The 141,935-nt window shown below is 35.6% G+C and overlaps 1 protein-coding gene and 1 pseudogene across 1 annotated transcript; one reads left to right on the forward strand and one right to left on the reverse strand.

The window, feature by feature from the left end:
- The first annotated feature begins 9,351 nt into the window (after positions 1-9,351).
- On the forward strand, positions 9,352-121,479 carry ADGRL4 (adhesion G protein-coupled receptor L4). The gene is made up of 16 exons (XM_049616929.1): positions 9,352-9,727; positions 11,116-11,265; positions 67,437-67,589; positions 74,786-74,935; positions 75,463-75,533; positions 76,768-76,947; positions 77,063-77,246; positions 78,560-78,676; positions 83,456-83,661; positions 85,855-86,028; positions 87,436-87,639; positions 90,100-90,320; positions 90,443-90,509; positions 117,159-117,250; positions 118,843-119,011; positions 119,369-121,479. Exons 1-16 carry the CDS (start codon positions 9,478-9,480, stop codon positions 119,429-119,431), a joined length of 2,451 nt encoding a protein of 816 aa, XP_049472886.1. The 5' UTR covers positions 9,352-9,477; the 3' UTR covers positions 119,432-121,479.
- Positions 81,209-82,092, reverse strand: LOC125912481 (transcription factor BTF3-like; annotated as a pseudogene).
- Positions 121,480-141,935: the final 20,456 nt, after the last annotated feature.

Here is a 141,935-nt window from a genome sequence, read left to right on the forward strand (position 1 = left end):
TGGCTTTACGGTCCTCAGGGATGACTCTGTTTTATCACACCACCATCCCCAGGCTGCAACTTTTTCTCCTGGTGGATAACTGCTAGAGTTCCGATTTCAGCACAGTGTCTTAAGTAACAGGAAAGAAGAAGCAGGGAGAAAAAAAAAATAGGCTATTTAAACAAGGCTTTAAAAGCAAAATCCAGAGCTCTGCTTATACCCCAATAGCCAGAACTTAGTCTCAGCAGAACCACTTGTAAGGTCGATCAGAAAATGCAATTTTTATGTTGGTAGGCTAAGTTCACAGCTTCAAGTATAGGCTACTATTATTAGGAAAGATGGAAAATATATTTGTTAGGGAAGCAACCAGCAGTCCCTGCCACACCCTCATGGCAGTCTACATTCTTTGTACCATACTGACATTTATTTGTATTAAAATGTTTGGTTTATCCTTGCTTAATGAATTACTGAGGTCAGTAACATGTCATGTCTAGTTTTGTGGTAAGAAGATCAGGACTGCCTGAAAGTTACCCTGAGGATTCATTTTGGGATACCTAGCAAGCGACTTTGAATTAAGGATTCTTCTTCTCCCATCAGAAGGCAGTTTTCTCTCCCACCCCAGCCACCTAGAGGAGTTAACAACCTCCGAAAAGCCCTACAATCCCCGATGTTAGGCAGCTAGTACCTAAATTCAGATTACTTGGCTTCCAGGAGTCTTCCTCTCTGTGAAAAAGCTATTTTCTTCAGGTTATCTGACTCTTGGTTTCAGCTCAGGTCATGATCTCGTGGTTCATAGGTTTGAGCCCTGCATTAGGGTTGATGCTGAACTGTGAGGAGCCTACTTGGGACTCTCTCTCTCTCTCTCTCTCTCTCTCTCCTCTCTCTGCCACTCCCTGCTCAAGCTCTCTCTCTCTCACTAAATAAATAAACAAACAAACAAACAAACAAACAAATAAACTTTAAAAAAACATAAGGGAGAATGGAGGGCCAAATCCCCTTCACTGGAATCCAAACCCACACAGCATGTCCTGAACAGTACCTATTTAGGTAAACTCACAAGCCCATGCTCAGCAATAACCAAGAAGACACACATCCCCTCCAAGAGGGGACGGCTGGTCCCGGTCTCTCTGCTATGCATGAAGTACAGACCCAGTAGGGAGGGCCCTGCTTTCCCTTTTGGTGGTGAGGAGTAGGACAATAACCTTGTCAGTTGTAGAGGAAGGAATTTTCAGTTAATTTGGTTGACAGAGGTCAGAATTCTGATATCAACTATTGACAAGAGTTGTTTGGGAAAGTACTTGGGCACCCTGTGGCCCCATGGGAAGCCAGATTAGATACGGCCCCTTCTGATGAAGAAAGTAGAGGAGCATCTTCAAGTCCCAGCTAGCTCATTGTCCAGGAAACCCAGAATCAGCCTATAGGATGAGTTAGGGATATTTCTGCTTGTCATGTGTAATTTTGAATCTCCAGTGTCACAGAGAATATGCAAATAGTAGACACTCAGTAATGTTGGCTGGAGAATTAATGAATGAATAGAGGATATCTAATGTTACACCTGATAGCAACATTGGGAAATACATTAATATCTGAATTATTCGTTATTTTCTTTAAATGAAAGAAAAAGCCACCTTTATGTAGATATCCTAATCTGTCAGTGGGTGTTTTCTCATGAAAGATCTAAGCTTTCTATGACACTACCAAGGGAAGTACAGAGTGAGCTCTCCTGGAGTAATGCTAAGAGCCTTTGTCTTAGGTATTTCTCATCAGAATGGAAGCTTGTTCCATGCTGTTCCTTTTTAACTTACTATATATTTCTTTCAATCTGATTCTAAACATCTAATTGGAATAGTGTTTTCTAATCTTAAAGGAAAAACTATTCACTGTAAAACAATTTCTCTGAGGACTGGAGAGATAAAGAAGCCATTGCAACTGGTTTGCAGGCACATACAAAAGTGGGAAAGCCACACATGGACCCTGCTGAGCCTCCTGTTCTCACGTGAATATCAGGCCAAGTAGATGAAGCGATGTCTTTGGCTTTAGAAGATGAAGAAGTTTGATATCCCCTGGCATACGAAGCCACTAGAGGCAGTAAGGATGTAATAGTAGCTGTGATAAAAATGAACTGCAACACAGTTCTCCAGATACAACAGGGCGCCTCAGAAGTAAATTCTACTCTATTGTTCCCAGTATCTTAGTTAATTATTAGACACATTGTGTAAACTATTGTTTTTACTGGATAATATTTGGAGATGATTCAGTGCTAGAGTGATTTGATTTTCCAGTAACATTACTGGGATGAGAAAAGTTACCTCTGGGCAAGTTATTTTACCATAGTTGTATTTCTTCAGTTCTGTGTAGCACTCAACATGAACCAAGAAGCTAGGTTTTAAAGATTCTGATAAGAATAGATTAATTATTTTGACCCCTTTTCTCCCAGTAAACTTTTTGCACAGTGAAAATATGAGGTACACTTGAAATTCAAGGATAACTCTTTGTTAGGGTCAAACATTTTATGATGCAGAGGTATAAAATTAATCCATTTTGTTGACAGCCTTATAAATCCTTTAGGAAAAAATAAAACAAAAAGAAAAATACATTCTATTGACAAGGATAGTAAGGAAATGGAACAAAATTAGTGTATTTACAGGACAACCTCTAAGACCATAATCATATGGTTCCTCTCAAATGCTACAGTAATGGACCACAGAACACTGTAAACAAGACATATCACTTAAAAATTGTGCACATCAACCTTAGCAGTCTTAGCACTGAAGGAATAAACAATGCATAATATTAATTTCAGCCTTCAAAAACCAAAAGAAAACAGTCAGCAGAGGACTCACAATTTTAAAAAGTGTTATGCATTGTATTAAGTTTTCAAAAGTACTTTCTGACAAGTATAAATATTTTTTTTATTCTCACAAATATGAGAGCAATGAGGGACATATTTAGAAGACACACTGCTAATGACAGAATACTGAAATTATTAAAAATAAAGTGAAAAATAACTATTTAAAAAATCTGCCCAATACTATAAAATAATAGAAATAAAATAAAAGCTACTTAAGAAAATGTTCTATATGTAGTTTTGCTGTTCTTTTTTTTTTCTGTAAAGAGAGGAAGTGCCCAGATCAAGGAAAATGTTAACTGCTTACATTAGAACCTTATTTGTACCTCCTGATCTAATTAGACAAAGTGAGGAAATAGTTTGAAATAAAATCTCAACCTCAAGATTAAAGGGTCAGCTATGTTGACAATAATTTAACCACAGCCTCTATCTTTCAGAGCTAAGCAATTTCACACCTAAACAATGTTATACTATTATAGTTTAGAATTCTTTTCATTTTAAACATACATATTTACATTAGCAAAATTGCTTATAAGTACCTGAATGTCACCTAATGAAAGAAAAACCTCTTCATTTGTCCTATGTACTGGGCTCAGTAATTGTATTTGTCACAAAAATAAAATGATATGACTATTTTTCCACAAAATTATTCTTTGTACCTTACATAACTTTGCTTACATTTCACAGATAAGATTCACTTTCAAAAGACATTATTTTTATATTTTCCCTCTCTAGAAGTTAATTCAGACAAAGAATTATTTTCAGAATTATCACCAAAACTGATCATCATTCTAGATTTTCATCATTTTCTTATAAGTCATTGAATAAAAGTGTGTAATTTCATATGACAAATAAATCAATTTTTATTTATCATTTAAAAATTTTCATTATATTATAAGAAAAGTTGTAGTGGAATTTGGTATAATTACATTTGGAAAATTGCTATTTAAGAATTTTTTGGGGTGCCTGGCTGGCTCAGTTGGTAGAGCATGTGACTCTTGATCTCGGGCTTCAGCCCCATATTGGGTGTAGAGATTACTTTAAAAAATTTAAAAAAAAAAATGGTAAAAGAAAGGAATTTTGAAAGAGAAAGTAGTGCAACTAGTTTGTGAATAATTTTTAAGACACATATGAGAACTAAACTCTATATCTTAGCCCTTGCTTTACAATGCTAATTTATAAGTTATGTGTCAATGATGCCTTTTTGTCACCATAACTTTTAGGGGAGTAATGGTTACCTTCAAATTTATCTTATTATTTCTGTTTAGGCAAAATCATATTAGCAGTTGGTTAAAGACAGTACTATTTATACTATTTATATTCATTTATGGTTATACATAGAAATATGAGGAAAGCTTATGACCACCTGATATGCACCTTCATAAAAAAAGTTTTAAAAATGAGATAAATTACAAATGATTATAAGCTAATGAATTTTATTTAGAGTTCAAAATAACTTTATATTTTTAAGCTAATCCTTTCTCATAGAAGGCTATTAATAACAGATTACAATAGGAAAATTAAATCTTGTCTGAGATAAAGATTTGTGACAAAGTCAAAAGTAAAGAGTATGAATAAAAAGGTAATTCTCTAAGTAGTAGAAAGTTAATAATGATGCTCCCTAGAGATCTGAACAAGAGACTTGTATTTTCAATATGCATGTTAATAATAATGGATGATTGTGAATAACAAGCAGCTGAAATATGCTGACAATATGTAATTACAATATTTAATTTTCCTTAAAAATTTTGAGCAATTATGGAGAATTGTAAAAAGGTATAATAAACTAATGATCAAAGAACACAAAGTAGATGAAATATAATGTAAAGTACATTGTATTACATACTAAAGAAATAATTTAAATTATTTGTACATCCTGATGGATTCTGTAACTTCTTAGGATATTCTTCTGCACAATCCAGTGAAGCAGAGGAACCAACTATGATTAAATCAATATTACAACATGTTAATTAAAAGCATAGCTAAAAAGTGTAACAATATTAAGTAGAAGATGATTTTAGCATGATTTCTATTTTAGAAGTGCCACACTTTTTAAAAAAATAGCTAAGTTTAATATTTTTATAACATGGAAAAAGTCCAAACAAAGGAAGATACATTAATAAAGTATTTAGAGGTCAGTTATAATGCAAACAATTAGTATAATACACATTCTTTCTTTCTTTCTTTCTTTCTTTCTTTCTTTCTTTCTTTCTTTCTTTTTAAATCAATGCCTGGCTTAAAAATATCAGTTCCTAAGCATTGGTGCTAATTTATAAATCTTTAAGAATAGAAGTCATAGGAGAGAAAAAAATCATAAAAAAAACAGGGACATTTGCAAAAATGTTAAACAGAATAATGGAAAGATTTAGTGAGTTTTCTGAAGGTCACAAAACAATTGAATGACCAGGCTGGGAAGGAACTCAGATCTCCTTTCCAGTCAACATCCAAAATTACCAGATGCTTTTTGCACTCGCTTCCACTAAAAAAAAAATTAGCCTAAAACTAGTCAAGTGTTGCTATTCATAGCCTTAGACAGTCAATTTTTAAATCATTTTTAAAATACTAGAGTTTTATAGTTATGGGTTATTAAAAATGCCTAAGTAGAAATGTTTATTATAATATTAAAATTAATTTTCATACAAAATATTGACAGACATTAAATAGATTCAATACAGATTAGAGAGACACAAGTTTCCAGATAGCTAAGTTTGAAAATCATAGCACTTCTTTGTTTTTTAATATTACTTTTTTAAAGTTTACTTATTTATTTTGAGAGAGAGAGAGAGCACACATGAGCAAGGAGGGGCAGAGAGAAGGAAAGAGAGAGAATCATAAGCAGGCTCTGTGCTGTCAGCACAAAGCCCAACAGGGGGCTCAAACTCACAAACTGTGAGATCATGACCTGAGCCAAAGTCAAGTGTCAAAGGCTTTTCTGACTGAGCCACTCAGACACCCCCAAAATTGTAGCATTTCTATATTGATTATTTAAGACCATTAGTTTAACAGTAGACAAAAAGACATAGTTCCCTATTGTTTGAGAATCATTAATTACTCTACAAATAACTAAAGATTTTCCTGGACTTCTCTTCAAATTTAAATTCAAAATATTTACATCTGCTATATTGCAATAACATGAAATGTATCTGGAAGCCTAAAAGACATTTGAGGCAAACAATTTCTAGCTGATCTCCCAAAATAAAGATTTCCATTTGTGATAAATTTTACTATTCATTGTTCTAGATATTTATTAATTTATTAACTCATCTAATCAGCACAAACTTTTATTGTATACCTATCCTTCTCAAGTTACTGTGTGAGGTATCATGGAGGGGAAAACAAAGAAGCAAAACTATTTTTCTTACCTTCAAGTTCTAAGATACCAGGTTAGGAATCCTCATCAGAGAAGTCCACCTTATGGAAACCCAATCGGTACCCATTCCTAGAGGTTGTCTTACATTGAGTGGCTGATGTTCCACTTTGGTAAAGCTTTTCTTTGTTTGAGTGTTGCATGTTGCCATCAGATTATTCTTCCCATCCTTACACATAATTCCTTTTTTCTTGTTTTTAAATTTTTTTTTTTATAGCCCTTTTGCCAAGCATATGTTGTTAATGCTGGGATTGACTAAAAATTAACCTGTGGTGGAAAAATCTGTTTAGTAAATTGTAATCCTATTGAGAATCCTATGGGAAGAGAGATAATATAAAAGAATGAGGAACCACCTAAATTAACAAACTGGTAATAAAGTTTCCTTAAGTCAAGAAAAATCAAATGATGTGTAATGACAATATTTAGAATATAGTCACAGAGCTGGTCAAACACTTAGAATCCAATCACACTATTAATATATATGGATAGGAATTAGAAAATCCCACAGAGGCCTCATGAGGGAGGTCCAGAAGCAGCATACGTTTTGCACATGATAAATACATCTTTGGAGAAGGTCTTTATTTCAACTGTGCACGAATTTCCTATATTTTGATGTGCTGAGTATTAAAGGTATGGAATGCCTGAGAGTTCTGACATGTATATTAATGACCATAACAATTGTGATCTAATGTGGCATGCATTGTTATTTCCATGTTATAATGGGTGAGCTGTTTCCCAAAGAGGTTAAAAAAATCTATTCATGATAAAAGTTTGAGCTACACCCAGATCTTCACGGTGAATACTTTTCAATGCAAACTTTAACTTGACTAAGAACTTTTCAAGGAAAGCCTGCTTGATTTCGCATCTTATAGACAGACCCAAGATAGAACTAACCATTAATTTGCTAAGACCCCACATTGCAGAATGAGGGTTCAAACTAATGTATTATGACCACAACTGGGTAGGCAGCTTAGAATGACTTAACTTCCATGTGTTATACTTAGTCTAAAGTCAAGCTCTAAGTGATTGCTATATTTTTAAAAGTTAGACATGTCTCAGTGGTACCCAAGTGAAGATGACCGATAAAATGTAAAACTTAAAACTATATCCCTTTGAGAATACTTCTTTAAAATACACTTTTCTCTCACAATTGAAATATTTTCTTGGATTGAAAATTCTCAATGCTTCTTTTTTAGTAATGTAAAGACAGTGGGTCCAAAATTATTCAGTTACTATCTTATAACTATTCCTTAAGAAAATAGACTACTTCAAATAAATTTTTAAGTAATTTTGATTTTTACCAGAGCAATCTTAAACTGTAAGCATCATTAAAAGTTCATGTTCACCCTTATGTTCTCCTACATTTTCTTGATAAAGATATATAAATACAATTTTACTTTTTATAAAAATACACATGTGAAAAAAGAAAGCTTGGAAAATATTTTTTAAACTGAATTTTAACTTACTTTTGTTAATTTTAAAACAATGTATAGAGAAGAGTAATATATCATTTTTATTTGCTCATCTTCTGTTATCTTAAGGGTAAAGAGTAAGCATGTGTGGCTGACATAGGAAGCAAACCATTTTAAGGCAATGATTTTAAAATAGGTACTGTCTTTCAGTTTATAAGTTGTCTCAGAAAACAATGTATTTCTATATTTATTATGCCTTCTGAATGATGAGTATGTTCAATGACTCCATATGATGAATCTATACCATGACTGTGGGAAAACTCTTCATAAACGAATCAGGCCATTGGAACACCTCAAATTTTAAATTAAGAGACTGAGCTCGCTATTTATTTCCCTACAAAGCCACTCCTCCTACTTTTCCAATTTTTGTGAATGGTTCCAACCTTCCTCTAGTCATACAACTTGAAAACCTTTCTACTCTCTGTGTCTCAAACATATCTCTCAGCCTGAACTAGTCAATCAGACATCAATCTGTCCTTCTTTAATCCTTTCAGGACTCTGTCCGCCCCCCACCCCCACCCCTCCCTTTTTTTTTTTTTTTTTTTTCATCCAAATACCTCTACCTTTGTTGAAACATTTGTAGTCTATTTCCTGAACTATTCTGGCTTCCCTGCCTTTGATGTCTCCTTAATATCCTTCATTTAGACTGCTGCCAGACTTTTTCACTGAATCACTGTCTAGTTTAAAAAAAAGGGGGGGGGAGTAATCATTAAAAGAAAACCAATTAACAGAACAAAATCCCAAACTTATGTTTCGTGGCATTTGGGGCATTTAAATCACCTTTACAAACTCCCTGAATAGCGATAATGGATAACTGGTGACCCCTCATTTTTCCAACAGCCTTCTGAGGTGCTAAGAGCACTAACTCAGGAGCAAAACAGCCTGGGTTTGAATCAAACCAGCCGCTGAAGACTAGTTGTGTGACCGGGCAACTCACACACTACCTCTGTTCCTCATTTCCCTCATCTATTGCAGACCCACTCTCAGGAGCTCCTGGTGGGAGTTAAGTTAAGCTAGAAAGGGTCTAAGCAAATGCAGTAGAGAGCCAGGGAAATATATTTATACCTAAGTACTTAGGTCGTTGTGACTTGTGTCATTGTGACCGGTTTTAGTTGTTGCCCCACGGTGAGGGGGGGGGGCGGTGGGTGTGGGAGGCAGGGCTTGCTCCTCTTGGTGATTGTACTCTGTATACAAAGTCAGTTCTCAGTAGATGTTTGTTAAATCCAACAGAATGTAAATGAAACAACAAGGGGGTGCCCAGCTGTGTAAAGGAAAAATAGCTTGTCTTGATGGCACAAATTTCAGTCACTTCTTTTCTTTAAATCAACGCTATTGAGGTATAATTTACACACAATAAGATGCACCAACTTGATGAGTTCCGACAAATGCGTGGACTTTTGAAACTGTTTTTTTTTGTTTGTCTGCTTGTTCTTTGCTCAGTCATCCGAAGCCCAATCTTCACCTGTAGACAAGGTATCCTTCTGCCCTCTGAAACCCTGAGTCCCAACAAGGTGAGAGGACTCGGCACTGGCCAGGAGTGTCCCATTGTCGGGAGCCAGGGCTCAGCCTACCTGCGAAGGCTTCATGGAAATGTGCTCGTGAACAAAAGAACGCTGTGTCCGGGAACTTCGGAAGTACCCCTTCGACCTTTGCGGTGCTGGATGCTCTCCCGGGAGGGACACTCCGTGGGCGGCCCCCTTGTTTTGGCTACCGAGCTGGGGGTTTGAGGGCGGCCCTCTGGACGCTGAGCCCGGGGGCACAATGATCCCTCCAAGGGTCAGCAAGAGTGCTCGGCGGTCAAGAGGCCGGGGATGGAGGTCAGGGTGGCGTGGAGCAACCGGCCGGGGGCCGGACGTGACCGGCAGACTCAGGGCTTGACCCACAGGCTCACACAAAAGAGGCCGGAAAGTGTCCGGAGGAAGCGGCGCGTCACGGGGGACGGAGCCGGGACCCTGCCGCGGCCGCCCAGCTGCGTCCCGGGGACACGGCCCGCACACCTAGCCGCACTGCCGCCACCGCCTGCACCGCGGCCGCCGCCAATGAAACTCCTCCCGCTCCTAGGTGAGTGCCCAGCGAGGTCGCGGAGGGTCCGGGGCTTGCAGGGAAGGGGATTTTTCCGAGGTGGAACTCGCGTGCCAAGTGGATTTGGCCCGGGTTCCAAGAAGAGTGGACGGCGGTACTTCTCAGGATGTTTTTTCTCCTTGGCCTTTCAACTCTGGAATTGGATATGCAGGGCCCAGGGACCAAGTCACCTTTTTATTCCTGAATACAAAGTCCGCAAAATCCCCAACGTCTCCTTTGACCTTTTTTTTTTTTTTTTTTTTCGATCTCCCCTCAAAAAATTTGGGAACTCCAACCCGGTAACGCTTGTGGGAGGCTTCCCGGCATTTTAAGGGAACTGCCAGCCCAGACTTTGGGTTCATTTAAAATACCATTTGGATGATGCTGTGCAGAAGGGTTATAAATCACATCTTTGCAGCTGAATTAATTCTGGTTTAGACAGTATATCCAGCCCTATGTGAGGCCGAGATTTAGAATCAAATGTTAACACTCTCTTGTTACCAGATAAGGACAGTTTATCTCAGATGACTGTTCTAAGAACAATGATTTGCATGGCTCCTGACTGTCCATCCTCAAGCAGGTGTGACTTCAGAAGACCTGGGACAACAATAAAAAAGGACGGGCCCATGCTTTGCCTTATCATTTCCGAACAGCCCACAAAATACCATTTCCAACTTTGTTTTCAATTACTCCAAAATAAAGCCTCGTTCTCTTTTCTGCTTCATTTTATTGGTTGTGTTTGTATGGTGTCCGTTCCCAGAAGATCAATCTTTGACCAATATGTTGAGTTTATCTTAAATTCTCCTACTGGGGGAACATGTAGCATAAATTTTACTATGGAAAAGGCAGGATTTAAAAGAAAATTAGACTACAGAGAAAAACAATAATTGCATTTGTCCTCCTGATGTTATGATATGTTGCTCTTCATCTTAAAAATTACAGAGATTTGAATTTGACAAGACCCAGACCATCAAGTCACCTTGATCTCTGCACAGAATCGTTCCCAGAGGCAAGAAATTGCTTTACAATCATGCAATCCCCTTTAACAATATTTCGTCTCAGAACCAAGAGTCCAGTGATCTAGGAATACTCTTTTCTGTATAGAGCTGGGTTGTTTACTACATTATAGCTTTGTTGAGATTTACTCAATAAATACTGACATTGAAGAAAGCGCTCATCTTTTTGCTTACTTGCTCTTGTGCTGTTAGTTAGCTAAATACTCTCTTGGGAAATTCTCATAATCCATTTATCTAGATGGAAAGAAAGAAGGGTTTTTGTGTTTACTATAGTATGACTCAACAATGGGGGGGGGCAGGGGAGAAACTTTTCTTTCTTTTTCTTTTCTTTCTTCCTTTTTTTGAAAAGGTATATTTCTCTATTTTCCGTAGTGGGTTTTTCCACTTTGCTGAATTGTTCCTACACTCAGAACTGCACCAAGACACCTTGTCTTCCAAATGCAAAATGTGAAATACGAAATGGAATTGAAGCCTGTTACTGCAACATGGGATTTTCAGGAAATGGTGTCACAATTTGTGAAGGTAAACAACCTTTATTACCTCTTTTGGGTTTTTTGGTAAGATTAAATTCTGATATGATTGTTTTTCCCTTGTCCAGAAATTAAGTGTTTACATTAAGCTGTATGATTTCAAGCTATTGGTTAAAAAAAAAAAAAAAAAAAGCTTAATTAACTAAACAAGTTTGAAGGTCCCACTTGAAAATGTATACTTGATTATTGATTTTTGAGGAGTCCATGTATATCTTATTTTTGGTGTAACTATTGAACATTGTCCTTGAACTTAAGCTGGAAAACTAAGTTGCAGAGAGCAGAGTCAATACCTTTGGAAACGAAAGAACACAGAGTTCATGAAGTCCAGGCTATATGGATATGTGTTGCCTTCGGGTACCTTCTTTACTACCTGACTACTTAAATTTGAGGATAATATTAAGAGATTCAAGTGTTTTGCCTGTATATCCTGTATGATACCCTGGAGAGAGAGAGAGAGAGAGAATTTTGAAAATGTATTCTTTTCTGAAAAAGTAGATCTCACTTATAGAACTTGAGGCTACAATCCAGAGCAAGAATGGTAGAAAAGGTCCTAGCAGGGTGCAATTCAGCCCACTGATTTGATAAACAGGACCTTGTCCGAAAATCATATTTCAGTGACTTCTTGTCTGTGGTTTCAACCGCCACTCTTTCTCTTCCTTCAAGCCTCACTCTATCCTTCCTCTCTCTTTCATTTTTAGTAGAATCTAGTTTTAACTGGGTCAATGGAAAAACATTCTGTGTATTAGAGAGAGAAGCAGTTCCAAGTCATATAAATTAGTTTTAAAATATAATTAAATGACAACTTCAAATTAGAACTATGTGGTATTATACTCCTAAATGTATTTAAGATAACATGGACTTTTTCTAATTAAGCCAGGATATTGTACATTGTTAATATTGCATGTGTTTGCTTATAGCGTAAACAAGTTGTATCTCGTGATTCAATTTGATAGGCTCTTAAAAAAGATTAAATATGCAGTTCTTAGTAAGACCAGACCTCATCATAATTAGTTTAATGTTTAAAAAATGTAGAGCAAAGCTACAGTTGCTTAATGGTGCATTAGATCAGGCATTTCTGCTTGTACATACAGCCAGGATTTGTAATATACTATTCCACAAGCACTACGAAATTCTTTCTATAAATAATCTTAGATTTTTACTGTGTATTTAATTGAATGGCATTATAGCAAGTTGATAGTCGAGTGACCTTCAAAATATTGCATCAAATATATTAGTGTGCTTTTCCACTAATCATTACAAATTGCACTATGATACTTCATAAGTGGTGTTGCCTTTTTGTTATTTAGATTCTTTTCAACTGTCATGATTATCATCATTAACATCAATAATTTTTCACAATTTGGACCTTCAGCAGCTAACCAGATCATAATCATCTTTTTAATGTTTTTTTTAACACATCTTCCATTATCCAATGCACTCTTCCCCCACAACCCCCCCCCCCCCGCCCTGCTGCCTCAGTCAATAGCCAGCTGAAGGGCAGAAAAAACTTTCTGCTGGAAAAAAAAAACAAATACTGCAAGATCTTTTGGCCTGTAATTTCTTTTCACACAGAACAGAATTTGTAATGGCACTTTTTTTTTCAAGTTCTTTTTAACAAATCCCTCATTTAAAGAATGTTATAAATTCACTTGTCTTAGGGATACAGGAGTACTGATGCATAGGGGCACTTGTACCCCAATGTTTATAGCAACACTCTCAACAATAGCCAAATTATGGAAAGAGCCTAAATGTCCATCAACTGATGAATGGATAAAAAAATTGTGGTTTATATACACAATGGAGTACTACGTGGCAATGAGAAAGAATGAAATATGGCCCTTTGTAGCAACATGGATGGAACTGGAGAGTGTGATGCTAAGTGAAATAAGCCATACAGAGAAAGATACCATATGGTTTCACTCTTATGTGGATCCTGAGAAACTTAACAGAAACCCATGGGGGAGGGGAAGGAAAAAAAGAGGTGAGAGTGGAAGAGAGCCAAAGCATAAGAGACTCTTAAAAACTGAGAACAAACTGAGGGTTGATTGGGGGTGGGAGGGAGGGGAGGGTGGGTGATGGGTATTGAGGAGGGCACCTTTTGGGATGAGCACTGGGTGTTGTATGGAAACCAATTTGACAATAAACTTCATATATTGAAAAAAAAAATAAAAATGAAAATTAAAAAAATAAATAAATAAATTCACTTGTCTTAATATTCACTATGTGAGGTTTATAATGTCCTCTTAAAACTGTTCAAACAGTGGTTTGCACCTTTTATTAATTCATTGGTAGATTTTTGAAATTTATTTCAGTAAGTATATTTAACATGTGTTTTAGAGTTAAAACACTATGTTCTCAACCACTGAATTGTCTAGATTATATATTGGGTTTGAACAGTTGGCTTTCTTCATCTGTGAAGAGATTTCCCACTTTTCCTATCTTTCTCTAAAATTGGTATTAGGTCAATAAGAAATGACCAGACAACAGTTTTGTTATAAAGGATGGCTACTTCTTGAAGAGTGAAAGTAAATTTCTTTTTGGTATCATTACCATCATCTTCCTCATCTTCATCCAATTTGACTCCCTCAGAGACCTGTCAAATAAATGTTATGGTAGTAACCAGACCTCACTTAAATGAACTCTGTTCCAAGAACTAGTTTTATACAAGTCATTTAGAATTTGGGTAACCTAGTCCCGTAGAAACAAGTGTTTTTTGTTTTTTTTTTTTTTATGTTTATTCATTTTTGAGAACCTGAGAGAGACAGAGCATGAGTGGAAGGGGCAGAGAGAGAGGGAGACACAGAATCCAAAGCAGGCTCCAGGCTCTAAGCTGTCAGCACAGAGCCTGACACGGGGCTCAAACTCACGAACGTTGAGATCATGACCTGAGCCAAAGTCGGACGCTCAACCGACTGAGCCACCCAGGTGCCCTGAAACAAGTTTTAATACTAGTGACTTTATTTCATTTAATCATCTTTTTATTGAACAAATATTTATTGAATATTTTCATTGTCATCATTATCATTATCACCATCACATCAAGATAGCTAATATCTAAGATATTAATTAGCACAACACCTTCATCTGTTGTTATTCTCATTTTATCTATAAAAAAAGTAGAATCTTAGAAAAGTTAAGCGAATATCACAAGTGATAACAACAAATAAGTAATAGAGCTGAGATTTCAGCCTAAGTCTGTTTCCAGAGCCTGTACTCTTACTCACTATGTTTGCCATAAGACCTCCACTTAACAAATACTGCTATGCCCTTGGTTAAAGTAATAAATAAGGAATTGGCCTTGATTTCCAGGATATCTAGGGACAGCTTCAGAACTATATTAACGACTTGATGCAATGTTATAAAATATGCAAATACAGGTAAATTTGAGATATGTAATCAACTGCAGGGTAGCTTTCCAAGTGGGGGTGACATTTAAGCTGAGAATCAAAGAATAAATAGGATTCATTAAGACTGACAAAGTGACAAAGCCAGGCAAAATGAATCAGCAGTAACAAAGGCCTAGAAGTTGAACATGTGTAGTATGTTTTAGGGAGCCCCAAGTATTTCATTCTGGATGTATATATCACAGGGCATATTAACTGAGGGGGTCAGTGGGAATTAAGTTTGGGTGTCAAGATATGGACTTTTTCCTCTTAACAAAAAAAGAGCCATTGACAAATATTAAGTAGCTAAGTTACATGATAAATAGTGTATATTAGAAAGATGACCCCATTCGGTAGAATAAGAATGAATTAGCAAAAGTCAACCCAACCTATACAAACAGTAGTACTGGGGTGCCTGAGTGGCTCAGTTGGTTAAGCCTCCAACTCTTGATTTCAGCCCAGGTCAAGATCCCAGGGTCATGGGATTGAGCCCTGAGTTGGGTTCCCTGCTCCTGCTTGTTCTCTCTCTTTCTCAAAAAAAAAAAATATAATAATAATAAAAATAATAATAAAAGAAAAAGAAAAGAAAAAAGAAAAAAATCCAATAGTACTTTGTACAATTCTTACAGTTTATGTCACTTCTATCCAATATATCTTAATTTTCATAAGCTTTTGAAATAAAATGTATGGATGCTGTCTTTTATTTACAAACACCATTTTGAATGGTTATAACTAGTTTGTTAAGCTCAATGCTATAGCTTTTTGCATATGAGAGAAGCAGGACTCTGAAGCTTAAGTGAGTTTCCCAGTGTCCCAAGGCTACAGTGACAAAGCTAGGGCTCAAACCCTCGGGATCTCAACCTTCTCTAGATTACCAAAAATGTCACTAGTATTACTAATCAGCTGATGTAATTAGATTAGTGTAGTACAGCTTTTTAAATCAAATAGGTAAAACAGTATCATTTGAATAGGAATTATTTATTTTCGACAACCTTACTGAGGTATTAACATGAATTTATTTACACACTTATCTTTATGCTGACAATGAGTGTATTTTAAGGCAGAAGCTGGAGAAGTGTAGAAATTTGGGGATATATTTAATGGCTTTTGAAATTGTTGATGATATTTTCCTAAAATTTAGGATTATTTTAGTCTTTTAAACAAATATTGTTGCTATATGTTTTGCTTCTCAGCACAGTGTTGGTTACTCTCTGGAACACAGTTATAAATCTAAAAAGTGAGACATCCCATCTCCCCTCAGTAATTTGGAAGGTTGGAAAAGTTGAAAGAATCTTGCTTGATTTGAAAGATATTGCTTGATTTGAAATAAACTGAGCTGGGAGAGGTAAGAAGCAAGAACAAGGGGAAGGATGCAGTACAGTGCCTGATTGGGTGTGGGCGTCAGGAAGAAGGTAGTAGACTTTCTCTTCCTACTCACATCTGAACTCAGTAAGTGGTGCTGTGTTTGGGAAAATTTCATGGAGTCAGAATGGGTAAGAAAAAAGTTGTCCCAGATGAGGGTAAGAAAGGTCAGGAAAGATATAATTGACAGCTTGTATGCATGTATAAAAATCTTTCATAGCTTGGGACATGCTTGTTATGAATAACATCGCAAGCACTTTATAAGAAATAATGAAGTCTCAGTGCCTGCACTCAGGGAGACATACTCTATGCTTAAAAAACAGTTTTCTTCATTATCTAATAGCCATATATATGCTTGCAAAATTCAGCTGGGAGAATATCATAATAAACTAAAGAGCATTGTGACAATAGTAAATGTAGAGAGAATAGTGTCGCAATAGTTATCTAAGAGTTTGGAAGAAGAAATGGTCTGCGCGTTCAGAATGTGGGAGAAATATTCATTAGAATAATCTGCTAGCATCATTCTGCCCAGGCTACAATATAAGTACCAAGGACATGTAATTTTCTTCCATAATAGCTTGTTTTTTAGTAATGAAAGGATGCTTATCAAAATGGGCAAACCGAATGTCATCAGAACAGATGCAAAGCATACAAAATGTGTGCATGTGTTTGTACATCGTGTATCACCAGTTGCCACAGATATACTATCTAAACTATCTCCTACAAAAAATAACTGCAGTTTTAAATATTTAACAAAAAAACGGTTTGGTAATTTCCATAATAGACACGTGATCAGCAAAACTTAAATGATGCAAGTCCTCTTTTTCCTTTTCCTTTTAAAAATAATTCTATTTTTAGTGGGGCACCTGGGTGGCTCTGTCAATTAAGCATCTGCCTCTTGATTTTGGCTCAGGTCTTGGTCTCAGCTTTTGTGAGATCAATCCCCACATCTGACAGCATGGAGTCTGCTTGGGATTCTTCTCCCTCTCTGCCCCTCCCCCACTCAGGAGGGGGTGCATGCACACTGCAGGCTCTCTCAAAATAAATTAAAGAATTAAAAATTAAAATAGAATATAAGCTTAAGGAAAGTGTTAAAATGGTTTATGCTTTTATTTTTTTCTTCCTATATGTTGAAGGAATTTGTCATCTTATGAAGTGGATATTTTTGAGGAAATTCCACCTAATTATTGTGGTAGAGTTTGTTCTCTCTAATGTGTAACCTCTTCTTGTCAACACACGAAAGAGGTCATACTTCTAGTACAAGGAAAAGGATTTCTGGAATTGGCAAAGGCACTTTATTTATTTGGAGGAAGTTCATGAAAATCACGCATCCTGGAATGTAAGCCTTGGGTTAATTTAGACTGTCATTTCTTAAATAGGTTACATTTCCATTCAGTACAAGACATCCCAAGGAAATATGTACTTCACTTTAAATACATCTGATACATGACTATCTAGAAGCACATTAGAGTTCCTACTTTTTCTTTTTTTTTTTAATTTTTTTGTTTTAATGTTTATTTATTTTTGAGACAGAGAGAGACAGAGCATGAACAGGGGAGGGGCAGAGAGAGAGGGAGACACAGAATCTGAAACGGGCTCCAGGCTCTGAGCCATCAGCACAGAGCCTGACGCGGGGCTCGAACTCACGGACCGTGAGATCATGACCTGAGCCGAAGTCGGACGCTTAACCGACCAAGCCACCCAAGCGCCCCTAGAGTTCCTACTTTTTCAAGTTTGTATTTGTATTCATGTACCTAAGAAGATCATCTGGAGTATGTAAAAATGCATTTGTTTTACCAAAAAATAAAAACTTTGCTTCCTCAATACTTTTTATTAGTATATCACATATGAAGGAAAATGAATCTTGGAGTTATCTAACTTTCTTCCATCTAGAACCTCCAGTTGATTGTTCAAATATTATTTAAATATTATGTATAAATCAGGAGCCACCTCCCTCTAGGGATTGCAATAAGAAGGAGAGAAAGAGGGAGAGGGAGGGAAATGAAGGCAGGGAAAATGAAAGAAAGTTCTGGTCCTGGCTACTACTTGTGCCATTTGAGTTTTGTTGATAAGCTGCACAATTTTATAAATAAACACTTATCTCATCTGACTTGACAATGTCATTTTTGCAGGCTGTTTCAGAAATCATTTTTTTAAATCATCCTGTTTTCATGTTTATTGCACAGGATAATTATAAGAATTAATGAGATAACAAACTAAGAAATATTTTGAGATCTTAAAAGAGGTTTTAATATGAACATATGATTTTGGGTTTTTTCAAGTAATTTATACTGAAATATCATGACAAGTTTTCTTCATGTAAAAATCTCTTTTATTTGTAATCATTTTAATCTTTTATTTATTTATTTATTTATTTATTTATTTATTTATTTATTTTTGAGAGAGAGAGAGAGAGAGAGAGAGCACATGGGCATGAGTTGGGGAGGGGCAGAGGGGAAGGGAGAGAGAATCCCAAGCAGGTTCCTCACTGACAGGGCACAGCTTGATACAGGGCTAGGTCCCATGAACCATGAGATCATAACCTGAGCCAAAATCGAGAGGTGGACACTTAACTAACTGAGTCACCCAGACGCCCTGTAATCTTTTTAAATCAGTATTATCTAGGTGGATTTATTGCATATTTAGAATCAGAAAAGTAATATCAGCATAGAGATTTAGCAATAAACACATTGCTTCTGAGTTGTTTTAAACAATCACAAAGAGTTGTTCAAAATTCTGAGTTAAATCAATTCTAAATAAGACTTACCATCTGATTTGACATTATTAGTGTCCTGATTTTTTTTTCTAAGTTAAGACTGCCATTTTTGTTTTTTGTTCCAGGCTAAAACATCAGTTCACAAAGTATGTATATATCTATGTATAAGTGTGTGTGTGTGTGTGTGTGTGTGTGTGTGTGCGCCCTATGATATGTGCTGATGCTAAGGCATCAATAAAAATGGAAATGGATATTGTTTTTCTGGAATTAGTGTTCATTTTGCATGCAGAGTGAACATGGCAGCTACACCATCTTATACTCTCTGTTCAGCCATATCTTTAGGAACTGCTAGGAAATTAAAATTACATGGAAATTGTGCTCTCAATGTGGAATTTTCATACATTTTAATCCTCTGTGCTTTTCAAGACAACTACTGGTAGAAATAAGAACAAAAGGATCATAAGGATAGCACTTTCAATTCCACGAAGTAACTCACCGAGTTCCAGTTTTTCTGCTTTGTTTACTGTAGCTCTGATCTTTTGTCAGCATTTTAAGATCGCAAACTTTATGTTGCTAAATTGATACTTCCTGTGTCCCGGGGCGTGTCAGTTATCTACAGCCCCAGCTTTATAGGACATCAGCATACTTTACAGCCAACTCCTGCTTATTTCAGAAGCAAATTATCCAGTCTCCTGATTATCCATTTTTCCATTATTTCTTTTTCCTTATTTAGGCTTTTTTCATGCTTAAAGAAGTAACTTGCATATTTACAGTTTATTTACAAAAAGAGTAATAATATTGATGTTGATTTTAGTGCTTTCTGTGAGCTAAATGCTGCTCTAAGCACTTTACATGAATTTATAAATTTAATCCTCATAACAACTCTTTAAAATGAGGGCTAGTATTACCCTCAATTTATAGATTAAATAATTTTCCAGTGAAAGCACATTCAAACTATTGCTTTATATAATTCTCAAGCTACTCTGTGAAGTAAGTCTGCAAATAAGAAAACTGAATCTCCCTGAGACATAAATGAATTATTTTGGTTGTTGCCCCCACCTTGAATCTGCTTTTTACCTGATTTATCTGATTACTACGTTATCAAAGAAATTGATTAAAAACAAAAAAGTATGAGGTGTATATACTTAAGATACCTTAGGAATAAGTGCAAGCAAGTTAAAACTATTTACAAGTTTCAATATCTTGATGAAACTCATAGATCAGATAAAGTTGTTTAACTCCTGTTCATCGACCTCCTTAAAACCCAGTGTATTGACAATACAACCAGTGAGATTGGGGTGAGGGGGATGGGCACGGGAATTCTATAAATTAGGAGTGAACTTCTCAAAGCAGAATCAGAGAAGGCTTCTGCAAAAATGGCAGCTCTTCCTTGTGGTGATATCCTATACCCTTCCCAGAAAGGAAGTGTCAGTCTCGGTGACTGGTTTAGTTAGATGTGATTTTCCAAAGGTTACCCTGATTGGGCTCCTTATTCCCCATTGGCATTTGAGCCCAAATAAAGACAAGAAAAAAGACTCTTAAAGGGAACTCTGGCATCTGCCTGAAAGGAATTGTTGAGAGTAAAAATTGATGTCACCTTTCTGCCTATACCCCATCTATGCCACCAGGAATAATTCTTGGAGATTGCTCTGCCCCTCCACCCTCAGATGTAGGGAATTCTGAACTGTCTTGTATGTACTAAGGAGGTTGTAATGGCTGGCAGGCAAAACCTGGGCCAAGCTACCTGAGATAATCAACATTGCTCTTTAAAAACATGAGGATCATTTAAGAATAATCAGTCATTGGAGAAGAGCCAATAATACAAAGCACAAAGTTGAATAAATAGAACAATCGGCCTGGAAAATGATACTGTTAGGAAGAGAAAAGAAGTTGAAGGGAAAAGTCTAGCTTATATCTTCAAAGAGATTCTGAAAAAGTTTGCATTCAAACAAACAAAAACAAGTAGAATAGGCTTCTATGTACAGAAAAATTATCATACCACAAAAAATTTTCTTCTTCAATATGTCTTTATACCTTTGTGCTGCTCAATTCCTCGTACCTTTATCCCCTGTTTTTGCTCTCATTTTGTAGCAAGAGGCATCAAGACAATAGCTGTAATTCTCAGGAATGAAAGCCAATGTTTCAAAGTCACCAGAAGATTGAGAGCATAGTCTCCATTCCTGGGTTTCCACCCCTACCAAGATGGTCACACAAGGAACAGGGAGGTTATAAATATCAAATTTATTAACAAATCAGTGGAAGATACATCAGGACTCAAGAAGTGAAGATATTCTGAGCCGATCAGCTCAACACAATCATCCTTTTTATAACACAGTTTCACCCTTTTGTGATCTTTTCCTTCATCTGTGCCAAAACCTCTCCCAAATTCTTTCCATGCTTTATCTCAACGTGAAACTAGGTAGCCGATGTGTTTTCTGATCCTAATTGCCTGATTTATCTGTGGTTTTCACATTATAATGTCATTAATACAGCGATGGAACCCCTATGCAGTCTCACTATATTGTCTGTTTTCCCAAGTGATTTCCTGAATTCACCTGCTCATACTTTTGATGGTTCCTGCCAGACACACCTAATGTATTTTTCTCCTCCAATAAAATATATTTATCATTGAATCAATATTAGTCCCAAGTTGAATTGATAATATATAGTAGTAAAAAAGTGGTAAAAAAAATAACCCAGGAATTGCAAAACTAAAAGTTAAGACGAAAATTATGAGAACAAAACAGAGAAACGGGACTAGACATGGAGAACCTAACATCCATGTAATAGAAGTCTTACTGAAGAAAGGATAAGACAAACTTTAGCAAAGGAAATAATAAAAGGTCTGACAATTTCCCAGAGCTTAAGACAGACATGAGTCTTTAATAAAAAGAGCCCTCTAATCCAACCTATCTTCTACAAAATATGTTTATGCCTTCACTTCTCAGTTTATTGCCTATTGAAGCCTTCTCAGCTTCAATGTCTGTTGATTGATATCCTGCTATAAAAGAGGAGTATCATTTACTTCACATTGTCACTTTTATTCATACATTCAAGTTGTTACCTTCATGTCCTTAAATAATAATGGAAATACTGGCTATCGGGCTACTCCATTCCTGGAGCCTAGGGTGAGGACCTCTTCAGATCATAGGGACAGAGAGAGAAAGGACTTTAGGATGGCTGTGGCCATCAGGAGAGTGAATAGATGAGCCGAGCAGCCTAAAAATGTAGATGCCTACTACAGGAGAAGTTTTTGTCAAACTCTTGAGCCTCATTTCTTCATTAGTCTACTTTCATTTAACCCCTACTTCATTTCATCACTTTTCTGAGACTAATTGTAGCCCTAAGAAGGGAGGGAGAGTATATTTAAAAGTCCTGTGATTTTAATCGTTATCTTAAAACTAATTTTTAAGTGTATTTATTATTTTCAGAGAGAGAGAGAGAGAGAGACAGAGAGAGAGAACAAGTGGGGGAGGGGCAGAGAGAGAGAATCCCAAGCAGCCTCCATGCTCAACACTCCACTCAGGGCCTGATCCCACAACCTTGAGATCATGACCTGAGCTGAAATTAAGAGTTGGTGGCTTAACTGACTGGGCCACCCAGGCATGTGATTTCTAAATCAAGTAATTCTAAATCAAGAAAAGTAATTGGGCATGAAAAGTAATTTCTAAATCAAGGTCTTATTTTTCAAGTTCCCATTGTTAGATCCATCCCTTATATCCTTATATTGCAGTAGCTAAGACCCAGCCCTATAAATTGGAGCCTTCCTGTTATGCCATGGCCTAGTAACTAGATTCTCTGATATAAATTCTAATATTGCTGTGCAGGGTTTCCAAACTTGTTTTCAATATTCTAGTCTTGTTCATCTGGGATTCTCATGATAAGTCACAAAGTGCATCTGAGCCTGTTTCTCTGTGAAATGAGCAGATTTCACCAGGATCACTATCAATGTCTATTCCGGTTTTAAAATTATTTGGGTCTATTATTGTGAGACATGTATTTGAACTGTAGTTAATTTCCAGTTCAATCGCTTTTGAGGTAAATAGCCTGGATTTGGGGCTTTATTTGAAACCTGAAAGTGAAACAGAGATTTTGGTCTCTTGCCTCTGAACTCAGTACACTTTTCATTGTTGTTTTTGTTTGTTTGCTTTTTAACTCTGATCTCTGGAGCTGGCATGACCTAGGCAAGCAATGCTTTCATCTCCTCTTTCTGCTCCATTCCCTCTGACTCATGGCCATAACACATCCTGATACTCTTTCTTGCTGAGCCAGGATGTGACCTCAAATTTCCTCTCAAGACAGGTGCTGCAAATGAATAGGGATTGGCACATAGGTGAAACTTATTTTCCATGTTTTCTCTGGTACCTTCCACTCTTGGAAGGAATTTCTGGACCAGTCTTCAGGAGCACTGCACTATTGCAGTGCTGAAAGCTAAGCTATTAAATATAATGCAACCAGAAAGTTAAGTACTGTAGCGGAGTGATTTGAACCATTAAAAACAATCAAGAAGGCTATAAAATCTTGATTTTTATATTTTCTTTCCTATTGGAGAGGTTTAGCTACTTTTATATGTTATTGAGACTACCTCCCTTTGAATAAGATGGTGTGCATATCCATTTTGTGGGTAAGAGGGTTGTGATTCATGTGCTTTTATAATCACCATTTAACTGACATCTGGAACAAAATGCTACAAATGGAACTTGTCTTTGTGTTGCAATTCCAAAAGTACATTGATGATTGTGTGTTTATGAATATGTGATGAGCCAGGGACAGTGAGAATGGAATTGACCAGAGCAATCCTCTCAGCTGGAAACCTGGACCAAATTTCTCCTTTCTGAGGATTACCTGTGTTTATAGGCATCAAAGTAGCTTTGTGTCATGCCCAATAAATGGGATGGGATAATCAACTGTGTTTGTGCTCAGGGGAGAAATTGGGCACTTTCCATGTTGGAAATACTATAAGCTGAGACTCATTGTGTAAGACACAGTACATGTCATTCTCTTTGGAAGATTTTTTCATTTCTATCTATTAAGAATAATTGCTCATGTTTTCATGTTCTCTTCATAATTCCTTTTTATTTTGCACTAATACATAATGTTGGAGTAAGTTTGGATGGGGTCTAACTGCTTTTTAATAGTACCTGAGGGAATGGCTGTTTGGGGACAGTGATGGCTGCTTGAGGACAGTGACTAGTCCTTATTCTTGATTGTACCCTTGAAAACTACCAAAATTGGATCCAATATATAAAATATCATGAACTATTTTTCAGGTGCTACTCTGACAGGTTGGTGCACTATTTTTATTGTTCCTTCCCTATGCTGAATGTATTAAGATATTGCAATGAATGATATCTCTACTTGTACCAATCTGTGCTTAGATTTCATTGAATTTTATGCATTGTAAAACGCTGATATAGCAAGGTTACCTTAGGTATGATCCCATCACAAATATTTTGCTATACATAGTGTCCAATGTAGCCATATGGAAGATTTGTGTGATCAGTGAACATCATAAACTTCACATACTTCTTTCCATAACATCTTTGTTTTCCTACTTTATTTTGAGGATCATCCATACAATACTGAATGTTCATTAAGTTATTTATTGCACTTTTGAGAATTTTCATGAGTTAGGAAGCAGCATGTGTTAGGCAGGGTCATTTGCAATTTTGGCACTAATCCTTCATGATCATCCCCCAGTTTTGAGGACGATCCCCTGGTATTCATGTTTAAGTCCCAGGAGTTATTTATGTTGACTGTGGTATTTCCTTTTGTGTCTTATGTTATCAAAAATGCCTTTTTTACAAAAATCCTAGGAAGTATGAAAATACTGGCACTTAAAAACTGATATTTTGGGGCGCCTGGGTGGCTCAGTCGTTGAGCGTCCGACTTCGGCTCAGGTCACGATCTCGCGGTCCGTGAGTTGGAGCCCCGCGTCAGGCTCTGGGCTGATGGCTCAGAGCCTGGAGCCCACTTCCGATTCTGTGTCTCCCTCTCTCTCTGCCCCTCCCCCGTTCATGCTCTTTCTCTGTCTCAAAAATAAACATAAACATTAAAAAAATTTTTTTTTAAAAAACTGATATTTTTGGGGCACCTGGGTGGCTCAGTTCGTTAAGCATCTGACTTCAGCTCAGGTCGTGATCTCACAGTCCGTGTGTTCAAGCCCCACGTTAGGCTCTGTGCTGATAGCTCAGAGCCTGGAGCCTGCTTTGGATTCTGTGTCTCCCTCTCTCTCTGCCCCTCCTTTGCTCATACTCTGATTCACTCTGTCTTTCAAAAATAAATAAGTGTTAAAAAAATTTTAAATAAACTTTAAAAAAACTGATATTTTTACTTTTAATCATAAGAGTACTTTGATAGTTCTTTCTTAAATTGCAAAAAAAGAATTTTAGTTTATGTGTTACTGAAAACACCTGCCTCATTTATTGCTCCTTCTAATGAACTGACCTTTTTAAACACAACTTTATATGAAACTGTGTTTATTATTTAGTTAACCATTTAAGATGAAGTTTTATCTGGTTTGCATTAATGTGTTTAAGGTGAGGCACTGTTGTTTCATTTTTTTTATCAAACTTTAAATTTGATTAAAATAGAATAAATGATCACATGAAAAGGGAAGAAATATTCTTAACTCTCTGTATCTTTAAATCATTTCCTTAGAATGTTGATATTTCCAAAATATAAAGATTATCAAGAAACTATTGTCTCCATCTACAAAAAAAATTTTTTTTAATGCATTTTAACCCTTCCCTAGACTGACTCACTTTCTTGCTCTAGAAAAGATTCTTATCCCGTTTGACAGTGCTGGAATCAACTAAAAAGATTACGTGTTTAGAAGGCTGTGGGAAAATGATTTTAACAACTCTAAATGTATTATCTCAGATAATTTTCTATTTCCTGTCTGCTTAAGATACAATTTTATATCCTGTATCAACCATCAAACATCATCTTGGTCCCAACAATTTGAATTTACAATAGATTTGTATAATTTATTAGCCAGTTGCAAGAGAGAACACCACTGGATAGTGTATATAGCATTTATATAAATATCTCAAACATTTGCAATGTTAAAAAACAGCGAACACAGCACATTTATCTGGCATGGAAATTGTAATTTTCTGAATATTAAAATATTAAGGCAAGGCTATTGAAGTATTTCAGTTCCTTTAACTATTTTGGTCCATTACCATTGAGTATAGAGAAAAGGTACTAACACTTAAATTACTATAGTCTTGTGTGTAGTGTGAGTAAGGTAAGAATGAGGATATTAGGAGAAAAAAGATCCAGTGTAAAGAAATTGGAATATACAGAAAGAACTTCAACCTGAATATAACAGATTGTATTTTATATTCAAGTCAAAGAGCTTTCATTGAAAATGTGATTATCTTGAGTGTCATTGGTCAGACAAGCTCAATTCCTACAAAGTCCCTTTATACGGATTTACTGAAAAGTGCCACTATTTTCTATAATAACGTGATTTTTCCCACAATTTTATATTCTTAGATAATTAATTTCTTTACCAAGAAGTCTGGATAAGTATACAGATTCAGAGATTCTCTTTATAATTGTTTAAAAGTTCCCAGATAAATTGCTGGAAGATAGAATGTCAAAACTGTTCAAACCTAGTACTTACTTTAAGGAGGAAATTAACACTTTGGTCCTTTATTTGCCATGGAAAGAGATAATGACGTTCTCTAGGAAGATTAGAATCTAACCAAACAGTGTAGGCTATATATAGCATACAAAGCCTTGTGCCATTTGTGAAAATGCTATCAGGGAGAAAACCCAATGACTGAGTTTCTGTACTGTATTTTTTAGGTACACAGATTTAATTTAGAGATTATGGTTTGAAAATAAAATTTACTGTATGAGTGTTTTTGACTGATAAGAAATTGATTTTGTGAGCTTGCTACACATTAATTGAAATATCTGGCCATGTGTCTTGCCTAGATTTAAGAAACCATACGTACTTGGAACCATATATATTCCTTCACGTTGAACTAGCAAGTTAATCACTTTGTTACCCATGTAAGGAAGAAACTACTTTTTGCTGGTGTGGTGTCTGAATAATCTCCCTGTATTGCATAACAAGTGGGTTTTACGTAATTGACATTGTATTTAGTTGGTTTCAATATATTGAAGGTGGAGACCTTTAAGTTATTTAGGAGTGATATTATGTACAAATTAAATGCAATAATTTATATTTTCTAATATTTTAAAGGCTATATTTCTAAAATCAAAAATAAGAATGTGTGTGCACATAAGCCCATTAAAACATAAATGTTATTTGTTATTGATATTATTCAATGCATTTTAGAATGCAGTTTGTAAGAAGTTAAAATAGAATGAAGGTGGTTACATTGTAAGTGTCTTTAATATGTTTTAAATATAAGTTTATTTAACAATTATTGACTCAGGTTGTGCTTACACAGGAAAAATAGATTGCAGACAAGAGTTAAATCATGCAATTTGGCAAATCTTCCCAAAGAATGCCCAAATATATAATTTCCATCAGATTTTTTAAACTTAACTATCCAGGTCACTTATCTACACAAGAATTATCCAGCAAAGGGGATATCTGTATTTTATTTCTCTTTTGTGAATAAAAGAACCAAAATTTGGGTCATGTTGATTCAGTAATATGCTGTTGGCCCTGTGCTGAACAAGAACACATCCTAAGTCTGAAATAATTTGCTATTAAAAATATAATTAAGTTGTGTTTAACATTTAGAACTTGAGGAAAGAAATGTGCTGGCCTTTGCGCATTTTTGAGAATTAAAGTTTACATATACAGACAACTAAATCAATTTTGATGAGATTGAACAGAAGTTGACGTCGTCCTAACAGTCGTTTGATAGTTTTGTATTTAAAGCAATTTTTTGAAAAAAAAGAATTGTGTATCCTTTGTGTCAGAAAGGTTCTTATGCCACATTTCCTAGTGCCATATGGAGGATAAGTTCCAAAGATAATTCCTGGACCTTTATAAACACAGAAACCTATTGAGAATACTAAAAAAAAAGCTATAACAAATCTCTGTTGTGTATGCAATGCAGGAAGTCAAGCAAATGCTTGATTATAGTGTTATGTTTGTTCAACTAATGTCATGTTCATTGCTGCAGTTTCATAATGGAATACCATGTGGAGAAGAATGGTTTTTTAAATGTGTTTTGCACTTTGAATTTCAGTTTATTAGTAGACAAATATGTCAGAAAATTTTCGGTAGAGGCATTAATTGTTGTTTTATAGTCAATGATCTCTTGATACTTATCCTTTGAAAAAAATCACATGGTTGCTTTAAGAATAAATAAGTATAGAGTTAATCTGACTTTAAGTAAGGCTTTAGATTATAACCCATAGTATAATTCCACTATTATGATAAGAAAACTTATGACTTGTTAATTACTGGTGATACAATTTTAATAAAAGATTACAGTGATTCATAAATTGTGATCCAAGAACTTACTACTACTAATGCCTTAATATTTGCAGATCTTTTCCTTTATTAAGGGAAAAGAAATTATCCTTATAACAACACTTATAATCAATGTAAGTATGATACACTTAGAGAGTAGAATTTAAAATAAAATTTTGACATATGGTAGTATTCAAAACTAGGATATCAAGTACAGATAATAAATATAGAAGAGAAAAGGAATGACTTTAATTTATTTTGAAGTTGGTTTCAGATGACGAAATGTTGTAACGGAGACCCACTTTGAAACTATGGGCCTCAACTTTTTAGATTCAGACACTATTGACAATTTCAACCAAAATACCTCAAAAGTAGAATTACAGCTTGTTAGGAGATGAAGGGCCATGAAAGAAGCACAGCCTCTGAGGAAGACTTTCCTGGGCTTAAATCCTGGTTCTGTCATTTACTACTCACTATCAGATTTGGATCAGTTTCTACATCTTTGCCGTATAAATAGTTTTATCAATGTCAAAGTACTTTTTGAGGATTATAGAAGGTAATACAAATACAGCACTTAATTATGACGCTGGCCATAAGTGATAACAGTTATTAACATAAATCTGTCAGTCACCTCTTGCCAAATTGTTTATGGTAGGTTCATTCTCTTTCTACTTTCCCAAACCATTTGGGAAACCAGGTTAAGATCATCTAGGTAGCTAGGTCTGAGGATGATGTTACACCTATAATACCAAAACACTCTTCTGCTTTTCTGAGACTCCATGAACAAACAATACATATGTGCACTTCAGCATATTTCTGGAATACAGGCATATTACTCCCGACCTAGTAACAGTTTATTAATCTTTAACTTATATCTTAAGCTTGTTTTGTCTGAAGAAAAACTTTAAAACACACACAAACACACACACACATACCTAAAGAAAATTATTTTGAAATGTTTAGCTTTGAAAGCATAGTATCTAATGAATGATATAAAATATAGTAGGAAATAGATTTAAAAAGCATAAATTCTCAGAAAACAGTTTATTTTGTTTACTATGACTATGTATCATTATTAACAAATATATTAATATCATTTTTTACAGCTTGAAAACAATAAGGTTTACCTAAAAATGTGAACATTTCTCTCTGTTATGAAATTCTATATATTTTTCGTTTAACAACTCTCTAACTAAAATTAGCTATTTCAAAGTATATGAAGATAAATAGAAACAGAAAAATAGATGATATGTATACATACATAGTTGCTTTTAATTATTATTATGCAACGTTTAAAAAGACTGGCTGGATGCTTTGTTATAAAACTTATTAGAATAGAGAAATATATAATATACATGTTTGTGTGTACATATATAACATTATATATAATAAGATCATAATATATATAATAATATATATAATATATATAACATAATATATAATAATATATATATAAGATCACTATATATGTAATAAAATCATCAAATATAACAACAAGATTTACTTTTCATTGAGTAGGATCACTCTAAGAAAAGTATAAGGGAAAGTAATTTTTCATATTTGGCACAACTTTGTTTCAAAGATGGGAATTTTGTGTCTTACCTTTCAATATAATCTCCACGTAGATTCTTCAACTCTGAGGGAAATCACGGATCCATAGTTACCTCACAGGACAGCACTTACCAGTATTCTCAGTGCCTGGGAGAAGTGAGGTGCGTTCACTGACAGAAACTAGTTGAGAGGAATGATTGGAATTACTCTATCATGATTCTGCTGTTCTGTGGTTGTCCAAGCATTCATCAGTGTAATATATCTCATCCTGAATCAGGATAGATTTGAATGGAAATATGTCTAGACACCCTTATTCAATTCAACAATATTTCTGAGTTACAATTTAACTTATGTCAACCTGGGATGATCAAATATTTATTCACTGCATTTGAACCCTCTGTAATTTTTTGGAAATTTTTCCAGTAGAACTGTAAGGAGGCCAAATACAAATTCAATTGATTAAGAATGAAAAGGTATCCTTTTGAGACTAAATCTCAACTAAATATTTTTTTAAATGTCAAAACAGACTTTTAAGCACTTGACCAGTGGTGAAAACTCCCATTAGGCTCTCTTAAGTCTAAATTTACTCTTCTCACTTTTTTTAAACTGTTTAAAATTATTATCAAGGAACTCGTGACCAATATAAGTTTTAAAAAGTGTCCTGAAATAGAGTGTTTAAACCCTTGATATAATAACATTTCTTTGTTTTCCATTACTTTTCGTTTTATAATTTAGAAAAAAAGTACCAGGTTATATCTTAAATTTCTGCACTTTTAAATTTGTTATTTTTAATTCTAATATATTTTGCAACTTTCATTCTAATTTGTCAATTTTCCTGAATTACAGACACACACAAAAAAATGCAGTTGCCATTAAAAAAACTATTTAAAGAATTTTTTAATTTATTTTTCAGAAAGAGAGAGAGAGCAAGCAGGTAAGGGACAGAGAGGGAGGGAGGCACAAAATCAAAAGCAGGCTCCAGGCTCCGAGCTGTCAGCACAGGGCCTGACACAACCCACAAACTGTGAGATCATGACCTGAGCCGAAGTCGGACACTTAACCTACTGAACCACCTAGACGCCCCTGAGAAAAACTATTTTAAATGATAGGATAAATAGTACCTAACAATAAATCTAAATCTAAAATTCCATTTTATAATTAGCATAATTTTTAACAACAGAGCAGTCATATTGAATCAAATTGGATGCTAATTTTTAATTTATTTATATTTACTTATAATTTATAATATATTTATAATTACTATTCACAAATTCATGCATTTGCTCACTCAAAATATACAGTTGAGCATTTGTGATTTATTAGACACTTTACAGGGTTAAATGTAAAGCAGTGAGCAAACATGTGGCCCTTTTGGATTCTAGAAGGATAAAGAAACATTAAAAACAAAATCACACAAATGATTACTTAATCATTTGAGTGACCTGAGTGACCTTCATAAGGAGACAATGTCTAAGCTGAGGATTGAGCTAGGAATGAAGTTGATGAAAATGTGTTTAAGGATGGGAATGGGGGATAAGAATGATTATTGCATGCACTCATGAAAGGTGTGATGAATGGTAAAGAGATGCAAGGGCCAAGAATAAAAATAAGTTACAAGTTAGTAAAATGCTGGAATTGTAGAAGATGTATCTAAAAAGTTGGTCAGTGTCCATATGGTGTAGGGTACTGATTTATCCATAGAAAAATTTTGATTATATTTTTAGATATTTGCATTTCTGAAGATCACATTAATTTCTACAAAGGAAATAAGTTGGAGGCCATCAAAGTGTGGATGCAAGCTTGTAATGTAGGGCTGTTGCATTGGTTGGAGAGAGAATATTGGCTTAGTTAAGATTAATGAAAGAAAACAGGCAGGAGTAATATATAAAATGTAGAGATATATAGGTCTTAATGATGAACTGGATGTTCTAAGTGAGAGACAGATGTGAACGATATGTCTTAGATTTGTAGTATGAACAATTGGGTAGATGTTGATGAATTTGATGTTAAAAGGAAATATATATGGAGAAAAATGATTCGTTCTGTTTTGGACGTGGTATGACTGACATGCTCTTCATATATCTAAGTTGCAGACAATAGTATATATTTGTCTAAAACTTAGAAAATTCTTGAATAGACAGAAAATTTTTGGAATCCTTAATAGAATGTTGGTAATAATGGAAGCCATGGAAGCAGATATGATTACCTATAGATAAAGATACCATAGAATGAAAATAAAGAGGAACTAAGCACAATTTCTGAGACTCAAATCTTTAATCAGTAGGAAAATAAAAATTGGCATAGAGTATTTAGAAATATGGCCTTAAATGTGGAGAGAGTGTGTATGTTACCACTAAATCTAAGGGAATGAGTATTTCAGGAGAGAAGTAGAGTTCACAATTTCAGACACTACTGAGAGGTCCAATAAAAATGGAAAATCACTGATTAACCCTTTTAATACAGAGATCAGTGATGACATTAGCAGGAGCTACTTTGGTGCAATTTTGGTGACGGAATCCAATCTAGAATGGGCTGAGCAGTGCATGAGAAATAATGTCAGTCTTTTAGGTAGTTTGGCTATGAAAGCAAACAGAAAACCCAGTATGGAAATTGACCAAATGTAAAGGCTATTGGAAAGAATTGAAAAAAAGTAGAAGATGAAAAAAAGACTAGAGGAAACAGATTCAATGAAGACAAAAGTAGTTGGGGTCTCAGACTCAGGAAAGCACACCCAAGCTAAGTGAGGGTATAGAGCAGGAAAAGATTCTGCCTTACTCAAAAGCACAGGCACAAGTTTGGCGTCTAGAGAATCCTAACATGCTATTTCAAATTCTTGAGTGGTGGGGATCAAAGAGGGAATAAATGTGGCTTGTCTAGAAAAAATGACAGGAGTCTTGCAATATTGAAAAGAAAAGGATAGCAACAAAAACATTATCCACATAAAATAATCAAACAGTATCTGCCAGCACCTAGAGCAGCATGCCAGTAGATGGTTCCAATGAGGCCATGTTTCCTATCTTCTCCCATAGATAATTATCATCATTTCTGTCTTAATCAGTCCAAGCTGCTATAAAAAAATATAATTGAGTGGATTATAAACAACAAACATTTCTGTCACACAGTTCTGAAGAATGGGAAGTCCAAGATCAATATGCCCACATATTAGATGTCTGATGAGAACACTTCCTGATTTGCAGATGGCCATTTTTCCTTTGCACCTTCACAGGGAAGAGAGGGAAAACTCCAACCCCTTCATCTTCCTAAAAGGGCACCTATCCCATTTATTAGGTTTCCTCCCTCATAACCTACTTATCTCTCAAAAGCCCCGCCTCCAAATACAATCACAATGGGGATTAACATATACATTTTATGGGGACATAAATATTTAATTCATAGAGTATCCCTAATCAATATTGACTGAACATTGCCTTACAATTGTCTCAGAACAGTATATCGTGCAATAACTATCAAGTGATTAGAATTGTCAGAAAATCAATTCCACTTAAATTGATAGTAAATTTGGGGGGATTCTGTATTTATGCTGTAAATTAGAATTTTATAGACTGCACATCCAATATATGTACATTTATTAATTATATTTATACTACTCTACATTTTGCAACACCCCAAAATTGAATTGTAGAAAGGAAAAGATGTAAATAAATGAAGAAACGTTAATAATATTTCCTGTGTATCCATGGATCTTTTTGTACACGCTTTGGAGTGCATTTCCCCCATGGTAATTTGAAAACAGCTGGTACTAATGAGATCCTCTTTGACAAGTATACCATGGTAGCATGTCATATGTATACTATGGGGCTATCTCAAATCATGCATGGAAAATTCGGTTATTGTGCTGTTATATTGATTTAGATATTGAGAGTTGAAGTTACTTTTAACTAACGTTAAGAAAATTCATGTGAAATTGAAAATTTGCTATTAAAAATAGCACTGACAGCTCCTTCCAAAATATCATTTTTAAATGATACCATAGTGCCATAATTTATCTAATTTTGTTCCCTGACACATGTATTGAGATTAAAGTGTCTTCAAAGCATCTTATTGCTACAAAACACCTCCCTTATGGTCAAATTCATTTTTAGACACTTTATCCAATCTCTTTGCCAAGATACATTTTTTCTATTCTTGATAATCTTTTGAGGTGTTAACTCAGATTGTTTGCAGTCATTTTGAATAGGACACCAGCTGCTTTTAGTTATGATGAGTCAACAACTTGGAAAATATTTGAATTTGAGTAGAAACATAGTTTGCATTTGGATCTCAATTTTATTTTATTAGTTGCAAAATATTATTTTATTTCTGCTCTTTTGACAGTTTGAGAAGAAAAATAATGCATACTGCTTTTTAAAAAATTAACATTTTTTGTAGATTTCATTGCCAAAAAACAGTCAATTAGTTATTATTCTGCTGTATAAAAACTTAAATATGAATCATATTTTTCATATATTGCTTAAGTCTGGCCACTCATATCTTCCACAACCTAAGAGGGTTTCTTATGTGTAATTTTTATCCTTGTCTTTATTTAGATGGGAAATGAGAGATTCTATAATAGCCCTCAACAAACCTGAAATTACTACTTCAGGAAGCATATTATGTTAGTTGTGTGAGACAATTAAAGATTTAGATACTGTTTTTAAATTTATCACATAAGGAATAAATTCTGTACTTCTTTTATTTATAAGTATTTGTTTATAAATATTATTTTAGAATAACATTTTTTGTGGGGTGCCTGGGTAGCTCAGTCAGTTGAGCATCTGACTCTTGATTTCACCTCAGGTCATGATCCCAGGGTCATGGATTCTTTCCTTCTCCCTTTGCCCCTCTCCCCTGCTTGTGCAGTCTCTTCCTCATTAAATTAAAATAAATAAATAAAATAATAAAATAAGATAAATTTTTGTTTTGTGTGTGATATATACTCATTATAAAAATTTAAGCCATTTGAAAATTATGAAGGAGAAAGCAAAACATCACTCAAATCTCCATACCCCCACCAAATCAGCTTTTATGTATTTAATAAACATTATTCTGTGGCCCTTTTATGTGTACCTGTAAAAGATACTATAGTTAAGGGAAATAGTTGATACATTAGATAGATAGATGGATAGATAGATAGATAGATAGATAGATAGATAGATAGATATAGGTGTGATAATTATAACTGATTATTATGTTACTAAAAGGTACCCACTCTCATTTTACTGGAAGTAACAAAATGAAATAAAACTGAAAGAATTGCTCGTTGCAGATTTCTAATTTTAGCTGCAAGATAATAAACTTTAAAAGAACTGTTAATGTAAGGAAAAAAATGTGTAAATAGAATCCGAGTGCTGAGATAATTTTTTAACCATTTGTTTTAATTTCAGATAGTACTGATTTGTCCACTGCTATAAAAGATGAATCAGTTGGGGTTCCTGGGTGGCTCAGTCGATTGAGCATCCGACTCTTGCTTTTGACTCAGGTCTTGATCTCATAGTTCATGGGTTCAAGCCCCTTGGACTCTGAGCTGATAGCTCAGAGCCTGCTTGGGATCCTCTCTCTCTCTGCCCCTCCCCCTTCATTCACTCTCTCAAATTAAATAAAGTGAAAAAACTAAAAGATGAATCATTTATCATAATAACACTTTCTTCTCCCTTCTCTTTCTTTTTTACCTGCTTATTTTTTGTTTATACTATTTTTACTTTGTCAAAGCTTGTACTATTGATATTCTGTTCGACCACAATTCCCATAGAAGTTTAGTCTTGATTTTATGTTTAAAAGGTTTTAGTGCTTCCCTTGAGTAATTTTCACTATCGATTCTCCATTTCAGGTGATTTAAGAATATCTCTAATTAACTGAGTTTAATCATTGAAGATGTTTTTTCAAGAAGGGTTTCTGACCACTGCTGTTTTCAGTCCTCTACATTGGAGATGTCTAACAACCCCTTTTATACTTAAAAATTTTGTATGAACATACTATTTCTAAGTCAAACTGTCTTTTCATTAGAACTCCCTACACCACTCTCTGTCTTCTGGTGCTGACTGCAGACATATCAAAGATTCAGGCTAGTTTAACTTTGACCTCTCACAAATGACCTGCCTTTTCTCCCTAGATGGCTACATTCACAGTTTATTCAGGTGGGCCCAGCAGACATTTTCCTTTTCCGTTTCTTTTCTTTTAGTAGTATCTTTAATTTTCAGTTTGTGTAATTAACTAAACAAGCCAAAGATAATCAGTATCTCTGCATCCCCCTCAAAATATGAGAACTTAAATAATTCAATACCAATCGTCCATCCCTAGTCTGAGTTGTTTTTATAGTCTAGTATTTTAGTTTGGTATTATTTTTGCTCCTTTCATTAGTCCTTATTATTTTGCAATAATAGAAGTAATCATAATAGAAATAATAAGAGCTATAACATGCTTACTTTGTGCCAGGAACTGTCTTAGGATCTTGAATTATATAAACTCATATAATCCTCATACCACCTGACTTTCAGATGTGGAAACTGATGTATTGCAAGGCATCTGCCAGCTAACGAATGACTGAATGGGAAATGAAATAAATAAATAAATAAATGGAATTTATTGTCAAATTGGTTTCCATAAAACACCCAGTGCTCATCCCAGCAGGTGCCCTCCTCAATTCCCATCACGCACTTTCCCCTCCCTCCCAACCCCATCAACCCTCAGTTTATTCTCAGTTTTTAAGAGTCTCTTATGGTTTGGCTCCCTCCCTCTCTAACTTTTTTTTCCCCTTCCCCTCCCCCATGGTCTTCTGTTAAGTTTCTCAGGATCCACATAAGAGTGAAAATATATGGTACCTGTCTTTCTCTGTATGACTTATCACTTAGCCAGCCAGAGTGGCCAAAATGAACAAATCAGGAGACTATAGATGCTGGAGAGGATGTGGAGAAACGGGAACCCTCTTGCACTGTTGGTGGGAATGCAAATTGGTGCAGCCACTATGGAAAACAGTGTGGAGGTTCCTCAGAAAATTAAAAATAGACCTACCCTATGACCCAGCAATAGCACTGCTAGGAATTTACCCAAGGGATACAGGAGTACTGATGCATAGGGGCACTTGTACCCCAATGTTTATAGCAGCACTCTCAACAATAGCCAAATTATGGAAAAAGCCTAAATGTCCATCAACTGATGAATGGATAAAGAAATTGTGGTTTATATACACAATTATTCATATATTTAAAAAGAATGAAAGATCATCAGTACTACTGCAAATACTGCTACTAACAACTAACATTTACTGAGCACCTACTAAATGCAATAATTCACTCGTAATATCCTTATGAATCCTATGAAGTAGGGGGTTTCATTGTAGCCATTTCATAGGCAAAAAAAAAAAAAAAATGTTACAATTTAAATTTTATACCTGAATCAGCACTGGGATAAATTGACACATAATATTGGAGACATCATGAAGGGAATGGCAATAATATAATCATGGCTTCATTACGACCAATTTGTCTATATTAGTCACTTTGTATTAATTAATTTGTTTTACTTTCAGCAGATGTTTTTTATTCTGTCCTCTTTGAAGTTTGCATGATAACGGGACTGCTTTTGGAGGGGACAGAAGTAAAAATGAGAAGGCCGCTATAGAGAGAGGCTGGTGCCTTCGGCAAGAATTGCGAGAATTGTCATAAAGAGTAACACAATTCTGGAAAATGACTATTCAAACTGAGACAAAGGAGGTGCTCAGGGCTCCAGTAATAGACGATACTGTTCAAGCTGCTGCTCACCTGCTGGAAATTAACCTGCTATTCTCAGGCTTGAATAGTGATGGTACAAGAGGAAATGGGTTTAAACTCTAGCAATAGAAATTTAGGTTACGTTTAAGGAGAGGTGCTTAGGGTGAAAAGTGTTAAGTACTGGAAGGAGTACAAAGAGAAGTTGTCATATCTACTTTTACAGTGTCGCTTTTTATTTCTCCAGGATGATTTAAACATGAGAGATGAACTCAGCGACCTCTCTGGTTCATTCCCAGCCTTGTAATTCCGTGAAGAAATAAAATATTTCTTCAGAGCTCCTCATAAATTTCATTAGGCTTCAGTTAGTATTCTCAATGGTAAACTAGTTACTAAAGATTTCTTCTGAATTTTCTGACCTTACTATATAAATAAAGCTTTAACTCCTCGGTGACTGTAAAATCTTCTGTTTTAAGAATATTAAGTAAAGTATTTTAATTGTAGAAGTTAGCACTGGTTTTCAATGAAACACTCAAAAGGACTTGATTTATAGGTCTCTCCTGAAGACAATGTTATATTGTAAGAAGCAGTGTTTTGTTTTGTTTTAACTAAATTAGCTGGAAAAAGTATGAAGTACTGGAAAGAAGCAAAGGTGTCCTTACTCTTTAGAAGGACGCCAAATGAACAAGTCATACAGTAAATACAAAAGATCAGAACTCGGGGTGAATATGAACACTGCAAAGACGTAGCACATGAGGGGAGGGAAGCCTTCCAGTCTTCCATGCACGCATGTGTGCCCCCTACCCCCCAACCCCATGCATGAGCAGATGAGTAAGGAGGAAGGCTGCCGGCAAATGACGAAATCTGAGTGTGTCCTAAAACATTAGTATTCTTTATTCAAGTGAGGTTAAGAAAACATGCTATGTTGGAAGCATATGTTTAATGGCTCTGAAAATGAGAGTGTGAGTTGTCTGAAAATCTTCAAGCACTTTATAGATCTGCAACACTGGGTACAAAGGGGTGAGCGGTGAACAGGCAGATACAACCAAGGGCATGCTTGTGAAGGAGTTTCAGTACCAAGCTGTGGCCAATGGACTTAAATAGCCAACTAGAAGATTTGAAGTTAATTTTGAAAACAAAGGCTTTTTAAATTGTGAAAGGAAATGACATTTAAGTTTGGGATCTGTATCTGTCATGACTGTGAACAGTGTTTATTATATTTTGAAGGTCAGGTTAACCATTTACAAATTATCTTGAAACTGTGTTTTATTTTCTTAGAAAGGCCAGCCGCATTAGAGAGATAACTGTGCAGGGTCTAGAGGAGGTTGTGATGTTTTCTGGATTTAAGTTAGGCACATTTGGAGATGGGTTTTCATTAAATTTAACTCATAACTAATTCTAAATATTGCTGCTGCTAGTGGTAAATGGTAAGTATTAACAGTCCAAAAGTATTAAAATGTAAAACAATGATATTAGTTATCAATCTAATATATATGCTGTGCTATACTAAACTATACTTTACTAATACTATACTATTATATAGATGTTAAAATAGAGAAGAAAAATGGATAAGATCTTTGGCATTACATTAACTTGTATTTGAGTCTTGACTCCAAGCTTTCCAGCTTGGTAAACAATGAAAAATCAACCTCTTTGATTCTAATTTCTAACTGGTGAAATAGAATTAATAAAATCCAACCCACGGGAGTTTTTGTAAGGATCAATTGAAACAACACATGTAAAGCACTTACAGATTTCAGCACCTGGAATGTACTTGATAAATGTTAGTCTGGTCTTGTGCATATTTGTAAAAATACTGTAAGGTTTCTCAGGGAATCCTTCTCAAAGGGAAGTATATCTCATATACACTTAAGAGTAAGGTTATGAGAAAAAAAATGATAATAAAAACAGAAATGTCTGGCAACAATGGCCTAAGTAATTACATGAGAGAGGAATTGAAACATTGATTATTCAGGCAATTTTCTACTTGGAAATTGTAGCTTTTCATCCCCATGTTCTTGTAGGCAAAGATACTGCCTCTCACTTTTAGATTGTCAGCTATAAAGTAGGCAGTACATTTTTAATGCAAAAATAGTTGTATGGATGAAAGGATCAGTTATGCCAATAGATGGTCTAATAGACGCTTTGTAGAGGGCAAGAAAACCCACCAGAAGTCAGTCCCCCAAGCTCCAGAAATCTGGGGCCTGACAATAGGCACAGAGAGTAGAGTCAGGAATGAAGATCACAATGGGTACTCTTAAACTGGAAGAAAATGGGATACTGAAGATTTGACACATGACTTAGGGTCTGAGAGCCAGATAGAAGTCTTGTTATTTTGTGTTTGTTTTTGTTTTCGTTTTGTTTTTTTAATGTTTATTTTTGAGAGAGAGGGAGAGAGACACAGCGTGCCTGGGGGTGGAGCAGAAAGAAAAGGGGACACAGAATCCGAAGCAGGGTTCAGGCTCCAAGCCATCAGCACAGAGCCCAACACCAGGCTTGAACTCAGGAACTGTGAGATCATGACCTGAGCTGAAGTTGGAGGCTTAAGCATCTGAGCCACCCAGGTGCCCCAAAGTCTTGTTATTTTAGATGCCAAAGAAGCTGAACCCCAAAGCTTTTCTACCTAGTCATGGTAAATGGAAGGACAGAGCCGAAGGGAGAAATGGCTATGGAAATTTACAAGGTCGCAAAAATTGGTGGGGAGAATGCTGTTAATTTGAGTATTAACTTGGTAAAATGTTAATTATTTGTTGAATTCTTTTTTATTTAATGAGTTTCTTTTCTGGCCTAGTGGCTTATATTTCTTTGCTAGTATTTTCTACTACCAATAAGTAATAGGGGTGACTGGTATTTTGATTAATTCCAGGTGAAGTTCACACCTAGGTATACACTGTATTCATTAGCATAAATAGTCCATAGCTAGATTCCAGTAGTGCCAGAAAAATAGCACTTACTCTCCCAACTACTTACCAGTATACACACATACTAGGACTACTGTTATCACTACTGCTTCTATACACACGTATATTTGCATATGGATCTGTTTCCGAGTTCTGTGTTTGATTTCATTGGTCCATTTGTCTATCGTTGCATCAGTACCACATGGTCTTAAATACTGTAGCTTTATATTAGGTCTCTACTGTTAGACTCATCTCACCTTATTTTCTTCAAGAGTATCTTACAAGTATTTAGCTATTTGCAGTTTTAATCAACTTTATTGTGGCGTAGTTTGCATACAACAATATTCATCCACTTTAAATGTATCTGTTGAGTTTTGATAAATTTATAAAGCCATGTAACCAGTGCTAAGTCGATATATAGAACATTTCCATCACTCCAGAGAGCTTTCATTTAATCCATCACAGTCAATCTTGTCCCTAGCCCCAAGCCAGTTCTGAGACAAACCCTGCTCAAATTTCTGTCATCCTAGACTAGATTTATCTCAAATGTGTGCAACCATTAAATATATCCTTTTTTTTGCATATGGCTTCTTTCTCTCAGCATAATAATTTTGAGATTCATCCATGTTGTGGAATGTGTCAGTAATTTATTCCATTTTTTTTTCCTGAGAAACACTCACAATTTATTAATTATTCACTGTTGATGGACATTTGAGTTGTTTATTGTTTGGGACCATTATGAATAAAACTATGAATATTCATATACAAGCATTAGAGTGGAAAATTTCTCTTGAGTAAGCACCTAGAAATAGAATTCCTAGTTCATTTGGTAAGTGTATGTTTAAGTCTATCAGAAACTGACAAAATGCCTTGCAAAATGGTTGAACGACTTTTATTTTCCCATAGATAATGTATGAGAGATACAGGTACTCTACTTCCTCATGGTCATTTGGTATGGGCCATCATTTAAATTTAGCTTTTTCCGTAGATATTGAATGGTTTCTCATTGTGGCTTTAATCTGCAGTTCCCAAGTTACTGATGATGTTGAACATCTTTCATGTGCTTCTTTGCATTCCCTATCTTTGGTGCAGTATGTGTTCAAATATTTTGCCCAAAATTATTGAGTTGCTTTTTTTTTTTCTTAAATTATCTCATATTTTTTTAAGTTGATTTATTTATTATTGAGAGAAAGACAGAGGTAGAGAGATCAGAAGAGACAGAATCCCAAGCAGTCTCCTCCTCATCAGTGTGGAGCCCAGTGCCAGGCTCAAACTCCCAAACTGTGAGATCATGACCTGAGGCAAAATCAAGACTCAGACTATCAACCTACTGAGCCACGCAGGGGCCCCAAGTTGCTTTTTTACTATTGAATTTTTAGGGTTTTTTCCAATATATTATGGATATGTCTTTCTTGAGATACATGCTTTGCAAAAACTTTCTCCCAGTCTATGACTTTACATTTTTAAATTTTGATTAAGTTTAGTTTATCAGTTTGATCTTTTATGGATTCTGCTTTTTGTGCTATATCTAAAAAACATTTTTATAACATAAGTCACAGGTTCATCCTGCATTTGGTTTTACATTGTGGTCTATGATCCATTTGAATTAGTATTTACACATGGTATAAGGTATGGATTAAAGTGTTTTGTTTTTGTTTCTATAACATATGAATATACAAATATTTTATCGCTATTTGCTAAAAGACTATTCTTTCCAAATAGATGATGGTATAATTTTCCAATAAAAACAGTTTTACTTCTTCCTTTCCGAACTTAATACATTAAAACAAAACTCAGATTAAAACAAAAACAGACATGCAGGTTATTTTTTACACCAGAATTGGAGATTTTATCTCTAGGTTGTTTTGTTTTATATATATATTCCATGCTTATATGTATTTTTTATGTTATTATTTTTTAACTTTTTTTTTATTTTTAAGAGATTGTGAGAGTGGGAGAGGGGCAGAAAGAGAGAGAGACAGAGAATCGGAAGCAGGCTCCACACTATGAGCACAGAGTCCGGTGTGCGGCTTGAACCCACAAACTATGAAATCGTGACCTGAACCAAAATCAAGAATCAGCCGCTTAACTGACTGAGCCACCCAGGCGCCCCTCCAGGTCTATATGTAATTTTTGAACATGTGGGAGAAACTGCTGAAACTTAACATTTAAACATTCTACCTAATTTCTTGTTTTCCATCTGCCTATGGGAGCAGAAACTTTCTGTATGAGCAAGAGGTGCTGTGCTCTTATCCTTTCAGATGATTCTTTCTTCACATGCAGCACTAATCAGTACTTTGCCCAATCCTCAGATGAACCTTTGCAGTCCTCTAGGAGTTTTTCTCTCTGTAGCCTTCCTTCCTTCCTTCCTTCCTTCCTTCCTTCCTTCCTGCCTTCCTGCCTTCCTGCCTTCCAGCCTTCCTGCCTTCCTCCCTCCCTCCCTCCCTTTCTTTCCTGTCCTGTGAACCCTAGATACCCTGGTCTTCTGGGACTATTAGCTCCATCTGTTCAACTCAAAGGGTTCATTAGGCTCCATCTGGGTCATGGGCAAGAAATTCTCTCAAGGCAGGAAGCTTACCTCATTTTTTTTTTTAATCATCTCCAGAGATTAGTGTCTTTTTATATCTGTTGTCCAAGGTCTTGAAAACCATTGTTTCACATATTTTTCTTGTTTTGTTATTGTCATTAAGGTTGATTGTTTCTGACAAGAGAGTAAATCTGATCTCTTTTATTCATTTTCATCACTCTGTATTGTTATGTAAATTGAAAAAAAATAGCATGAATAGCTCCATATAAATGCTTGATTTGGGGGGCTGGGATTTTATTTCAAAATGCAAGCATTATATATAAAAATAGTTTGAAATGGATATCTGTAAAATAGTGAGGTAACCAATCCATGAACATGGTATATTCCTGCTTTACAATAATTTGACATTTCTCAACAGTGGTTAATCATCTCTGTAGACAGCTTGCACAGTTTTTATTTGTGTGTTTGTTTTTTGTTTGTTTGTTTTGTTTAGTTTTTTTTTTTTTAGCTTATTTGCAGATCCCTGTGACTTTTTGGTGTTTTAACTGATATTTGAACTTCATTGCTTATTTCTTATTGTTAAAAAGCTTATTGCTTTTATTGCTGTATAAAAGGAATGGAACTGATATTTTTCTTATTTTGACTTTATATCTAGTGAGCGTGTTACATTTATTTATATTTCTGATAATTTATTAAATCATCTACAGTATTACTCTTTTCCTTTTAATACTTATCCCTTTTATTTCTTTTTATTGCCTCACTGGACCTCCAGTACAGTGATGAATAGAAGTAATAAAAACAGACATTCTTATATCTAATCTCAAAGAAAAAACTTTCTTTTAACATTAAATATTGTATTTATTGTATTATCTCTTTTATTTCTAACGTATAAAAATTTTCATTAGGGATAGATGTTAAATTTTGTGAAGTCCTTCTTTTTTAAGATGTTCATGCCATTTTTTTCTTTATACTACTAGTGCGGTAAATTTAATTGATTTTCAATTGTTCAACAATCTTTATATTGCTGGAGTAAATCATTAGCTATCATGCATTACCCATTTTTGTGTTTGACTAGATTAGATTTGCTGCTATCTGTTTTGATATTTTGCATCAATGTTTATGAATGAAGTTGAACTGTAATTTTTCTTTTTCATAATATCCTTGTTCAGGCTTCTAGATTTTTAGATTTTTCTGGTTTATTATAATTAGTTATATAGAATTCCATTTTTTCTGTTCTTTGAAAGAATTTTTGAAATGACATTATTTCTTTATATCATCCAAATGGTATACCACATAGGGCCTGGTGTTTTGTTTTTGTGGAAATATTTAATTATAGATTCAATTTCTTTAATAGTTAATTTTCTATTTCTTTTCCATGCTTGTTTTTATTTATAGTAAGAGAGATTTTGCAGAAATCTCTGGAGAAAGAATGGTCTTCTCAGCAAGTGGTGATAAAACAATTAGATATCCATATAGAAAAATGAAAAGCATGTCTGCTGTTTACAACATATATAACAGTTTCAGGTGAATTGTACATCTTTAGATGACATTAAAATCAGAACAGCTTGTAAAAGATTAGGAGGTTAGGAGGTAAGAAGATTGGGAGGTTAAGAAATGATTTCTTTTATAGGAAAGAATAGTAGTAACCATAAAAGGAAATATAAATGTAACTAGATTAATTTTTTTCATCGAACTATATCATTAATGAAAAGGCAAGCCAGGGGCACCTGGGTGGCTCATTCCATTAAGTGTCTGACTCTTGATTTCAGCTCAGGTCATGATCTCAAGGTTTGTGGGTTCCAGCCCTGTGTCCAGACTCTGCACTGACTCTGCAGAATCTCAAGCAGGCTCTGAGATTCTTTCTCTTCCTCTGTCTCTGCCCCTACCCCATTCTCTGTCTCTCTCTCTCACTCTCTCTCCTTCTCAAAATAAATAAATAAACTTAAAAATACAAAAGAAAAAGAAAAGGCCAGCTATATAGTGGGAGAAGATAAATGCAACACATATAATCAATGACTTTTATATAGAATAGATAAAAAACTTATAAAAAAATAATAATAAGGCAAAGAGCCCAATAGAAAATGGGTAACAGACTTGAATAAGCAAGCCATGAAAAGAGATATCTAAATGTCCTGAAAACATAAGAAAAATGCTCACATTTGTTAATAATTACAGAGATTAAAAGTAAACAACAATGAGTTAATATACTTACTTACCAGGTAATATACATACTTACCAGGATGGGTAAAATTTTTAAAGATTGTCAATACAAATGAAATTTGGGAATAGTGGGACACTGCTAATATGAATATAGGTTGATATTACCACCTTGGAAAACAGTTTGGTATTATCTAGTATATTTGAAGATATGCATGCACTATAACCCATCAATTCTACCACACAGACATCAAAAAACATAAAAATAGGCTCAGTCGGTTGGGCGGCCGACTTCAGCTCAGGTCACGATCTCGGGGTCTGTGAGTTCGAACGCCGCGTCGGGCTCTGTGTTGACAGCTCGGAGCCTAGAGCCTGTTTCAGATTCTGTGTCTCCCTCTCTCTGACCCTCCCCCGTTCATGCTCTCTCTCTCTCTGTCTCAAAAGTAAATAAACATTAAAAAAAAAATTTTATAAAAAAAATATATTTCTAATATTCAAAAATGCAAACAGTTCAATTGACCGTTATCAGTAGAATGTTAAGCCAATTGGAGTCTAGTCATATAATGGAATAATTATCAAATAGAATCATAAAGGGGTGCCTGGGTGGATCAGTCGGTTGAGCGTCCGACTTCAATTCAGGTCATGATCTCACGGTCCGTGAGTTCGAGCCCCGCATTGGGCTCTGTGCTGACAGCTCAGAGCCTGGAGCCTGCTTTGGATTCTGTGTCTCCCTCTCTCTCTGACCCTCCCCCGTTCATGCTCTGTCTCTCTCTGTCTCAAAAATAAATAAACATTAAAAAAAATAGAATCATAAAAATAAATAGAGCAAAGGTATATATATAAAGCCATATGAGTGACTCTCACAAATATACTTTTGAGTAAAAATAAACAAATGGAATAAAAATCAGACATAATAGAATATACATTGTGTTATAAACCTCAGGACCTGACAAATGTATGTAGTGTTGAGGTAACCATACTTGTGCAATGAAATTACAAAGATAAGCAGCAATGTGAGATTTCATAAAAGTCAAGATAGTTGTTACCTCTGGGAGTGAATTAGCACAGTGATTAGCAGGAGGTACGGGGGTTCTTATGAGATGCTGCTAATGTTCTATTTTTTAACCTGAATGTTTATTACATAAATATTTCCTTTGTGAAAAACCACTGACCTATGCATCTTTATTTTGTTCACCTTTCTACATGTGGGTATAATAACTTTTTGTGCCAAAAAAGTTTTAAAACCTTATATTTCTATAAACATATTCTTTTCACACTCAAACATCAGGTTGTTCTGACTCATTTTCTACATCTAGGCTTCTCTCACTAGCCATCTGGGTGACATAAGGCATATCAGATTTTTTATTTGTAAAACAAGAATGCGATATTAGTGTAGGATTATCTTCTTCCTGCTATGAAACTTGACTACTTTATTTGCTCATTATATTGGTGTTTTAACCATAGATTTTCACCACCATTGGTTTTGTGTTATAATTGTCATATCATTAATTTATCATTGGATATTCTTTCTAAGTAATAATTAACATTTCCTCCATCAGAGTTGCAACTCAGAAACCATTTCATATCTACTTTTCAGAGTTATATCCAGAAACAAACAATGGTCAAGACTGAGGATTGCTTAATAATCACATAAATTCCCAATTTTAATTCTGTAGGAGGAAAAAAAAAGTTAATTAATTTATTTTTTTCTTTGTGATTGTAATAGGATCTGAGAGACAAATGTTATCACCTGCCCGCTGCAGTCTATTTGTTTCTTTTGTTAATGTTTCTTCACCATGTGAAATAGGTGGTAGGCAGAATAATGGCCCCCATGGATATCCATGCCCTAATTCTCAGAACTTCTAAGAATGTCATGTTACATGGAAAGAAGAAACTACGTTTGCAGATGAAATTAAGGTTGCTAATCATGTGACCTTAAAATAGAGCAATTATCTTAGATTGGGTGAGCCCATTGTATCTCTCAAGTATTCTAAAGTATGAAAGAAGGTGGCAGAATGTATCAGTTTCAGAGTGAAGAGATTTGAGAAAGACTCAACTAGCCATTCCTAGCTTTGACAATGGAAGTGAGGCTCTTTCTAGAAGCCAGAAAGGCAAGAAAATGGATTCTTCCCTGGAGCTTCTTGGAGAAAACTCAGTCCCACTGACACATTTTAGCCCCCTTGAACTCACTTCAATCTCCAACCTCTGAAATTGCAAGATAATAAATCTGTGTTGCTTATAGCCACCAAGTTTGTGGTAATTTGTTATAGCAGTAAAAGGAAATTAATACGGCAATACTGTTTCCTTGGGTATAATACAGTATAAAAGTGAAAGGCATCATGGATGTATTTCCATTTTTTTATTATTTTTTACCTCCTAAAATTTTGGAGTCATATGTTTAAAAGAGACACTATAAAAAAATTGTAAAGCCAAATGGCATGAATAAGTTGTCAGTAAATACCTGAAAAAGTAGAAGAAAATAAATCTAAAATTAATAGGCACTAAAATTCACCTGTATCCACAAGAAGATATAACAAAGGGTTGTGATTTTCCCTGTAATTTTATAGGTAATAATTAAATAATAATTTAAAATCAGACTAATTGCTGCCAAATTAGAAATCCAGTAGAATACTTTTCAGTAAAGATGAACTAGAATATAATAAAGATACTTGTGTTTGTGTATATATTTGAGAGAATATTAGGAGAGGTAGCATCACAGGGGGAGAAGGTCTGTGGTTGTGCACTCTAGTAAGGGGTGCTTGAAAGAAATGGGTGTGTATGTGTGTGTGTGTGTGTGTGTGTGTGTGTGTGTTCAGTATACTGATCAAGCAAAGAAAAGAGAATATACTTTTCTTTAAAGATTATCACAAAAGGCTCAATAATCCAATAATGAAATCGAAGTTAATGTTCATGAATACCCAACGATTTCCTCAGTTGCTCCAAACAATTTGTTAAACTAGTCAAAACTCTTCTTAGAGTTTTGAAGAGGAAAACTATAGAATATGCATACATATGAGTAAATGACATGAAACAAAAACCCTGTAGCAATAATGGATATTTTAGCACAGTTTACAAGTGGAGAAAGATAATCACCTGGGCAATTTATTGTAAAGATTTTAGGTGGCAAAACTCATTGAAAAATGTGTTTTATGTGTTTAAATTAACATTATATAAATAGACTTCCTTCTTATTTTTGTTGTCACTGAACTATTGCCATGCATGCTACATCCCACATCACTTAGGAGAAATTGATATATGTTACATTTTATTCAAATATACATTATATTCAAGTACAATATATTGTACTTGCTCATAAAATATGCCTTATTTGAAACTTTAAGTATAGTCATAGGAATGTCTTTTTTTATTTTTTATTAAAGTTTTTAAATGTTTATTTGTATTTGAGAAAGAGAGAGAGAGAGAGAGACAGTGCATGAGTGGGAGAGGGGCAGAGAGAGAGGGAGACACAGAATCCGAAGCAGGCTCCAGGCTCTGAGCTGTCAGCACAGAGCCAGACCAAGGGCTCAGCCCCACAAGCAGAGCCATGAGATCATGACCTGAGCCAAAGTGGGATGCTCAACCTCCTGGGCTACCCAGGTTCTCCAATACGAATACCTTTAAAACTATAAATGTTTATGTGAGTATTTTTAAATAATATTTTTTTAATTTTTTAATGTCTATTTATTTTTGAGACAGAGGGAGAGACAGAGCACGCACAGGGGAGGGGCAGAGAGAGAGGGAGACACAGACATCTGAAGCAGGGTCAAAACTCTGAGCTGTCAGCACAGAGCCTGATGCAGGGCTCAAACCCACAAACTGTGAGATCATGACCTGAGCCGAAGTCAGATGCTTAACTGACTGAGCCACCCAGGGGCCCCTTTAAGTAATATCTTTAATTATAATCAGAAGAGTCACTCAGAATCCTTTGTTTCCTTATAACTGAAGGTAATCTCTATATATACATAGCTTATGTATAATGCTTATGTGAATACAGAAACGAGTTACTAGATATTTGCTCTGTTACATGAAGCAAAACTAAATTCATTTTAAAGATATAAAATGGATAACAAAAGTTCTTGGTTTAACTCTTAAAATCTGAACCAAAACCAGGAACTTGTTTTTAAAAATGCTTTGAAACTAACTCAAAGGGAAAAAAAAAGAAGAAGAAGAAGAAACTAAATCTGGAATAAAGTGGAGAGAACTTGATATTTGAGAGAAAATGCAAATGCTAACAACCTAAGGGTGCCACCTGTCTGGCTTCCTTTAAAACCACAGAAATATGTGCTTTGCAACTGAATCCAGTCTGATGTTCACAGCTGAGAGGCCCCCACCCGGTGGGAGCAGGGTCCACTGGCAATCTTATTTCCCAAGCAGACTTCCCACACTTTTGGTGCCGCACAGGCAAGGCGGCGACAACAGATGGAGTATCGCTGTGGTATAAAAAACATTTGAGGGGAAACATGTGCAGATGTATTTTGGCCATGAAACTATGTGAAAGGTCTTACAATTCGAGAAATTAATTAGAAAACAGAACTGTTGTGCAGAATTTGAGAAAGTTTTGGCAGTAAGCAGTTATATTTGTAAAACCAAATAGCCACCACCCTTCTCTTCATTTTCTAAATAATAAATTTTATTTCCAGCGTGTTCCTTTTCTAATTTAACAAACTCATATCAATGTACTAATGTGAAATTATACAGTCCTTAAATTATAAAGCTTTGCTATAGGAATGAAGCTTTTTTTTTAATGTAAGTTCCTCATGTGTTAGACTTTATTCTTTTTAACATATTTGTAATTTCCATTTGTTCTAAATTTGCTACACCAGAAAACTTGGAAGTCAATAAAATCTATAGTTAAATCTATTAATTCTACTTTTAAAATTAGGCAATAATTTATAAGTTTTTATTTCCTGTCTTAATGAAGATTTGACTATAAATATTAAATCTAAAATTCATACTGATAGAAAATTCAAACTTTTTCATCATGACCATACAGTATGATGATAAATATGGGCTTTACATAAAAGAGACCATACAGTATGATGATAAATATGGACTTTACATTAAAAAAAAAGATAAATATGGGCTTTGCATAACCTAAGCAGTGGGTTAAAAGTAATTGTTTTCATTCCTTCGTATTTATTCAAAAGTTAGTATGTTTTGGGGCGCCTGGGTGGCTTAGTCGGTTGAGTGTCTGACTTCGTCTCAGGTCATGAACTCACAGTCCTTGAGTTCGAGCCCTGAATTGGGCTCTGTGCTGACAACTCAAAGCCTGGGGCCTGCTTTGGATTCTGTGTCTCCCTCTCTCTCTGCCCCTCTCTTGCTCATGCTCTCTCTCTGTCTGAAAAATACATAAAAAAACATTAAAAAATCAAAAGTTAGTATGTTTTATTATTCTTAATATTTGTGTAACACCTCCAGTGTGCCAAGTACTACCTGAAGATATTTAATGTTTTTTTTTTTTGTCTTTATTTTTTAAAGCAATTTTAGATTCACAGCAAATTGAGAGGAAGGTATAGAATTGTCCATATACCCCCTAAGCCAAAATGCACAGCCTTTTCCATTATCAACAACATCCCCACTAGAGTGGTACATTTGTTACAACTGATGAACTTATCTGGACACATTATCACCTAAAGACCACAGTTTACAGTAGGGTTCACTGTTGGGGTATATTCTGCAGGTTTGGAAAAAATGTATAATGAAATGTATCCACCAGTATAGAATCATACAGACCATTTTTACTGTCTTGGAAATCCTCTTTATTCCGCCTGTTCTTCCCTCTTTCCTCTTTAATGGATTCTTAATCTTCACAATAACCCTTCAGTGGACATTCTTGATTCCATTTTGCTGGTGGGGAAATTAAACTTTGGACATGTCATATAAGATTCAAAGTTTGACCTATGTGACTCTTCAATATGTGTTTTTCCCAATTTCATGATGGCTCTTTTCAACCAGGATTCAAATTACTGTTTTTTTTTTCTTTTTTTCTTTCTTTCTTTTTTTTGTTTTTTTGTTTTTTTGGTGGAGGGCGTTCTATGCTGTCATTACTGTCAAGATAAAATAAACTTTCCTTTCTCATTGGAAAATAGTTCTTTTGTCACCATGTTCATTGGAGATGATATAAGTCTTGTTTAATATTTTACAGCATCAGCTCAGCTGTCAGATTTAAAATCCAGCTCTGACAGTCTAATGCTCTGTCCTGCTGTGTGCTAACATCTCTGTGCCTTCAGTGTTTTCATCTATAAAATGGGGCAATATTACTTCAGAGTTTTGTTTTAGTATTTAAATGATACAGTAATGTGACTGCCTAGCACATAATAAATATTCAATAAACGTTAGCAATTACTTTCTTCTTCTTATAAGAGATAGATAGGGGCATCTGGGTGGCTCAGTCGGTTAAGCATCTGACTCTTGATTTTGGTTCAGATCATGATCTCATGGTGGTGAGATAGAGCCCCACATCAGGCTCTACTCTGACCATGGAGCCTGCTTAAGATTCTCCATCTTTTTCTTCCCCCCCCCCCCCCCCCCCCCCCCCTCTCCCCCCACTCACACACTCTCTCACTCTAAAATTAAAAAAAAAAAAAAATAGATAGATGTAAATGGGTCCAGTAGTTTTAATACTTATAATCTCTTGTTCTTTCCAGCTATTGGTCTTTGGAGTAGGTTATTTATTTTTTTAATATATTTTTTAAATGTTTATTTTTGAGAGGCTGAGAGAGAGCATGAGAGCAGGGTAAGGGAGAGAAGGAGACAGAGGATCTGAAGCAGGCTCCGCTCCACGCCATCAGCACAGAACCCAATGCAGGGTTCAAACTCATGAGCCCTGAGATCATGACCTGAGCTGAAACCAACTGTCAGATGCTTAGCCGAATAAGCCACCCAGGTGCCTTAGTAGGTTATTTAAAAGAAGATTCTAGTTATACTTGATCTTGGAAAATCATTTTATTGTTTGCTACAAAATTGTTGGGACATGAGATAAGGAAATGTTCCATTTTTTTCCCCTTAAATTAACACTGATTGTTTAGGGATCTCTGGGAGTACTATAAAAGCTGAAATGTTGGCATGTTAGTCTATATTATTTATATTTTTATGTCAGCCTGCAAGGTTTGCCTGCTATAAACAAGCAAGTACAAGGAGTTAGTGCTCCAAAGGAGATATTCCTTTTCTAGCACAGTTAAAATTGAATCCTCAGTTAATTTTTCACTTATGTTTTATTTTTATAACAAAGTATTATACAGATTATGGCATTTTGAATCATAGTTAACTGTGATGGTTATAAGATTTTTTTAAAATATTTATTTATTTTGGGGAGAGCGCAGGTGGGGGAGGGGCAGAGAGAGAGGAAGACACAGAATCCAAAGCAGGCCCCAGGCTCTGAGCTGCCAGCACAGAGCCCGATGCAGGGCTGGAACCCACAACTGCAAGATCATGACCTGCGCTGAAGTCGGACACTTAACCTACTGAGCCACCCAGGCACCCCTGGTTATAAAAATTTTTTAAAATACAACAATTATAGATTTCACATTAAAACAGGAATCTCCCCAAATATATACTTGGATTTTTTCAGAACTCTGGACTAAGTAATCATAAGCAGCAATTATATTTTTATATTATGAGTAGGCGAATTCTGATTTTAAAGATTAAAATACTTAGGAATAAAATAGCTTCAAAGTTTTATTTATTTAAGTACAGTTATATTCACCATCTTATTTATTGCTGAGAACATTTCTGCAGAAATTTAGACAGTATATTATTAATATCAGCACTTTGTGGATGAAAAAAACACAGACAAAATAGAACTAAGTGACTTGCCTGAAATAACACAACTGTTTGTAAATAAATCCAGGACTGGGGCTTATCTTCTCGACTCAAAGCTTTTGTAAAATTTTTTAACACAGCAATAAGCAGAATTCTATTCTGATTATATGTCCTTCTGCTACCAGAATATCTAGTATGAGTCGTTTAGCCAGAACCAAGATGTTCTCATTTTCAATAAGTCTGCACAACAAAGTCATTAGGCATAACTAACTGCTATCACAGCCATCTGTAAATGGGCTTTGAAAGAAACAACTTTGATACTGTAACAGAAAACATCACAGAGGCAGAAAACAGTATTTTATTTGAAGAGTTTAACTATATCTCAACTAATAAATTGGCTGTCATTCCTGCCCAGTATAGAGATAAGGGGGACGAGGACATGTAGATGCCCTTTTTGGCTTGCCAATTTGCAATTATCCCATGACAGAACACAGTTTTACTATGATTGATGAAACATTTTAGGGGGGGGGGAAAGGGCTTAAATGGAAGAATTTTATTAGGTTTTAAAATGACACTGCTAACAATAGTGCTGGGGAAAAATAAACATGAAAACATTTTAAGTAGATAGCAGGAATGCAGCCCAATCCAAACTGCCTAGAATGTCCTTGCTGTTTTCACTTACTTTTGCATCATATATACGGGGATGTAAACAACTTAATTCTAAGGTTATTGTTGCAACCTTTTCTGCTTTGTACTTTGATCAGAAATAGTGTCTGAAATAAAAATGAGAAACCTCTAAGACTTCAGTGGCTTGTCATAAAAGGATGCTATTAAACATTAAAAAAAAATGCGGTAACTGCATACTCTGAGCTAGAAAAGCACTAGAGTGATAAGGAAATGTACATTATACAGTAATATCAGGATCACTCTGATCTTGAACATTCATTTTCAAGTTGGACAAAGTTTTTGAATCAGTCTCCCTTGCTCTTAAGTATTCGTATCTCAAGTTCTATAATCAGTTTTACCATCCCATATTGGGTCAGATCACTGGTCCAGAAAATAAGGCATCAGGTCTTTTCCCAGAGTCGGTACTATTAGCTAAATCATCTTACTGCTCAGTGTACCTAACCAGTGGTATGAGGCTACAAAACTTATGGAGGAAAGCAATTTCTAACTGACCCTTAAGGCAATTATTTTAGGGCTAGAAGCGTGATATTTTATTACACCTAGTATCATTTTCAATTTAAATAGCTATAAATTACTCACACCTTCTTTTGAATAGCAACAAGTTTTAAGTCAATGAACTCTTCTGAGAATTGAAGAAATGTCCATATGTTTATTATATGCCCCATAAAACAGCGTTTCTTTAAATGCCTTAATTATTTCTTGGGGCCGTGATTTTATTATGTGTAAATTTATTTTTATTTTTTCTTATGAAGAGATCCCATAAAACAGTCAAGTGACCGATGATTTGAGACCAGCCAGACATAAATGATAAAATAATAGTTTTGTGATATGGTGTATGATTAAAGCAGATGTCATATTTAATTTAAATTTAAACCAATGTCATATTTAATCCTGATGATATGAAAACTATGAATACAGGATTTATTTTTCACAGTCCCAAAGTAGATCTCAAATATCCAAATCCAACTAGAGGGTTCTCTCTTGCTAAAGAAACTTCAGAAGGCAAAGAAAGATAATCTTGGCAGCACTCTGGAAGTGAGCCTACTCCTAAATAGGCAGGATCAGAGGAATTTGGGATCGGGTAGGAAGGACAGGTACACAAAGGAGCAGAGTGGGGTTAGGGCAAAGGAAATATGGAGGAAATATGAAGGAAATTGTCCACTGAGCAGCCTCTGTTGTGGTTTGAACACTAGTATGATTTATACCTCTTACAAGCACCATACCAAGTTTTAAACAGTTTGTCAATAGGGGCACCTGGGTGGCTCAGTAGGTTGAGTGTCCAACTTCAGCTCAGGTCATGATTTTGTAGCTCACAAGTTCAAGCCCCACGTCAGGATCTGTGCTGACAGCTCAGAACCTGGAGCCAGCTTCAGCTTCTGTGTCTCCCTCTCTCTCTGCCCCTCCCCTGCTTACTCTCTCTTTCTCTCTTTCTCTCTCTCTCTCTCTCTCTCTCTCTCTCAAAAATAAATAGACATTAAAATTTTTAAACAGTTTGACAATAAAAGGTGTGTGACATGCTCAGGTATGGGTGCAAACAAGAAGATTCCATATTGTGATCTCCTCATTGAACAAGCATTTGTTGTGTATCTCTTATGTACCAAATATAAACAAATGTCCAAATATACAAATATCAATAATTTATGGTCTTTTTCCTTGATAATCTCACAGTTTAAAATGAAGGACCTATTTGTAGAGAATCCATCAACTTATAATAGCAAAATATGGGAATCTTATTTTAATATTCATAAAATATGAGACAAGCTTTTCTGTATACCATAGTTTTGCATGTCAGGTTTTCTTAAGGGATGGTAAGCTTCTGTGGCAACTTTTCTCAAGTAGATTAGTACCATATTTTGCATTAACCAAAATTTGCTATTTGATTAGTTTTATGTGGCCATAGATTTTTAAATATGCCCTCACCACTATTGTACTTTATTTTGTACATATTGAGATATCTGTGAGATTTGCAAGGATATGTCACCAAAAAGATGGAAAAATCATTGAAATTAAATTTCTGTATTCTTTTCTTTCAACAAATAAAAACTATGTATGTTACATTTACACACACCTGTACATATATGTATAGATATATTAGTTTTAAAGCAAAAATACATAAATGACATTTTAGTATAATTTTTGAAGAATGTTTGATATGATTTATGGCAAATATCTAAAGAAAAAGGTGTCATTCTGACATTGTCAAGATAAAGTTTATGCTTGGATGGACAAGACAGGGAGAGAAAGAATCAACAGTATCTTCAACATGGTTCTGCACAAGGACTTGTGAAATAATGGTGTAGATAAAAAGAACTTGAGGAGGCAAAATGGTTGTCATCTTTGCAGAGGAAGGTAATAAATTTAAAGTTTACATAGTTAATTTAGGGAATTGTTGGGAGACTTTAGGAATATCTAGTAGCTATTGAATTAAAATGCAGAGAGATCAAGCGTGGAGGGAAAAAAAAAAAAAAAGTAGGAGTGTCCCCAGGGGTAAAAGATGAAAACACAAAGTGAATGTAATCTCTGAGAAGGACAAAGGGCTGCTAACTGAGGCATTTTAGGGATGCATTAAATGTTTATTGCAGATAGCCTGCAATCCTGCACATGCTTTGCTCTCAGGGCCTTGTACTATGATCAAGGGATTTAAAAAATGAGTGTTAGGCTTTGACCTACCAAAAATTAAAAAATAAGTTAGGTTTGAGCATTAAACAAATACTATTTTTTAATATCAACCAGTCCGATATCAAGATGCACCTATTGGCTGGTAGAGAAATAAGTTTTGAGTTTTTTGCCACTTTTTTCTCAGCTATTAATACAGTCATATATCTAGGAATGGATAATAAAATGTACAAGAATAGGTGAAGTTGGGATCATCAATGTAGGCATCAGGAAAAAATATTACTCAGACACAGGACAAGCAAAATCTTAGTTTAACTAAAAAAAAAGAAAAAGAAAAGAAAATACAGACAAAACTGATAGTTTTCTCATGTCAGTACCATTTGTCACGCCTAAATGTGGTAAATATTGAGGTCACAGTTACAATCACAAGTTATGGAAGGCAGCATATCATCATTATACTATGTACAGGTGGATGACAAAAATAAATTTTGTCAGGACAGGAAATTCTTGCTCCTCTATACCTATTCCTGGTACTCATCATCAAATACATATTTTTGTGCTTGACTAAAATTAGGTAACCACAGGGGCGCCTGGGTGGCTCAGTCGGTTAAGCGGCCGACTTCAGCTCAGGTCATGATTTCACTGTCCGTGAGTTCAAGCCCCGCGTTGGGCACTGTGCTGACAGCTCAGAGCCTGGAGCCTGTTTCAGATTCTGTGTCTCCCTCTCTCTGACCCTCCCCCGTTCATGCTCTGTCTCTCTCTGTCTCAAAAATAAATAAACGTTAAAAAAATTTTTTTTTTAATTTTAAATTTTTAAAAATAAAAAAATAAAAAAAATAAAATTAGGTAACCACATTTCTTTTCTGCAGTGTGTTTTACTTGCCCACTGTACCCTATTCTCACCTTGATCAAAGTAATATCAACTCTATGAACCCTATTATGTCCCTAGTATTATTAGTTTTTCATTTCAGTAAATATAAGAACCCTAATTGTTTCTTAATTTACACATTCATAATCATACAGTCATCATCCAATTGCATTTATATATTGTAAGGATGATTGTCCACCATTATTATACCTCAGTCTAATCTTCCTCTGTATTGAGGCCTGTATACAAAATACATTATTATTTGATTAGAACACTATGTTGAATGTTTATTTGACACAGAGTACATGGGTGGGTGATCTAATATCTGAATCCATGCATTTCTACAAATGCTTTGCACTCCCATGAGCGAAAGATTTCTTTAGCTGCTTAGAGAGAGAACAATAGGATCAGTTATTTTATCCCAGTAACTTACACATGCTACCCCACTGTCTCTCAGTTATGTTGGTGAGGATCTGATACTATTCTAATCATTTTTCCTTTGTTAACTGGTGACTTTTTTTGTAACTGAGAGCTTGTAAGATTTTTCTCTCTATCATTGATTTGATTTTCCCCTTGAATATGTATTACTTTAATGATTAGAAACAAAAATCAATAAAACTAGTTTCTCAAAACGTATTTCATAACCATCACTTAAGTACCAGAAAGATTATACGAGTATTATTCATCTTTACTATTATAGTTAATAGATACAACAGAATGAAAAAAAATTAGAATCATTGATTCATAATCTGAAATAAATGCATGAGGATTTTTATCCCACCCTCTGCGGCCAATGAGCAAGAGAAGTGGTTTCCAGTGTCTAGAGAAATAAGATGGCTTGTTTTCTTTCTGTTTGCCTACTCTGCTTAGACTTGGTTTTGCTTATTTGCTCTAAAATGTGTGTTTTAATAGCTCTGACAAAGGGCCAAAAAATGATCATAGCATAAAATGGGAACATTTTCGTAAGTGCTACATTTCCTTCAGAAAATAAGTAAATGCAAAAACAGCAACAAAAACCATTCTATACATTGGAAGGGGGATGCATATCCTTGGCAAAATTCCCAATCCGTATTCGAAGGCATACTTTTCCTTTCAAAAACCTTAAAATGATACTTGTTGCTTCAAACCTTAATATTCCCAAGATAAGTACAAACCGAAGAAAGTCCATAATTGAGGAGGCTGATAATGATGATTTTTCTCGGTTCATTAGAGCATTGGGATGAGAAGAGTATTAATTGCCAATGCCACTGGACACACACAAGCCCGGCAGCCTGCCATGGGGAGAAATAGAAAAGAGAAAAAAACAAAACAAAAAACAAAACAAAAAACCTCTCCCATTGCTTCACCTTTGACATAGAGGCCCTGTTTCACAAGGAATCACATAATAGTTATAGTCATTTTAGTGTTCAAATTTACGGAACAATACTGGAGATCATTACCAGAGGGAAAATGTGTGTAAGAGTGATGCGCTCTTAAGGTTCTGTGGCTTTCACATTGTTAGAATCCATCTGAGTCCCGCCAATATCTCAAGTGCTTGGAAAAGAGAACAATATTTTTTCTTTTTTAATTATTTTTATTCCTGACTGAGATCAATGGATTAAAAAATGGAATAGAAACTAAAATCATGCTCAACTGCTAGAAAGCCAGTGTCTTACAAACCCAGTAAAACTTCATTATACAGAAAGTAATACAATTATGTGGTTTGTTGCCAAAAATGTGTCATTACCTGGATACTCCACAGCACTCTTGAGTTTGGAGAATTAGATGCCCATTAATTGTGCCTTGTTTGGAAGAACACTTTATGGGGGGCCTGGGCGGCTCAGTCCGTTGAGCGTCCGACTTTGGCTCCGGTCACCACCTCGCGGTTGGTGAGTTTGAGCCCCGCGTCGGGCTCTGTGCTGACAGCTCAGAGCCTGGAGCGTGCTTCAGATTCTGTGTCCCCCTCTCTCTCCACCCCACCCCTGCTTGTGCTCTGTCTCTCTCTGTCTTTCAAAAATGAATAAACATAAAAAATAAATCAATTTAAAAAATTAAAAAAAAAAAAAGAACACTTTATGACAAAGTACTCGTCACTCTACACTGCAGAGATGTAAGGTAGAGCCAGGTAGTCTTTAGTATAAAAACTGTGTACAACAGAATTTCTTTTTAAACTGCATGATTTAGCCTATCAGGGGTTTAGTTTCATCATACATAAAATAGAAATAATACCGATCATTGTGTTATTGTAACAATTAAATATAATGAGCCATCCAGCAGGATGCATGAGAAATGTTTCCTCTCTTCTTTCAGATTATTAAGATATAAATCATGCTGATCTAATTTTTAATGTAAGCCCATGGTAACAAAATGAGTAGCTAACCACCAACCACAGGAACAAGTTGACCAAAAATATGCTAAAAGAGGATTTTTCTGGCATATGCATCTGTGTATTATTTTAAACTCCTGTATGGTTTTCGGGTAAGCTGGATTGAACCATGTGGAACCCCAAAGATTTTTCTGGCCAGCACTGGGAACAAATATAAATTAAAAGGCTTCCTTGGTCCTTGTCCTTTACTCTCACATCCTAACCTCTGGGCTGTATCACTCAGTTGGTAGGAAGATCAAACCCAAGTAAAAACATATAAGAAACAACAGCAACAACAAAAGGAAAAACAAGAGTGCAGTAAGGTGACAGCAACACTCATGAAAACCATGGAGATCAAAGCAGGTTGAGTCAGGAGAGTGGGCCTACCCAAAGAGAAGTACAAAGACAGCAGGCTTGTTTCTTGCACTAGAGCTGAATAAATGCCAGGCTCTTGATTCTGATGCATCCCCTGGAAGAGGAGGAAGCCTTGTGTTTTACCTGGCGATTAAACAATCTATGGCTATATAGTTGACTGCCCAACTGTTAATACTCCTTTCTAAATGTCCTAAAGGCACCTCAGTCTTTCCGTGTCCAAAAGGAAACTCTCTCCTTAGCCCCTAAGGAAGCTCCTCCTCTGCCTCCCCCTGTCCTGGTAAGTGGATCATTTTGTCAGTGAAATTCCTCCAATTTGGAACCTGGGAGTCATCCCTACTTCCTCTATCTCCAATTAACTCGTGTCCTATTAGTCTCCAATCCTCACCAATGTTTTAGAAATTATTTTATTATGAAAAATCCAAACACACAAAAGTAAAAATAATAATAATAATATAAAGAACCACATGTAACCATTATCCAGCTGATACAATTTTTTTTTAATTTTTAAGTTTACTCATTTATTGTGAGAGAGGGAAAGAAAGCATGAGCAGGAGAGGGGTGGAAGGAGAAAGAAAGAGAGAATCCCAAGCCGGTTCCATGCTGTCAGTGCAGAGCTTGATATGGGATTCAATCTAATGAACTGCGGGATCGTGACCTAAGCCAAAACCAAGAGTCATACGTTTAACCCACTGAGCCACCCAGGTGCCCCTAAGTTAGTTCTTCATGTCTTGTAGTGTTCTGTTGGGTCTACTTGGATCTTAGCTATTTTTCCTTATATTTCCAAAACTGTTTTGAAATCCAAATCTAATCCGATTTCTCTACTACATAAACCTGATGATGGCTATTTTCTTACCCACTGAATATAGTCCCAAATTCTTAGCAAGTGTTTTCTCAGTTCAGGCCACGCCTACCTGCGCAGTTTCTTGCTCTTCATCTCTACCCTCATACCCAGTGTTCAACAATATAGCTCTCCTATAAAATATGCTGTTCCTACAGGCCTCCAGACATTTGGGGAAGCTCTTTCCTTTGAAAGGATTATTGGGGGCTCCTTTCATTTAAATTCTTTTTTTTTTAAGTTTTTTTAAGTTTTTTAAGAGAGAGAGAGAGAGAGAGAGAGAGAGGGAGAGAGAGAGAATGAGTGGGGGAGGGGCAGAGAGAGAAAGGGACAGAGGATCGAAACAGGCTCTGTGCTGACAGCAGCGAGTCCAGTGTGGGGCTCGAACTCATGTACCATGAGATCATGACCTGAGCTGAAGTCAGACCAACTGAGCCACCCAGGCACCCTAGTTTGTCTAATTTCTTATACTTCATTGCCGTTTCCAGCATCCCCTCCTCTTCTAAACCTTCCCTACAAATAACCTTCACCCTTCTATCCTGAAAATTTGCCCAGGAAACCATTCCCCTGAGTTACCACTGCACTGCTAAATACCTCTTATATTTGTTACACACACTACATTCTAATAATTTGGGCCTTTGTACATCTTCTCTCCAGTAGCCGTGGATCCTGTTATGTAACAGGCTATGAGCACTCCTTTGTGCATGGAGTGCTCAACTCAGTGTGTTAGACATGAACCACTGAAAATTTTGGCTGAAAAAATGTTACTATTTCTCCTTAACAGTTTTTATAACTTTTAAAAATTTTATTTCCCACTTAATGGTGTTACAATGAACTTTTCAAGTAATACTCTAATCTAAATATTTATTTTATTATGCCACACAAAGGATTCAGTATAGAGTTCCAGAGAGTGGGTAGCATAACTGGTAAGTTGATTTGAACAATGGAAATAAGAGCACAAAAGAAGCAGCCTTCTGTTTTCCTATATGATATCCACCCAAAGAAACTTTCTCCTTGAGAATTAATTATTATGAAGCTGGACACTGGAAAGCTTAAGTCTATTTAAATATTTCACATTTGTATATTATTTCACAAAGATAATTTCTTGCCTATCTCCACTATCTTGGGGGAAGTGAGGAGGTTACTTCCAGATAAGTGCTATTTTACGAAACAAGATTTGACTGGGACCATTAGGGAATTAGTCCTTATTGTATATCCAGTCCAGAAGATTGGGCGAGAGATAACAAAATACTTTTATTTCCCAATTCTTGATAAGAAAGCTAAAAGGTCAAGTGCTCAAAACCACACAGTAGAGAAAGACACAAAACTCATTGTTAATCTCTTTTTTTCTGCCTATTCATAATGTCACCCAAGACTTTTAAAAATGTGTTGAGGTCCAATAACATATTGCCATGTTTAATTTACTTTTAGAAACATAATCAGTTGATATAGTGTCTCATTTTCTTGGACTCTTACCAATACCTCAGACCTAGTGAGTCCTTTTTCTCTGTATTTTTGCATATCATTTTTCAGCTATAGGCCACAAGGGATAAAATCTTCATCGTTCTCTATATTACCAATAACTGATCTGAGAGCACAATTTCTTTTAAAGTTAATATAAACTTCTCCCAGTATGCTGTAAAAGGAGTCAAATTTTGAGATAAAAATTGAAACTTTTATTTTAATAAGAACTCAATTATATGCTCCTGTGTTAACTTGGTTTAGAATGTGAACTCTGACAGCAGGGCACATATCCTGACTTTTTGATTAATTTTTACTTATTTCCCAGTATAGACCATATCCACATTTGGGAACTAGGAAACTCCATAAATATTTGAGTAACTAAATGATTGAATCAAACCTAGTGTTATGAGATATTTTTCTTTTACTTGATTTAGATGATTGTGTTCAATCTGTGAGCTACTCTCAGTTAATTTTAATAAACTAGGTTTTTGTGTGTGTACATAAACAAATGCTTGCTCTGTGAGCGTATATGTACATATTGTCATTAGAGTTGTGTAAGATATCTCTGTTTACAGAATAAATTAATAATTAAATATATACATGTTAATAAAGTATTAACTCTTCAGCCCACTTTATATAAAGCCATTCAAAATTTCTCTGACTTTACTGTCAGATTCTCAGCAATTTTTCTCAACTCCTCCAGCCTCCATGTGTTTTAGCTAAGGGTTGACAAATGTCTAGCCAAATGCTACACATGAACTAAGTGTTTTAAATATGCTTTTTGAATTTTTAAAAATGTTAATCCTTTAGGTAAAGTACGTACTTCCCAGTATCACAAGCCATACTGCCTTCTGTTATCTGACACTTGGTGGAGTCACCTACCTGGCCTATAGAGCATAGAGTTTTGAGAGCTCAATCTTTGTTCTTATCTATCTCTGAGTTGTTGGCCTCTCAGGGGAGTTCAAAACTCTTCTCTTGCTGCTCTGTCCTATTTATACAAGAATAAATCAGGTATTATGCTGGGGTTTAGAGCTTTCAGTGAACAAGGGATTAGAGAGAGGTGTCTATTAAGGTAAGGTAGAAAGAGGCCTGATGCAAATACACACACACACACACACACACACACACACACACACACAAATCTAGGTGCAAGGCCTGGCCTAGCCCTGCTCTAGATATTAGAGACAATGTTCTTGCTTCTCGAAGGCTGACTGGTTTTTCTCTTGAACTGATTTTTTTTAAGCAGTTGAAATGGTAGTATGCCCATTGTAGAAATTTAGGTGTGTGCTCAGAGCAAAAGACACTCCAAAGTGCTTCCTTTGTTTTAGGAACAGGCCTCCCTTGGGCCTAGGAAAGGAGTCTAACACAGAGTCCTACAAGTCTTACCATGAAATAGATCTGAATTGTAGGACATCCTACTAGTCATTAAGATCTTATATTTGTTGAGCTTTGGACCTCATCGTTAACAGTCAAGATCAGGTCTCAAATATTCAAAAGTCTGTTCACAGAGATCTTTTTTTTAAGGAAACTGTATATTTCCACATCATAAAGTGAAATAACACCATCTTGTTGATATTTCAGCTAACTTAAATAACATGTAATTCCTAGGGGGGAAAATGTTAATATAATGGTACTGTGTAAAGCCATATACAAAACTAGATATTTTGCATCTGAATTATGTTTCAAATAAAAATGCCTCAAGAGATGAGTGGTTATCTTTGTGTAATGGAGTTACAAATGATTTTTCTTTTCTTTCTTTCTTCTCAGCGTTCTTCCAAAGAATTATAATGAGCAGCATTAAATTACTGAAATTTTTAAAAACTGAATTATGGGAAAACTAATTTTGAGAACTTAGAGATTCTCTTTTTGTAAATTATTTATTTATTTTTGAGAGACAGAGTCTGTGCGAGATTGAGAGAGAGAGGCAGAGAGGGAAAGAGAGAGAGAATCTTAAGCAGGCTCCTCACTGTCAAGGCAGAGTCCAGTGCAGGGCTTAAATTCACAAACCGTGAGATCATGACCTGAACTGAAATAAAAAGTCAGATGCTCAACTGACTGAGCCACCCAGGTGCCCCTACAATATCTTTATTTTTATAGATGGATAAAGATAAGTGATTTAAACTGGTTCCCACAGTTTGGAAGCTCCATCTACACAGAGAAGGGATGACATTACATGCTAGTGGCCAAGTAGCTGTTAAGAATCTTAAGCAGAGTACAAACAAATTTCTAGCAATTAAAATGGTAGGAGTATTATTTTTCAAATAATAAAGACATTAGCAGCCTGTATATACTGCTTAAAACATGCTAGGCTCTACTCTGAGCATTGTCTGAACATCAATTTCTTTAATCCTCTTGACAGTCTTCTGAGTTAGTCACAATGTATTTTCCATTTTACAGTAATCTTTCTATCACAGTGACTAGCACATAATAAACACTCAATAAATGGGAGCTTGTTACCACTATGAACTCTTTTTATAATGTATTTAAGAAAGATGAGATCATTTCAACATTCAGAATGGTCCAGGCTTGAATCAGACTTTGCCACTTATTGTTCGTGTGCCTTTGGGCAAGGTAATCCAACTTTTTATATTTCAGTTTTGTTTGTAAAATAGGAATAAAGTCTGCATCATAAGGTTTATGTGAGGATTAAAAATGTGTGTCAGATAATGTATATGATGTGTTTAGTATGGTGCCCTGGTTCGTTGGGAGCCTTCAGTGAATGGCAGTAATGTTAGTCATACAACCCTGTTTTATAAGGTGTTCCCCTGGAGGCTCCTGGGTGCCTCAGTCAGTTAAGCTTCCAACTTCATTTCAGCTCAGGTCATGATCTCAGGGTTGTGAGATCAAGTCCCACCTCGGCCTCTGCACTGAGTGTGGAGCCTGCTTAGATTCTCTCTTTCTCTGTCTGTCTGTCTGCCTCTCTCTCTCTCCTTCTGCCTGTCTCCTCCACTCACACTACACTCTGTCTCTATAAAATAAAAAATAAATCATAAAAAAGGTGTTCTCCTGAAAACTACAAGGTAGAAAACTGCCCTGCAGTTAAGTGGGAGTTGAAAAGACATCAACGACATTATTTCCTTCTCTTTCCATAACATCTTTTAATAGTTCCATAATATGAGGGCACCTGGGTGCCTCAGCCAGTTAAGCGTCCACCTCTTGATCTTGGCTCAGATCAGTCTCAGGTTCATGGGTTTGAGTGATAGATGACTTTTACAGACATGACCCATGACTCTCTTATGCTCTGTTCAACCCTAGCTCCCTACCTGGATCAATACAGAGAGTTTGGAAGGCCTCTGGGGTGGTGGAGTCATTACATTACACAGGACACCCTGTGTCCCTGAACCATTGATTGTGGAAAAATTACCTGAATACTAACCGTGGTGTCTGTCTAGAGCAGTCAATAATCTTTTTATTGTACTGAGCCATTACATGTTTAGATACATTTATAGCAGTTAGTCTATTATAATTAATATAATAATTCAAAGTGACAAAGCATATAAATGGGATTTGCAAATCTTACCTGACCTGTCCACAGTAGTCATTTTTGAAAAAAGAGAGGAATTCATCTTTAGTTGTCTGCCATATGTTAACTTCTATACTTATATTCTTAATGTTTGAAAATGAGGAAGTGGAAATAAAATGTAAGTTAAAGATGAAATGCAGGGGCGCCTGGGTGGTTCATTCGGTTAAGCCTCCGATGCTTGATCTCAGCTCAGGTCATGATCTCACTGTTTGTGACTTTGAGCCCCACGTCCAGCTACACACTGGCAGTGTGGAGCCTGCTTGGGATTCTCTCTTTCCCTCTCTCTCTGCCCCTCCTCTGCTTTCTCTCTCTCTCTCTCTCTCTCTCTCTCTCTCTCTCTCTCTCTCAAAATAAATAAATAAACTTTAAAAAATAGAATTTGAATAAAGTTTCCATTTTCCTTCTGAAATCACTACTTTGATATCTTTCCATCTTGCAAAACAGACCCATAATTCATTTGATGAATTCTTATTATACATTTTAGCATTTTTAAATAATTCTCATAGAGGCAGCAGGATGCAACAGTTAAGAGAACAGGCTTTGGAACCAAACTACCTGGCTCTGCAACTAAATAGCTGTGTGATGTTGGCAAGTTACTTTTCTCTCTAGTCCTTATTTTCTTCAGCAGTTAGCATAACAATGGCAGCTACTTCCTAGAGCTTATGTAAGGATTCAGTGAATTCATATTTATAAAACAGTTGGAAAATTCTCCAACTCTTAGTCATCACTAGATGTCTGCAATAGCCTGTGTGTGAATTAAATGTTAAACAATTCATTCTTTAAAGAGAAATTAAATTTGGTTTGATAAAAACGGGGGGTAAAAATCAAAGGCATTTTTCCAACTTTGTTTTTACAATTCCCTCATGATTTCTCTCTGTGTTCCCCAATTAGGCTTCCCTGTACCTTCAGAAATGTTTCAATGACCTTCTGCTTGCATCTTTGCCCAACATTCTGCCTTCCTGTTAGTGACCTTCCTGCTCTCTACCCAATACTTATCTATCCTACATTCACTTCAAGCTCTTTCTCTGTTTTCACATAGCTTTCTCTTCTGTGTCTTCATGTCCACATTTCCCATATAATTTATTTTAAGGATACCAGTCACTGGATTAGGGTCCACCTAATTCAGTATAACCTCAACTTGATTACATCTGCAAATGCCCTGTTTATAAAGTCATAGTCAACAAGACACAGGCTTAAGACTTGAACATATCTTTTTGCGAGACATAATTCAACCTACAGCAAGATTTAGTGCCACCTGAAAATATTTTCTGTCTCTTCCAGTCCCTCATGATCACTATGGAAAAGCACGTACTTTTGGTTTTATTTACTTGACAGATTATATCAATTTGCTTTCTAATTTTTACAAAGGGCTTATGAACCTATATATTTTCTGATAAGTTGTATTACAATACTATTAGGCAAAACCTTGGACGATATAATTTTTTTGTATTTGTGTACTCTTCTATAGGACAATAAAATGCACATAGTAATGAATAAAAATATTAATGAATAAGTGAAGAAACCTAGTAATGCGAAATTCTTCTAGGGAATAAGTAATAAAGATAAATGGTACATGATTAGAACATGTCAATTTGTAATCTCTGATTTTTTAACTTACGATATGCTTTTGACTAATTATAAAGAGAATTATAAACTTACAAATGAGTATATATGTATTGACATTATTATAATTAAATTTCATATAAAATCTGGAAAATGTCCCAGTATACATCCGATAACTATGTTCCGTGTTTCAGAAATAAGAGATTCTATTTTGCTTTGCAACAACAAAGAAGGCTTCCCACAGTAAATAAGAATAACACAGGGTGGAATGTCGATCGGACCATTAATTTTTCCTAGAAATTGACATCGCATTACCTTATACTGTTTAACAGTCACAATTCCCAAATCCTCGTAGGAAATATTAGAAATCAATTTCAATTATATAAAAATAATGTTTTAAATTGATATGTCCACAGATGATAATGAGTGTGGAAATTTGACCCAGTCCTGTGGTGAAAATGCCAACTGCACTAACACAGAGGGAAGTTACTACTGCATGTGTGCACCTGGTTTCAGATCCAGCAGTAACCAGGACAGGTTTATCACAAATGATGGAACCCTCTGCATAGGTAAGTTTGACTACCTAACTTAAAATCGGTACCTCTCGGGGCGCCTGGGTGGCGCAGTCGGTTAAGCGTCCGACTTCAGCCAGGTCACGATCTCACGGTCCGTGAGTTCGAGCCCCGCGTCAGGCTCTGGGCTGATGGCTCGGAGCCTGGAGCCTGTTTCCGATTCTGTGTCTCCCTCTCTCTCTGCCCCTCCCCCGTTCATGCTCTGTCTCTCTCTGTCCCAAAAATAAATAAAAAAACGTTGAAAAAAAAAAAATCGGTACCTCTCACTTATTGCTTATTACCTCCAGAGATTAAATAATATTTGAACCAAATTCTGCCAGTCTTTGAGCGTACCCTAGATGTGCAGTACTTTTAGAAATTTCATTAATTCTTTTAGTCTTCTAACACTGTTTAGTCAGTTACTATGGAATATTTATCTAAAGATGTAAGAAAAAAAAATCAGGGGAGAAAATCAAGCAGTTCATAAGAAAAAAAATCATGAAAGTATGAAATCTAGTGTGGTGGCAAACCACAGGATAAATATTTACACTTGAGAATAATATGTTAATTCAAGAAAACTACGATTTGCATGGCAAGATATTGATGCTTTTATAAATATGCACTCTGAGATGGGCTCTACATTTTCTCAGAAAATGTTCAGAAAGGCATTACTTCTAAAAGACTTGTTCTAGGGGCGCCTGGGTGGTTCAGTCAGTTAAGCATCGGAGTCTTGGTTTCAGCTTAGGTCTCATGGTTGTCAGATCCGGCTCTATGCTGACAGAATGGAGCCGGCTTGGGATTCTCTCCCTTTCTCTGCCCCTCCTCTGCTCTCGCTTTCTGTCTCTCTCAAAATAAATAAATAAACATTTTTTTAAAATAAATAAATAAAAGAATTGTTCTACTGCTTTTAGTATTGTCAGCTGAAAGGTAGTTACACTTAAGATCTGCATTAAATTTTTCTAAACACTTGAGTCCTATTTAGAAAATCATTTCAGGTTTACTAAAATGTTTTCTGGAATGATGATAATAATTTCAATTAAATCCCTAAGTGAAATATTATTCTGAGTCTGAAGAGAGTATCTAGAAGTTTTTTTAATGTCCTTCTGTTGTAATTTGGTCATGCATTTGATATATCAGATCCTATAGAATTTGGATTAAAGTCTGAGAAAAAAAAGATTGTTTTGGAAATTCAAAAAGTTGAACAATTTTCAGGGGCAAATTCTCTGGGGCCAAAGACTTTTAACTTTAAAAGTAAGTTATAAATCATCTTAATCACGGTTTATACAACACTGTCCAATTTACCAACAACTAGTATAATTAATTATGGTTGATACTAATCTGCAAAATGAATACATGAACTGAGACCCTGAGAGTGAAATCACATGGCCAAGAGAAGATATTTTATTAGAACTCATGACTCTATATGCAACGTGGCCAAGGTAATATGCTGCTTTCACTTTACACAGTTAGCTAAAAGAGAGATACCCAGGCTAATCTACATCACACTAAAGCTTTGCTTAGTTCCCTACTGAGATTCTCCTTAGTGAGCTAAGGAGAAGTCTAGCTATGTTCTTATTAACACATGAGAAGTTAGGAGACAGTGTTCAAAGAAACTTCATCAGTGAAATGTCTCCATCAAAGAAATTATCCTGTCTCGTGTACCTGTGGTTCATAACATTTACTCCGCTATATAAACAGAAAAGAGTTTGTTCTCCTCATTTGACCTCTAAGATAAGTGAGGGCTACTTCTGATTCACATGTTTAGGTAAAAGGAGGATTAGAATCACAGTCTTGTATCCAGAAAGCTACAGGAGGCTAAAGCAGGTGGCCATCTACATCTTATGCATTGATCTGAATCTTGCAAGTGCAGAGGATCAAGTTTTGCAAGGGCATAAAAGACTTAAAATATGAGACAATTGAACGATAACTTCACTTTTAGTGTTTGCAGCAAAAAATTTTATTGGAATATAGCTTTACAGTATATTCAGGATCTAGTCTATGAAGCTCCCCAGAAAACTTGTAATACCTCACCATTTGATATTCTCAAACCTCTGCTCTTGTTGCTTGTCTTCTTAGAATGTTATGCATATGTGTGTTTTAGCTTTAGTAGTTAAGTTCTAATTACGTAGCTCTGTAAGCTTTACTAGAAATGTTCCAGTTAGTGAAGAAATATAACTCACAACATCTTAATCACTTAATTTTAACTATGTTCTCCATTCCCTCTTGTCTCTGGAAGACATCAGTCTTTTCATCTGATCATTTTTACTTTTAATATGCTTCAATTCACAAAACGCTGTATTTCTCTGTCTGTGTTTCTTACAAGTAGAGAATTCCTATATTAGAAAAAAATTGAATCACAGACACAGAAAAAACACATACACACAAAGATGATTGAATGCCAACGTTTCATGGAGGTATAACATATTTGTAATTTATGACTCTTTCTCCCAACACTCATTTATTATTGAGATACTATAGAATGCCCCTAAGTTTTGGTTAATTCCCTTTTTAGCTATTTTAAGCAATCAGTAAACACAAGAACTATATTAAAACCCAGTACCCAATATTGAGTCCTTCAGTTTCTACCTGTTTCATTTGATGGATTATTCACTGAAAAACTCGTTCTCTGGAACATTGTTATTTCTCACCAATTTTGTTGTCCTTAAGGATTAAGCTTTTTTTTTTTTTAATTTTTTTTTCAACGTTTATTTTATTTTTGGGACAGAGAGAGACAGAGCATGAACGGGGGAGGGACAGAGAGAGAGGGAGACACAGAATCGGAAACAGGCTCCAGGCTCTGAGCCATCAGCCCAGAGCCTGACGCGGGGCTCGAACTCACGGACCGTGAGATCGTGACCTGGCTGAAGTCGGACGTTTAACCGACTGCGCCACCCAGGCGCCCCAGGATTAAGCTTTTTTGAGAAGTAGAACAGTTGTATCTTTTTTTTTCTCTAGTCCTATAGTAATTTTCATTGTGCACTATGATAATCTTCAGGAGAATTTGAACAGAGAACTATAATTCTGTTTCCTTTTACATTAGTGTATCACCCTGTACTGTGTTGCCTCTGATTTGAAAGTTTACCTGATCCTTAAATTTGACATGTCTGGTAATTATAGTCATTAGGAATCTCTAAAAATAAATAATGAAAAACTCCAATTCAGGGCAAGAAAAGACCCAAGCAAAATTCTTTGCCTTTAGTCTATATTCAAATACTATTGGCCACAGATAAGATCATTTTGTTGCAAAAGGATTTGAGGCAGATTTAACGTCCTGTGTATTTGCCTTCCCCTGTAATTACAGTAAAACAGAATTTCAGATACCTAGCTTCCTCCCAAGAGACCTGGTTCCAGACTTGCATTTCACAAATGGGAAAAAAGAGGCATCCAATAGGAAAGTGGTTCTCCCAAGGCCAAATGAGTAGAACCTAAAAGCTTCACATTTACTAAGTGCTTAAGACCAAGCGTTTACTGCTTGTAATTTTTTATGCCGCATTGCCTTGGGTATGCTGATAATTTCAGATTTTTTTATGGCTTTGGATAATATTAACATCCAGTTTGTCTTCACAAATTACTTTCAGTAATTGAACATTTTATCTTTTCTTCGCAGTGTGTGAGTTAAACGTTAGACAAATCAGTTATTGATGAAAATTGTAAGAATCAAAACAATCATATGATCATGTTTTGAAAGAAGATTATGATAAAACACTGTTGGGTTGGCTCATTGTAGACATGAAAAACAAGCACAACCTCACTAATGAAAAAGTACCAAGTGAATTTTTTCATGTGCAAACCAAGCAAACAATTGTTATGATGTGCTTACGTTTGGCAAAATCACCTTATTAGTATTAAGCCCAGTGTTAGGTTGGTGGTAGAAAAAGTGGATCAGTTATTAAATATGGTATGCCAATTCTAGCCTGACTGAAATAATTCCAGAGTAGCAATTTAACATTTATTAAGCTGAGGTGGGGGTTCTTTTCCTCTTTTACATCTCTGGGGAGTACCAAGACATGGCAGTCTAATGAGACACTCATTATCAGTCTGTTTTCTCCAAACTTACATATTCACAGGGCTCCTGCTATTAAGAAAACATGCAGTCTGAATAGAATCACTGGGCCTATTATATCTTGGGCACTAGTTCAAAACACCTTCATGTACATTTCCTCATTTGTTTTAAAAAAGAACTCTTTTGAAGTAAAAGGTATTTTTTAGAGTATTACCCAAAGTCACAAAACTAATGAGTATTACAGCTAGAATTTGAGTTAAGATCCTCTACAGGGCCCATCCTCTACAGGGCCTTTACCTGTAAGAAGGACACATAGTGATTTGATTAGATCTCAGCTAATGAGGCCCTGCAAGAGAATGCTAGAGAAGTTAGTGTAGGTCTTACTGCAAAATATCACGTTCATTTTGGTAAACCAGTTGCATCTTATTTGGGCATGGCATACTCTTTCAATATCTGATGATTCTGTCTACATTACTCGGTTGCAAGGGGCATAGAGGGATATCCTGACACTAGTAGAAGCTTTTTGACTAGTCTGGTACATAGCCAATTGTCACACACTCCATTATTAGGTTAGATTCAATAAACTCTACTACCAAGGCACAGAATGAGAAGGATATCAAATTCAGCCAACTGCACTTACACATTTGAGTAAATAAGTTATAAAAACAAAAAGTATAAGCAAGAAAAGTATAAATAATCTGGAAAACAGTCCTTTAATGGGATGATTAAGATTTTTAAAGGATTACTTTGGTAGGTTAATTAATATTCTTGTATAACATTTGGAGTCAGAATATGAAAATTTTCATGTTAATCTTGAATGCTGGTCTCCCAAGCTACTACCTCCTTATTATTTTTGATTACTGTTTTGTCACTTGGTGAACTTAGAGCTTGAAATACCCTACATGATCCAAGGCTGACATTCTGGGATGATAACTAGCAAAGTGAGTGGTGGTAGAAAGGCTTGAACTAGAGCGGAGACCCCAAGAAGCACCACAGGCATGGAGGATGCACAGGGAAAAACTGAAACACCGTCAGTTACGAACACCAACGTTATATATACCTGTGTCCAAAATGCACAAGAGAGGGTGGAAATTGAGTTTGCAAAGATTTCTATGTTGCTTAGACATTGGGTTTGGGACAAAGTTGCCAAGAAGAGTTGCACCTTTAAATAATTTTAAAATTAAGAGAAATCAATACCTCATTTCCTGTTAGCCATATAAGGCATCTAAAAATATGAAACATGGGCATGGGGTGCCTGGGTGGCTCAGTCGGTTAAGTGTTTGACTTCAGCTCAGGTCATGATCTCATGGCTTGTGAGTCAGAGTCCCACTTCGGGCTATGTGCTGACAGTTCAGAGCCTGGAGCTTGCTTCGGATTCGTCTCCTTCTCTCTCTCTGCCCCTCCCCTGCTCACACTCTCTCTCTGTCTCTCTCTCTGTCTCTCTGTCTCTCTTGAAAGTAAGTAAACATTAAAAAAATTAAAAACATAAAATAAAATAAAAATATATAACATGGGCATTCAGAGAACCTAAGTTTCTTATTCATGAAATAAATGATTCTATCTATGATGTCACATGGGTCTGTCACATCTTCATTGGGGTGTTATCCTATTTGGATACAGTACATGCTACTTCTTCAGCCATGATCCAGAAAGAACTACTCTTTAGTTTTCTTATACATATTTTTTTCACTTCATTGATGTCATTAAAAATAATAACGCTAGTCTGCACTTCCACCTGGCTTCTTTTCTTTACCCTAACCTGGAATCCTTTAGTGGATGGTTCACTAAATCTTAAGAGTCAACCTGCTTTTGCTCATCTCCTACTTTATTTTGTCTTTGTGTGTGTGTATGTGTGTGTGTAGAGCGGCAGTCTTTAAACACACATACGCAGAAATGAGAGGAAGAGCTTGAGGGTACCAGGACGATATTCCTGTTTCTTTAAAGGTAGTATACTTGGATTCCTGGGTCATACAGATTATGAATATACAGACTTGACAGAAGAATTAGGAGTTTCTCATCCTTTTTTTTTCAGGCCTGTGAATTGTCTTAATTCTAAGACCATTGCCTTTCTGGCTAATGGAAGTTTCTTCAAAAACTGCCGGGAGGCTCACTGTCAGTTCCAGTTTTGGGTGGTTCAATTTTTAATGGTATCCTGTCCCTTCATTACATTTTGGAAGTGAGAAGTTAGGATCAGCTACTTTTAAGATAACTAGCTAGATAGCTTTTTAAATTGGACTGTGATTACTACCCCCCCTTTTTTTATGACAAACAGTATTGTGGCACTCTATTAGTTTTTTTTTAATCAAATTTTATACGTAAGATTACAGGCTTATTCATTAATCTAACACAGAGTATCTCTAAGATGTCAGAGCCAGGCTGAGAACTCAAAAATCTTTGTATTAGTTTAAGGTAATGATTTGGACTCTTCCGTTCCTTGGAAGCATTCCCTATTGGAACTCTGCCTACTGGCAGAGTATTTATACTGCATTTATAACTTCAAGACATATTTCACTGCAGTATGTAAAATTTTAAATTAAGAATATAAATTATGTGAGCTTAAAACCTAACATTTTTATTGTGACTTTGATAGATGGCTACTGAAAATCTAAGACTTAATTCTGCACAATTTGTTACTTTATCTATGATGACTGTGTATTAAGAATCATAGTAAAATATAACTTGGACAAAATTAATAAATAAGTTGTGGTAAAATTTTAAAGGAGTCACATCACACATTCTGCTAATTTTTAGGATAACTTACTTGCAAACAAGAAGCTTTGGAAAGAAAGTGGGCTATTCTTTTTTATCCTCCAGATTACCCTAAACTGAGTTTAGCATAATACTAGAAAACAAAGAATTTTTGATGTATTTTAAAAATTGGTTCTTTATTAAATTAGGACAATGTTAAAATTGTCAATGATAGAAATTCATTTAATGGCTTTGGGGATGACTCATTCTTTTCAGAAAATAATTCAAGAGTTTGGTTGTTCCATGAAAGGCAGTTTTTAATACACTTTCAAAATGGATTGGCCAAATCAGGGTTTAAAAAAATGATATGCGGCTCTTTGCTCTGTCATTCTGCAAATGATGGGATTTTCATTGCTTTCCTGTAAAATTTGATATGAAATCATTAACCATACCTAATATTGTATCAGCAAGGTAGCAACTGTGTAAGTACTAAATAAAAATTTAATTTTTTAAATATTTCCAGATATAGATGAGTGCAGTGGATCAGCTGCCTGTGGTGATCATGCGGTATGTGAAAACGTGGACGGTGGGTATAATTGCTCCTGCAAGGAAGGTTATCAGACATCCACAGGAAAATCTCAGTTCACGCCTAATGATGGCACTTACTGCCAAGGTAAATTATACGATGAAATTTTATGTATTATCGAAGAACTGTATAAAATATAATACTGCACAGTAGTGAAGTATACAAAGAACTGCATCTTCTAAGAAATATTCCAGTATTCCTGTATTGTCTATAAAATGAAATAAGAAAAGCTATTGCTTTATTTAATGGAAGAGGTACACCATATGTTTCATATAGTTAACATACTTTGTTCTGTAGGGTGACTACAATCTTCCATTTTGCCATAAAATATTGTGTATTTTATTGAGTAAAAATAAAGAATAGATAGAAATAAATAAGGAAAAATAAATGAATGCAATGAAAATAAACACTGTATTTTATTATGAGTAAGATTCTTTAAATAATGAAAAGTAAATAAATGTTAATGAAAAAAACAAAAAATGAAAACAAAACTCAAGTGTTAAGAATGTGTTTTTAATATTTAAATAAGGGAGCAAAGTTATTAGAATTAATATAGTCATCTTAGGAAAAAAGTATTTTTAAACATTTACTATATACTCTTTTTTCTTCTACAGAAAATGTGAGTGCAGACTGCCATCTAGATAATGCCTGTATTGCTGCAAATATTGATAAGAGGTTAACAAAAGTAAGTAAACTAGTTGTATTAAGAATTTATTATATTTTGACATTTTGGTTCCAGTTAAAATCCTTCCTGCATCACATGTAAAAAAGACTAACAATCAGGGGCACCTGGGTGGCTCAGTCAGTTAAGCATCCAACTCTTGATTTCAGCTCAGGTCATGATCTCACAGTTCGAGAGATCAAATCCCGTATCAGGATCCATGCGGACAGTGTGGAGCCTGCTTGGGGCTCTCTCTGTCCGTCTCTCTCTTTCCCTTCCCTGCACTAGCACTCTCTATCAAATTTTTTCAACACTTTTTTTATTTATTTTTGGGACAGAGAGAGACAGAGCATGAACGGGGGAGGGGCAGAGAGAGAGGGAGACACAGAATCGGAAACAGGCTCCAGGCTCCGAGCCATCAGCCCAGAGCCTGACGCGGGGCTCGAACTCACGGACCGCGAGATCGTGACCTGGCTGAAGTCGGACGCTTAACCGACTGCGCCACCCAGGCGCCCCTAGCACTCTCTATCAAATAAATAAACATTAAAAAAAAGTAACAACCAGTTGATCTTCTTGTATTTACGTATAGAGATTTAAATAATTTGTTTGAGTCATAGAAAGGAGCAATTCGAAAATCCCCAAAGCATTGAAGACTTTTAGATATTTAACATATATTACTTTTTCACTATTAGTATACTGGAAAAAAATTTTTAACATACAAAAAAAGTTGATGAATAAAATAGTAAAAACATACTTTGACCCCAGGCCCATTCCCACATTCTAAGAAGACATAATGAATGCAACTAAGTTTTGTACTTCAAAGGAAATATTTCAAAGAGTAAATAAAGTAGGACATTCACAAAATTATTGTCATGTGATTGAAAGTGTGACTCTCAACATGATTAACAATCAACTAAAAGCAAATTTCCAATATATCACACTGTAAAGAATTTTCTCGGGTTGATTAAAATCTAATTCAAATTAAGTTATAATTTTTCAGAACTTTTAAAAGCTAATGTTTAAAGGTTATTAATTCAAGCATGCAGTTTCTTTTCTAAAGCAATTTCTGTGCTTTTTATTTGGTCACCCTTTGTAAATAGTTTCAAATTTTAGTGCTGCATGTTATGGTTTAGGTGTAGTCTGATAACTTACTAATACATAGCACAAGAAAAATAAACTTAGGATAAATTTGACATTCTTGAAAAGCTCCAGTACTACTCTAATTTGGTTTCTTTTCTCTGGACTCATTTTTGTACAGATTAGACACATAAAAGAACCTGTGGCTCTGCTACAAGAAGTCTATAGAAATTCCATGAGAGATCTTTCACCAATGGATATAATTACATATATAGAAATATTAGCTGAATCATCCCCATTACTGGGTGACATGAATAGCACTAATTCAACCAAGGACACTCCTTCTAATTCAACTCTTACTGTAAGTATATTGAGCTTTAACTCAATATAACTGAGCTTTAAACTTTCCCTTACATCTGTGATTCATGTAAGATTCCAACATTTTTTTAAAAGACACACTATTTTTTTTCTAACAGGAATTTGTAAAAACTGTGAATAATTTTGTTCAAAAGGACACATTTATCGTTTGGGACAAGTTACCTACGAATCGTAGAAGAACTCATCTTACAAAACTGATGCATGCTACTGAACAGGCTACTTTAAGGATAGCTCAGAACTTCCAAAAGACCACTCAGTTCGATACTAATTCAAGTGATATAGGTAAGAAGCCAAGGTCAATTTCAAAACAATAGTGTTTCCCAAACAAGCCATTCTAAAAAGGGAATGTATTTAAAATACTGCTAATTGGGGGCGCCTGGGTGGCTCAGTCGGTTAAGCGGCCGACTTTGGCTCAGGTCATGATCTCGCGGTCCGTGAGTTCGAGCCCCACGTCGGGGCTCTGGGCTGACAGCTCAGAGCCTGGAGCCTGTTTCAGATTCTGTGTCTCCCTCTCTCTCTGACCCTCCCCCATTCATGCTCTGTCTCACTCTGTCTCAAAAATAAATAAACCTTAAAAGAAATTATAAAAAAATAAAAATAAAAAAAATAGAATACTGCTAATTGAATTGGCAGCTGTTTGATCAATGCAGAAGCTAATGGCAATGCACATTGCAAGAGTAATATGAATGAAGTATGAATCAAAAGGATGGGTACCTAACCATTGCCTCCTTCGTACCTTCTGCACCTTATCCTATTCCTGAGCTATTTAGCATTTAAATGCTCAGAGTACAATACTCCCTTGTCATTTTGAGTTAGTCATCTCAGGACTTCTTAGGGTCTACCTTGACCAAAGACAGTTCTAGACAGATTTTCTGATATGAAACAATCAACATAGCAAACTAGAACGTTTCCTCCTTCATGCAATCTCGTACTTAGAACATTCAGAATCTTGAATCAAAGTGAAGATGCCTATAAAGTTGTTCTGAGGAAACAAAGTATATTTTCTGATAATCATTGCATTCATCTATATTGTATTGTCTGGGAGACATCTTGCTGTGCAACAGCAGGTAAGCAAAAATCACTCTGTTATATCAGAGTGTTATATATACTTACCACTTACTCCAAATTAAAGTAGCAAGCTTTATGACTAATATATAGGAGCCTTGCATTTCTGTGATGTTCTTGCATAAAAAAGGTGAACTACCCCAGGTAAAGAAATTATCACTCGAGAATTTAACTCAATCACTCTCCATATAGTAAATTATAGACACCATCCTCTATACCATTGTGGTTGCTTATCTTTGATTTAGTAATTATAGTTTATAGCTCCCTGGTGTACATACATATTTTGTCTTTCATTTAACTCAATAAAGATTAAATTAAACCATGAGTGCTATGGTGAAATTAGAAAGTTAAAACTTGAGTTAGATTTTTAGATATAAACTATAAGGTCCAGGCATGTTCAGAATGTGTTCATTCTACCTACCATAAAAAAGTTGAAATACAATAATGATGGATAACAATGTTCCTAACTAAATGAATACACTGATTAAACTAATTTGAGAGAATTTATGATTTTCATGATTTTGTTTCAGCTCTCAAAGCTTTCTGTTTTGATTCAAATCACATGAAATATATTCATCCCCATATGAATGTGGATGGAGATTATATAAAGATATTTCCAAAGAGAAAAGCTGCATATGATTCATATGGTAAGACTTTGATAGTCTTATATTCAATGTCAGTGATTTGCAATAAATACTTATCATGCCTTTGATTATATCATATATACCCATGTGATTTCTTATAGCAAATATTTGATGTTTCTATACAGAATTTCTGTATTTGTACTTGAGATTTTCATTCTGATATAAATACGTGGTGAGAATTTTAGCTGCCAGTATCTGTATCCATCTTGTGTTATGCCCAATCTCTGAAACTGTCTGATATTGTTGAAATTCTAATGAAATATATAAAGGAACTGTCATTTCATTCCTTGTTTCTCATCAGTCATAGGTGCTATAATTTGCATAGAATTCTTTTAATATTTCTTCTTCAGCAATCCTTCATATTCCTCATTGGGAGACTGAATTTGTGAGTGTGTGAGGAAGACAAATAATGTTCAGAAAGACAGAAAGTTATTGTTTAGGCTTGGATTTCTTTCCCACTTGTCATTTCTTGGTCTTTGTACAGTAAACTTTTCAACTGGCAGGCTTTCTTAGGAAATGGAATCAGAAAATTCCAGTACCAGCAGGTGACTTGATGATTATCTAACTTAATTTCCTCATTTTATGGTTACTAGAGCAAAGGCACAATGAAGTTAATGGATTTGTCTCCATGCACATCAACAAACAATACAGAACCAGTACTAGTAGGGAGGAAGTTAACAAAGAAATCAACCCTGACCAGCTTGTCTTTGTCACCTAACCAAAGGCAAGCAAGCAGCTATTTTAACCATTTATCTGCTCTCTTAATGCAACGCCCTTAGGAAAAAAAAAAATCTCTGCCAATAGAAGAATTGTTTTTGTTTTCATATAGGTCAAAATATAGTACCTAGAAAAGACATGAATTATAATAGCTTCTCAAAGAATATGTGGGTGGTCATAAATATAAATGAAAAGCATATTTAATAACACACATATGGTTTTTTATAGATGTCATTTCATAAATGGATGTGTCTTTTTTTTTAACATCCTGCACATTCATTCTCAGAAGAATATCTTTTAAAAAAATTTGTATGACACTAATATGGGATTTTTTCCTAATCTGTTGATATTATCCTTTTTTTTTCTTGTCATTTTTATACAATAGTAAGACACGGAAGGCCACAAAACAAAGAAAAAATAACTAGGCCATGCTACCATTGAACTCAAGGCTCTTACCCTATTACATCATATTCTAATTCACCAAGCACACATATAATTTTTAGGAGCAAATCCAAAGACTGTGTTAAACTGTTGAAATTTCAAAAACAATTTGAGTAATGTTTAAAAGTTAAGAATAAAGCCATTGACAATACTTATTATAGTGACAGATGATGAAATTGTCATGGAATTAATATCTCGAAGAGATCCTGTCTGAATGTATGATAGCTTTGTTATATTTGAAGATCACACATGCAAACTCTGACACTTGAAAGAGACCATAATATCAGCTCTCAACAAAACAGGAGGAGAAAATTTGATCTCCTTAAGGGCTGTATCTTAAAAATAAGGGCAAGTCTAACAAACTGATAAAACCTGCTTTATGATGTCTGCATGTGATGATTCATTTACCGATAAAAACCCATTAGTAAAACACAGGCTTCAAGTTAAAATCTGCATAGTGTCATTCATAGGAAAATAAGGAAGGTTTATGGAGAAACAGGTAGATTTTTAGTCTTTTTTATAGGCTGAATTTTAGTTCCTGTCATTAGTAAATAAACTCCTCATTTACTGAATGAAGGTACATACCTGATAAAGGACTTAAAAGCTAGATCAGGCCGAGATTTAGTGTGAAACCTCTAAGAATTAGAAGAGGTTCAGATGAGGAGAATGGACAGATACTGAAACAGTACTCAGAACAGAGGTAACAAGGGATTTGGAAGCATTCTATGCAGCAAGAATCACATTTTACCCAAAGTCAAAAATTAATGTTAAATATTTTCCTTGAGAAAGGAAAGGAGTGATTAACAGACTTTAAAAACCCATCTTACCTTTTCGGGGCTTCATTTGGTTTTGGACCACCTCTTACTGCAACTTCTGAGAAGTCACTGCAACATGAAAGGGTCATCCACCAGACAGGGTCAAGTTGACCTCAGAGGTTTTCAGATCCTGCTTCAGGCCCTGATCGGTCTACAGCAAAGGCTGGACTAGTTGCCATCACTCGGAGTCCTCATGATGTCACTAGCCCAACCATGTGAGACTACTTCATTTCTTTCTTTCATATAAGTTTTCTTAAGCTGACAGTTCAAGAAAATACTCTTACCTAATACACGTAGATTTCAGCAACCTCTTAGCAATGTTTCTTCTCTTGTGATACCTTTTTAGATAAGATAGAAAACATGAATCATGATATACTTTGGCAATGTCTAGCTCACATACCCATAGCAATGTCCAAAAATATTATTCATTAATGTGATATTGTGATGTGGAAGGACTCAGGTTTGTATCATGGTTCTTTGTTTTTTGTTTTTTGTTTTTTGTTTTTTGTTTTTAATTAACCTCGTTTCAAACTCTATTCCCAGGCGTCTTCAGCTTCATTAGCTGCAAAGAGTGAATTGTGTATAAACAAACACTGAAAATAGTTGTGGTATCCAAGGGGCTCAGGCTTAAATATATTAGAGATCTAGATTTTATCAGATCCGTGAACAAAATTTTAAAAAGCAGTCATAATATAAAATAGCTCCCAGGGCACCTGGGTGGCTCAGTCGGTTAAGCGTCTGACTTGATTTTGGCTCAGGTCATAATCTCGAGGTTTGTGAGTCCGAGCCCCACATTAGGCTGCGTCAGCACAGAGCCTGCTTGGGATTCTGTCTCCCTCTCTCTCTGCCCCTTCCCAACTTGCTCTCTCCCAAAATAAATAAAAATAAACTTAAAGAAAAAAGATTGAAAAGGCAGCTCCTAATAACTTCTTCAAGTTTTATCTTCTTCAGAAGTTGACTCAGTTCAGTTTGCTTCATTCTTGGAAGCTTCATGAAAGTTCTCCACAAGATCTGGAAATTTATTCTCCTCCTCATCCTCTCCAGTAGCAAATGGTACTTCTCCAGCCACAGACTGTGTGGGCAGAGCTTCAGCCAGTCTTCTTAAACTAGTCAGACTGTCTGCACCAAGTTGGTTTAACACACTGGGTTGGATTTCTGTCAGCTGCTTCGTCTCACTGTGGCCTGTGATGGTGAAAGTGTTTGCTGCCAGGGATGCCTGAACTTTAGGCTTGTTAAAGTGGATCTCTGTTCCTTGGTTTGTGAACATTTTCACTTCTTCGGTACCAGAGGCATTGTTTACCCCTAACTTCTTTAAGGAGAACTGAAGTGTTTTATCATCTGCTGTTGCCCTTCTGTGAACCACCTTCTTTAAGCAAGCAGTTCCTCTCCCAGTGCACAGTTGGACAGTTTGGCGAGTGTCTCCTGGTTCATGATACTTTCTTTCATCTTGTTGGAGTGGAAATGGCACAGCATGGGGGTCTAGGGTTGACACTCGGGGGTCTCGGGAAGACCACCTGAGATTAGGTGCACATACATGGGGATCCAAGATGGCAGCTAGAGGGCACAGTTCTGTGGGTTTTTTGGCGATGTAACCAACATTTGTATTTATGGTTTTGATTGATTGATGCCTGTCACATTATTTGCTGGTGTCACAAATCTGAGGGAACAAATACAGAGTTCTTTGTAAATTGTCCCAGTAATCTAAAGCCAAAACATAATGTCCCTAGTTAATAAATATAACAATAATCATATTACTATAGTGTGTTAAATTTTACAGAAGCCTCATGTGTCATTTGATTTGTCTCCACCTTAGCCTAGTAAGTAGCTAGGGTGAGTATTACTATCATCATTTTATAAGTGAGGAAGCTGAAGTTCAAAGCAGTTCATCCATAGCCACACAAGTAGGAGCCATGACTGAAACCAGAACTTTTGATTCCAAGAGTAAATTCAGAATGCAAAGTTCTAAATTTAGTATCCATAATTCTGTGCAACAAATAGAGGAGGTGTATGATCTAAGTGGCAAGAGGAATTTTGAAAAGATAATAGATCTAGATTTTGAGTTGTTCACACACTTAATATCAGTAATAATGAGCTGTTTCAAAAACCAAGACAATGTGAGATCCATTAATATAGGTGTACTGTCTAAGCTAAGGGGAAGATAGTCACGTGGTAATCTGTACTGATAAGGTTACATTTTTAGTACTGGGTTATATGCGGGTCTCCTATGCATTTGGAGAGTGTCAAGGGGCACAGATAAATGGCTGCCTGGCAAGGCAATAAATTTCCTGCCTTGAGACTGCATAACTGTATGTCATCAATATTAAATAGGAAACATTTCAGAGGGCATGAGGTGGAACTCAGTGGCATGTGACAACTTGTTTAATTCTAAAGTTCCTGAATACTCTTAAATCAGTGATAACTTTTTTCCACTGTCTTTCTAATTCCTATATTTGCATAGCAAAGATAAAAAAATTTACCTTTTAAGTGAATGCATCTCACATCTTTGTTCTTAGGAGTTGGATATACATTTATCTAAGACTGTTTTTCTCCTAAATATAGCTTGTGCAAAGGGGATGTTATAGTCCATGATCAGTTTCAGAATCATAGAGGTCAGAGAATATGTCTTAATATGATTTGATTATATAGACATGGACTTATTATGACCAATGTATTGGTGTCTAGGTATTTGTACAACTGCCTTAGAGTAAACATTTTGACTGTTAAATTTTTATGTTTGAGAGCTTAAATATATATATATATATGTATATATTTATAAGAATTTAACTAAATCCACTTATTTGATTGCTAGGCAATGTTGCAGTTACATTTTTATATTACAAGAGTATCGGTCCCTTGTTTTCATCATCTGACAACTTCTTATTGGAACCTCAAAGTTATGATAATTCTGAAGAGGAAGAAAGAGTTGTTTCTTCAGTGATTTCAGTCTCTATTAGCTCGAACCCACCCACACTGTATGAACTTGAAAAAATAACATTTACATTAAGTCACATAAAGGTAAGCTGTTTTTCTGGTGACTTCTGGTTATGATTGTGAAACATTCGAAGTGAACATTTTTATTGTGTCACTTTAATTATATGTGAATTCTTCAGTTGAAAAATTGAAATAAAAGAGTAAAGTAATTTCAACTCATTTTTCTATAAAATAGGTTTTTACTTTCAGTGCTCTCTAAACTTTCTAATAAATATCAAGGAATTTTACACATTCGATTCTCTGAAATTAAGCTATATTTTATTTTTATTTTTAATTACATCATTCACTTTGGAAGTGTCTGTACCTTTTATGAATGAGTTATAAAAAACGTATCAAAGAGATAAATGTCATTTGTGCAATGACAGAGATGTTTGATTAATAATTGCCATTTGAAATAATATTTGCTGCAGGGATTTAGATGCTGATTACAATAAAATCACAGAGAAGTTTACAATATTTCATAAAGAAATTAGCTGAGACCACTTTGCTCTTTAATTGTTATTCTAAATCTTTCTGAAGCTCCAAAAAATTAAAATTATACCATAATAAACATTAGAAAGAAGTAAATAGTTTTTTTTATATACCTAAAAATGAATGAGGAAACTAAAGATTATAGATTACTCACTGCTTTTTTACAGTTGATGGTTTCTTGGACTTTCAATAGAATTTCAGTCCTAGTACCTGAATAAGGTACCTTTAACGCTCCATTTGAAGAGTCTTGAAGCTAGACAGTTGTATTTGCATATAATAAAAGAACATATATGCTTACATACAATACAAATGTGTCACTATAAGTAAAGACATCTAATGTAGAAAGAAACTAAATGTATAGAAAATACAAGAAAATAGTAGCTCAAACCTAAACATTGGTAGGCATTATGTTCAGTGCAAAAGAAGATGTGAAATGTTTTAAGAATGGAAACGAAACTTAGATATTTTCAGATGCTAAATGACCTTTAGACACTAGAAACAAAACATTGTTCTTTCACATTGTCTGATGGTTTTTCTGCAGTTTTTACTAGTAGAATGTTTTGGCAGCTGAAGAGATGCCAAGGACAACTCAGTTCACCAATCTCTGATACAATGACAGAATAAAACACAACACACATTTAAATAAAAATTCTTCACCAAAACCAATGGGAAAATTGATTGCCCTTAATCTTCCTCTGTGTTCAAATCTTTTATCCATTCAAATTAATGACCTCTATGAAATTTTATCACTTTCTTTGGAGAACACATTCACTAATTCATGGTTTCCCTCTTTCTTAGAATAAAATTTGGATCCTATCTTTTCCCTAAAAAAAAAAAAAAAGAAGCTATCTCCTATATAACAGCTTCAGTTTCCTGATTCCCTGAGAATTTATTTGCAATTTCACCAATTAGTATACACTTCTCCATTACCTCAAAGGAATATTAAAAGTAGTTGTCATAATAGTATTATGTTATGCTTACTTAATATAAGTATACGGTAAAGAAAACTCTTTTTACTAAACAACCATCCTGTAGTCTATGTGATCAGACCCAATCTCTGATCTTGTCTTCAACTGATCCTTATCTCATTCACTATACCCTAACTACCCTGTCATCTAGATGCTTCTGGAAGATTCCTATTCAGTCTTAACTCAGAGCTTTTTCATTTTCCATTCCAGCTGGAACCCTGTGTTCCCAAGTCTTCGGGGTTTACTCTCTCTAACTTCATTGAGGTATTTGCTTTAACATCATCTCCTAAGACTTCCTCAGACCAACCTCAACTACTTTTTTTTTCCTTTGTTTGGTTTATTTTTCTTGTTTAATCATTTCTCATCTCATGAAAATATAAAATCAACAACACAAATACTTTTACTGTTTTGTTCAATACTTTATTTTTAGTACTTGGGTCAGTGACTAATATCTAGTATATACCCAATAAACTTTTATTAAATAAAGATTGCATGATAATTATGTGTCATGCACTATTCTAAATGATCTCTTTGGATAATAAGTAATTCTCACAACAACTTTTGTGACACAGGAATTGATAAAATGTAGCACTGTTGCAGTAACTTCAATCCTTCCACATAACAATGGCATTCATTTATTAGCATTGATTTTATACTTTACTTTTAGGCAAGGTGTTAATTATATTGACATACAAAATGGTATATTAAATATGACAAATGTGATTCTAGATGTATAATTTTTTCTCTTTTTTCCATCAGTAAAATGTCTCTTTTTCAGACCACAGATAAGTATAGGAGTCAGTGTGCATTTTGGAACTACTCTCCTGACACCATGAATGGCAGCTGGTCTTCAGTGGGTTGTGAGCTGACATACTCAAATGAGACCCATACCTCATGCCGCTGTAACCACCTGACACATTTTGCAATTTTGATGTCTTCTGGTCCTTCCATTGTAAGATAATTTTCCAATTCATATTTACAAACCTGCCTATTTCCTTCTTTTTTCTTGGTTATTTCAGGAAAGAGAATTGATTTTTTGTGTTTCTTTGAGTGTAAATATCATATTTAGTTAATTGATAAAGCCCCAACATTATCTTTTTTTAATCTTTGCTTTCTTACCTACCATAACCTAAAAAAGTCTAGGACTTATCCAGTCTATAATAGCTAGTAGACTGTATGTTAAATATCTCTCCATTGACTCTTATGTTGCTTTTGATGGGGTGTCAGGGAGAGGGGAAAATGGGTGATGGGCTTTGAGGAGGGCACTTGTTGGGATGAGCACTGGGTGTTGTATGTAAGCAATGAACCACGGAATCTACCCCCAAAAACCAAGAGCACGCTTTACACACTGCATGTTAGCCAATTTGACAATAAATTATATAAATAAATAAATAAATAAGAAAGACATGAAAAAAAACCATTTACATATTTAAATGTATCACGGTTTTTAAGGGCCTTTGCTTTTGTCTTGAAAGTTTATTTTTACCGAGTACAAATTAGGTAAAAATATTTGACATCTGGTCAATAAGTATTAGCATATTTATAACTAATGCAATGTTTTAATAATGTAGAAACCTACAAGATTTTTAAACATGAAAATCTCTCTACAGTGAATAGCTTCATGCTATGTATTTCATATCATTAATATCTTTCTTTTACATTATATAATTTCTTATTTTATATCTCTGTATCATAATTATCATTAAATATCAGGTTAGTTTCTATGTCTATCGAGAATCCATCAAATATATAAAGTGGCCAGATAGATCTACCTCACCATGTCAGTTATAAAGACTTTTTTTCCTGAATGTTAAGTGAGAAAAGAAGCCTCTACTCTGTATATAAAATATAAATATTCATCTGGTTAGAATAAAATCAACTTTTCTCATTTCAAAGTCTTTCAGCTTTACTATTTTGATGTTCTATATATTCAGTATTTCTGATACCTTTGTTTAATGTGTTTTAGATGAATTGCTGCATAGGAATAAGACTTGTTATTACCATTGATAAATCTGTTTTAATTAACCATTTTCACATTACAATAATGAATTGCCTTTCTAATATCATGAAACTGATGACGATAACATTGTTAAACCATGTACTAATATACACTGTGCCCAGAAAAAAATCACTAATTACAGAACTTTTAAAGTGCTACATGATTTATATCATATTTCTCTGAATATTGAGCATTTTCAAAGGTACAAAATTTTTCTCATCTAAATGCACATTTGTATTTTTACATTTTATGAACATTTTGATTAATGTTACACCAAAAAGGAAGTTCATTATATGTTGTAGTTCCTTTGACAAGTTACTGAGTTATTCTCTTAACAGCTTTATTATTATTTTCCCTTAGGGTATTAAAGATTATAATATTCTTACAAGGATCACTCAACTAGGAATAATTATTTCACTGATTTGCCTTGCCATATGCATTTTTACCTTCTGGTTCTTCAGTGAAATTCAAAGCACCAGAACGACAATTCACAAAAATCTCTGCTGTAACCTATTCCTTGCTGAACTTGTTTTTCTGGTTGGGATCAATACAAATACTAATAAGGTATGTAGATCTCTCTCAATCTATTTTATTTTCTAATTTTTTTCCCTAAATATACATGTCATAAAATCATGAATTGTAATTAAGAGCTTAATGAGCAAACATAGTATATATTTTGTTCCTAAGTGTTTTCTAAGTTTGCTAATGTTAACATAACTAAAACCTGCCTGTGAATTTCATTAGGCACAGTGTCCCTTGTTAGGATGAACCACTGGGACAAGTGAAAACTTTGCTACAAACTGAAGAAATAACCTTTTGGTTTCTTTTTTGGCTTGTTTGTTTTGCTGTGTTTTTACCTGGGCATTAAACAAAGGCAGAAGGGACAGAGCGAGAATTGGAAATTAAAAGTTTATCTTAACATAAAAGCAGCTGGGTTCATAGGTTGAGCTATGACAAATAGGCTCCACCTAGTCATTACACTTTCCTAACAACCTCTTCCCCACCATTATTGATCTAGGGCCTTACCAGTTTCTATATTGTATTAGTCTGAGTCCTCCTAGGAGCAGGCATTAAAATGGGATTAAACATGCAGTAAATTAATTAGGCAGAATGGCTGAGAGATGATGGGAAGAGAGAGACTGGAGAGTCATCAGACCAAGACGCAAGTGAGTATTTGCATGAGAAGATGTGTAAAGGAAAGAAGGAAGGAAGTACAAGTAGGTGGAAGTGTTTGACACAGCAGTGCACTTTTCAGGAAAGTTCAGCACGGTTGTCAAGGAGTCCTTTGAGAAGACCTTGAGTCAAATCTGTGTCTCTGAATATGCCCCGATTCGAGAGACCCCCGGAAAACAAACCACCAGAGTGGTTTAAAGAGTCAAGAATCAAAGCCAAGTGGCAAGGGTCGTTTATTGCAGGTTCGAACCCGGTCCTCCTTGCACTCGTTGCCGGTGATGCTAAGAGGCCCCGAGCAAGGATCTTACAGCTTCTTTTATAGACAGGCACAACAAGTTAGGGGTTTTTTTGAGCTTACAGAGCTGTTATTGGTTGACATTTAAATTTGAACGCTCAGCAGAACTTGATTGGTTCCCGCCTTTATTTCAAACCACAACCGGGCACGCCCTGGCTGGTTTCGGGAATGGGGGGGGGGGGGTGTCTTTTCTTTGCAGTTGTGAGTACACCTGGTAATTTTTCTCTTAGTCTCTCATCTCAAGAAGAGGAAGGTCTTAGTAGCAGCAGCCTATGGGAAACATGAACAGGGCAATGTCTTTCCTAGTGCAGCTTCTGGAGCTCTAGGTCAATTGCCCTCCCTGCAGGTGGAGATTGGAGAAGTGCATTCTCATGGCCACAAAACATTCAATTGTCTCCACATCGCCGTCCTTGTAGAAATCTTTCAAGTATTGACACTAACCCCTAGATATCAAGGTTTTCTTCAGAAGTAGATGCCACCAAACATCTATTTTAAATAGTATACACTAGACTATAAACTTCATAACTGTTTTTGTTGTTGTTGTTTTGCAGTGGTGCTCCCAACACCTGCCAATTTTATATACCACCCACTATCCTCCAATGCCTTATTTTTCTTCAGTTTCATCCTCCCATTATCCTTTCCCTAAAACTATTCCTTAGAGTATTTTCAATTCTGTTTCACTTATCAAGTTTTTCTCCTTACCAAGCCATAGTTTAATCTCAATTCCTCACTAAAGTAGCTCCCAAATTTTGATTACCAGTGACCTCTTTGTTCCCAACTTTATATAGTACCCCCTAATATATTTTGTATATAATCTCATTATGCTTGGATTATACTCCTTTTTATTAAGTGCAATAGGTATGTAAGTGTGAATTATATTCCTTTTCCAGCAATAGATACTGTTAGTTCTATTAATACAGAAGTGTGTAACTACTTCTTTTTATATTATTTCTTCTAAGCCTAACTCCAATTCTATTTGTGAAGTAAATACTAATAAGTAATATTTAACTGAAATCCATCTTGAACTTACCTGATAATCTTACAGCTTACAGTGCTTCCATAATGAATTCTTTTTGTAAAATATATTATCCATCGTCCATTTTGTAAATTAATGTTTGTCATGATAATCAAGATATTTATTATATTTCATTTAGCATGGTATTAGCAATAATTTTCATTCTTTGAGCATGAATAAAATTGAGGAGGGTAAAGGCATCTCCAAAACAGAAATCAACTTAAATCATAACACAGAGATCACGTTTTACCTGTGACGAATCCACAACCGATCCCATAATATAAATGTATAAAACTGTAACTCTCTCTGGACAAGAACAGTCACTTAGTTCTGTCACGGGATTGCTTCGCAACTGGTGCTTCACATTGAAGAAGCTCACCTGGAAGTGGCACATCTTAAAAAACTGGCACTTGATGAGGATATTTTAATATGAGCAAGCATTGTATCAAGTGGCATAATTTATGGAGAAAGTCAGGATGTTATGTTATGCTAATGTTAAAGCAAACCCTGCTTATGGTTCCTTTCTTCCTTTGGTTTCTAGCTCTTCTGTTCAATCATTGCTGGGCTGCTGCATTATTTCTTTTTAGCTGCCTTTGCATGGATGTGCATTGAAGGCATACACCTCTATCTCATTGTTGTGGGTGTCATCTACAACAAGGGATTTTTGCACAAGAATTTTTATATCTTTGGCTATCTCAGCCCAGCTGTGGTAGTTGGATTTTCAGCATCACTAGGATATAGATATTATGGCACCACTAAAGTGTAAGTTAAGATGATCTCGTAAGTATTCGAAATGCAATTCTGAATATGCTTGTGTATCATTGAAAATGTTGCTTTGTGAAGTACGTACAAACATATTTATAGATTTATTATTTACTTTTCAGATGTTGGCTTAGCACAGAAAACAACTTTATTTGGAGTTTTATAGGACCAGCATGTCTAATCATTCTTGTACGTATATTTAAAATTGGTTCAAATTCCAATGATGATCAAAATTCTCAGCAATCAGGCATTACTCTGAGGGAAAACAATAATTTTGAGCACTTTACAGTATATCATTTTTTAACATTTTACACATATTGCATCATTATTGAGAAAAAATACATGTATACACATTAAATTCAGAGGTACTAAAACTCATCTGCCTCTCCTGGAGGAGGATATATTTCTGCATAACATACAGGAAAAGCATTTTTCACTTATCAGTAATGTCTCAGCACACTTCAATACTGAGAGTTTGCCAACCAGCTGATAATCTGGCGTTTCAGATGTTTACGTTATTTAATCTTTTATCAATGATCAGTGATCTCTGAAGATTAGACTGTCATCTTTATAGTTTCATCATCTGTATGTACCCTGTCATCAAGAAAGTGATTTTAAACTAAATTGCGACGTCAGAGACAAGAACCCACTATTTTTCATGAACAGACAAGTCATATATTGATAGTCCCATTTCAGTGAGGAAGAGGGCCTTTTAATTCTTATTGGAAGTGGTTTTTCAAACCTACAAATTTGGCGGGTGTTATGTTTTCCTTTCTAAAGAAAGACATTTTTAGATATCTCAAGAGCATTTCTAAGTGCTGTTAAGTTTTCAGAGCCATTCTGAATATAATAGTCGGTCAATGAATCTGGGAGGGCTGACAAGGCTCTAGAATGGAGTGAATTGTCAGTGGAGAAGCTGTAACAGTATTTTGGACAACTCTGTCACCTGTGTTTTGACCATAAGCTAGCCATCCTTTTTGAACTGTTTTTTTCTCTCACTCTTTCCCCTTGTGTTTTTATGGTTGTAAGGAAGCTGCTAAAGGGTGAAAGACTTGAAATGTAAAGCAGAGAGTTTCATCAGGGTTTATTTTTTAATGGTGTTGGGGAAACAGAGTGCATTCAGAGGCGGTATTTCTTAATCATCACAGAAAATTATTTCTAATTTTCACAGTGAATCTAGTAATATAACAAGAAATCATTAGCTAGATTTCAGCTAAAATAATTTCATAGTTTATTGTAATTCCAAAATTTTCAACCCACATGAGAAGATAGACTGCATGTTGTTCCTTTCCTGTATTTTTGTGCATTGCCCTGATAGGAGCATTTTGTATAAACACACTCCCTGTATATTCTGATTTTACTGATTCCCTCTCTACAGAATGGGCCATCTCTGGTACTGTTTTGTACAAGTGAAAGTTTTTTGGATCAGTAATTCTTATAACTAAGATAAGAAGTAGTGAGCTAGAAATTATAGTGGAAACAAGAAAAATAGGAGTATTCTGCTCTTAAGTAAGAAATGGAAAGTGTTCCCTGAAATTGTTTTTTTTTTTTACTTTTGCTTATGTAAGGGAAAAGATAACTTTGGATTATCTTATAGTAAAGTCCATAGACTTTAGATGGGCTTATCTAAAAATGAGTCCTACAAACTTTCCTAGATGCCTAAATGAATAACGTCACACTGTCCTAGGCTGGAATTAATGAAGCAATTTATCTTCCATAGTTTCAGTATGATAATCATTCCATTTAACCAGACGGTCAGGCTACTTAAGAAATAGATGAGGCACCTCAGTTTTATTCTAAAACTGAACAATGTTTATCTTCTTCAGTATCTTTAAAAACAGCAGAAATTCCTTAAATAATTATCAGATTGAAGTGAAGTCATTTATTGTTGTTATTCCCAGTTTTTCTGGCTAACACTGGCTTATTATTATCTTTGTTGTTGTTGTTGTTGTTTGTTATAATTTTATATTCAGCTATATGTTGTCGTAATTGTTATTATTCTGCTCTATGACACACTGTTAAGTGAAACACATCCTGTCATCCCAGAATAGTATACATCTCTAGTTCAGAGATGAAGTAAAAGAAATATTGGGAACCAAACATCTGAAAAAAGAGCCCCTAACAGTTTGGGCCTGACACTTCCCATGGGTCTGTTAAAGAGACAGTAGGACCAGCTGTAGCCTAGTAAGAGGACTGGAGATGGGGGCCTCAGGAGTAGTGTCTTAGAACTGGGAGTCCTTGGCCTTTGCAGGAGTTCGATGTTCTTTTTGAAAAGCTTTTCTTTTTGCTGCCAATAAAAAAACGTTAAGTGCTCCCCTATATTTTGAAGACAAGTTGTGGATGAGTACTCCAAAAGGTTTGCAGAATGGAATCAGAAATATAGTAAGAATAGGGGCGCCTGGGTGGCTCAGTCAGTTAGGCATCCGACTTTGGCTCAGGTCATGATCTCACTGTCTGTGACTTCAAGCCCCACGTCTGCCTCTGTGCTGACAGCTCAGAGCCTGGAGCCTGTTTTGGATTCTGTGTCTCCCTCTTTCTCTCTCCTCCCCAGCTCATGCTCTGTCTCTCTCTTCTCAAAAATAACCATTAAAAAAATAATTAAAAGAAAAAGAAATATAGTAAGAATAAAATTATCATTCTGATTCCAGATTGAATGCCAGCATGACTGGATTTTCATGTCTCCTTGATATATAAGAGCAGAGTATAATGATCCAGTATTGGCATGCCTGGGTGGCTCAGTCAGTTAAGCGTCCAACTTTGGCCCAGGTCATTGAAACCACGTGCTTCGTGGGTTCAAGCCCCCCATCAGGCTCTGTGCTGACAGCTCAGAGCCTGGAGCCTGCTTCAGATTCTGTGTCTCCCTCTCTCTCTGCCCCACCCCTGCTTGCATTCTGTCTCTTTGTCTACCAAAAATAAGTAAATATTAAAAAAAATGATCCAGTATCTATGAGAGCTTGATATATGTCCCCTGACTTTGGGCCAAATCTGAACATAGAGACTAGACCTGCTTTTTTCAGAGTTTCTTGCAAGCTGCATGTTTACCAGAGTATCCTTTGACATCAGGGGTGGAAGGGATCATTATATAGCATGCCTAGGAATAAAATGATGAAAGAACATACACAACTTCAGCTCTCCTATAAACACAGGAAACTTAGAGAAGTGGACAAAAGTTGTAGGGTTGCCTAGAAGGTTGCCAGGTCAAAGTGAAGTTATGCACAACTCAGAGAATCGGTTGAAGAAAGGTGAGGTTAAATGGTGGCATGACTGCCCTTCTCTGAAGAATAGAAGGGGCCAAAATGGAAAAGAAATACTATAAACACTAAGAAAATCACATATACCTCTAAGTGGTGGCCATCACATAAGCCAAGGTTACCAGCAATAATAAAAACTAAACTAAACCAAAGTGATGTCATGAAGCAGAGGAATTGAGCTTTATCAGTGAAGGGACAGCATGAGAGAAGCAACTATGCTGCCCCACACTCATCTACATTGATGTACTGAATGGAAAGTCATTATCCTATGTTTGGGTATATTCTGGTAGGTAAGGATGCCAAGCCATACAGTTAAGTTCTCCATGTTAATTAGGTGGTATGGGCATGAGGGGAGAAAAGGAAATAGAAGAATTATCCCCTGCTCACTACAGTACCAATGAGGATAAAGCAAGACAAAACAAATGACAAAAAACAATATATAATAAAATAGAAATGACGGATAAGATGTGGGAGAGATTAATATGGGCCAAGGTAATCATTCAACAGATCTTCATTGAGATGAATGAATTGTTTGTAGAAGGGGAAAGAAGCAAATTCTGCTTTACATACACCAGATTTTTAATGTGAATTCAAGAGGCCCCATAAATTTGCCAGATTTCCTTTGAAGGTAAACAAAGAACACAGACAAATGGTCATCACTGTGTATAAGACAATGCCAGAAATAACAAAATTATTATCATCTGGCTGTTACTAAGAATATTCGATTATTGTCATTTCACGGCTTCATCACTTCCTAGTCTGGATGCCATTAATTATTTATCAGATTTTCCTCCATAAACTTATCCATTTCTCCTCTACTTTCAGAATCAAACTATTGCTATCCCTTCCTAAGATTCTAGTATTAATGATGGGATTTTTTTTAATTTACAGTTTATTAAACAACTATCATTCATAGCTAATACTCAGTCTCCTTAAATCACTCACATTGTTACCATCTATCCCATGTTATAACTAACAAAAAATAGGATTTGATTCAAAATGTTAAGTGATTGGCTCAAGGCTCTAAGTCTGCAAATAAATATTGATACGAAAACTTGAAACTAGAAACTACCTTTCCATTTTATCTTGCCTCTTTTGCAGTTGCCTTATCAACCTACATTTCTGCTGCCATTATCAATTTCATTTTAACCTTCCCATAATAAACTGCCCCCAACTCAGCTCAAACAATAGCAACTATTAAAAAAATAACATTGATGTTAAACCTCATTATATTCCTGATATTAACCTAATCATTCTCCATGTTTTAGCACATTTAATCTAATCCTCCAAACAACTCAAATATGACTGTATGTATGTATTTTATTTTGAAGTTGGAGAAATTGAGACATAAAGTGATTACACAACTTGCTTAACAGCTAGTAAGCACCTGAGCTGAAACTCACATTCATGAAGTTGAACCCATGGCCTGCCTTCTTAATTCCAGGGCTGATATTTCCCTTTGTCTATCGCCCAAATTCTAGAAGCTGGAATGTGAAGTTCTCAGTAATTTAGCTGAATCCCGCCTATTTCCAGCCTGTTTTCACACTGCATATTCCCACAAAACAACTCCTTCAAAAACTTCATCCTTGTTAGATATTCTTGGATATTTTCTTGTTCCTTTGCACTCCAGTAATCCTACCACCTTGCAGTTCTGCCTGAAATCTTATCATTAATTAACACAGGACGTGATGGAAACCTTTCCAGATTTGCAACCAATCTCTCTCTCCAACATACATACCATAGAATTTTTATTCAAACTCTCTATAGTACTTTTAATGCTCTGTTTTGTTGCACACAGTAATTTTCTTTATGCGTTATGCTACCCATCCCCTACATCCAAATGCCCAAACAGAGCTATGAGTTTCTTGATTTGCTGACCATATGTTGCTCAATAATCAGTGTCATTTTGTTGCACAACCTTAGGGGCCGCCTCTGGTCAGTAAATTACAATCACTGTTAACAGAGCAACACTCACATTGCGTTTTCTATAAACCCAAGACTATCAAACAGGCTCTTTTGGCCACCCAGAATATAGGAGTATTTAGTAAGTCCTTAATAATTATCTGTATATTTCAATTAATCCATTAATAAAGACCACAGTAATAAATGGGGCAGGAAGAAACACCATGAGATCCTTCTAAAGCTGCGTGACTGCTCCGTGTCCTGGATGCCCAACACCTAAAATGAAGGTATCAGTGCCCACCCTATACAATAAGGCTACGGTAAAGCAAAAAGAAATGTTTTAGGAAAGGCATCCATTCTTTAAACTTAAAATGCAAAAATGCACAATAATTTGGAGGATAATTTTTGGCTCTCTTATTTATACGTTTTGTATTAGAAAATAAAGACTAATTTTAAAGCCATGGTTTGCAGAGTAATAAAAAAAAAATGTATGCAAGGAAAGGTATGTTTGGCCAATACTGTGTATTTGTGTGTATACATATATAATACATATATGTGTGTGTGTGTGTGTGTATATATATGTGTGTATATATATATATATATATATATATATATATATATATATTTAAGCATAAATCCTAATTTTTAAAATATTGGTGAAGATGTGGCAGCATTTAATTATGGCAAGATAAGATTTAACATACGTGCCTGTTACTTTTTGGAATGTGTTAAAAGTCTCTAGAACACTCTGCCAGACAAAGTTTAACTGAAATTGAAACAAAGTGTAAAATATCTTAAAAGCAATCAAAATTACATAGAATAAAAAGACAGGATAAAGACAAAATGTAAGCGCAAACTTCAAATGTAAATAGATAAATTAGTGTTGATTCTGTTATGCTTCGCCTTTTAAACGAGTTATATGATTAATTTCGTGACTTACTCTAAACAAATCTGGGAGGACTTGCACACTCCGGAGTAGACATCTCTGTAGAGCAATGGCAGTACTTTTCATTCATACATGGAATTCTTGCATTTCTTCTGTAGAGGAGGGACTAAGTCCTGCAAATGGTGTTTGCTTGTTTTTATGAATGAAACCCTGAAGTACGTCAGGTTTGGGATTATAATGTAAAATACCTTTAAGACAATATGTAAATGAGTAAGAACTGAATTCGAATCAGCATTGGTGGCTTTTTCTACCCCCAGGTATGTTGCTTCAAAGGAATACTCAAGCTTTTAATCTCCTCTGATAAGTGTTAACGATTTGGGTATTTGAGGAGCAACATTTTCTGCATTGATCAAATGAAATTTCCTCAGGTGTTGACTCATTAATATTAAGGATCTCTTAGAAATTGGAAGTATAAACCAGTGACCCCTCGGATTCTATCTAGGAATCGCTACATTTAAAATGTTAAGATTGTAACTATACATAAAAAGCCCTAGCCATGCTTTTGAAAGATGGAGCTGTACAAGAAAGAGGCTTCTAAATCTTTGTAAAGCAAGCTGCAAACTGAAGATAATTTCCATAATTCATTTCTTTCTTCAATATTTTTAATCTTTAATGCTGAATCCTTTCAACTAAAACTGCACAAGCGATTAGATTCAAATACACAAATATAAAAAAAGAGTTGGTGAAAATAATTTAACTTTTAAGTAGAAATTGAAGTTTCCCATAGACATGTTCAGTATTGAAGAATAGAATTTGCTTGATTGAGGCAAATACTAATTAAGCTGTGTCCAAATAAGGCATTTTCTTTTAAAAATGGGAGCTTCCATTTGAATTTAAATCACAGCCCTTATAATTGAGTGTTTCTATATTACTACTCCTAGCGCCTTCCTTTTAGGTTTGCCCAGATTTCCACTCAGTTCTTTGTAGTGGCCTCCTCTAATTGTTCTTTCTATGTCTGCAATCTCTTAATTCCCTTTCACCAGGAAATGCCTATTAAAACCTCCTCAAAAGTGAATTCCTCACATAACCCTTACACAAGGGACAGTGTCCATGTATGTTTATTATTGTGTGAGCTATTCATACTACATTTTTTAATTTCACAGACTGCCCAATCTTGAAAGAAATGCAAATATTATAAAACAATATAAAGTAAAAAGTGGATATTTTATCCCACACTCAATATTTTTCATAACCACTCTTTTTCTTAATATTTGCCCTGCTTCCTTCCAGACCTTTGGCATGTGCGTGTATATGTGCACACACATTTCACATACACATTTATACAAACTTAAGCAAAAAATTTGATTACAAATAAAAAAACCCTGAATCGTTTATAACCCACAATACATCATATTCATCTTTCTTTGTTATGATATGCAATTCTCCCATTTTATCATTACATATTGTGTATATTATGCTCTAATTAATTTTACCACTTATTGATGAACATCTAATTTGTACCTAATATTTTCTTATTATAAATAATACCGCATGCACAGGGAATTCTTGTTCCAATATAGTTACATGCATCCATTACATAAAATTGTTAAGAAATGCTTCTTAGGAGTAGAAATGCAACAAAACACAATGTTCTAAATTTACGAATGGTCTCCAAAATATTTACTTCAGTAGATACTTATACCAACAATATTTGAGGATGTCCCTTTTCTGACATTTTTGCCAACACTAGATATTACTATTTACTATAGTGTCTGTATAGCTACCCTGGAATATATAAACCCAAGGGAAGGATTATGATAGACTGGGGTTCTGCAACAATGGCACTGCTGACACTTTGGACCAGATCTTGTGGGAAGACCTATCCTCTGCATTATAGGAAGCGTAGCAGCATCTCTGGCTTCTACTCACCAGATGCCAATAGCACTGCTACCACAGCTGCCTGGACATGACAACCAAAAATGGTTCCAGTACAGCCAAACATCCCAGGGGGAATGATATCCCTGATCCTCTCCATTAGGAACCACTAGTCTAGACTTGGACATTAATCATCTTCTATAGGAGTGCGTTTGGCAGCTTTCTTTAAACAACAAAAATATTTAAAAAAAAAAAAAGAATTAAAATCATAACTTGGGCAATGTCCTCTAGATAACCCCGCTGAAGCTATACTGGAAACACTAGCCCTTGTATATTTTACATGTTATGGATAACAACACAGACATTTTCATTACATCTTTTAATTTAATACCATCGTGTTTGTTAGATGCATCGTTTAGTGACCTCTGTGGTTCAAGGCATTTTACAATTCTAACCTTTTCTTCATATTACATATTAATAAGCATTTCAGTGCCTGTAACATTTTGTTACTTTCTTTTGTATTATTCCAACCTTCTTGGAACAATAATAGCTAGAGTTTAAAAGAGAAAAAGTGGAGTTTTAGAACAATACTTAACATAAATAATACATTTGTAGTTTTCAATGCATTCTCATACGTGGAAGTTATATTCATACCTTCTCAGATAATCTCCTTGGGATTTGTACTAACAAAGTTTCATAAAAATTGAATAACTTTATAGAAATTAGAGATCCAAAAAGAATACTAGAAAAAATATCCCTTGGGTCTCTCAAGGCCAATTAGAAAACACTGGCCAAGGTGAAGCTCATCACTGGTATTTTGTTTTATAAATATAGCTTTACAGTGAGGGATGTTACATCATGATATAGTGAAAGTGAGTTGGTAAAGCAAGGTATCATTAGAATTATTATTCACTTCACATTTGTATAGTCTTTTAATCTTTACAAAACCCTTTTAACACCTCAGTTAATCCTCACAAAAAGCTTTGGTAGTACAACAAAATGTAAATAGTAATAGCATTTAGTAAGAGATAATGTGTTACTAGATTTTCACTAAATCTATTAACTATAACTTTGACTTATTTATAAATCCCTATGGGGGTTCTGCTATTTATAACTTTTTCAAGTATACCAATTCCTTGAGAACTGGTTATACTAAAGCAAATTATGTACATTCTTATGTGGGCAACAGATAAAACCTTCTACAACAGATAAAAGCTTCTACTCACTTAAAAATCCTTAAACTTGGCCAAAAGTTCAGTACTTGTTCTGATCATTCTTGTACCTCTGATCTAACTCTGAGCATAATACAATGTCCTTGCTGACATTGTTGGTTGGTCTGCAACAAAAATGAGCCCTTCTTTCAATCAGTCTTTATTAGCATTTGCAGAAATCTTATTCCACACATGAGAAAATATTTAATCTTTCCTGTAAGTATTTATTATAACCCTCCATCTCCTTCAATATTCTCTGCAAAATACAAATGACTCATTCTGAGACCATGGACTATCTGTGTGGCTGTGTCTTGATTTCTGTTTCTCATATGTAAATGTTGTCATGTCTAGTTTCAGATTTTTCCAAGAAAGGAACATTTAAAATTCCTTCTGATGGGGGCGCCTGGGTGGCTCAGTTGGTTGAGCCTCTGACTTTGGCTCCGGTCATGATCTCACGGTTTGTGAGTTCGAGCCCCGCGTCGGGCTCTGTGCTGACAGCTCAGAGCCTGGAGCCTGCTTCGGATTCTGTGTCTCGCTCTCTCTCTGCCCCTCCCCTGCTCATGCTCTGTCTCTCTCTGTCTCAAAAATAAAACACTAAAAAAATTAAAAAAAAAAAATTCTTTCTGATGAAGAAAGCATGCCTCCCAATGACATCTGATCAAAAAGAGACCCCAAGTTGTTCACTATTAGGGTGCAGCCTTTAGTCATTAGAGCTTAATTCACACTTATTTGGGTAACAGGCACCATTTTGTCTGTACTTTAAATAAGTGAGAACTAAGGTTTAGCAAGCTTAGGCAATTTACTCAGAATTACCCAGCTACTGAGTGGTAGAGACAAGCTCATGTTTTCCAGATTCATGTTCTGCACCTTTTCACTACCACATGTCCTTCCCTTCTGAAGGTTGCAGATTTTTGTTAGGTCCATGAAGATCTTGTTCTCTCTTCCAGATTTTGGCAAACTGTCTTAGGGTTGAGTTGTGAAAGATCTAGCAACTACAGAGTTTCAGAAAATCATTCACAAAATTTCAGTTCTTTATTTTGCTTGTGAAGGTGTCAAAATAAATTATTTTCCATATTGTTGAAAATGAGGGAAATCTTGGCCCTTATAAATATCTCTTCCCTCATTTTGTTTTGCTTTATCTAAATCTTGCCAAGAATATCCAACAACTAACCAAAATACCCTACCTAAAATCCTGACTATATCAGACTACAGATCAGTATGTGGAATACAGATAGTATAGAGATTTACTGTTTCATTAATTCATATTCATCAATAAGTAATTTCCAATGCTCTGTTTGACATCTAATTGCTCAAATTACGGGGCACCTGGGTGGCTCAGTCGGTTAAACGTCCGACTTCGCTCAGGTCATGATCTCGCGGTCCGTGAGTTCGAGCCCCGCGTCGGGCTCTGTGCTGACAGCGCAGAGCCTGGAGCCTGCTTCAGATTCTGTGTCTCCCTCTCTCTCTGACCCTCCCCCGTTCATGCTCTGTCTCTCTATGTCTCAAAAATAAATAAACATTAAAAAAAATTAAAAAAAAAATAATTGCTCAAATTCCTTTTTCCATTTTCTGTCATTGAGAAGAAGCTAAAAGGTGAGTTTAATGCTTCACCCATTTTTAATTGTCCTCAATTTCATATTTCTAGTTAGAAGATTTATTTTTTTAGAAAAAAAGGCTTTGGGGTTCTTTGAAAAATTATTATGATTTTATTTAACTAATATTACTTTACCAATATAGGTAATATTAAATCAAAATAAAAGTACAGGTAGTATGAAAAGAAAAAACCTGGGAAAAAATAGGTATAACACTTTGAATATTTCAGAATAGGTCAAAAACTTTATCAAGTATTAAATCCCCAGGTGAGGTTGTGCTAGAAAAACTAAGGGGATGTAAATGGAGACAGTTGCTCTCAAAAAGTGCATCAGGTTGGGGTGCCTGGGTGGCTCAATCAGTTCAGCAGTTAGGCATCCAACTTTGGCTCAGGTGGTGAACTCGCGGTTTGTGGGTCGAGCCCCATGTTGGGCTCTGTGCTGACAGCTCAGAGCCTGGAGCTTGCTTCAGATTCTGTGTCTCCCTCTCTCTCTTCCCCTCCCCTGCTTGCACTCTATCTCTCTCTCTCTCTCTCTCTCAAAAATAAATGAACATTAAAATTTTTTTTTAAATAAAAAAAGTGTATCAGGTTGACATGTATAAACAATTCTAAGACAACACACATTAGTGTACTTGAGGTAATATTTTGGAAAGGCAAAGCTGAACATCTTTCCACCCCTTGTTTACCTCTTTCTTGGCTTTATTGCTCTTGGAGTCAAATCTAAAATCTTTAACAAAGCCTACAGTAAGGTGACCATATTCACTTACTTATCACCAAAATCTGTACCTTTTTAGGTTCACTTTTAGTGAAAGTAGGTAATGAAAAATCATTCAGATTGGGTTCATTTTATTGATGGACCCATAAAAGAGCTCCAATCAAAAATCTATTTTCAAAAGTAATTTTTTTGACACAACAACAGTGATTTTGAATAGAGCACCGTGTGACTGACAGTGATGGCCATTTTGAAACCTTCTTCCACTACTCCCTGATGACAAAGGAGAAAGCTGTCCCTAACCACTCATGCCTGAGCCTATTTGAGCAGACGGGGCTGTTTATGCTATATCTGGACAGAGTCTGGAGAGGGAGGTGGGATCTTACTGGTTATCTTCCATGATCTTACTGGTTATCTTCCATGTTTGAGCACATGTGACTCACACACAGTGCCCCAAGAGACATGACAGGGTAGAAGTGGAGATTACCAAACATACTGGGCTTATCTTAATAAGATGTAAACAAAAAAACTCGGACAAATGCTAATCTGAACAGAACACTGGGCAACAGGCGTTAAAAATACTGTGCCCAGCTAACAGGGATAAAGTGGACACTTTACTTTGGGGGTACTGCATGTTCTGGCCCCTGTCAGCCACATGACCCTCCCATGGGATTTTGTGTTTTAATCACACTTCCTGCTTTACATTTTCTGAGCAGGGCTTCATACCTTCCCATCTCAGCACCTCTGCAGTAAAATGGCTCCCTGTCACTTCCCTCCCGCCATCCCTTCATCTAGGTAATTCCTGTTTGTCTTTCAGATATCAACTCAAAAAACACTTTCTGAGGAAAGTCCTTCCTGACTCATTGATCCGTAGTATACTTTTTTGTGTTCTATGACTTCACAGAAACTCACTTTTTTAAAAATTGTTTTCCTTAATTTATAATTACCCATGTATTAGTTTGAATAACTGATTAGTAATTGATTCATATGTTTCCTCCAGGAGACCATAAACTCTTTGAGAGTAAAGCAGCTTTATGGATTTTCTCTCACTGTATTATCCTTGAGGTTTACCAGGTAGTTATCACTCAGGCAATAATGCTGGGTAAATAAATAAATGATGCAGCAAGCACAGTATTTAGTCAAAAATGTTCATTCCTTTCCCCCAAAAGGAAATTTAAAGAAATCATCACCACCGCAGAAATGGGATTATTTTGAGAGGACTTCTCCAAAGAGATAATACCTGAAGCATTCCTTAGAGCACATCACTTCTCCTTCATTTCTTTTCTCCTTAGAAATGACTGTTATATGTATCTGTCTGCATTGATCTCTCTATTTAGGGTATGCTTTCACTCAGAATTCTAACATTGGCATTTTATGTTTAGCTGAATAAAGTGAGGTCCTGGCCGAATCATGTGCCAGATTTCAGAAGCCAACTGGTAAAAAGTATACAACGTGGGTTCTTTCTGTGCCCTGGATTTCTAACATTGACATGAAGATATTGATGCCAATTCTATATACAGAGTTACTATAAGAAAAGAAATAAAATTAAAAGAATAAAAGCATCCTTCAAAAGTTAAAAAAGGAAAATTTTTAATAATTTAGGAGACATTCTTATGACTTTTCCATTTTTACCTTTAAAATTGGCAATAGCATCAGATACATCTTTGAATTTAATTGGGTAAGATATTTTAAATATAAGTTACAGTCAAATGATCTATATATAAGTTTATGTGTGTGTGTGTGGTGTGTGTATATAAAGTTTGTGTGTGTGTGTGTATTGTGTGTGTATGTGTGTGTAAACACACACTTTTTTTTTTTTTTTACTAACCTCTATCTTCTTTTTCCACAGTAAGTATACATAAGGAAATTATTTCCTTGCTTGTATCTTAACAAGGGAGATTTCATCACCGGCTTTTCATTGTCACATTAAATGGAACTGTTATAAATGTTCTTCACATATAGTTTTTCTCATTTGCTTTTGTTCCTTTTCTAATATCTTGCTACGGCTCATAACCATCTACAGTTGAAACCAGCTACAAAAATAAGCCCATGGAATTCACTTACACCCACGGAATCACTTTATTCTTCATGTTTATACATTTCTAGTTCTCTCCACCTTTTGATTCCATTTTGAAGACAGTAAATTACTCTTTCAAACACTGAAAACAAGTTCGGCTATTGAAATATTCCTAATGGAAACATGTTAAAAATACAGAGTGTGAATTTTTTAATGTCTAAGATGATTGTATATCAAGATGGGATTTTTAGGAGTGCCTTGGGTGGCTCAGTTGGTTAAGGGTCCAACTTCGGCTCAGGTCATGATCTTGTGGTTCGTGAGTTTGAGCCCCACGTCGGGCTCTGTGCTGTCAGCTTGGAGCATGGAGACTGCTTCAGATCTGTCTCTGATCCTCCCCCGATCATGCTTTCTCTATCAAAAATAAACACTAAAAAAAAAAAAAAAAAAAAAGGATTTTTAGCCATAATAAAATGGAGCAATTATTCAGCAATTACTTGAGAGGATGTGGGAAGATATTTTCCGAATGAGGCCATATGCTTCCTACTTGTGATTAAGACTGTTGTTGTGACTTACGTGCCCAAGACTGTGAATAATGAATATACATCATAAAATCCAAGGGTCTGACCTTTCAGTTAGAGGCAAAATATTGCATATCCTCCAAGGTATCCACACATAAAATAAAGGAGGTGCAACTTCATCATTTCTCTATGCAAAATTATTCCTTGAGGGTCATTACATTTTAATAATGTATAATATATCCCTCAGTTTCTATTCCTATATCTATTTATGGATAATAGATTTCTAATAAGATATTGTTTTGTCAAAATCTGCATGATGTGAAACAAAACAAATTTTTTAAATGTTTAATCAAATTAATGGTTGAATGCTTCTTCACATGGATCATAAAGGATAACTGAGATTTAGGTATTCCATCCTTCATCCTTTTATTCATTCAGCAAATGTTTATTGAGCATCTTTTATGTACCAGACATAGTTCTAGGCCTAGGGAATATGTCAGTGAATAAAATAGAGAAAAGTCCTTACCCTTATGGATCCTGAATTCTAGACCAGGAGTCAGCAATGGCCACAGTCCACAGTCTGTTGTTATAAATTTATTTATTTATTTTATTTTATTTTTTACTGAAACACATTCACTTGTTTGTGTATTGTCTAAGTCTGCTTTAATGGCATGGCAAAGTTCAGTGTTTGTAAGAGAAACCATATGGTTCTCAAAACTTAAGCTATTTACAACCTGTCCCTTTGCAGAAAAAAAAATTCCTGACCTCTGTTCTACACTTGAGTGATTTAAGAAAAGATAGCTATCCTCTCCCATAAAATATCCCAGAATATAATATTGGGTTCCTGAAGAATATGTTTCTTATATTTAAGTTATCTGGTAATTTTAGCTATAGATTGCCTTTTGAATTACTCCTACCTTTTCTATAAACCTTTGAAGATACCCAGATTTTTGACCTGGAAACTTCAGTTCTACCCTAGAGGAGTTTCAACAAAAAATAAGAAATTGTTTATATGAACAATAAATGTTTGACTTATTGTTGAATTATACTACATATTGTTAAAGTATTTATTTTGCTAACATTGTTTTAGGGGAAAGTCCTGAAAGTGGAAAAAGATCATCTGTTTTCTATTGAGGTCATATTGCCCAAAATAAAGACTGAAAGGTATAAGTCTGATATAAGGTGCTTTTTATAGGTCCAGTGAGACTATATCACAAAACAATTCTTATCCAAGTGTGGAGTAAATATGTTATATTTATCATTGGGCACATCAAATGTTGAGATAATTTGGAAGAACACACTTCTATATAAACATAATTTCCATTAGTGATAATAATTGATGTTCCTTGAGAATTTATATATTGAGCACTATTCTAAGTACTTTATATTATTTAACTTACTATACATAACCCTTTATGATAAATAGTAATAGTATCCATATTTTACATAGGACAAAATGAAATACAAAAAGTTAAATAAATTGACCAGTAAATAAGTATCAGAACTAAAACTCAAACCCATGAAGTGTGGCTCTGAGTCCATTTATCCTATTTATTTTGAAGTTGCTTCTGTTACTTTTTTTAAGTGTTTATTTATTAATTTTGAGGCAGAGAGCATGCAAGTGAATGTGGGGCAGAGAGAGGGAAAGAGAGAATCCCAAGCAGGTTCAACACTGTCAGCACAGAGCCCAGTGTGGGGCTTGATCCCACAAACCTTGAGATCATGATGTGAGCTGAAATCAAGGGTCCAACGCTTAACCAATTGAACCACCCAGGTGCTCCACATCTGTTGTTCTTTTCATACTGTCAAATTATATGTAAGGTAATGATCTCCAAATTTTTCAACTCAAGAGCCCATCAGTAAAATATATGTACCTTAATAAATAGTTTACATCTTGAAAAATTGTATATAGGGGCGCCTGGGTGGCTCAGTCAGTTGAGTGTCCTACTTCAGCTCAGGTCACGATCTCGCAGTCCGTGAGTTTGAGCCCCGCGTCGGGCTCTGGGCTGACGGCTCAGAGCCTGGAGCCTGCTTCCGGTTCTGTGTCTCCCTCTCTCTCTGCTCCTCCCCCGTTCATGCTCTGTCTCTCTCTCTATCTCAAAAATAAATAAACGTTAAAAAAAAAAAAGAAAAATTGTATATACTTAGTAGTTGCCTAATATGACCTGTCACATTATATGATATATACAATATATATTATTACACATTCTGAAAATATAAATTCAAAATTTTGAAGATAACAATGCTTCAATTTAATAATTCTCACTAAAATATTATTAGATTTTTAAATGGAATATTGATTACACTTTTAATACAGCAATCCAAAAGTGTAGATCTAAGTTCAGTTTAACACTTGGTTTTAATGGTTATCAGAACTGATACTTCACCAAGAGACATTAAATCTGTACTTTTGTGTGAATGTATAGCCAATAGATCACACTGAGTGCTCTGTTCTAACATTCATTTCTTCACATCTTCAGTAATGCTTTCTAATTGCACTTTGAAATAATATTACTAAAAGGAATGTGTATTTAAATGTATAAATGAATGCATTTAAGTTTGTGCCATATTATTTTCCAGATATTATTTCAATTAACGTACCTCATCATGGAGAGCAAAGCTGTTTTCCAATGGTGCATGACTTTTTAAAACTCGAAGTAGAAAACATTAAGAAACTGCTAAGCATGTATTATTGACTTTAGAGAAATTATGTGTTGAATTGATTATTACTTTAAATATGATTGAAAATTGTGGATCTAAATGCATATTTCAAATAGCCCTCTTAATAATTTGAATTTTTAAATGACATTTTATCAAATCTGAGTAGAACTTTATGTATTTTAATTTGGTTGACTTACATGGACTTAGAGCTTGGATAGCAACTTACCATATAAGTAGAAAAATAGTCAGTTCTGTCATTGTCCCATGTGTATATTTTTTAAAGATTTTTTTTCTTTTTCTTCTTTTTTTTTTTTTTTTTTTTTAATTTTTGGGACAGAGAGAGACAGAGCATGAACGGGGGAGGGGCAGAGAGAGAGGGAGACACAGAATCGAAAACAGGCTCCAGGCTCCGAGCCATCAGCCCAGAGCCATCAGCCCAGAGCCATCAGCCCAGAGCCCGACGCCGGGCTCGAACCCACGGACCGCGAGATCGTGACCTGGCTGAAGTCGGACGCTTAACCGACTGCGCCACCCAGGCGCCCCATATCAGGATTAATTTTAACCCATAGTATACTTGGAGACACTTTAGGTCCTAATTTTTTACTTTGTTCGTGTTACTTTGTTAAAACTACATAAAGTTTAAAAACATATTCGTGTTACTTTGTTAAAACTACATAACTACATAACAACAGGGGCAAACCTCTCTACCTTTAGGAACAAACACTCATCTTGCTGAATGGTTTTTTTTTTAATTTTTTTTTTCAACGTTTTTTTTTTGTTTGTTTTTTTGTTTTTTTTTTTTAATTTTTGGGACAGAGAGAGACAGAGCATGAACGGGGGAGGGTCAGAGAGAGGGAGACACAGAATCGGAAACAGGCTCCAGGCTCCGAGCCATCAGCCCAGAGCCTGACGCGGGGCTCGAACCCACGGACCGCGAGATCGTGACCTGGCTGAAGTCGGACGCTTAACCGACTGCGCCACCCAGGCGCCCCTTGCTGAATGGTTTGAGAGCATGAGTGTCATATATATTTTAAATAGTAAATCCTGGGGAGCCTAAGTGGCTCAGTCGGTTAAACGTCTGACTTCGGCTCAAGTCATGATCTCACGGTTCGTGGGGTAGGGCTCTGTGCTGACAGCTCAGAGCCTGGAGCCTGCTTCAGATTCCCTGTCTCTCTCTCTGCCCCTCCCCTACTCTCTCTTTCAAAAATAATAAATAAACATTAAAAAATAATAATAATAAACCTTTATTTTCCTTGGAAAAGTATCAACGGCAATTCTAATGTGTTTCTCCTATGACCCAGTAGATTATTTTAAGGCATTCTACCTGACCACCAACATGGACCACATTTGAAGACTATCGCATTCCTAGATTCTTTGATCACAGAGAACAGTGAAGACAAGCGTCTCCACTAGGGGATCACTGGCATAACGCACTAAATCCTACTCATGTTTACAAGACCTTCACCACTGATGTCTTGACTAAGTTCAATGAACACTAATGCCAGACAGCTGACCATGTCACTACTCATTACTGTTTCACTCTTCTACTTTTGACCATTTTTAAAATTAAGTAACTATTAGCAGTTAATATAATAAATGTCTAAACATTTAAGTTTGTGAAATTTTCAATGCCAATTTAATTTTTCTTTACTGGCCCTTCATCTGTGGTTTGGTAGTTTTGTAAAGAGCTTAAGGCCATTATCTTCCCTACCCTGTCTACTAGGTACGAACCTTTGCCCTGGTACTTCCTACTTGTGTCACCTTGGGCACATTATTTAACCTCTCTGTGCCTCTGTTGCCCTAATTGTGAAATAAATGTAATGATAGTGATAATATTAAGAATATTAAGAATTACCCCCATAAAAGTTGGAGTGAGGGTGAAATGAATTAAAAATAACACTAACAATAATGTATAGCACACAGATATGCTCATAAATATTGTTTTTGTTATGGACCAAAGTTTCAATGTTACAGCAATTTATAACTACCTGCAAAATGCTTTTTATCCCAGAACAACTGTTCACCCAATTGTAAATCCCAGCAGCGCATGCTTGGTGGGAGAGCATTGCTATCTTCTAAAGAATGAACCTCAGGGTATTTATACCATGAATACTGTTAATATCTCAGAAGTTCTGTGAAGGATACTCTCCTCTTATAATACTTAGAACCTGTTTAAAAATATTTAGTATGTTTTCAGATTGCTTCAACTGTTTCAAATACTGTACCATCATAATTTCTGTGAGTTTTCACCAAATTTGAATTTTTTTAATGTTTATTTATTTTTGAGAGAGAGAGAGAGAGAGAGAGAGAACAAGCAGGGGAGGGGCAGAGGGAGAGAGAGGAAGACATAGAATCTGAAGCGGGATCCAGGCTCTGAGCTGTCAGCACAGAGCCTAACGCGGGGCTCAAACTCATAAACCGCAAGATCATGACCTAGGCCGAAGTCAGACGCATAACCGACTGAGCCACCCAGGCGCCCCAAGTTGTCACTAAATTCGTACTAATGCAATTTTACATCTAAGCTTTAGAAAATTTATTTCTAGCCATTATTTCCTTAACACAAGTTTGTTAACAGGTGCCGGCCTAATCCATCACTTCTCAGCATAACTGTCACCGTGCACATCAAGGGATTTCTAATGGGAAGTTCTGCCTGGCCAGGATGTGTTCTTTACTGGGCTCAAACCTTTTGTATGTGCTTTCGTCCACTGTATACTATATATTTTATCAGTCTACGCACATACACACATGTTCTGGTTCCACAACAATTGCAGCATCTGAAAATTTACCCCCTCTTCCTTTGAGATCTCTTTTCAAGCTGTCATATGTGGAGAGGGTGATGTCCTTGGGGGTTTCTACTAAGAAGCTAGTGTCATCAGGTTACAAAAAAGATCAGATGTGAAAATAATTTTAAAGCTATGGAGTTGTGGTGGCCGTACAAAACACAGGGTGCCCAATTAATTGGAATTTCAGATGAACAACAAATTATTTTTTAAGCATGCCCCAAATATTGTATGGGAGATACTTATACTAAAAAAGTTTTTGTCATCTAACTGCAATTCAAATTTAACAGGCATCTTGTCCTTTTATTTACTAATGAGACAACCCTATGAGAAGGGCTTATCAAAGTGTGTGTTATACAGAAGAAAATGTGACAGGGGCTTGAAGGTATAAACTGTATTTCTGACTTACTGAAAAGGAAGTTGTGTACTAGTTATAATTTGTGTTGATCTTCTAAGAAACATAGAAACAGAATCCACAAATAGGTTTTTGTATAATTGATTATTCACCACATATCTAGAACATCAATAATAAATACGAGTTATTGATAAGTTCGTATTTTTTTAAACTGGATTTTAAATTTTTATTTAAAATATAGGAAACACAGTATTTCTAGGGTATTTCATATATATATATATATATATATGTACTTTATATTTTATATTTACATGTCTTTTACCTTGCATAGATTTCTGTTGCTGTCAAAACAAATTACCACAAATTTGGTGGCAAAACAACAAATCTACTGTTTCACAGTTCTGGAGGTCAAAAGTCTGGGTACAGCATGGCTCAGCTGTTTCTTCTTCTGAGAGTCCCACTCGGGCTAAAATTAAGGCCTCAGCCATTCTAGAGGCTCTGGGGGAAGAATTTGTTTCCACGCTTCTTCAGGTTGTTGGCCAGTTTCAGTTTCATGCAATTGATTTCCTTGCTGGCTGTCGGACAGAGGTCAGTCTCAATTTGTAGGGGCCTCCCACATTTCCTGACTGACGACCTCCTTTGTCTTCAGTTCTCTCTGACCTCCACTTCTGCCTCCTCTCTCCCACCTCTCTTCCGTAGCACCTCGCTGCTAAATCCCTCCTGCCTTTCTCTTTCATTTCTAAGGGCTCACGTGCTTACATTGGAACCAACAGGATAATTCAGGACAACTTAAAGCCCATAACTTTATTCTATCTGCACAATCCTTTCTGCTGTATTTACAGGTTCCGGACATTAGCTGTGCCAATTTTCTCAGAAGAGGGGTACATTTTTTGCTTACCACATATTCTAATTTTTTCTGATACTCTGTAATTAGCATAGTAAGTAAGTAAGGGGTGATTCCAATTAAGGAATAAAATCTGAATGAAGACAAAACTCTGACTACTTGATTCCAGTGTAGCTAGTAAATTTTTTTTTAGGTAAGAGATGATATCTTCTCATTTTAAAGCTTCAACTGCAAACTACTGAGCCATCTCAGCAGTGATCTAGGGACTGAAAATGAGTCATTGTTTTTTGTGAGTTTTGTTTTTGCTTTTAGTGCCCTCTCAGTAGGCTAGTAGAAACCCACCCTTTGTCCATGGCAGAAGCAGATTAACTAGGCCAGTTAATTTAAAGGTAATAAAACTATTTGAAAGGACATAGCAGTTGTAATCATGACACATTCTTAAATGAACCAGATTCCATTTGATGTATATGAAAAATTAAAGCATAGGTCTAAAAGTGCTGTAAGAGAAGTTTTCTCATTCTTTTTGGTGAGATCTGACATCAGCATATAGATGGCTTCATCAATTATTGAGAAAAAGACTAAGAAAAGAAAAATGACTGATTGGGATGCTTCATTTTGATGTCTGAATTTGAAGCCCTTGGGTTGAATGTACCTGTAGGTTTAAATCTTTCAGAATTAGCTCATGCTCTCTCCCCAGCTTATCTATGTAAATTTTTTGTTTAAAAAAAAATAAGGTACTTAAACATTTTTAATGCACTCCATCAAACATCAGAGCATGTGTGCCGGGCTTTGAAGCCACTGCGCGTATCAACGAAGGTAAGAAATAGACCTCCGTATAGATAAATATTCCTTAAGATGAAGCTAGGGGAATGACTTTAAATTTAAAATACTGCTTTCTCTCAAGGGTTAAGTTTTCATGATTTTGAGTGATTTTTTTTTTCGCAGCTATTTTCATTCTCTCTATATTCTCAAGTGCGGCAATGAATTTCAGAGTTCTTGTTTGCCACCTAACGTGCTTGTCTTGCTTATTATTCCCAGAAAAGTATTAAGGATTCCTAATTGACAAGCTAAAACTGTTTTTTTTTTTTAATTGAAACAAAAAGGATAATGAATGACTCTGTTCAATTGTAGGTCATTAATTAGCCCCTGTGCTTTCATGGAACTCATATTTAGCGATAAATAAAAAGGGAACCACAGCTGATAAAATCAGCACACATTGGTAAACATTAATGATCAAGAGTGTGAATCATTTGAAAGGCACCATTTTCTTAATTAAGGTTCATATTAATGATGTTCCTTGTATTTTAGAGAATCGCTCAAGTATTCAAGTCCGTTATCATGGAGCCAGAATTGCCCATAAACACAGTGCTAGTAGTACCTTTCCAATTATTTAACCTAAAATGCAGTTATTTATCTAGCCTCAAAGTCGTTACTTCTGGAATAATTGCAAACCATTCCTCATGATCAGAAATAACTTTTAATTCTATATAATCTTGGTTTTGGCTTTTGTTTTTATCTTCTCAGACTATTTGTACTTATTTCATAAAACATTCCCTCCTGAAAATATTTTTCCTTGCCATGTAGAATGCAGAGTTTCAACTTAATTTCCACCTCTAAGTAAATAAAGTCATGTGCCTTTGGGTGACACTGATTCTTTAGTTATGGTTTTTTCACTCTATTTAAACATGGATCTAAAGTAGCTTATATATTTATGGATTAAGAGAGAATGCAGGCAGTGTAAAAGCAGCAAATGTAAGTTTTTCGTTACCCCAAATTTGCTGAATATTATAATATGATGGTGGATTTGTCTCTGAGTTTTGTTAAGGAAAAAAACTATTCTTATATTTGGTAAGGAAGACTTTTTCAGGACTACTGTGATAGGTGTCAAAACTATTGCAATAGGGGAGAGAGAGTCAGCTCAATTCTGAATACAATAAATATAGCTGGAGATTTATAGCCAAGGATCAGGTTGTGTGTTGGGGAAAGGAGATGTGTGGGAAATTACTAAGAGCAGATAGCAAGGGTAGGGAGAATTCTTGCTAAATTTACTTAACAGGACTCTTGCTAAAAGGCAGGCCAGTGTGATCAGATACCAAGGTTGGGGGTGGTGAGGAATTTAATTAGATATTGAGAGTGACCAGATATCAAGGGTGGTAGGATTCTCTCTAGGCTGATTTAGCAGGATCCTTGATAAAACTGAACTCTGCAAAGATGGACACTGAAGCCAAATGCTGACGCCTAGTTGAGAAGAGAGCTCAGAGGAGGCTCACTGAAGTTTGGTCAAGAATTTCGTCAGTGTTCTAATGACTAAGGCAAGGGAAGAACGTGTTTGCATACAGAATTTTCATTGTCCAGAACAGTAGAGAATACTGTCACGGTTTACACTGCCATCGAATTGAACTCAAGCCTGATTTTATCATTTGGGTTTCAGTTTTCAATAAACATACACTGGGAGGCAGTATGTAACAAGGTGGCATTTAAACAGGAGTGGTGAAGGAATTTGCCCTGGCAATTCCTGAAAGCCCGGCAAATACAACCACCCTAGGGCACGCTGGTGGGCTGGAGGAAGGACAGAGAATCCAATGTGAATGTAGTGACGAGATCAAAGGATAGAGATGTAGGACGTGAGAGAAGAAGTATAGTGAGACAAATCTAGAGGCCATTGTGAACTCCTTAGATCTAACTCTGAGTGAGATGAGAAGCCATCAGAAGGTTCTAAATAGAGACATGGTCTGACTTACATTTTAAAGGGATCAGTCTGACTGCTGTAATGTGAGAATAGAAGGCAAAGACAAGCTGGGAGACCAATTAGGGGGCTTTTGCAATAGTCCAGATGAGACACAGTGTGGCCTCTCCCAGGAGAGGCACTGCAAAGACAGTAAGTGGTAGTCATATTCTGAATATGCTGTAAAGGTAGAGGAGAAGGGTTTGCTCATGAATAAGCCTGATCTTCTAGAAGGATGAGGTAACTTTTTTTTTTTTTTTTTCTGAGGTGAGGAGATTGAAGCAAAACTAGGTTCTTTGGGGGAAGAAAGGCAGCTTGGTTTTTGACATGTTCAACTCCTGATGCCTACTAGACTTACTGAAGCAGTTGGGTAGGATGTTAAGGATAATATTTTGAGGGGCACCTGGGTGGCTCAGTGAGTCAAGCATCCAACTCTTGATCTCGGCTCAGGTCATGATCTCACTAACCGTGAGACAGAGCCCCACATCAGGCTCTGACAGCACAGAGCCTGCTTGGGATTCTCTCTCTCCCTCTCTCTCTCTCTCTGCCTCTTGCCCCACTCACACTCTGTCTCCTTCAAAATAAATAAACATTAACAAAAAAAGGATAATATTTTGAGCCATTGGGTCTGATAACCCAAGGAAATGAGTATGTATAGATAGATCTGATGACTGAGACACTGAGTAATCTCTTATTTTCTCTGCGTTGCCTCCTTTGGCTTCACTGGTCATTCAAGATTGGCTTAGAAATCGTATGTTAGTGTGCCATTACCTGTGTTCTTTTACACTACTATGCAAACAGTCACTGGGCACTTACTGAATAGTGTTGTACCTATCAATTGACTGGTCATCTCTTCCATTATACTGTAAGTTTCTTACGGAAAAGGCTTAAAAGTGTTCTTTTAAGGGAAGTGGAAGAATAAATTAAAATCCTTTGCATTTAACATAAAATCTAAGTAATATTCAGCCTTGTCTACTTCACTCACCTCTTTTCATACTACCCTTCCCTTTATTTACTACACCCCAGTCCCCTTTGCTAATTCCTTCAGCATATACCATATCCTCAACTCTCTCAAGCCTCATGGGTTCATTGATCTGCTAATGTATTATAACTTATTAAGTCTTGGTTTAAATACTAAATCCTAAGAGAAGTACTTCCTGAACCTTTATCTTAATCCACCCTCGTTTTGTCTCTCCTAATAACCCACATTTGTCACTTGATAGCATTTATCACAGTTTGTAGATTTATAAGTATTTATGTGATAATTTACTATAGAATTGTCTTAATACATTTATGAAAACAAAGGACAATGTCTGTTTTGTTCATTAATATACCCACCTCTCACCACTATCCCAGAGACTTGAGCCCTTTATAAAATGTTTAGAATACATGTAAAAAGCTTCATATATTTGAATTAGTACCAATGAATGTGGATAATATAATCAACATGTTTGTGATTTTATTCATTACGTAAAACTGTAACACCATTTGATAAATATATTTTAATCTGTGTTCTCTTATAATTGGGAAAGTATAAAATTATGGAATAGGAATTAGTCTCCTGCTTGTCCAGCAACACCTGGTTTTTATAAGTATGTAAACATTCTCCCTATTGGACACAAAAATGTACTTTCCAGAACTGGATCACCCATAGGGAATAAGTTTACATACTTATAAAATGATGTGGAACAACATTTCAAATATATACGTATTTCTGAGAAGACATAGCAGTATGAGCAACTATTTTTCAAGCCTGTTTTATTGAAAACAGTTTAAGAAACTTTAGTTAATATTATAAATTAGTCACATGGAAAATGTATGCAACTAGAAAACAATTTTTTTGTTAAAGCTATCTCACAACTCTTTGCTGAGATGACATATTCAATATAAATACTTCATAAAAATTCTTCAAAAATACTCAAACCAACAGTGGTTTGACATATACTATTTATACTAGCCAAATTATAATACTTTTTATTATTTAAAAACATATGCATATAATTATAGTATTAAATACAGTTGTTTCCAAATTTACTTAAAGAAGCTATAGCTATAAAACCCTAGAAAATATGATGCATCCCTCCTTCATAAGTATAGTCTCCTTACAAACTTAAATATTATTAAATTATCATTTCAGTTAGTTATTTGAGCTAAGATAGGGTTAAACTATCAATTCAATCAATTTTAATATGCTTTCTCTCCCCCTCTACAGTTGCTGAATTCTTTTCTTTGTATCAAAGAATTATTGTACTTGGAATTAATTAATCATATAATTAGAAGTAATAGACATTTGGAAGCAGAAAGAACAGAATAGACCCTCATCCCTCTAAGATTTTCTCTCAAGGACTTCTCCATGGAGAAGTGACTATATGAAATTATCTGACCCATTATTTCATACTGCTATTTATAATAGTAATTAGTAAATTTTGAGAAGTTATACAAAACTTCTTAGAATATAGGGGAAAACCAATTTTTTCCATAGCTATAAGCTCTTGAAATACTAGTATAAGAATTAGATTAAAATACTGCATTTTGCTATTTTTACAAAATGGCTTTTGAAAAAATGTTTGGATTAATAAAATATATTCAATAAATGATTAATCTACAAATTATTTTTATAATATTTAATATTTTTAATTGCTAGTATTCTCATATTAAAGTGGACATACACTAAAAAGTACCCTTAATTTAGTCTTCTGGGACCACAAATATGACCTAAAGGTTTCCAAAAATACGGGAAAGAGGAAACTTTTCATAAGCAGTCACTTTAAAAGGAGTAAAAATTGTGTGTATTCCTTGTAGCCCATAATAAGAAATATAAATAATAGAATGATAAATGTTTATTAATAAAATACATATGCCTTCAGAAACATTTCTTTCATTGATTGATATTTTGAAAGATTCTGAGGTTAAATCTAAGGGAAGGAAATTTCAGCATAAATATTAGGCGACATTGCTAGATGAACCATACAAAAGAAAGTACATTCAAACATTTTCTAGGTATTTGAAGGTGTTTTGTTGGGTTTTCTAATCCCTCTGATATCTTTTTCCAGTTTAAATTTTTAAAAGCTAACAGAATTATCACTAACACTTCTCATCGAAGAAACAGCACACAATTGAATGAAGAAAAATTTGATTTCTCAAATGTTCACAAAGTTTTTCAAACCAAAATTTTACTTAATGTGCATAATAATCTTATTATTGGCAGCAGCTGATAATCATCAATCTGTAGATGTGATCATACATCTGAAGAAGTTTCTTGAACATGTTGTTTTTAATACAGTCTGGCAAATTGTATTACCATTTGTACCAACAATTTTCACTGATATTATAAAGATCAACCCCAGATCTGTTTCTACCAGAGGGTTTGTACTTTGTAATATACATAAAAGTTCTAAGATTTTCTAGTTTCCATCTTATTTGAAATCTTTACTATTTATTTATTCCTTTTATATGTATCTAATTTACTATGAAAATGGTCTTTTCTTTGAAATTCATTTATTTTCTCAGGTTAATCTCTTGGCTTTTGGATTTATCATATACAAAGTTTTTCGTCACACTGCAGGGTTGAAACCAGAAGTTAGTTGCTATGAGAACATAAGGTAAATGTCTCTTTCACTCTATTTCTTTAGTAGTTAAAAGATTGAGTACCTTAAGGCACAAATAACTCTTGGAAAGGCTATTTTTTAATTTTTTTTATAACTTTCTTCTGCCATATTAAAAAAACTTATTGTCAAATAGCATTTTAAATATGTTTAATAAGACTATAATCACCACAGATTAAATGGTAAGTAAAGCCATCTTTTCTAACATAATCCCCTTTGAAAGAAAAGATGATGGCTGTGTTTTAAGGCAAAAATTGGCCTTAGCGATTTTCTTTGGAAAACATTCCTCAGAGCTTAGTAACTGTGTTTCTTTCTTGTGACTCCTACTTTGCATGCTGCCATGATTTTTCCTTCAACCCTCTCTTTAAAACTGATTTATTGAGACCTCGAAAATGGTTTGTTCAGGAAAAACTGAAGTGTACTATAGGGAACATTAGAAACGACTAACGTTTGTGTTGCTTGGAAACACTCCTGTAGTTTCAATACCTTACACAAGATTTATAGTTAGGATTTAGCAAACGTTTGATCGATTACTTTCTTTTACTCCTCTTCATTCATAGCTTCATGTAGTGTGCTGGTTTTAATAAAGTTGAAAATGACTCATTTTCTGAGGTATACTGCTAAAACATCTTCTGCAGGAGAGAATGATTGGACAAAGAATGAATAAGAAAATAATCATTAGTTGCCTCATTTTCAAAGCAATGTCCTCAGTGAGCAGGATTGAATGTTGTTTTACCAGAAGTCATAGGCAGTAAGTTGAAAATATGTAAGAGTATGTGCATGTATTTTTTTTTAATTTTTAAGAAAGCGGTATTCTGACATGAATTTATTTTGAGGTAACTGTATTGTAACAGCAGAAAAAAGAATCTAGTTTTATATCTTATGCTTTCTTCTTTACTAAACCTGAAAGGAAAGCAGAACCTTCCTTTGATGTCATGCACATGTACTCACCCAAGTCCACCCGGTATACTTTGCAAGGTTTCTTAGGGAAAATGCTCCCTAACAGATAGATGTCTTACCTTCAGGAATTATTACAACATTTGATTTGAAATCAAAGCACATACACTGCAGTATACTAGATAAAAATATTTTAAGATTAAGGGAATTCCAGGACGCTTGGGTGGCTCTCTCGGTTAAGTGGCCAACTTCAGCTCAGGTCATGATCTCACAGTTCTTGAGTTCGAGCCCCGCCTCGGGCTCTGTGCTGACAGCTCAGAGCCTGGAGCCTGCTACACATTCTGTGTCTTCCTCTCTCTCTGCCCCTCCCCTTCTCTTTCTCTCTCTCTCTCTAAAGTAAGTAAACTTTAAAAAAAAAATTTTTTTTAAAGATTAAGGAAATTCCTTGAAAAATACCATATTTTAATAGCGTTGCCTTCATTTTGGAAGTGCATCCCTGTCATGGTGCAGTAACATACCCTAAAGGCTGTCCCACGTAACTAGCATGATGTATCAGTTTCAAAATCCTTATTGGTCTTTGCAGAAGATTTCTTAATTGTACCGAAAAGCCATTTCCCACATAATTTGAGGAGTTTAGGGATGTGTTGAGTCTATGTCATTTTCTTAACCGAAACATTTCAAATGTGTTACAGGTCTTGTGCCAGAGGAGCCCTTGCTCTCCTGTTCCTTCTCGGCACCACCTGGATCTTCGGGGTTCTCCATGTCGTGCACGCATCAGTGGTAACAGCTTACCTCTTCACCGTCAGCAATGCTTTCCAGGGGATGTTCATCTTCTTATTCCTGTGTGTCTTATCTAGAAAAGTAAGCCGTTTCTTTTATTATAATTGCGGTCAACCCTATAGCATATTCATGTAGCATCGGCTACCAAATTGATAAAAATTCTTATTCTCATGGATTTGTGCTGTCTTTGTTGCCTAATGCAGTACATTTTAGTATCAAAATAATTGGAACATCTATCTGTTCATATGGAAATATGCTTTAAAAAAAACTTGCTCTTAGGAATGTAAACATAGCTTATATTAATTTAAGCATATTCTGACAGATAATGAGAAAATCATACTTTAGAAAACGAAATATAACAATTTAATGTGATTTGAAAATAATTTGATGTGACCATTGCAATTATGTTTAACATTTCTTTTTTTTTCTTCTTTTTAGATCCAAGAAGAATATTATAGATTGTTCAAAAATGTCCCTTGTTGTTTTGGATGTTTAAGGTAAAAATAGAGAACTATGGATAATTTTTGCTCTACATAAGAAAACCAAGCTGTGGATGGCCAATGTATAAAAATGACTTGAATCAATGATCTAATTATTAATTACTAGATAAGTATTTTAAATCCATTTTTCTGTTTACAGTGTAGAAACTGTAGATAAGATACCATAATTATGTACCATATAGCTATAGTTTGCTTTCCCACATGACATAGTTAGTTATGTCAAAATAGTATTGCAAATATTTGAAAAGTAATTGGTTTCTCAGGAGTGATATCACTGCGCCCAAGGAAAGACTTTCTTTCTAACACAAGAAATATATGAATGTCCTGAAGGAAACCACTGGATTGATATTTTTGTGACTCATGTTGCCTTTGAAACTAGTCCCCTATCACCTTAGTAATGAGCTCTGTTACAGAAAGTGGAATATGAGAGAATGAAGGGGCAGAATGTAAAGCAGTAAAAGGGAAATGGCTATTATAACAATGAGATGTATTTTGAGTAAGCTTGTTTTTTTGTAAACTAAATGAGAAATTATAGATGAAATAATTGAATAAACACTTCTTACCATTGCACGAATTTTTCTGAACTTAAATTTAGACTAAAACAACTTAGACCTTTTCTATATTTATTTTCTTTCCTAATATTCGAAAAAACCCCATAAAACTTTACAAATGAAAAGGCAGGCAATTATGTTCTGGTTTTTGGGTTAACATCATAAGGAGGTATGTGCTGTTTCCATACTAATTTCATAGATTATAACTTCAAATCTTTAATCAGAAATACATAAATGTGTCAAACTATAATATTTTTCATGGCTGTAAATGTAAAAATAGTGTATATAAAAATTGAAGTATTCTCTTCTATAACCTTTCAGTGTAGTGAATAATATTGGATCTCATTAGGCTAGTATATTTGAGTTCTTTATTTCTTTTAATTTTGGAAATATTATAGTTCACATGACAATATTCCCTTTTAACTTACTATTTTTAAAAGGGCATTGTAAATATGAAAGTATTCAGAAAGTGAATTGCCATTTTTTTCTGTTCAGAAAAGTACACATTTAAAAATGTTATTTATAACAAAGGAATCACTGAGAACTGTAGAAATGTTCACAGTGGATATATTTTCTGACAGTTTTCTACTATCTATTAAAGCATATCTGCTTAAATGTATGGTTTCTATCTATCCTCAAATCTTCTCATTAAAATGTGGAAGCAGGGATTTTATTTCAAAAATATGTAATTGTCTGCACCTGCCTGTAGAAGTATGCCAACACACTAAATGTTGTGATTTTAATTTCTCCAGCTTTTAAAATGAAGTCTGTCAAAACTTGCTCTAACAAATAAAATGTTATCTAAATGAATACAGCTACTGTTTGCTGAGTCATTTTCTCAAGAAAGATGAGCTACCTGCCAATATGTCCCTACACATTTTTAGAGAATCCATGATAAATTTTCATTATATCTTCTGATCTCTTATATGCTAAGCCTGTGACCTATTATTACCATTGTCATTATAGAACAGGGTTATAAGCATGTGATATTGAAAAACTAATCTGTTCAATCGATACATACGAATGATGTATGGCAGGCAGAATAATAGCTCTCCCAATACTCTCACACCCTAATCTTCAGAATCTGTGGCCACTATGTTAGGTTACATGGAGAGAAGAATTAAGATCGCTAATCAGCTGACCTTGACATGGGGACATCATCCTGGATTATCTAGGTGGGCCCAATGTCACCACAAGCGTCCTTGTGAATGAGAAAGGGAGAAAGGAGAGCACGAGAGAGTGACACAGCCCGAGATGGCTTGACCAGCCGTTGCTGGCTTTGAAGACTTCTGAAGTCTACAAATGAAGGAAACTTCACAGCCTCTAGAAGCTGAAAAAGACAAGGAAACAGATTCTTCCCTAGAGCCTCTAAAAGGAAGTAGATGTGCTGATACCTTTTAGCTTATTTTAGCCCAGGCTGACCTATTTTGGACTTCTAACCTCCAGAACTGTAAGATAATAAATGTATATTGTTTAAGCCACCAAGTTTGTTGAAAATTTGTCACAAGTTTATTGATAATTTTTGATAATTTGTTATAGCTACCATAGGGAATATTATGGAAGTATGTATAACATCTTTAGAGATAATCAACTATTCATATCATTAGGACAAACCTTGACTCTAGTGTCTTGTTTTTATCAACCGTCCCTTAGATATTATTGGATAAAGCTTGTATTCTTTAGCATACTGTTCAAACCTCCTTAGGAGCCTCCTGGGTGGCTTCTGAAACAGCCCCCATATGTGGAGGACAGGGTGAGACCGAAGAAAGAGGCAGGCCACTCCAGATTGGTACAAGGCAGGTTCAATAAGCAAGAAAATTTGTCTTATGGGATTTGTCTTAGGTTGCCACAAATAAGTAGATCTTTACACCCACCCATCAAATCTTAAAAGTTTATATAGAGTGGCGCCTGGGTGGCTCAGTCGGTTAAGCGGCCGACTTTGGCTCAGGTCATGATCTCACGGTCCGTGAGTTCGAGCCCCGCGTCGGGCTCTGTGCTGACAGCTCAGAGCCTGGAACCTGTTTCAGATTCTGTGTCTCCCTCTCTCTGACCCTCCCCTATTCATGCTCTGTCTCTCTCTGTCTCAAAAATAAACATTAAAAAAAAGTTAAAAAAAAAAAGTTTATATAGAGACTGTCACATATACCATCCAGATGGTCTCAATGCCACATTCCAATCTCAAGACTGCATTGTTGGGGTATCTTCTTGGAGCACTGAAGACAAGCAGGATGTACATTCCAAGGACAGTGAAGGGGTGAGGAGCCTCCAAGTGCCCATGTCCAGCTTGCAGGTCAACCACATGTCAAGTCTTCTTGATGACCTCCTCCAACAATAAGATTTCAGACCTTTCAGTTTTTACTTTTTTCCCTCTGAAAATTTCTTTAGTCACACCAAACTGTTTCTTTTTCCCAAAACTTACCATGAGTTACCAAATTCCCAATTCCTAGAATTTCCTCCTTGTGAACATCATTACTCTGACAAACATTATTTATCCCTAATGTATCTTTACATGTATCTTGAACGTATCTTCTCTATGAAGCCTTCCTGGATTCATGCGAGGAATTAATCACTTCCACTTTTGTGTCAGCACTTTCTCTAGTACTTATTCTATTTTAATATTCATTACATTGTATTGCAATTGTTTAGACCAAACTCAGGACATTCGTTGTGCCTACTTTTGTTCTTCATTGAGGACAGGAACCTTTTCTCCTTTTTGCTTCATGAATCAGTGTTACTGCCCTCTGCTGCCTTGTGATCATATGACTGATATAAGAGAGTCTGGACCCTCTGAATAGTCTGGCCTTTTGCTTTAGTATTCCACACTGGAAGCCCATTCAGTGAACTGGCTTTCTCAGGTAAAGCCCTCGATGCTTGTCTCTGTTAGAGTGTTCAGGGGAAGATATGGCCCAGCAATCTCAAATTGGTGAGGTACAGCAGGCAGAAGGATTAGGCTACCAGTGTAGACATGAGCTCAGAATATGGCTTTACCTCAGTTTTTCCAGGAAAGATCTTCTTTGGGGATTTGTAAGGAGCTTGCCAAACTGCTAATAAAGTAGTGATTTATTTTCCATTTGGCTGTTATTCCTCATGTAACACTCACTTCCTTGTTTGATGGTGAGTGAGGTAAATATTAGGATTTTAGATTCAATTTCCTCAACCTCTAAAACGCATCACAAGTTTTGTCATATTAATTTACAAACTCTTCTTTACTTGATAAATATACGGGAATGAGACAAGGTTATAGGATTCAGTCAAAGAATTTGATACTTTAAGGTTGGCTTCAAACAATGAGAAGAATGGACACCAAAGAAGTATAAGATAAATTCCCCATGAAAATTTGCTATTAACTGGATATAATAATGTCCCAATTGTAAAAAAAAAAAAAAAAAAAAAAAAAAGTTGCTTGACTGATTACACTGTATATAAATAAATATATTTACACACAATAGAAATATATTTATATAAATGTATCTATACACAATATAACAATTAGGAAAAGTGTTTTAAAAAAATCTATCAGCAAGTACTCCACAATCTACACGCTAGACATAACCAACAAAGAGTACTTAATAATTTGATAACATCATCTCTTTAGTCCCTTTCAATTCAATGCCACTTCCCTAAAGTTAGACAATAACTCTGCATTACCAACATCATTCTCTAATTTCTCCAACATGAAATCTTTGAAGAAAACACAAATTATGGTTCCAGAAAGAGTACCCTTGTTCAGGTTTTTACTTTACCTGGAATGTCTACTCCCATGAGAATTCCACACGTCATTCAAAATCTCCCTCCAGGAAGCCTCTCTGATCAATTTGGTCCTTGTCGATTTCCCCAATCTACTACAGCTATACCACATAGAGAGTGTACAAGATAACATAATACTTGATAGGAGTCATTGTGAAATTGTCACGCAGTGTTCAAACTTAAAACTTCTAGGTTTTAAAAGACAGCTAGGAGAGAAATCACTTAGAAAAGGCATTTAAAGGAGGAAAAAATTATTTCTCCCCAAAACTTGCTACAGTTTTCAATTATTGCATTGCATGATCTCATTTAATTTTCACAGTAACATATGCAATTCTATCTTCATTTTTCAATGTGAACAGTACTTGATATCACAGAGCTGGGAACTTGCAAAGTTCATGTTCAAACTGAAAGCCCAGCTCGTTCTGCTCCCTCGTGTGAACTCAGGAACTTGCTCATATTCTCGGATAGGAGGGTCCACCATTCCATGGCCATAAACTCATATAGTATGAGGACTGTATTCCTGTTTATAATTATGTTCTCTTGGGTGACGACATGCTTTTTTAACATGGCATTTTGATATGTCTTTTCTATATGCATGTGCAATTTGAAATGCACACAGCACACGTTTTAAGGTGAAATGTTTTTCTTCTTTTCTCTTTGCTTGATTGCCACTTCTTTGCACATTTATTTCTATCTCTCATCCCCACTCACACCCTCAGCTAGGCAATTCACTTTAATTACCTGTTACATATTCTTCCATATTGTTCTTCCTGTTTATATCATCATATTCAAATCATTAATATGAGATTACATTATAAAAACATCTCTTCTACCTGTTTTTCTCACTTGGGAAGCTAACAGGTATAGCTCACTCTTTTTGGGTGACTAAATAATATTCAGTATTGAGGATGGACCATAAATTGTACAGCTGATGTGCAATTTGGACTAATACAGTAATACATTAGAAGACTTCAGTATCTTTCAGAAGTAATGTTCTCTATGCTGTATGCCTTGGTTTTGTTGACGAAAATACCAAATGCCAACAGCCTTTTTTTTTCCTCTGATAGATGTGGGCTTGTGTTGATAAGACAAAACACTGTAACCCTTTCTTTGATGTAGAGGTTCCTTGTTATTTCTTGTAAGTATTCAGTGAAACCGTACCATGGATTTGAGATCCACAAATCTCCTTGAGCATTATAAGCGAAAAGGATTTGAATCATTTACCCTAGACTGAAGGCTTGAGCAAGCGTTAAGATGAGTAGGCAATCTGAAAGTACGGGGCATTCTACTTGGTGTTTCATTCAGACGTGACGCACCACAGGTGCTTGTGGTGGTTGTGATTAATATAAAATGAGAGGGTTGGTTTGGCGGCAGTCGATCTGTTCCGGTACCAATGTGCCGTGATTCTGATTCCAACCCCCCATTTGGAAGCATCGTAAATACTAAAATCTATAATGTATATTACCATTTTACGCACTCAAACATAAGGGAAAAAAATCATAGGTTTCTTTCAAAATTGTCCTAAAGAAACGTGGTTTCGTTTCCTGTTGGGCTGCAATTTGCCATATATCAGAATCCAAGGGCCAGGCTGTTCAACCTGAAAATGATTATTTTCTTTCTTTTCGTTAATGTATCGGAAGTGGATCTAAAAGAACCTCCAGTATGCAGGGGGGCTAATTATCCTGGCAGTCAGTTAAGCTTTGGAAGTTTTAGGTGATAAGAACAGAGCCCTAAAAAGGACTCCCTGCCTGCTGTGAAGAAAGCAACCTGTGCTGCCATCCCTGAAAATATTGTTCAAATTACCCTAAAATTCTTCTGGTTTTCTGTGCATCCTGGCTCCTGGAGAGCGGCACTGTTCCAGCGAGGTCATTTACTCTGTCACTTCAGCCTGCTCGGCGATCATGACAACTACATCTTTCACTCAATCTTATGTAGGAGGCTTTCCTGCCAGACCTTATGCGACCTGAGTGGGGAAGGTAATTATACAAAGCAACACTGTTTCTTGTGCCACCCGTCTCCTCTGTAGAACCACCTCAGTGCTCCCCAATTTGATCTTCCCACTCAGATCAATTTCTCAGATTCCGCTAAAGGAATGCATAAGTAAACAGCCACCTTCACGTCCCAGGACTTAACGTGCAGAGAGGCACGGCAGTGTCGCCGATACTGGCACCAGACTCCACGGGCTGGTTGCCAGGGCTAGAGTTCTATTTCTACCTCCGGTGACATAGGATCTTGGGCAAGTTACAGCCATGTGTTTTAGTTTTTCATCTCAGAAATGGAGATAAGGACAGTACCTGTCTTATAACGCCGTTGTGAGAATTGTATCGCTTAATATATGGAAGATAATGACTACAGTGTTTGGCATATAGCAAGTGACATTGAAGGATTAGCTATTAGTATTATAACCTGGGTGAACAGCTCTTGATTGTGCACCTACTAGGTGCCAGCAGCGGTTCTAGGTGTGTGGTAGAATTCACTGGTAAAACCCAACTAATAAAAAATAGACCTAAATCTCTTGTTCAGCGTGCGGATTTCTACAGTACTGATTGATCAGCCAGTTGCATCTGAAACAGCAAGGAAACAGTAAAAATAAAAATCGGTAATGATAAAGTTACTGTCTCTAGTTTCTACCACCTCCTTATTTGCCTTCTCAACTCCCACCCTGCCCCATTGAAAACCTCCAACCTCGAATTTCACTGCCATGCTCTGTGAGGCTGGTAGGATGGCGGAGAGAATTTCTAAGGCTTAATGTTATTGACCCGTATCTTTGAAGTAGGGGTGCAGCCCAGGCCTCACACTGCTCTCTACATGTAAAATCTCTGCCCCTCTGGGGCTAATGTCCTACAGTTGGATTAAAATAGCTTTCCTGTGCAAAGGTACATCAATATATTTTTACTTAAATATAAATACTATTAGCATTTACGTGAACTTGAAAAGTATAATCTCTTTAAACAGTGCCCATAAGCTGGGGCGCCTGGGTGGCTCAGTCGGTTAAGCGTCCGACTTCGGCTCAGGTCACGATCTCGCTGTCTGTGAGTTCGAGCCCCGCGTCCGGCTCTGTGCCGACCGCTCAAAGCCTGCAGCCTGTTTCAGATTCTGTGTCTCCCTCTCTCTCTGACCCTCCCCTGTTCATTCTCTGTCTCAAAAATAAATAAACGTTAAAAAAAATTAAAAAAAAAAAAACAGTGCACATAAGCAAAGATAATTTGGTATTCTCAGCTTTCCATATATCCCTTCAGATGAGAGAGAAAAAATTTTGGCATTATTTGGATACTTCGTGTTCTTTGTTCAGGACACTTTTGTAGTCATTTCGTTTGCTCTTGCTGAACGTAAAACCATAGAAACCATGTTCCTTAAAACACAGTCTTGATTTCTTTAGAGGCAAAAGCAAATGAGCTATTTTAATACTTGAGAAAAACAATAATACCGGAATTTTCAGTGGGAAAGGAGAAATGTTCTTTAATAAATGTCTGTTAGTCATAGGTAAGATGCATTTGTTTTTACATATTATTCATTATTGTTTCCTGAAAAAATAAGATGTATTTGTTTTTACATAAAGGTGATTTCTAGTTTCCATATTTAGTAAACCAGATTTTGAAAATGTTGAGATAAAGGAATTAAGAATTCTATTAGTAAATTTAGGGATTCAGACATTTTGTTTTATCTGTCACCCTCATCTGCGTACCTCATCGTTCTGATAAACAGAGCCTCAGAGTTCAGAAACATAGTTTTTATTCTTCTATGTGCTAAAGCATAAGACATGTTTAGTATTGTGTGATTTTTTTTTTTACCAAGTAGATTTGCATGCAGAGCTTGCTTGAGTAAGTGAAATACATAGCCAAACATGTTTTCTACTTGTAGAGACAAGTTGAATATGAAGCTCTCTTTTGCTCACCAAATCTCAATTTCCTTGAGACTATGAGTACAGTGTTGTTTCTTAGCATGCTTCCATTTTCTTTATAAAATTCAAAAAGGTAAGTAGATTAATATATATAATTTTGACTTGGACATGATGTGAATTTTATACACGAAGAATTATGTCCATTGAAACCTCTTACAAAATGAATTTAAGGCACTTTACAAAGATGGATAAAATAGAAGCTAGATGGCATAAGTGTGAAACACATACTAGAGTTGTGTCAAAGGAAAAACAAAGTTACAGTCATAAAATGGAGGTAAGAACTTTAAACATGAGTGCTTTATTCATTCAAGTTCTGTCCTATAATCCCTTGCCATATAACAACACCACTCTAAAACGTGCCTTAAAAAAAAGGATTTATTACTGTTTCTCACATTTCTGTTGGTTGATGGGGCTCAGTGAGACAGCTCCCACCCTGGATCTCATGAAGCTGCAGACTGATGCTCTCCGGGGCTGCAGCCGTCTTATACAACTGTCCACTACCATCTCCAAAGGGGCTGCCAGCCAAGCATCCATTAGTGGTCTCTGCACATCATTTGGGTTTCACACAACATGGGTTCTGGGGTCCTTGAGGAAGCATCCCAAAGCAAGCATTCCAAGAGACCCTGGTAGAGACTGAAAGCCTTCTTATCACCTAACCTCTGAAATCATACAGTTGACCTCTGCCAAAGCAGCCAGTTGCAAAGCCCACCCATATATAAGGGGTTGAAGAAAGAGATCCATGTTTTAATGGTGGAGTGGCAAGGTCACATTGCATAAGAGTATATGGAAATGGAAAATACTTATTGAGGTCATTTTAGGAAAATACAATCTGTCGTAAGTTTTATATTCTTGCTAATATCTATATATCATAATATTCTTACATTAGACCAAGCAATGAATTTCATAGGACTGTTTTCCTCAAGTGTCCTTGAGTGTAAGCCAATGAAATCACACTAAAGAACAATTCAGTAAAAGCAATAAAGCTATAAAAGTTCCAAGTAATATGACCCAGGTAACTATTGTTTGCTATCGTATCTTAATCCAAACGTAGATTCAAAAATCCAGGTCTATATCAGTATTTCCCATACTATAGCCTAGTATTCTGAACACCAGTATTCTGATTAATGGTAATAGGGCCTTATTTGAAAAAATAAGACAATAAAGGTATTCCACAAGTGAACATTTTTGAAAAACTTGTGTAGTTTGCCCAGACCATCATCCAATTCTGCCACTGACCCTGGGCATCAGTCTGTCAATTCTTTTAATATAGAAAATGTTTTGAGAAGTACTGTTGTTTTTTAAACACACACACTCACATAAACCAAAATGTTGATGCTAGTCTAACATAGCTTTTCCATACCTTTTTAAACTCAGGATAACCAATTAAGATTTGGGAAACTGCACAGAACATGGACTAGAGGGTGCTGATATGATACAATACAGTTTTCATATCCTTCTACCGTCATTCATCCACAGTTATTGCCTCTATCACATTCAGAAATACTGAGTAGTACTCTATTTGAGAGTAAACTCTAAGCACCTGTTACATACGAAATAATGTTTCTTTGCATTCAATCAATCCAAGAATATAGTCAGCATTCTTTGTAAAATTAACAACATAAGAGTACTCAGGAGTTTATAAAGAGGCAAACCATGGGCATATAACCAGAGAATATAACAAATGATTGGGTGATTGAGAGCCCAGAGTTGTACCATATATGTAGCACCTTGAGAATAGTTTAGTTAAAATCCTCACTGGTCAGTATACAGGCAAATATCAAGCAAGGTGAACTTTTATAAATAAAGTAATCCTAATACTAAATTCCGGGTTATAGTATAAAATCTGAAGTCGGGGCGCCTGGGTGGCTCAGTCGGTTGAGCGTCCGACTTCGGCTCAGGTCATGATCTCGCGGTCTGTGGGTTCGAGCCCCGTGTCGGGCTCTGTGCTTACAGCTCAGAGCCTGGAGCCTGCTTCGGATTCTGTGTCTCCCTCGCTCTCTGCCCCTCCCCCACTCATTCTCTCTCTCTCTCTCTCTCTCTCTCTCTCTCTCTCTCTCTGTCAAAAATAAACATTAAAAAATATTTTAAATCTGAAGTCAGTGTAAAAATCTATAAATGTCTTTCTGTCACTTGCTTGATACCTTTCAAAATAGTTTCAAGTTTAGAACATATTTGCAAAAAATTAGTTCTTAAAAAAACTACAATTCTAAAATTAAGATGAAAATATTTACTTTTTATAAAATGGCATATAAATTATCTTATGTTACCCATAATATATTATTTTAAATCAAACCATTGTAAGATTAGTGACAAGGTAACATTTTCTAAATTAATGTGAATGACCTAATGTTAGTTAATTCAATGCTCTAGGCAGTAGACGCCATTTACAGAATAATATTTCTGACCAGAGATAAGGGAAGACAAATATTTAATACAAAAAAATTAGAAAGAAACATTTATAAATATAAGAAATCTATTTCAAAAGTTTGATATATTTAGTAACCCCAAACTTCAACTATGTCATGTTTTCTTCTTCCATGACAACCTGAGTCAAAAGGTTAGGACCTAAAACAGATGGTCTGCTAACACTAGATTTCATCTAGCCTAGATCTAGTTGAGGAACTTTTTCAAGACAAAATGACTGATTCAAAAATGAAGTGTGTGCTGCCCGTGAAAATAAAGAACTTTCAGGTCCTTGCTTCACTCTGACAAGGCACAAAAGGAAAAGGGAAATAATGAAGTTGTGTTTAATGGAAAATGAACTTATGAATTAGTGAGGAAATGAAAGAAGCTTTAAATGAAAGCAGTTTGCAGGGATGCCTCCCCTGAAGCTACACAAAATTGAAAAGGCATCTACCGAATCTTAACACCGCATTCAGTGTTATCTTCTAGTCTGCCCTTTTAATGGATGATTTGTATGCAACACTTCCAAGTGAGATGAGAGTATTACAGACTACTGAATCAGACATAATCATCCTATAGACCCAGCAGGGGCAGCCTGAGATAATAGGGGGAGAGTGAAAAATCCTACATTCAGAAAGTGTTTTCCTCTGAAACCACCCAAGCAACACAGTCTCTGAACACCGCACACATCATCGTGTGGCCTTAACCATAGCTTATGCCTTTCATTGTTAAAGGGAAAATAGCCGCCACCAAAAGTTAGCCTGTCTTCCTTTAGCATTCTGTCTCTAATAAGCTGTATCCCCAAGTAGGTGGCCATTGCCTTTTGGTGGCACTACAGGCACAAAATATGCTCGAAATGAAGATACAGCTATTTTGCTTTTAGTTAAATTTGTTTTCAAGAGGTGGCATTTTGAAAGTACTGTAAGCTAATGAAAACCAATGAAGAGAGCTTTATGTAATAACCCAATCACTGAAAAACCAAAACACACAAAAAATATCATTTTATAAGCAAGAAATGGTAAGCTAACTTAAAAGGATTATGACCCTTGGAAGAATACACCCATGAGGGAAAGACCACCGGTGGGGCTATTCTCTTTCGTACAATGTTAGAGCTAAACAACAGCCTATAAAGACTGGCGTGTGATAATATAGAAAGACTTCAACAACTAAAATGTCCAAATATAAAAATTGACCATTTGAAGCACCTTTCTTATTAAAAAGTTTGTGTTACAAAATACTGAAACATATTATAACTTATAATCAACTTAGACAAGGAAAATTTGTAAGCTCTTTAAAAATCTCAGAGTGTGTATTCTTTCAGCACTGGTAAATACTGTCACTACCATGCATATATAAATTCTGTTTCATGATATCTAAAATCCTTATTTTTTCTTCTGTTACATGATCTGTAATGAAGAATAACCTTTGCTCGAAGAGAGGTACGAGCTTTGCCTTCAATTTCTGGAAGGTTATCTCCAGATCTCTGAAATGACCTGCCTGATAGGAGTGCTTTTGTTGGCTCAGAGACTTTGGCCACCAGACAGCCCAACAGTGTGATTTCTAACAGAAGCTTTGAGTCACACCATATTGGTTCTGAACCCCTGAGGAACTAGGGACTAATGGCATTAGCTCAATCTCTAGGAGGGGCTGGAGACCAAAGGTCAGCTGTACAAGAAGTATAAAGTCAGGCCCAGGTAAAGACTCTGTACACCCAAGGCTTTCATAAGTTTCCCTCTCTGGCAATCCTCTGTATGCATTGTCTCACACTGTGGCCAAAAGAAGGTAAAGTCGCCTATGATTCCATGGGAGAGGACAACCAGAAGTTCCACATTTGGACCCTTCCTGGACTCTGCCCCATGCATCTCTTCCTTTGGCTTATTTTAATTTGTATTTTTTCACTGTAATAAAAACTTGGATCCTAAGTATAGTGCGTTCCTGGATTAGTTGTTCTAGTGGCTTATCAAACGTGTGGGTGATCAAGGGGACCCCTTGAATTTGTAGTTGTATCATGTATAGTAGCTATATTACATACATAAACCCTGTTTCTCTTGGGAACCCTGACTAATCATTAAGAGAGAAAGAATTTTTTTATAAGAAATTGGCTTATGAAATTTCATAGTGGCTGGCAAGTCCAAAATTTGTAGGGCAGACTGGCAGTTTGGAAACTCACACAAGAGTTGATGTTGCAGTCTTGATGCAGAATTCTCTTCCTGGGGAACCTCAGTGTTTACTCTTAAGGACTTCAACTGATTGGATTAGACTCATCTACATTATAGAGGGTAATTTCTTTTCCTTAAAGTAAATTGATTGCAGATGTCAACAATATCTACAAAATATTCTTACAGCAACATCCATACTAGCATTTGAATAAATATCTGGGCACTATAGCCTCGCTTAATTGACACATAAGATTAGCAATAACAGTGGCCAACTGGTCTCAAGTGAGGGTAATCCTAGGGAACCCCTGACCTTATGGCTGGTGTCCGAAATGAGAGTAGTCTTGTGGGGACTGTGTCCTCTGACTGTATATTTGGCTAATTTCCAAAAACAGGCTCATACAAATATAGTCAATTGATTTTTGACAAAGATACAAAGGTAATTCAATAGAAAAAGAATAGTATTTTCAATAAATGGTGCCAGAACAATTGGGTATCTGTATTAAAAGAAAAACAAAAACAAAAACTAGAAACAGACTTTACATCTTACACAAAGAGATAACTGAGAGTGGATCATAGACCCGAATATAAAATTTTAAACTATAACATTTTTGGAAGGAAACAGGGTGAGAGTGGGAATCTATGTAACCTTGAATTTGGTGATGAGCTTTTAGATACAACAACAAAAACACAACCATGAAAGAAAAAAATGATAAATTGGACTTTAAAAAAAAAAACCTAAACACTTTTGAACTGCAAAGAACTGTTAAGAAAATAAAAAGACAAGCTATGCACTGGGAGAAAATATTTGCAGATCACACATCTGATAAAGTATTTGTATCCAAAACATACAAAGAACTCTAAAACTCAACAATAAAAGCCGAACACAATTTAAAAATGGGCAAAAGACCTGGACACTTAACCAAAGAAGTTATACATATGGCAAATGGGCCTAGGAAAAGATACTCAACATCATTTGGCATTAAGTAAATGCAAATTAAAGCAACAATGAGATAGTATCACATGCTGATTCAAATGGCTAGCATCCAGAAAACTGACAATATCTGTCTCTGGCAAGAATGCAGAGCAATAGGAACTCTCATTCATTGCTGGTAGGAATGCTAGGCCACCACTCTAGGACACAGTTTGGCAGTTCTTATAAGCTAAACATAGTTTACCATATAATCCAGTAATTGTGTGCCTAGATATTCATCCAATTCATTTGAAAATTAATGTCAACATAAACCTGCCCATAAATATTATAGAAGATTTGTTGATTGTTACTAAAAACTGTAAACAACCAAGATGGTCTTCAATAGGTGAACGGATAACAAACTGTGGGATATCCATACAATGGAATGCTATTTGGTGATTAAAAGTAATGTGCTATGAAGCCATGAAAAGATATGGATGCACCTTGAATACATATTAATTACTAAGTAAAAGAATCCAGACTGAAAAGTCTACATATTGTATAATTCCACAGAAATGACATGGAAAGGTCAAAACTTTAAAGACAATAAACAGATCAGTAGTTGCCAGGGAGAAGTGGCAGGTGGGTCTATGGAGAGGGGAAAAATTGATTACTTTTCATGCAGTAAAATTGTTATGTATGATCCTATAAAGGTGGATACATGATATTATGCAGTTGTCCAAATCCATAGACATCTATAGCACAAAGAGTGAACATTAACACATGCATATTAAATCATTTAGAAAGTTGAGGGATTCCGTGATGTAATGCAAAATGCCATGAAAGAATATAATTCTATTACAAATGTATAAAAGAAGGTGAAAGAAGATGTGGGCAAAGGGTGCCACGTAAAGGAATTTTGAAAGCGAGTAGAATCTGTAAAACTAAAGTGGAAAAAAAGAAATGTGTATAACATTGTATCCTATATATGTTGGTTTCTGTAGAGGTATGGGTTAATAATTCTGAAATCATTATATATGTTTACCAGAATTGAAAAATTAAGTAATAGTAAGATGGATGGTGGTAGCCAAGTTTCTCTTTGGAGTGAGAAGTCACAGTTAGGCAAGGGGAGAAGGCTAGAATGATATATGTGGTGCATTAGGGTTGGAGATATCATACACAGATACAGATAGTTTCATGTAAACTAAAACAACGATACCCAAGAACAATGAGCATATCTCATAGTCAGATCTTGGTTTCAAATACCACTCTACAATAAAAAGAAGCACAGTCTTGAATAAATAGCTGTTCTAGGAGTGGGGCAGGAAATATATAAAATGAGGCTGGAGTATCTTGTAGTGCCAGAAGGTAAGGAAGTGCTCAAAAAAAAAAAAAAATTGAAATGATGGCAATATGTCAAAGGGGGACACTTGGTCAATGGAAAGAGTTCCCGTTGGTAAAAGCAAGAGCACAACTGATCTTTGATGAATGAGTAAAGACAACACATTGGAGAAAGAGTCAGTCTTTTCAAAAATGGTTCTATAACAACTGCATGCCCATATGTAAATAAATAAATAAATAAATAAATAAATCTAAGCACAGAGCTTACACTCTTCACAAAAATTATTCTAAAATGGAACAAAGACCTAAATGTGAGGTGCTAATCTATAAAACTCCTGGATGATAAAGTAGGAGAAAATCTAGGGGGCCCTGAGTGTGGCAATGACTTTTAAACTCAATACCAAAAGCATAATCTATGAAAGAAATAATTGATAAGTTGAACTTCATTAAAATTTTAAAATTTTAAAATCTTATTATGTGAAAGACACTATCAAAAGAATAAAAAGACAAGCCACAGACTGGCAGAGATTATCTGCAAAAGGCGTATCTGATAGAGGACTGTTATCCAAAGTATTAAAAATACTCATACAACTCAACAATAAGGACCTGATATAAAATGACCTGATATAAAAATGGGCAAAAGGCCTAAACAGACACCTTACCAAAAGATTATACATATGGCAAATAAGCATATGGAAAAAGCTCAGCAGCATGTGTCATTAAGGAAATGCAAATTAAAACAAGATATCACTATTAGAATGGCCAAAATCCTGAACACTACAACACCAAATGCTTGCAAGGATGTGCAGCCACAGCAACTCTCATCCATTGCTGTGAGAATGCAAAATAGTAGAACCACTTCAGAAGACAGTTTGGCAGTTTCTTGCAAAACTAAACATGTGCCTACCAAATGATCCAGCAATCACACTTCTTGGCATTTGCTCAAAGGAGCTGAAAACTTCTATCCACCAAAAAGTTGCACACAGATGTTTATAGTAGCTATATTCATAATTGCCAAACAACCGAGACATCCTTCAGTAGGTGAATGGATAAATAAACTGTGGTGCCATACAAACAATGAAGTATTATTCAGCACTAAAGAGAAGTAAGCTGTCAATGTGTGAAAACACACAGAGAGAATTTAGACACACATTATTAAAGTGAAAAAAAAAATCTGATGGGGTCTCATACTGTTTGATTCCATCTATATGACATTCTGGCAAAAGCAAAACTATGGAGGCAGTAAAAAGATCAGTGGTTGACAGGGATTAGCAGGAGGGAGGGATGAGTAGGTAGAGTGGAGAGAACTATTAGGTCAGTGAAGTAATTCTGTATGATATCATAATGGTGAGTACATGTTCTAATACAGTTGTCAAAACTCATAGCATGTACAACACCAGAAGTAAACATTAATGTAAAGTATGGACTTTTGGTGATATGTCAATTTAGGTTCATTTATGGTAACACATATAACACGCTGGTGTGTGATATTGATGGAGGAGAGGCTGTGCATGTGTACGGGCAGAAGGTATATGGAAACTTTCTGCATCTTCCACTCAATTTTGTTTGGCACCTGAAACTTCTCTAAAATGAAGTTTATTAAATAAAGTATTAAATTATAGCCCAAAGTGTAAAATAGATACCCATGAGTTCATACTGATATAAAAGAAGATTAAATAGAAGAGAGTAAACAAATCTTCCATGCAATATAATTCAAAAAAATTCATATACATATGACCACTAAAGTAGTTGGAACTTAACTCCCCACATATTAATTGTGGAATGTGCATAGAAACTTCCTTCCAAAGATTACATTATGGAAAAAATGAAAAAAGAAAAGTGGAGAAACCTGATAAACACTACCTCAGTCAGGTGATCTAGGTCAACATCTACAGTGATAAGTCATGTTGCTAGACTGTAATCTTGATACAGTAAGAATGGTAATTTATCTCTGTGATTGTCTTCTTCAAAGCCCATAATCCCAGTATCATAAAGAGAAAAACCTAAACACATTCCAGTTGAATGACATTCTACAAAAATCCTGACCAGTACTCTTCAAAACTATCAAAGGCATCCAAAACGTGGAAAATCTGAGAAATGATCACAAAGAGCCTAAAAAGACTAAGACTAAATGTAGCATGGTGTCCTCGGTGGAATTCTGAAACAGAAAAGGGACATTAGATGAAAACTCAAAAAACCTATTTAGGTTTTAGACTTCATGTAATAATAATGTATCTGCACTTATTCATTGGGTGTGACAAGTGTACTGGGTTTGGGGTTACGTAGGAACTCTGTACTATCTGCACAATTTTTATGTAAATATAGGATTTTTATTCTGAAATAGAAAAGACTTTTTTTAATTCAATGAATCTTTCCTTCAATTTTACCTTGAAATGTAATTGAAATCCTATGCCAGAAAGTGAAAAAATATTTGCAAGTGTAAAAGATATGTCTTACATTTTTTATTTGTAAACTGTACCCACTGTCCAATCTCTGTTTATTTCAGATACACAGCATTACTTGGTAATGATAAAATTCTTCTCCATCACTCAAATAACATATGGAAACAGGAGATAACCTCAGCATTTGACCTGAAATATAACTGACCACATTAACGCCTACCTACCAGTATATGTAATTGCCATAGCTGACTAATCTCTTCAAGGTTTTGACCCTGACAACAGGAACCAAATTAAAATATTTGAGTGGAGCAAGGGTGGTCTGTGGCTGTGGGAGGCATGGAATCAAAAGACGATGGACATTCTCTAGGCTCAAAAGAAGGGTGAAGACCCAAGCTGGTAAAATGAATAATCCAAAGAAGACAGCAAGGTGGTAGAGTGACTTCTGAGGCAACAGGATTGTAAAAGGGATAAAGGAAACTATAGTAGGAGCTTTGGGATTCATGACACAAAGCAGAGACTTTATATATGGTGCCTATGGTATCCCCTGCCCTCATAATTGAAGTGTTCTGTCAATGATGCTGAGCCTGAGCCAAATAGGAAAAGAGCTTTTATATTCCTTACCTCTCAGAGTTTAAGCTCAAGACATGAACAGGAATTCTTTTACTCAAACTTTCAGGTACACCAGTTTTGATAACTGTTAAGAATGAAGAGGATACAGGTCATAACAAAGTACACACATATGAGAAAATCCCCATTAACCCCTTGGGGGAAAGCCCCACACCAAGAGGACCAATGAATAGAACAAACTGGTCATACCAGTGTCTCTGTCTCTCCTACTGATACCCAATGATATCTTTATGACGTTGTTCAGTCTATCTAAATCTGTTTCTCTGACTGACCTTATTTGATTCCTCATTTCTTACCTTTTGATACCTATGCTTTGTTACTTCTGCACCCACTTCTGGCTCCTTGTCCCATAAAATGGGTCAAGTCTAATCCAACATCCAGTCGTGTTCCCCAACCTTCAGTCTGAGCTGATCCACCCTTCTTTTTTTTTTAATGTTTAATTATTTACTTTGAGAGAGAAAGAGAGAGCATGAGCAGGGGAAGGGCAACGAGAGAGAGGGAGAGGGAGAGAGAAAGAAGCCCAAGTAACCTCCACGCAGTCAGCATGAGCTGATGCAGGGCTCAATCTCACAAACCATGAGATCATGACCTGAGCCCAAACCAAGAGTAGGATGCTTAACCGACTGAGCCACACAACCCACCCTTCTTGATAGCACCACATAGAATCCAGGACACCACCCTACTTTGTATATCTCTCAGAGATTTTATCTCTATAATGTACTCTTTGATATAACTGAAATATTCTGATTTATTCTTGTGAGTCCTCCTAAAATAGGTTCATCTTAAGAATCCTAACTGTATACCACTTGTTAGTGTGCAAAAACATTTCACATCTATGTATTTATCTAATTCTCCCACAAAATCAATGAAGTAGTCAACCTGTAGTTTCCCAATGTTAAAACTAAGTTCTAAGAATGTTACTTGCTCTAGATCCCATAGCTAGTGGAGAGATTTCAAAATCCTAAACCAAAACTACAGTCTATCAAGTGCAACATATTCTGTTAGTCTGGTTTGGGAACCACAATTGATAAGACTGGTGTGAAAAACCTAAGATCACAAATATGTCAAGTGAGAACATTTTGTTTCCTCTGCTATTTTTGAAAACTACATCTCCATACTAACCACTTACGCTTAAAATTCCCTTAAAAGTAGCTTTTTTCCCCAGTTGCTCCCTACCACCAACTGTAGCCAGACTCTAGAATTACTGTGGAGATTAATTATCTTTAGGAAGTAAGAATTTATGATTAACCTCCAATTACAATCAGCCACACAATAATCCTATTTTCCTTCCACCATTTCTACATGTATTCAATGCTTATAGTTTTTGCAGACTCTTGTCACTCACTGCATGATGAAATTGTTACCTTTACTGCTTCTCTTACTCCTCACTCTATGTCATTTAAACATGGTTATAGCAATCTCTTTTACCATATTTGGTATATAACTTTCAAATAGAATGCATTTTCACACTCTCCTATTAGTCTTTATCTAAATCTAAACTTCTTAGCAGAGCATTTAAGACCCCAATAAATTATCCTGTTTTGAAATTCATCTCTACTCCCATCCATACATTTCAATCAAGTCAGCATCTCATTGTTCTCCCAAGTACGTGCTGATCACTGACTGCCCTATCCTGGATTTTATTTTACATTTCTCTCCAATAATTAATATCCTTCACTGAATTATGATCACAAAATTCAGATCTCACCCTTTTAAAATAATATATCTGATTGTCTCTTCTACTATCTGTAAATTCCTCTCTGATAATGCTATTTCCAGAATATATGTTTCTCATCTGGAATAATTGTGTTTCAGATGTCCAGAGGGAAATACATTCTCTGTCCTCTGCCAAAACCCATGCTGGGCACTTAAAACATGAAATATGCTTTTCTTATCTGTTGCTTCAGAACAATCCAACCCAAACTTAATGGCATAAAACAACTGCTTTTTTATTAGGCTCACTAATTTGGAGGCTCACAAATTTACCGGGACACAATGGTGTCATTTACCTTCTCCAGACTCTTGTCTGGAGTCTCGGCTGAGAGGGACACAGATGACCAGCAGCGGAAAGGGCTGGCACTGATGCAGACCCTTCCAAGACCGTTATTTCATTCACATGGGTGGTGTTTGGGCTGGAATCACTCAAAGGCTTGGCTTAGCTAGCTCTGTCGATCAGAACATGTACTTGTGGCCAAACCGTGTGACTTGGGCTTCTCACAGTGTGGATTCTGGGTTCCAGGAGGGAATGTTCCAAGCACAAGCTTTCCAAGAGATGATGGCAGAGGCTGCAAGCCTTCTAGCCTGGCTCCAGAAGCCTCTGCAGCACCAGTTCTGCCACATTCTATGGCTGACAGTCCAGACTTAGGTGGCAGCAGGAAGGAGTTAGACGACATTTCTTGATTAGGATGTGGTAAGATCACACTGAAGAAAATACATGAGATAGAAGATTTGTTGTAGCCATCTTTACACCATACCGTCTTACAAAGTACCATAAGGCAAAAATAAATTTTGTCGGGGTGCGTCCTGCTTCCCTCAGTGTTCCCAATACGGACAGCGTAATCTCCACTATCAGATCATAATTGTAGACATAGTTTGAATGGCCAACATAACTTTTTTTTTTTTTGGTCTAAGAATTCGTGTAATCGTACGGTGCTGTTACATGTGGGGCCCCGCATACCCTGGCTACTGGAAGTGAGAGGGGAGGGACACAGCCAACCTGACTAATCATAAAACCCAGTGCCTTTGTAATTAGTTCTTAGGAACTGAATGTCTTGCAGGACCAATCAGTCTTTTCTGAAGACAAAGGTTAGAGAGAGAATATCTATTTCCTCTAGTGTTATTAAGCTAGAAACAGATAATTGTGCCCTCTGGTAGTCTCCTTAGCTAACCGCATGCGAAAAGCTCATCTGGTGTATAAAAAATTCAAACTGATACATAGTTAGAAGCAGAGTCAAGGGATGAAGAGAAAAGCTTGATAACATCATTAGAGTCCTAGATTCTAATGTCCATGAAACTAGATCTACCCTTGATTTCCAGTTTATACAACCCAATAAGTTCCCTTTTGTGCTCACAGTGATTTAAATTGAATTTCCAACACCTATGCTGAAAAGTCCTTCTGATCTGAGTAAAGTTTACCTAGTTCTGTCACCTATGATTAAGAATACTTGAAAGAAAATCTTTAACAAGAAATAACTTTCAATCAAAATGGTTTATATGAGAAGGAATATAGAAGGACAGAAATTCTCATACAGATATCCCAGGTACACATTAATAAAGCAACTTTGGATACTACAACAGAAGTTATGATGTTAATTTGCTCTCTTAAGAACTGGTAAGAAACCTTGGAAATGAAGACTAAAAGAAAATTTTTGAATTTTTGAATCAATTGAATCTGGGTTTCTCTTTACTTACTCATGTCATAGATCCACTGTAACTTTTCTGTATGCCCAATAGTAACCTCACCCCTACAGCATCTGGCACTAGAATTAAATCCTCTACTCCATTCCGGGGACTTTCTTTCTAGTTTTTGTGTTTTTACAAATCAAGATTGACCTTTTTGAGGTGCATTGATGAAGGAGGGAAAAAAAATCATCTTTCTTTAGTAAAAAGAATCATTTTCACTGATGGGGATTCATATTGAAAATAACTTTCCGGCTGACAAATTAACATGATACTTTCTGGATAGTATTGCTGATCATCACCCTTGTGGCAGTAATTTGGGTAATTTCCTGTTTACCAATTGCTTACACTGTTTCACGCTGTCTATACAATGGTTACTTGAGTGCTACATGTCTAGAACTGGACTGAGCACTATACCACACAAGCACAGTAATATATGGTCCAAATACCCACAAACCCCAGTGCAAGGCCAATACTGACCCACAGAAGCCAACTAGACAACAAAGTATTATGTAAAAAACACACCAAATAAAGATACCAAATAAAGAGAAGAAGTCTGTTCTTTCATTGCAAGAATTGAAAAAAAAAAATAATAACCCTAAGTAGTACACTGGCATTATGAAAGTGATACATTAGGGCATATTTATTAGGCAGTACTGCTGAATCTTACAGCTAGGTAAAAGACAAGCAAAGGGAACCACAAGGAATATATTGAAGCAAGCTAGATTTGGGAACATAAGAGCCATAGACTACAATAATGGAAATGAATGTTGAAAAAAAGAGACACTATTGTGTGATCCTGAGAAACAAAGCTCGAGAGGTCTGGATTACTGAGTTGAACATCATCAGAACTGATTCCCTAATTGAACTCATAGATAACAAATAAATTCTTTGTAAGGACAATAAATAACACCTACATCCAAAATTTTAACAGAAGAGAGTTAAACAGAAAAAGAGAGTTTCTTTCTCCTTTCTTTCCTTCCTTCCTTCTTTCCTTCCTTCCTTCCTTCCTTCCTCTTTTCTTTCTTTCTTTCTTTCTTTCTTTCTTTCTTTCTTTCTTTCTTT

The sequence above is a fragment of the Panthera uncia genome (genome assembly GCF_023721935.1).
Source record: "Panthera uncia isolate 11264 chromosome C1 unlocalized genomic scaffold, Puncia_PCG_1.0 HiC_scaffold_4, whole genome shotgun sequence".
NCBI lineage: Eukaryota > Metazoa > Chordata > Mammalia > Carnivora > Felidae > Panthera > Panthera uncia.

What these genes read in the sequence shown, in the direction of transcription:
- ADGRL4 (XM_049616929.1), top strand. Translation starts at nt 9,478, where the DNA reads ATGGAGGTCAGGGTGGCGTGGAGCAACCGGCCGGGGGCCGGACGTGAC. An exon ending in TCAATACAAATACTAATAAG is followed by an intron (nt 87,640 to 90,099) that starts GTATGTAGATCT and finishes TTTGGTTTCTAG; the next exon opens with CTCTTCTGTTCAATCATTGC. An exon ending in TATTATGGCACCACTAAAGT is followed by an intron (nt 90,321 to 90,442) that starts GTAAGTTAAGAT and finishes TTTACTTTTCAG; the next exon opens with ATGTTGGCTTAGCACAGAAA.